General features: G+C 39.6%; 5 protein-coding genes across 9 annotated transcripts in view; 3 read left to right on the plus strand and 2 right to left on the minus strand.

Annotated features, from left to right (window-relative positions):
* Positions 1 to 2313: 2313 nt before the first annotated feature.
* On the minus strand, positions 2314 to 13374 carry gm2a (ganglioside GM2 activator). Its single transcript, XM_022215624.2, has 4 exons — positions 13145 to 13374; positions 11066 to 11218; positions 5690 to 5872; positions 2314 to 4386 (listed from the first exon to the last, which is right to left on the minus strand). The coding sequence occupies exons 1-4, from the start codon at positions 13238 to 13240 to the stop codon at positions 4231 to 4233; spliced, it is 588 nt and encodes a 195-aa protein (XP_022071316.1). The 5' UTR covers positions 13241 to 13374; the 3' UTR covers positions 2314 to 4230.
* A 2915-nt stretch (positions 13375 to 16289) lies between these two features.
* shtn3 (shootin 3) lies at positions 16290 to 61362 on the plus strand. Of its 4 annotated transcripts, none has more exons than XM_051954480.1 (17): positions 16293 to 16612; positions 25277 to 25337; positions 39297 to 39391; positions 40715 to 40889; positions 41419 to 41516; positions 41752 to 41833; positions 43109 to 43203; positions 44277 to 44423; positions 44890 to 45043; positions 48260 to 48434; positions 49237 to 49307; positions 49431 to 49534; positions 50883 to 50897; positions 51188 to 51250; positions 52820 to 52946; positions 55104 to 55377; positions 57320 to 61362. In XM_051954480.1, exons 1-17 carry the CDS (start codon positions 16577 to 16579, stop codon positions 57432 to 57434), a joined length of 1887 nt encoding a protein of 628 aa, XP_051810440.1. In that variant the 5' UTR covers positions 16293 to 16576; the 3' UTR covers positions 57435 to 61362. The 4 variants fall into 4 exon arrangements, with proteins under 4 accessions (XP_051810442.1, XP_051810441.1, XP_051810440.1 ...); XM_051954479.1 differs by having other exon boundaries at positions 16294 to 16612; positions 52817 to 52946; XM_051954482.1 differs by lacking the exon at positions 50883 to 50897 and having other exon boundaries at positions 16290 to 16612.
* A 1571-nt stretch (positions 61363 to 62933) lies between these two features.
* Positions 62934 to 69496, plus strand: thoc3 (THO complex 3). The gene is made up of 6 exons (XM_022215625.2): positions 62934 to 63132; positions 63957 to 64113; positions 64559 to 64763; positions 66598 to 66759; positions 66938 to 67038; positions 69029 to 69496. Exons 1-6 carry the CDS (start codon positions 62953 to 62955, stop codon positions 69190 to 69192), a joined length of 969 nt encoding a protein of 322 aa, XP_022071317.1. The 5' UTR covers positions 62934 to 62952; the 3' UTR covers positions 69193 to 69496.
* Positions 69497 to 73580: 4084 nt separating this feature from the next.
* On the minus strand, positions 73581 to 77116 carry LOC110966301 (tripartite motif-containing protein 16-like). The gene has a single exon (XM_051954483.1). It carries the CDS (start codon positions 76602 to 76604, stop codon positions 74970 to 74972), a length of 1635 nt encoding a protein of 544 aa, XP_051810443.1. The 5' UTR covers positions 76605 to 77116; the 3' UTR covers positions 73581 to 74969.
* A 13555-nt stretch (positions 77117 to 90671) lies between these two features.
* The window catches only part of LOC110966297 (complexin-2), a 61948-nt gene continuing 8440 nt past the window's right edge, over positions 90672 to 144179 (plus strand). Inside the window, exons 1-3 of one of the 2 annotated variants that reach the window (XM_051954491.1) lie at positions 90672 to 90815; positions 128078 to 128242; positions 143607 to 143782. In XM_051954491.1, the coding sequence (XP_051810451.1) occupies positions 128212 to 128242; positions 143607 to 143782 (207 nt within the window). In that variant the 5' untranslated portion in view covers positions 90672 to 90815; positions 128078 to 128211. Of the gene's footprint in view, positions 90816 to 128074; positions 128243 to 143606; positions 143783 to 144179 lie in introns of both variants that reach the window. The other variant, XM_051954492.1, reaches the window with a different exon arrangement.

Genomic DNA, 144179 nt, shown 5'->3' on the forward strand with positions numbered 1-144179 from the left:
CATGATATGATCAATACTGATCAGAGACTATTGGTCCTAATATTCAGCTGTTGATTAGATCAGGATTTGATATCAGAGTTCACCTGGAGAGTATCATGATCACACTGATGGACAGAAGAGTTAAATACTGCAGTAAATATTGAGTAAAAGAGGTAAAATACCGCAGTAACTGATGAGTATTAGTGGTAAAATATTGCAGTAAACCTCATTTCATCTCTAGATCTAGTAGTCCACTGTATGGGCCAAAGGATGTGGACACACCTCTGAATCACTGAGTTCAGCTGTTTGGTTCAGACCCGTTGCCACAGGTGTATAAAATCCAGCAGCCAGTCATGCAGTCTACATGCAGTCACACAGCTGAAACTTTGTGGGAACAGTTTTGTCTTCCAGCATGACTATGTTCACAGAGAGCTGGTCTGCTGAGTTTGCTGTGGAACAACTTGAACGTCCTGCTCAGAGTTCTGACCTGAAGCCGTCGGACAGCTTTGGGATGAACTAGAACAGAGATTGTGATCCAGGCTTCTCCTCCAGCATCAGTGTCTGACCTCACAAGGACTCTTCTGGAAGAAACAGCAGAAAGAATCCACAGAGTGACTCCAACATCTGCTGGAAAGTCCTCCTAGAGTGGAAGCAAACACTTCCTGCTGGAGATGGAAGAATGAGGAGAGATGTGAGTGTTGGGGATCAGCGTCCTCCAGTAAATGGTAAATTGGTAAATGACTATTCCAGCTGGAATTCATCTCTGCTTGATGGTGACTAAATGGGCTTCTTTTGAAATAATCATTCCCCAGCAGGTCAAATTCTAAGTGAACTGACTGTAAATGTAAAATTAAACTGCTTTACTGTCTTTTAATTTGATAAAAACATCATTGCTTTACAGATACTCAAGCATCGATCGAACTCCAGATAAAAGCTGTGATTTGGATTGGGGTCCTTTGTTTCACACAATAAACACATTGACGGTTCATTTTCAGATTACTCTAATTACATACCCTTATTGTTGATTAAATCAGATGTAAGCATCGTCCCCCTTTAACCAGATAATTTCCTGACGATTATTTATGAGCGATACAGATTCTCAGCTGAAGGAGAATGTTTTATCTGTAAACATGTTGAGCTAAAACCACTAAAACCACTGAATGAATCCCCTAGTTTCTTTAGTGTTTGTGTTGGGTCTAAATGTTTCTCCCACAGCTGCTGCTAAAGGCCTACAGAGTTGTTCTGGTCTTTGGGATGTCATCGTTTTATAGGATGGGAAATGCTGCTATCTTGTGGTGAAACTTCACTCCTGAATCATTGCTGTTCCTGTTGCTCTACTTGCGAGCACATTTCTGCTCTAACCGGGGTTCATCGATGAAAAGGATGTTTATTTTTCCATCACCTACTATGAGTTTGGCCTCATTTCTTCTCCGGAATCAAAAGAAAGAGTTTTTATCGGTCATTCCAGAATTGGAGGACATTTGGGCTTCAAATTTTTTGAAAAATAAACCTTCTCTTTGACAGTTTTGTGCTACATATTGATCAGTAAGAGGTAATAAACTATTAAAGGCTTGATTGGCTCAGATTACACATCAATGGTAGCATTTTTATTCCATGTTTTCTGTGTTGTTTGCTAACCCTACTCTAATCACAGTAACAGGGTTGCTAATCCATGCTAATGTGATCTTTTTCTCAGCAGTAGAAGCTAGATATTTAGCTAGCTGTTACTGCTGACCAAGAGGACAAACTTACTGATGGAAAACAGTCCAAAGAATGAGTCTGATCCTGATAATATGAGGAAGAGTGAGACGTTCAATCAAGGCTGACAATGTGATGAAAATATGAAAAATAGAAGAGAATTCATAGCTTTGCTCTAAACATTGTTTAGGAAAACCGTTGGATGATGTTAATTCTCGCATATTGTGATTCTTCTTCTACCAGATAAAAAAGTTGTGCTGACATGTTGTGGAACACACATCCATGCTCCATTCAAACTGATTAAATTAGTGTTAAATAGTTCATTCAGTGGTTGGCAATCAACGCTGAAGGACAACGCTGGCACTGATGTATTCTTCCACTTTTAACTTGATTATATTCTGAATATATTTGAACCTACTGTGCTTCATTTAACTGTATATGCTGTTATTAATATGTGCTATTAAGAACAGACAAAGGAGTTGCTAAATAAAACAAACCTTTTTATCGATCCGAGATGTATTTATGTTCATTTAAATGTTGTTTAATGTACCCTTTCAAATATATAAATTAATTAAGAATGTGAAGTGTTGAAGCAGCTGTTTTCAATATAAAAAAACAACAACTCCAAACTAAAACTAATGGCACAAAGTTTATTAAAAATGGAACACAGTGTGAAGCATGACAGTGATCATCATCATGGTAAAAAAACAAACTATTTTTCAATCGTTACCTGAAGTTTCATCAAGAATTTTCATTGTTGCTCCTAAAGTAACAATCAGGCACTTAGCAACAATAAACAAAACAAAATGATGAAATAAAATTCTAATTATTTTCTCATACGAAGGCTACTAACAGTTCTTATAATAAAATGAAATCAACAAACCTTTTACCCAGTGAAAAAAGACGCATGCAATGATAAAAACATAAAACAGCATTTTTCTTACAGCAGTAGATTTAAAAACAAACAAGAGAATGTATGACGAACATTATTATTACTATTATTATTTAACGCTAAACTGCTTTTTTCATCATGTACAAAGACGAAACTGTTGGAACTGTTAATACCTTTTAAATTTTCAGTTTGCAGGAGCTTTGCATTGAAAACACACAAATAAAAACACATCAGCCTTGAGTTTAGCCTCGTTGTTTATCAGTAAATTTGCAGAATTCTGCGGTGACTTTTTTTTTTTTGCTGTTTATCACTAAATGTATTGAAAACTAACAATGAATGACTTAGAAAAGTAAAAACTGTCCAGCCTTTTGAAGAAACTGCAAGAAAAAAACAACAAAGCAGTCTAAAAAGCCAAAAGCTCCACCTAAAATTTATCAAATTTTACTGTTGCTGCAGCAAAATAAGCCTTAAATTCCAATACAAAGATAAGTTTATTGCAGTTTCAGAGGATATTTATTTCATCATATTGCTGTGAAAGAACAGAAAAATTAAAATGCACCTCTGTCATGTTTACATCTACTTCTTTTTTTAAAAAAGCAAGTTAATTTCCCAATTCTAAGATAAGGCCTCCATAGTTTCAATTTTTGTGATAATAAAACTGGCTCTCGTAAAAGAAGAAACAATAAAAAAAAAACGGATGCAATCGATTTGTCAACGATTTGGAGCTGCGAAGAAAACGTCTCTCAGTCCTCAAGATTCGGAAAAGTACAAAATAAAAACTAAAATGTCTCGGTAATCTTTCAGTGATGCTTCTGTGGGCGAAATTATGTCACTTTAAGAGCAAAAAGAAAACACAGAAATGTTGTTTTAACAGAAATCTCTCTCTAGATGTTTCAGTTTTGTTAATATCAGTTCAGTTTCGTTGAGGATTCGCAGTAAATTTGTAGAAACTAGAGCTAAAGATGAAGCAACGTGCTGTGGTGATGAGATCTGACTCCTCTGTGCTTTAGCTGCTTGTAGATTTATTTCCCCACATGAAATATCCACTCATGAAAACTCAAGTTTGTGTAAGAGATGCAACATATCGTGGGAATAAACTAAACGGAAAACCTGCATAACTTGACACTTTGATTCATGAAGAAAACTTGGAAATTTGGCCTTTTTTTTCACAGAAATGTGAGATTTTGTGAGAAAAAGGAAATTTTTTTCCTCAGATTTTCTGTTAGAACAGAACAAAACAAAGGTGCAACAATTTAGTCTTTTACAAAAGGACATTTCAGCTCCGAAACATCTTTCTCCCTCATTATTTTAACGCTCGCTTTAGCGGTGACGACTTGTTTGGCAAAACAAAGCAGTCACGGTGCATAAGAACTGAAAACTGCAGCTTTGATGGGTTCTAATCAGAAAAATTGCATTTTTTCTAATACTGGAGAAGACAGAAGTGATCCTAATACCCTGTATTGAACACGTTTGCTATCTTTTGTTATTTTCCCCCAAAATCTCTCTCCCAGTGAGGTGAAAAACTGCTTAAAAGTGAGATGAAATACTGAAATAGTAAACTGCTCTGTGCAACGTTTGCATCAATTTCCCCAAACGTAGATCAGCTTTGTGTGCAAACCAACAAAAACCTTTCATCTCTGTTGATTTCTTTAGCTGTTGGCTCAGTCGGAGTGAATGGAGAGCGCCACTTTGAGGCAGCCGATCTCTTTGCCGCCGCTGCCCAGGACTCCCTGAACCCGGTAGTTCCCGTTAGTCAGCCAGTAGGGCAGCTCCACCTGGGGCAGGTAGAAGTCCGACTGAGGCAGCGAGTACGAGCCCTGAGAGGGGACAAAAAGATGTTTTTACCGTAAGCTGGGAGCACATTTCCAGCTAATATGCATCTAATGACCAACCGGCAAAGAAGCAGTTAAGCAGCATTTAAAGTGGATTCCAGCAGGTGGATAATGATGAACAAAGCCAGAACATGTGTCATCATTTTCAGATAGTCTGATGAAATCAAAGCAGGTGTTCCTAATAATGTGTATGAACAGATCGTCTCCAAAATCCTCCACAACCAAAGTCTTTATCGGATCAAACAGCTACAACTTTAATCATTCGGAGTCTGGGCTGATGTTAGAGAAGCCATCTTCACCTGGTATGTCTGGGACGGTACAAACAAAGAAGTTCTAATCCAGTACCTTGTGTTTGGTTGCATTCTGAATGTGCCTAAAAAAAACAAAGCCTGATCTTGAGGTTTTGAATCCACTTTTAGAACCGTTCTCCTTGTTTAAATTCACCAGAGATGGTGTGTGTGTGTGGAGTCTGAACTTGTCATGACTGAGGAGAAAGATTATGAAACACTTAGCATCCGTATTTTTGAGTTACGAGAACTTTTAACAAAATTACATCCAACCAACAAACACAACAGTGCTGTGAAAAAGTATTTGCCCCCATACAAAAATCACTTATTTTTGCATATTTATCACATTTTAATGTTTCAGATCATCAAACTCATTTTAAAGTAAGACAAAGATAATCAAAAAAAAACACAAAATGCAGTTTTTAGATGATGATTATATTCATTGAAGGAAAAATCCTGCCCAGCCCATCTTGCCCTATGTGAAAGTAATTGCCCCCTTAGCTACCAATCTAACAAATGGCCAAATTCATTCATCAGTTGGGTTCAGTTTCTCCATCTACACTCACATGATCACTGCCAGGCTTGTTGAATCTAAACATCACTAAATAGAACCTGTCTTCATTGTGAAGCAGTTAAAGGGTCTCAAAAAGCAGCACATGATGCCACGTTCTGAAGAGATTCAAGAACAGATGAGGAACCAAGTCATTGACATTCATCAGTCTGGAGGGTTACAAAGCCATTTATGAGGCTCTGGGACTCCAGAGAACCACAATGAGAGACATTATCCACAAATGGAGGAACATGGAACAGTGGAGAACCTTCAGGAGTGGACCAACGACCAACATTTCTCCAAGAGAAAACCTCAATCAATCAAACTTTATTTATAGAGCACTTTTCATACAAAGAATGTAACGCCAAGTGCTGTACACTTAGATGCTGTTAGTGAATTACAGCAAAGTACACATTAATGTAGATATAATGATAATGTAATAAAGACTCACAGCTTTGAAGGGGCAGCGGCAGGGCAGGCCGTAGGTGTGCAGCGGTTCAGGACAGTCCTGACCAGGTGGGATCAGCTGGTTGAGAATATCACAGCCGTCCTGATAGTGGCAGCTGCCCAGCTCCTCCACACAGGGGATCTTCACCCAGAAACCGGCCACCTCCTTCTCCATAGTCACATTCACCTGAGGGAGGAAGAAAACTGTGAGATATTCATGGAAAAACCTGCAACACTGGAGCAAGCTTTGGACAAAATAAAGATGGTGAACGTCAGAGAAGATGCTCAAAACCAATTAAAGCTGCAAGCAGCGTTGGACGGGTCCTCGTACATCCACGCATGTTGAGGTGTGGTGTATGCTGGGATGTGACCAAAATGTCAAAGTATTAAGACATACCTGACCAGTTTCAAGGATTATATCACAAAGTTTCTTGTGATGGTATGTGCAAGTATAAGGGCTACAACTTCCTGTTACCAACAACTGGAGCAATGACTGTGACTCACTTTTGGAATGTCGATGTCACACCTGGACTCTTGTCAAGCAAATGAAAATTAGGCCAGATTGGATCATGTGCAGTTGAGATATAAACACTTCAGTTGTCATGGCGAGACACTGAAACATTTGCACCGCCGCAAACACATTTGACGACAACTCACCATCTACCCCATGAATGATCGTCAACGTCTTAAGGCTTACATCACCATATCTGAGATGAATATGGTCAACTATCTACTAACAGCACATTAAAGTCTAAAACACCAGGTGGCGCTATGATGGTAAATGGATATTGGCAGATGGATGTGATCAGTGCAGGACTCTGATCAAATATGTAAAGGTTCAGGCAGACTGGAGCATGTAGAGTCCAGTTTGACAGTACTTCCTGTTTCATGGTGAAGCATGAAAGTTCAGGAGGCCACCACGGCGATGCCCTTTGAGTTTTGCAGCCTGTTGTATATACTGGCCCAATTAGAGGTCTCTATGAAGATGTAACCCCTGAGAATGATCAGAAAATAACCCCAAAATCTCACAGTTAAATCAAAATGGCCGACTTCCTGTTAGATTTAGGGTATGGCTCCAAGAGGCTTTTTTGTTCGCCCTGATGTGCTTCATATGACTGCCAACTTTGGTAGATGTAGGTGAAACGTCCTGTCTGTAGTAGATGTTACAATTGTTGCAGGGGGAGCTATGAAGTCATTTTGTCCAATAAAATAGAAGTTTTTTCACCATTTCTAATTTGAGTGTAAATTTCCATTAATTTTTGAGCATGTTTAGGGCTTCCACAATGCGACTGTTTTGGACGAAAAATAATTACTTGCAACAGGGTCCAACACACTGTCAGTGCTTGAGCTATTTTTAGAGGAGGTGACAGAACAGTTTGGAGGTTTTCAGGCGTTTTCTTTGCTCCGAACATCATCATCCCAAGTCAGCTTACAGCATTTTTGATGGGACCAAAAAAAGTCATGATATGACAAAGTTAATGACATTAATAAAACACTAAATACTCAGGGAGCATGTCCTTAATTAAATATGGAGGAAGTAAGAGTAAAAACTACGGAGCAGCAACACGTTAAAGCACATAAAAGTGAATGGAGACAAAAATAATAAACACATAAGCAGGTCAGTGATTAAGCAATAAAGTGAGTTTTAAAAGAGGAACTTTGGAGCTGAGCTTTAAGGAAATCATGTGAGGAAAGAGATTGTATAACCAGACAACACTGATACTCTTATCAGGTCATAGTGATGAGAAACAGGTAGTTCCAGCAGAAGTTTAACTCACTTTTTTCAATGTGGAACTGTTATGTTCGCTGTGAAATTTTGGTGTTTTCTGTCAGTCAGACTGGGTTTAAAGTAATTCACGTTTTTCTGAGAGCTAATGGAGCCCGTCTTGTTTCCCTGATCTGTGCTGTTTTGAGTGTAAAGTTAGCATGAACCATTTTTATTTAAAATTACTAGCCAAAACCTCAGCACGTTTTGCCAACACTGAAAATGACCCAACATGGAAGCTCAAAATAAGTTCAGATTTCTTCCTGGCTGCAGCATTTTACTGGTTAAATGTGTGCATTCTTATAACAAAATGATTAAATTGGTCAAATGGGTTCGTGATGGAGTTTCAGTTTTTATTGTTGCACATGTGATCAAACCACTGCATGCATGAAACCTGCTGAGCGCTGAGCTTTGTTCTGTCTGCTGACGGCAGCTTTACAGCCAAAAACAGCCCATAAACCTCCTTCTGCTGAGTTCAAAACAAACCAAACCTGCTGTCGCTGCTGAATCCGTTAGTGGCTCAAGAAGCTGTTGCATTGCTTCTAAGAAAAGATACTCAATTTCTCATTTGTAGCTAATTTTAGGTACTTTCTCATCAATGTATTAGTTTAATATCAATGTACAGCATCTTCTACAAGCTCTTCATCTGTTTTGCATGTAAAAGACTGAACCTGCTGCAGGAAAATGTTTCTAGAATTCTGAGCTGTTCTGAAATGCTCCTGGGTTGTTCGTAGGGTTTGAAATTCGGCTACTGCACAGCTCCCTCATCCTTGCTTCTGTAGCTGTTTGTAATTTTGTTCACAGTCTTCTCAAAAACTGTAAGAGCTGCTAGTTTATGAGGAGTTTAGACCCGGCTGTAACAAAATCCAATATTTCTGTCTGAAATGCAGCAGAGTAAAGAACCTATGAACCCAAACTTTACACAACTAAAGAGGCGTTGTGTGAACTTAAAATAAAACGAATAAACAACTCAGTTGAATGAACGACATCTTGAGACAAAGAGACTTTTTCAAGACTCGTGTAGAAAGTGCTTATTTGCAGTTTTTTTAGCTGCTTTTTGACAGTAAACCCTGAGAAAGGAAACCCTAATGTGTCCGACCCGCTCACATGGAGCTCACATGAGGACCAGCGGCAGATCTAGACTCGCCGGTTTCTGCCTCATCAAACAACAAGAACTGCATGAAGACGAAACGTTACACAACACCGCTGAGTAACGCTGCTTTACAGAAGAACAAACTGAACTGCAGCAACTTCAGACATGCAGTGCGACTTCACTGAGCGACCGAAGCGTTAAAGAGGAAATATTTTGCTGTTTGCTGTTCTGCTGTTGGTGACATTTGAGCAGCTTCCTGGATAAAAATTGTAGTTCATTAACGTCGATGGCTGGCTTGGAAAATACGAGCAAACATTTAATAATCTCTTTTTTCTCAACCATCAAGGAATTCAGCATTCTTTTTCTAGAATAAAAAATAATCATACACATAACTAAAATGGGAAATTGGCACAAAAATCACAGGTGTGATTGCAGAAAACTGCTTTAATGCTCATTTAATCCTTAATAATGACTCAGTTTGTTGTGTGTTTTTGTGTTTCTGTCCATCGTTTTTGGCCCGTGTGTTTTGTCTGTCTCGTGTAAGTGTGCTAAAGCGACGTGTAGTTGCATCAAGGTTAGTTTTATAACAGAATAAAAACAAACCAAGCAGCCAAATGTGGCAACGCTGGAAGAAAAGAGCTGACAAGTGTGAGAATTTAATGATTTCACAGGGTGACACCGGCAGATGTGTCCTCACATTCAGAGCAGTGACAGATGTGGTGAAGGTGTTAAATTTATGCTGTTTGTGGAGTCATTTCTGATTTATTCTGCAGCAGGACAACAAGTCCAAACGTGCAGCCAACATCAAACTAATTTCAAGTAGAGCAGAGCCCTGAGGCTGAATTTATGAAGTGGCCCTGTGATCGGCTTCACTTTCAGTTTAAAAAGCATAAAATAGCTGCTTCTCACCGCCTCAGAAGCAGCTATTTTATGTAACAAAACTTTAAAATATTTAAATGAAAAAGTTACATGCATTTTTCCAGCATTGTTAAGTCCTCATACTTTCAATAGTAGAGCAGATAATTGCAACCAAACCAACTTTAGATCCACTCCAGGTGCTTTTTAAATGTTTGTCACATTTTTTTTTACCAACAATCTGACAATTCCTGTGTCAAAACAATTTTCCATTTCAGACATATTATGTAGCTTACAGCTGTGAAATAGAGCAGACCTCTAAAACCTAAACTGAGGTCTGATTTACCAACTCCTACCTGTACGTCTCATCTCTTACTGTTTCCTGTTCACATCAAACCTTCAACTTTCATATCTCCTTAGAAACTCCAGAACACTTTTATTTCTCCACATTATATATTTCAAGCAATCTTTTATTGCATTCTAATCTAATAATGAGCACAACTTCGTGTTACCAGCAGTTGGAGCTCTGACTATGACTCACTATTGGAATGTCGAAGTCTTCAGACTTTGACTCTTGTCCGGGAAAAGAAATTAGGTCATGTGCAGCAGGACTCTGATCAAACATGTAACGTTTGAGGCAGATTGGAGCATGTACAGGCTAGTTAGACAGCACTTCCTGTTTCCTGGTGAAGTGTCAAAGTTTAAGAGGTCGCCATGGAGCCCTTTGACTTTTGTGGAAGGTTTTGAAAAGCTTTTTATCATCAAGGCCTGTTGTATATACTGGGCAAATTGGCGGTCTCCATGAGGATTTAACTCTTCAAAATGAACAAAAACAACAAAATAATGTCATACTTAAAGCAAAATGTCCGACTTCCTGTTGGATTTAGGTTTTTTTTTAATTTTTTGAATTGTTTTAGCAATTGCAGGACACATTCTGATTCATTTTGAACAAACTTTGAGTCATTTGGAATCAGTTTTAAGCTGTTAATATAAATATAAAGAATTTTATTGTGAGTGAATGTTATGCAATTTTGAACAACTGTGTAATTATTTTGGTCATTTTGAACATTTCTTTTTAAAACACTGAGTCATTTTTGTAACTTTTGGACAACTTTTGATTCATTCTGGACAATATTTGAGTGATTTTCTGGTGAAAAAAGGGTAATTCTGACATATTTAGATCCATCTTAGACAAACTCAGAGACATTTCGGCTGATTTTAATTAATTTTAGACAATTTTGTAGTAGCCCAGAATATGAGGACCAATTTCCACCAACTTCCCATTTCAGTTATGCATGTTATTATTATTTTTTGTCATATTTCTGTGCGCCCTGACATGCTATGTACCACATTTGGTAGATGTAGGTGAAACGTCCTGCCCGTAGTAATACTGCAGGGGGCACTATGGAGCCTTTAAATCCCATAAAATATAAAAAAATTTTCCAGCTCCGATGTGTTTCTGAGCACGTTTAGGCCTCAAAAATGCGATTCTTTTTGGCGAAAGATAATTCCTTGTATTCCAGTAGGATCCTACGCCCTAATTAGTCTCTTTGGGGTTAAATCGACACTCAGAAGAACTGTGGAAGAACCTTTACATGCGGTCACTTGACAAAAACAAACTGTCAACGTTGTTGTTTTTAAAGCATCCTCACTGTAAATGTACTCACAGCCAGAGGAGCGGCGAGTTCTACAGATGTGGATCCAGATGCGGAGGCCGTCAGGTCTCCTGGGATGGCGATCGGGTCCGGAGACAAGTTCAAACTCTTCAGGACAGCTGGAGCATCCGGCTGCCCGCAGTTCTTCCAGTCGAAACCCAAAATCTGCAGAGAATAAATCAGTATTTACCTGCACACCTTAAATATTTCACATCTCTGATCCAATGAGCTCGTCCGGATCGAGTGAAACAAGCAATCACAGCGCAGACGTCTTGGCTATTTTTATATCTCTATGCAAGTTTTCTTCCAATCAATCAGACTATGTTCTCCTGCGAGCTGATTTTAAGTGATTCAAACACGTTTATCACCTGTTCTTAAGTTAATGAAGCACTTTGAATGGCTTGTTAATAATTATATATAAAGATTATTAACATTTATTGTAATATCCTAATACTTGAACATTAATGGCTGTTTTTTAAAATGTAAAAGTAAACACTGTAACCTGTTATATTATTGGTTCATTTATGAGATATGAGTGGACCAAAATGGGATCTTGTGCAACAAATATTTGATCTATTTTTTCTGAATTAATTGTCTTCTTACTGTCTTGTCCAGCAGGGGGAATTAATAATAGTTTTTCTATGATAAAATCATAGTAGATACAATCTGTTATTATATGACAGATACAAAATCTGTAAAGATAAGAAACAGAGTCGCTTCTCTGTCCGCCTCATTCCCTTTTTAATCAGCTGATCTGTTTGCTCACATGTGACATTTGGTAAACAGAGATAAAGCTGTTTTTCTTTCTTCACAGGTCACAGCAGGACGTTGGCCCAGATATTTATCAAACTGAAAGGTTGCTGAAGTTTGATGAAGCATTAAAAGCTGCTGTAAGTGTTTCTAATCATGTGATGCAGGAGCAGCAATGGATATTTCAGTTAATCATTAATTTTAGGCCCTTTATTGATGGAAACACAAAATACAAACAAAATGTGCTGCTGTTGGGAGGTTATTAAATAAGTTATTCATAAATTGGTTACAATGAAATATGTGAATTAAGGGAAGATTGAACAGTAAAATCCACTTAAATCAAATTATAATGTAACATTTAGCTATTATTTTATTATTTTGTACAAGAAATTTTGAAGATTTTGGAACATGACAACAAATAATGTGAATGAAACGTCAATAAACTACTAACTCTGTGGCTGACTTTTAGGGTAAACAGGAAGAACTTTTAAACTGCAATCTGGTTTTCTTTAAAATTTTGTTTCTCAAAATGTACTAACTTTTGTGGTATGATTCATTGTATGCCATCAGACACACCACACACAAATTGTGTTTGCTAAGGGTGAATTTTGTGCAATTTTAAATAATTGTGTAAATATTTTGGGCAATATTTCATGTCTTTTTGAACAATGTTGGACACAATTTGAGTCAATTTTTTAATTTCTAGATAAATTCGGATTCATTTTGAACAATCTTTATTCCACATGAAATCAATTTCAAGTTGTTTTAGACAAATATAAATCATTTTTGGCAAATTGTGATTTTCTAGGAGTGAATTTTGTGTAATTCTGAACAACTGTGTACTTATTTGGGGCAATATTTAAATCATTTTTTATATAAAACTTTTTAAGTAAAATTTATTGCAGACACATTCTGATCTGAAAAGCTGGAATGTGTAACTGATAAACTGAGGCATAATACTGTTGAAACTGCACTTAGTTTTCTTTTCTTTTTTTGCACTAAAACAAAGAGAAACATGTGGAGTTGTAGTTATTTACAGGTTATTATGCTGTAATTTTACTAGTCCAGTCTGCTATAGTGAAATAAAGTGGCACTGTTCTATTATTTTGTATGTGTTAACTCTTAGTATTTAAATAACCGAGGTAAATTCACACACCATAAATAAAACTGTATATTTAAACACAAATCGACTGAAAATAATTTCTTATGTAGTTTTAAATGTCCTAAATTATTACTGCTGACTTATAGAATTGGCTCCGTGGTAAATACTGAAGCCTAAAATTGTGCAGGTGATTTAAATTGTCATAATTATGTGATTAAATCCTCCCTGCTGCTTCTCACCTGAGCTTTGTTGACTCTCCGGAACGAGCTGCAGTCCGCCGGAGATAAAACCGCAGCGACGAGCACGACCACCGTCAGCGTTACACACCTGTCCATCCCGGAGGCTCACACACCGACTCACACACCGGAGCAGCGACGAACCGCAGCGCTGAGACGTTAAACCTACCGCTGACTAGGAAACGCCGACTCTGCTGCTTCACTTCCGTGTTTACGATCACAGCGGTCACGTGGTCACCGAGGCATGTGACACGTCATCACTGTTGTCTGCACTAGTCATTTTGATTTACTAAAAGGGGTATTTATTAGGGTGTTAGGGGTATTTATGAGGGTATTAGTGGTATTTATTAGGGTATTAGGGGTATTTATGAAGGTAATAGGGGTATTTATGAGGGTAATAGGGGTATTTATTGGGGTATTAATTAGGACGAGACTGTTTTTTAAAAAAAAAAGTTTGTCTGTTGTGAGGCATCAAGACCTACGTTTTTGACAATTTTGGACAATAGTTGAGTCATTTTCTTCACATATTTTTTGTCAGTTTGAACAACCTTTCAGCCATTAAGTTGTTTTAGGCAAATATAAATCATTTTTAGCAAATTTTCATTTCTTACAAGTGAATTTTCTGTATTTTTTTTTAAACAATTGTGTGATTATTTTGGGCAATATTTAAGTCATTTTAAATAATTTTGTGATTAATTTGGACAACATTTGAGCCATTTTTTAAACAAATTTTAAGTAGTTTTAGACAAATATAAATCATTCTGGCAAATTGTGATTTATTTTGGGGGGAAATTGTGTAATTTTGAGCAATTTTGTAATTATTTTGAGCAATATGAATAATTTTGGACACATTTTTCAATTTTTGGACAAATCCTGATTCATTTTGGACAACATTTGAATAATTTTGTTAGAAACAAAATGTAATTCTGCTATATTTAGATACAAATGGTGAGACATTTTGGACATTCTTGCTTATTTTGGATATTTTCATGTATTTTGTACAAATTTCAAATAATTTCAAGACAATTTATGCAGTTTTTGGGCCATTTTGGATAGGTTGTAGGCAACATTTGAGTCATTTTAGACCATTTTTCTCATTTGACAGATTTCAGTTAGTTTTGGGAAACTTTACAGTCATTCTTTGACAACTAGAGAATCACATTGCCCTTGCATTTCCAGATTTTAAAAAAGAGAGAGTGTCAGTTTATGGCTAACAAGATTTAAAATAAAGTCAAAAGTGAAGGAAACGCCTGCTTTTCTTCTTATCTTTTTAGTCGCTTCTGTGATGTGAACATGTAGATAAGAAAAAAATATATTTTAAATTTCTTCACGTGGTGGTCAGTCTAACTCATTAATTTCTTACGTTTACCTATGTATGTAGTTTTTATTGTTACTTCTGTTACATAGAATTTCATACGTTCAGTCATCATAATTTCTATCTCATCTTAACTTATTTACCCCAGCATTATTTTATTCTGACCTCATCTCAGCCGCTCAGTGCTATTAAGACCTGATAATGGCAATTATTATTTTAAGCTTCACATTTACAGTTTTCATCAAAATCTGTGATTCCTCAGTAATCAAATGTTAAAAAATGTAAATGTGTGACATAAAGCTTTTTATATACTATACTTATTTAAGGTCAAAGAAACCTGTCTTTATATGTCTAATATTAACATCACTCACGTATTCCAAACAAATCGGTGGCAGTTAAACAAATATCTCGCTACTAAAACACTTTCAAAATGTCCTGTAGCTGCACAGGAGCACCAGTAGATGTCGCAGTAGGACAACACATCAAAAACACTACATACTTTAATCTATCATGCACACAAAACATAAACATTAATTTATGGCCGTTTGAAGGGTGTCACAGACCATACACATAATCTTAAAGCCCACCATATTCAGAGCATCTAAAGGTGCACAGAAAATGCAAAAAAAAAAAAAAAAAGTCTTCCTGTTTCTTCTTTGAGTCCATTTACCGCAGGAGAGCTAGTTTAATAAATTAACTTTGCAAATTAAAGGCTTTAACAGCTAATTTAACACATAAAATCCTTTTGAGTCCTTTCTTATGAAGATATTACATTATGTTGTGTTACGGGCTGCACAGTGGTCAGCGGTGAGCATTGTCACCTTGCAGCAGAAGATCCCTGGTTAGTGTCCATCTTTCTGCATGGAGTTTGCATGTTCTCCATGTGCATGCGTGGGTTTCTCCAGGTTCTCTGGTTTCCTCCCAGCACACAAAACATGCTGAGGTTAACTGGTGAGTCTTAATGATCTGTAGGTGTGAATGTGATTGTTTGTCTCTATCTGTAGCTCTGTGATAGACTGATCTGTCCAGATGAACCTTCACCCCAAGTCAGCTGGGATGAACTCCAGCTCCCCGTGACCCCAGTGAAGATTAAGGGCTGTATAGATAACTGATGGATGATGTTACATTATCTTCCATCCATTATCTATACAGAGCTTAATCCTCTTTAGGATCATGTGGGGGTCTGGAGTTCATCCCAGCTGACTCAGGGTGTTACATTTTTTTTATTTTATTTTATTTCTAAGCACATATCTTCTTATTTAAAAAATATTTTTATTTATTTGTCTTTATATTTCTACTTCTATTTTCCCTTTCTTTTATGTATTCATTTTTTGATACATTTTTATTTAATATTTTATTTAAAAGCACATTTTTTGCAGAATTTCTTTTTTATTTTATCCATTCATCTTTACATTTCTACATTTATTAGCCTTTTCTTTTTTTGATTCATTTTTAAATTAATATTTCTTTACATAGCAACATTATTATTTTTTATTTTATTTATTTGTCTTGATATTTCCACTTTAATTTGCTTATTCTTTTATAGATTTATTTTTGTAATTTGGCACTCTTACTACTCCATACATCAAAATTTCTACTTTTATTTGCCTTTTATATGGATTCATTTTGTGATTGATATTTCTTATATTGCAACAGTATTTTTTATTTGATTTATTCGTCTTTGTATTCCCACTTTAATTTGCTTTTTCCTTTACAAATTTATTTTTGTAATTTGGCACTCTCAATGCTCCATACCTCAAGGGTCCTAGAAGGGAGGTCCTGAAAGTGCAGGAGGTCTGCGGACCGGAAGAGGAAGAATAGGAAGAAGAGAAAGAGGAGGAGGGGTCCAGGAAGCCAGATGATGCTGTCAGGAGGAAGAGGAGGAGGAGGAGGAGGATCCTGTCCGCCGGCAGCAGCAGCAGCAGCACCGAGCTGCTCTCCATCCCATGTGCTTGGAATAAAAAAAGAAAATGGGCTCGGATTCGGACATGTGCCGCTAGAAAACCAGCTCCATGTGGCTGATACTTCTCTGAAATCTAATTTACCCGCAGCTGGAACAGACAGAAGTGAGAATATTTCTATTTATCACTCTTTTTTCTTTTCCATCATCATCCGCGCTGATGGAGGGATGCGAGGAGGAGAAGATGCAAACTGAGGTAAAGCGATATTTTTTTCCCCTAAATAAAGCTCTAAACACCTCCTGTTCTTTCTTCTAATGCGTCTTATTCTGCGGGTGAAGGGTGTTAATGTGCAGATAAAACGTATTTTCCGCTTCTCTCGGACATTTTAGCGTCTTTTTCCACGCCGGCCGGCTTCTGTTGGAGGTTATTGTAGCTTCAAAGAGCCGGACCCCTCCCTAAATCCGCCTCTCCTCCTCCAGCTGAGCAGGCAGAAGGAATTAAATGTTTAATTCACAGAACAGACACGTCCTGCTGAAGGTTTTATGAATGATTTAGGCGTTTTTAGAGTGCAGGGAGGACAGAAAGAAGAGCCCAGCCTCAGGTTTGAGCTGATATTTAGCAGGAATAGTTCCCAGTTTGTCCCACATTTCTGCAGGAATCAAACCCCAGACCTGTCCATGTGTAAAGCCCTGCTTCAACCCTCTGACCTCCAAACACAGAAGCACACCTGAGCATGTGCAGAAGGATTTGGGCTATTAGTGCCTGGCTCCAAAGAGGGAGTAGAACCTTCAACCACTGAGCGACACAGTGAGAAATAGAACCATCGTTTTAGTCACTTCTGATTCATTTTAAACACCATTTAAGCCACTTGGAACCAATTTTTTCAGCTGATTTGGGCAAATATTTCTAATTTTGACAAATTATGGCTTATGATGGGCAGATTTTGTGTAATTTTGAACAATTCTGCAGTTATTGGGGTCAAATTTTGGAATGATTTTGGACAACAGTTGAGTCATTTTGGACATTTTCTTTAATTCTGGACTTTTTCATGCCTTTTGGACAAATTTTTTTATCATTTTTAGACAATTTTTGAAGGGCTTTTGAGCCGCTTTGGACCATATTTCTCATTTTGACAGGTTTTTATTAATTTTGGACAACTTTACACACACTTTGAGTCATTTTTGGACAAATTCTGATTCATTTTCAACAACATTTATGTCATTTAAAGCCAATTTTAGGTTGTTGTAGTCAAGTGTAAGTCTTTTTTTTGACAAATTGTAGTTTATTTTGGGTCAATTGTGTGTAATTTTGAACAATCTGACTAATTTTGGAATAATTTTGGACATTCGTGTTTGTTTTGGACATTTTCGTGTATTTTGGACAAATTTTAAATAATTTTTGGACAGGTTTTCGAGCTATTTTGGAGCGGTTGTAGACCACATTTAAGTCATTTTGGACCATTTGTCTCATTTTGACAGATTTCCAAAAAATTTGGACAATTTTATAGTCATTGATGGACTATTTGGAATCATTTTGGACACACTTTGAGTTTTTATATATTAAATGACAAATCTACTCACTAGCATAATGCTAGTGTAATTATTGACGTATAATTGCTAATCAGAATCAGAAACACTTTACTGTTGCAGTTGCTCCCATTCAAATATAATGTACAGAAAATGAACAAAAATATAACATAAGTAGAAAAATATGACCTGAAAATAGAAACATGCCTAGAAACAGTGTAAGCATTGATGTAAAACATGCTTTTCTTAAGAGAATAAAGCGTAACGTACAGAGGAATAAATGGCGTGTTATTCCACAGAGGTAATAAATAGCTTGTGAAATGGAAAACCCAACATTTCTAAGCTCTATCGACCAATCAATGAAATCCACTAATGAATACTGTCTGGCTGGTTAATGGACAAAGCTGCAGGATTCATTAAGGAGGAGCTTTTTGGGCAGAGCCGGTCCTGAACTGCTGCATCATGCTCTTAATGTCTCTGCTCCATCCTCAGCCTAAGCGGCTGCAAAGGTCAGCATCAAACGTCTGCATGCACCTGCAGCTAATAAATGGACGGGGGATTTTATGTTTCACGTCTGTACGTCTAAAGTGCAGTACTCTCTGGGAGTTGAACCGCTCGCTGTGGTGAACCTGCTGCCCTCCTCAGGGAAATGTGAGCTGACAGAGTGTGAGACTGCAGGTAGAGCTCTGAAAAACTGGGCCAAGCGCTGCTTCCTGCTGCCGGAGGAGGGAGAAGGCTGGATGCCGAGCGTCCTCCTTATCTGTGGATATCAGCTCGGTCTGTCGCAGTTCTTCCAAAAATATCATAACCGTTCTTTACTTAAAGCGCTTTAAAATGATCTGATTCGACTGCATCCGTGTGACGACATCATTCAGGTCACGTCTCCAAAGTCTGATGTTAAGGAAGGCGTACAGTGCTGTGAAAATGTATTTGCCCCCTCCTCAAAAAGAAATATAAGAGAATTAGATTATTTTGCGAACTATTTTTATAATCGATAACTCAGTTTCAGTATTTTATTTTGAAAGGAAACAGTGTGAAATCTCCCATTGCTGCATCATAAATGTAAATATTTTCTGGCTTCTTTCCTCCTTTGTGGGTTGTGGACAAAACAAGACGTCAGCTGTCTGATGTTTTTTCACCATTTTATGACATTTATAGACCAAACACCTAATTGGTTAACCAAGAATCTACAATTAAAATAATTACTATTTGCAACTCAGCCGTACGGAATGTCATTAGATCTTTCTTTGTGTTGCATTCATGCATTCAGTGTCATGCAAAAGTATTTGCCCCCCTACAGAAACCTTCTATTTTTGCATATTTCTCACACTTAAATGTTCCAGATCATCAAATTAATATTTAGATTTATTGAATATTACACAGAGATATTAAAAAAAATGCCAAAGTGATTTACATTTGAATAAAACTACTTAAAATCGGTCCCAAATTTTAAGTTAAGGCTGATAAAAATGAATCATAATTTGTCCAGAGATCGCAAAAGTGATTCAAGGTGTGTCCAAAATTAATTAAAATCTGTCAAAATAAGAAAAATGGTCCAAAATGGTGCAAAAACATTTTTAAAATAGTCCCAAAATTTGTCGAAAATACATGAAAATGCCCAGAATAAATGTCCAAAATGACTCAAAATTTGTCCGAATTGGAACGAAATATGCCAGAATTAATTTTTTTCTGCACAAAATGACTCAAATGTTGCACAAAATGAATAAAAATTTGTCCGAAAATTGCAAAAAAATGGCTGAAAGTGTGTCCAAAATTATTCTAAAATTGTCTAGCATTAATTAAAATCTGTCAAAATGAGAACAATGGTTCGAAATGACTCAATTGCTGTCTACAACTTGTCAAAAAAAAATGGCTTAAAAATGGTCTAGAAATGGTTTAAAATCTCTCCAATATACATGAAAATGTCCAAAACTTACTCCAAATTTGACCAAAAATTGCAAAAATTAGTCAAAGTGTGTGGAATTACCATACAAAGACAAACCATTTATATCTGTGGTCTTAGTCTAGATTTTTGAGCCACTCAGAGGTGGCTTTGCTTTGAGTCTTCGTCTTGCTGCAGAACCCATTAGTGTTGAGCTTCAGGTCCTGAACTGATGGTGGATATTTTAACTAATTTCCATGATAAGATGAGTTACATTCCAGCTTTTATTGGCACCGACCTGGTGAGGACATGCAGTAATCCTGATATAGTATCTAGATAAAGACCACAGGTGTAAATGGGGCCACTGATAACACAGAGTTCATCACCTTGAGGTTTCCCTCTGATGGCAGTTAATACTGATAACATCTGTCTGCTGCAGCCTCCCATGAGCAGGCTTTAATTCTGTGTCACTGGTCAGCTGGGTCTGGTGTATTTACTGAACCTGAATACAACCCCTGACTAACACAGTATGGTCACTGTGGGATTGTTCCCTGGCTTTACAAGCAGCCAGGATGAATCACTGAGCAGCTGATGGATACTAAAGGCCACAAACATCACTCCATCTTCCATTTATCTGAGGTTTTAAACTGAGCAGGACTCATTGGTCTGTTATCTAAAGATTCAGATCAAAGACAAATGTCTGGACTCCCCCATTATTCTAAGACTGGTTTGGTCTTTGTATGGTAATCTCACACACTTTGAGTAATTTTTGCAATTTTGGGTCAAATTGTGAGTAATTTTTGGACGTTTTCATGCATATTGGATAGATTTTAAACTATTTTCAAAATGTTTTTTAAGCCATTTTTTAACAAGTTGTAGACAGCATTTGAGTCATTTCGAACCATTTTTCTCATTTTGACAGATTTTAATTAATGCTAGACAATTTTAGAATAATTTTGGACACACTTTCAGCCATTTTTTTGCAATTTTTGGACAAATTTTTATTCATTTTGTGCAACATTTGAGCCATTTTGTGCAGAAAAAAATTAATTCTAGCATATTTTGATCCATTTTTGGACAAATTCTGAGTCAATTTGGACATTTATTCTGGACATTTTCATGTATTTTCGACAGTTTTTGCACCATTTTGGACCATTTTTCTTATTTTGGCAGATTTTAATTAATTTTGCACACACCTTGAGTCACTTTTGAAATGTCTGGACAAATTCCGATTCATTTTTAACAACCTTAACTTAAAATTTGGGACCGATCTTAAGTAGTTTTATTCAAATATAAATCACTTTGGCAAATTGTCATTCATAATGTGTGAATTTTGTGTAATTTTGAACAAATGTGTAATTGTTTGGTGCAATATTTAAGTCATTTGGAGCAAATTTTGGTTTAATTTTGGACATACTTGGAGTCATTTTTGCAAGTTTTGGACAAATTCCAATTAATTTTGGAAAACATTTGAGTCATTTTGCAGAAAAATTTAATTTTTGGTTGAATTGCGAGTCATTTTCTAATTTATTCTGGACATTTTCATGTATTTTAGCCAAATTTTAAATAATTTTGGCTTCTTATATTTACTCCAGTGGCCTGATGGAGGGAGAAAAAGGTAAACATTTTAAACAGAGTACTGTAGAAGGTCAGAAACTGATGAACCTTTAGGGCTTTTTACTGGACTTGCTCAAGAGAACAAACTATTCAGTGTATAATACATGGAAAGAATGATTGTGCATGCAGCAAGCCTGTCCTCTGAAGGTTGTTGGAACCCAAAGGGACAGTTTTCTTTGTGTGCTGTTGTTTTTGCTGTACAGGAGGTCACTGAACGCTTTACAAGTTCCAATTACCATTTTAAATGAAGTGTGTGCAGAGAACGGCGGCACTGCGGATCCTCCATTATTCACCGCGGTCACTCAGAAGACCACTGTACATCTGTCCTGCAAAGGAAAGACGCAGCAACTTCAATTCTGATCTAGAGCGAGATGATGTCATTCCCCTTGTTAGGCTGTTTGGATCCAAGAGGAAAGAATAATGGGGAAGTTGTTAGACCTTTTAGTAGTTTGTTTTAGGCTTTGAAGGTAGAATAATGAAGCCGTCCTGCATAGAAGTCGGCTTCCTAGTCTAGTCAACATAAATTCAAAAACACGAATCCATGGTCAAAACTTTCAAATAAACAGCAGCAGTTTTCATCTTACATCTGTCAGATAATTAGTGTCAGATGTCATTTAAGAATCCTCTTTATTTTGGCTGCAGTGAACCAAATAAAATCTTGGTCAGCTGAAATCATACCGGGATCGATGGGGGAGAAAAATCAACATGTTACCTTATGAGATAACAAAGTCTTCTCAATTTGAATCAAGAAACTAACAGCCTTCTCCTGAGTTTAAGTGCAATGGTTTGCAAGACTCCTATGACTCCTCTGAAGGAGTAACAAGAAAAAGACTAGTGAGGGAGGCCATGACGACTCCGATGACTGCTCTGAAAGTGGCAAAAAGAGAGAAACTGTTTAACAAAGATCATGTTAATCTCAATATCCAGGATTCATCTGACAGGGAGGTGCAGACACGGCAAGTGGGTTGGTTGGGACAAGAAGAAAACCAGATCCAATGAAGCGAAATCCAGAATATTCACATGAATCAAGATGGAAAAAAACCCCACAAACTAGTGGAAATAAACAGGAGACTGAACAGGAAATACAGAACAAACTGGTGGAGAACAAAGGAAGACGTTATGTAAAGTACACACAGAGAAGATGAAGAACAAGATGCAGGCGAAACTAATCGGGACGATCAAAAAGAAGCAAAACAGAGTTAAAAAAACAGAAGTAAAAGCAGCTCTTTTCGATGCATCAGCTCATCAGAAGTGGGATTGTTATCTCAACGTACCAGATTCTACGGTTTGCATAGTGTGCCATTAATTCACATTGTCTTTTTTGGTTGGTTACTAAGGTTGGATGCATCTTGAAGTCTTTTTAGTGCAGTTTTTACATTAGAATCACATTTTTCCTGCAGTTTTCTGTAGCATTTTCTATGGACAAATGAACAAAATGTCCAAATCTTGCTCATGTACATTTGAGTCGATTACGATTGAAGCACAAGATTGAGTTTTAGGTTCACTAATCTGGGTGTGATTTGCTGTCCGCATTGTGATCCAGATGTGTTCTTCCCACTCAGAAGAAGCTTAAATGTTTGTCCTTGAGTACAAACGATGCAGCTGCTGTTGCAGTCACCCAAGCTTTATGTCTTCCACATCCAAACCCGGCTTCTTCTGCAGCCGCTCGTCCTAAATATAGCCCCAGAAGAGACACTTAAATCAGATCCTGTGGATGTGAAAACGAGCGGTTATGGTCTTTTTGCCTCTTTGTAGGGCAGCCGTCAAGTCAGCAGGAGCAGAGTGAGTCAGTCTGTTATCAAAGGTGATGGGCTGTCGGTGTTATTACCGAGGCTGGGCAGCATTTTGAGGCGATGGGGAAGGGCAGCGCTGTCTTCAGCAGGGAGGGGGATCCGGAAAAATCAAAGTTTTTTCTGGAGATCATAGTGAGAAGGAAATCTGCTTTCACTGCACTTTTGTCTAGTCTCATGGGACAGACGAGTTAGCTGCTAAAATCTGTAAGTCTTTGAGAATTCTGCCTGTGTGTAATCTGGACGTTTCAGTGTGCCCTGTTTGGAGAAGTTTCACAGTCTGTGCGAAACTGCAAACAATAAAACAGACAAACGTCCAAAAAGGTAATTAAGTCATAAATGTAATAAACATTTTAGCGGCTTGCTTGTTCTAGTAACATTAAGTAAAAAAAATTGAGAATGTTTTTATTTATCATGCAAATCTGGCAACTTTACAGCATTTAAAGTCATTATTTGTATTAGGGCTGGACCCGAATATCCCGAATATCCGAATATTCGTTTGCTACGGCTCATATCGGCTCATCCCGTTGTGTGATCACATAAACATATACACATATGTCTATGTGATCACCCCCTCCTCCCCACAGAAGAAAATATTCGAAGCTCGTCTCTTCCTTGCGCCTTTGGCCCACTTCGGCTCATCCCGCCGTGTTCGGCTCATCTCGGCTCCTCCGTTCTTGTTTGTTACCACCACCCGAATGGCCGGGTGGCTTCGTTGTATAAACACAAGACAAAATGCTGAAGACCTCCGCTGTTTGGGAATTCTTCAGTTTAACTGAAGACAAAACGAAGGCAAAATTTGGACACAGGAGACCAGACGAACGGATCCGAATATTCGCCCGTCTCTGCCACAAGCTGCCGCCGCCACCGCCGACGTTACGGGGCGGAACAAATATTCGGATATTCGTCTTTAATAGGGCCCGAATATTCAGAGGCCAGAAACCACTATTCGGGCCAGCCCTAATTTGTATTATTGTTTGTGACCAGGGTAAGCAGCGATGCTATGCTATTCATTAGCACAGTGTAACTGCAGGACAGTTTTGGATGAAAAATGTCATTCAGTGGCTAATAAAAATGCCCATTACTCGGTTTGCATAGGGAAACTGAGCCTCGTGATCAAACACAATGGAGCAGCATTGTATGTTGTTTATTTCTACGACTCTAATGCAAAAAATGCCTGGTTACCACTCCTCTCTGGTTACATGTGAATAAAGTACTTACAATGCCAACTACCAGGACTCGGTAACATCAGCTCTACCTCTTGTTCACACAAACTTAGAATGTGTAGATCCAAAGACGGCATACAAATGCATTATTATTATACTAATAACTTTAGTATATTCAGTATTGTGTTGAAGTATATGCATGTATTTGAAAATGACTTTGACGCCAAAGGAATTGTGGCTTAAAGATGAGCCTGATATGAAATGCAGGTAAAATGTGACCTTTAATTTGCAGTAAAATAGCTAAAAAAATAAATAATTTGGTTGATTTTATATGGAAGGACTCTAGAATGTCATAATAGGCTTGTTTGTGTGTGCATGTGTTTCCTAAATGTGTATTAATGTACACAGGTCTCTCCTGAAAAAGAGTTTTATCTCAGTGATCCTCCCTTTTTTTAAAAAAAAATATGTATATAGTTATTTAGTAATACACCCCCTGTCAAAAGTTTTGAGACGGATTCTCATTTATTTGAATGAGAAAGTGTCTCAGAACTTTTGACAGGGGATGTAATTGACATCTGATCTAACTTGCTAGCTGCCTCTTGAACTCTGGAAAAGATAATCGCGCAGTAATAGCTGAGCTCATCGTTTACAGGAAGGAGGAAAAGTTCAGGCTGACCTGTCAGGTACTGAAGGCAGCACGAATTATTAATATGCGCTGTCAATGAATAATTTACTCGGTACCCATCACTCACAAGGTTAAACGGAGGTTTTCTGCGTGTTGCCTTCTGGGGACCGTTTTCTGTTTAAGGTGTTTTGAGGTGAAACTGGCACTTTGTAACGTCTCCAGTGTATGAGCGGTGTGTTGGTGTGAGTGTACTCTGTGTGGAGTCTGTTGTGTAATCTGATCTAAAGGGTTGATCTGATGCGTTCTCCTGCAGTGCAACAGACTGACGGAGGAGAGAGACGAGGCCGAGAGGCAACTCAAACACATCAAGAGAGGTGAGTCTCTGCACAGTCTCTAAACTTTATTTTAACGCACAGGGTTGATGGTAGAAATGGTAGAAAATGCATTTATTTACTGCATCCTTTGCTAGATCTCTCTCCCTGCAGCTTTAATAATTATAGAAGGATTGCCATGAATGCTTGTGCACACGTTCAGGGTGACGATTGTGGTTTTATTTCCACAACTTTATCATTGATTGCAAATACGTTTTGTACAGACATTTATTCTCCTGTAGAGCATAATTATAGTTTTATTATGGAATAGTATTTAGCAGCAGACTCCCTTTAATTGCTATTAAAATGTTATTGTGACATGTAACTGCACGATGTTCAGGAAATGTCACAAGTCGGACAAACAGGCGACAAAACAGAGCTCCTGAGACTAAAATTTCTGGGTGACATCAGTCAAAAGTCAAGTCAAATGCATTCGACGGAATTGGTGACTCCCTCTGTTCAGGATTGCAGTCTAAAGTTCTTTTCCTTCCAGACCAGTATCATCTTCTAGCACCTTCCTTAACGTACAGCCATGGCCATAAGTTTGGACACAAGTACCATGACGCTTGTGAATCTTAGAAAATACCACAAAATTGTCACTTACAATATACTTATGTTCTGTAATAGACATCAAAACAGACATAAGTCATGCTGTGTCCAAACTTATGGCCATGGCTGTATATTGTAAGTGACAATTTTGTGGTATTTTCTAAGATTCACAAGCGTCATGGTACTTGTGTCCAAACTTATGGCCATGGCTGTAGTGCTCGGTCTTCCAGTCCTTCTGATAGTATCAGGTTTCCATAGCAGTATTCCACCAGCTGCTTCGTTGTGTCTCGGCTTGTCTGCGTCGCCTGATGACGGTTGACAGGCGTGGATGTGAGCATGTGAGGTGTGATTTCCAGGAGATGTTTTGTACCATCCGTAACATTCTGGTTCAAGTTCCATCATTTCTTTTAGAGAGTGTCTTTGTTCGTGACCAGGAGTCAGATGCATAAAGCAAGATGGATTCCACTCATGCCTTGAATACTCTCATTTTGCTTGCCCTTTAAATTGGAGATACCCCTGTTTTTGGCAGTTTAATGCTCTCCAAGCTTTACCAGTTTTTGTATCTGTATCATGTGTCGTGTTGGTGTAGCCTCCAAGATGTAGGAAATCATCAACTTTTTCAATTTCTGACCCATCTAGTACATGAAATGTCTCCTCAGATGTCGGGTTAAGGTGCATGAACTTTGTCTTTCCAGCACTGAGGAAGAGTCCAATCTGTTTTGCTTCTTGCTCCACCCAATGCAGAAGGTCTTCTACGTCACTGAGAGTGTTTTCCTGGAGGGCAATGTCATCTGCAAATGCAAGTTCTGAGAGGACGTCTACTTTGACGATACTTTAGGGTCAGACCATCAGAGGGCAAGATTGTATTCCTCAGTGCATAGTCTAAGCAGATGATGGAGACGAAAGGTGTAGAGGGTCTTCTTGAAGTACTCTGGTGTCTATGGAGAAGAGATCTGCGTTGCCCTCAAGAGTCTTGACTACTGCAGATGGTTTGATGTGCATAACTTTTACTGCTTCAACAACAGGTGAAGGGATTCCATCTGCCAGTAGAATTTGGAACATTTTATTTCTGTCAATTGAGTCGAATGCCTTCTTGAAATCAATGAAAGCTGGTATTGTTTCTTTCCCGCGGTTCAATATCTGCTCAACAATTCTTATCAATCAAAAAGAAGCAAAAATTAATGCAAACTGGGAAATTATTACCCTCAGTGCTTGACATCTTATAGACTGATGATATGGAGAATCATTAGTGACGTTTTAGTTTGGTTTGGATCATCTGATGAACCTGTTGGGCTTGTTTGGAGTTTGTAACAAACTGAAATGATCCTTTTGAAGGTAAATTAGTTTAGATATTTCCACACGCTCCTACCCAGATATCATGTCGACTGACACATCATCCCTCCTCCAACCAGACAGCCGACACCGTCCCCTCCTTCCCCCCTCACCATTCACACCTTTCCTCCTGATGTCACCGACACCTTCTCCTCTGTTTGGAGAGTTTAAGGCCGGAGGGGAGGGCGAGGTGTTGCCGTTTCCATGACGACAGTCAGGTTTGTTAGCCAAACGTAGCGAAGGGTTCGTGTTTCGGGGAGTTTAACCTTTGATTCGACATGACGAGGAGCTCAATAATCGATTCTACAAAGGAGGCAGATAACACCATGACTGTCCACCGAGGTAAGACAGCATGCAGGTCTTAATGATCAGTTCTAGAAGTAAAACAGGTTCATAAATGCAGGCTTTAGACGTGCAGATAAATTTGTTGCACTAAAAGTCATTTGAGGCTCCATCTGGCTTTAAGAGAATGAATTCAGGCTACAGACTTGTAAACATTCTGCAGGTTCCTCTGTAGAAAAGTTAGTAGAGGATCATTTCATTTCCCTTTTAGTGACTTTAGTCACTCAAAAAACTTAGCAAAAGTGGAAAAGTGTAGCATGCAAAGAAATAATGCATGAAAAAGCATGTTTGCTTTTCAAAACGATCATCAACTGGGAGTCGTTTTGCACAAGATGATGATTTTCTTTCCTTCATGTCTCTGTGGCTAAATGAGCTGCTGTTGTTTAAATGTAACAGGAGAACCAGACGTTCTCCATCTGGAGCTGCACCTCAGTGTGACATTTCATTAGTCGCTCCTTCAGAATCTAATAACTGATAAAATAAACCATTAAGAGAAACAATAACCTCCATCTTGCCTGGGGAAGCTTACTTTTAGTATGTAAGATAAGATAAAATGAGCCTTTATTAATCCCACAATGGGGTAATTGACGCGTGCATCACTTTGGTGATGTTCCAGATGTAAACATGGAACAGCATAAGACTTTTCATGACCACTCTCATTCCTAATTTTCTTACGCAGAGTCCTAGAAAAGCATGAAAGATGTCTTTATTGCCAAAAACATAACGATTTCATAACACTGAATACTTATCTCCTTGATATAAAGGCTAATACATAAAATCTGCAGGTATTATGATAACAAATGATGGAAAATCTGGATAGCCTACATTGTTCTAAAGCTAAAATAAAGGTACTTAAATTACCATGAGAATGGCGCGATGATCTGAGGGTTACTAAACTAGTTTTCTCCTGAAAACAAATTCAGTGTTATAAATGTAACACCGACTTCAAAGTCCAATCAGCTTCCAAGAACTGCCAAATAAAAGACATTTTATGGCCTAAAATTATTTTTAGGTTCTAAGAAATTCTGCAAGAACCTCGTAAATGTTCTCTTTTGACAAGATGAATGGCCTTTTTTATTTGTAGTATTTCTGTTTTTGATGTTTTAGCTAAAAACAACTTCAAACTATTAGTCAATAATCAAAATTGCTGCCCATTTATTATCTGCCAGTCGACTAATCAGCTAATCCTTTCAGCTCTGGAGTGCTGGTGCTGCCTCAGGGCTGATCATATTACCGACTAGTGTCACCTGTTTTACCTGGTTATACTTATTCATGTGTTTTTGGGAAGTCTGCGTGGATTATCTCAGCAGCTCTGCGTTGGATTGTTGTTAGATGTTTGTGCTCCTCTGAGGATGAACCCTCGTGAATTTGGTGACTTTGTTGGGACGCGTTACAAGAATGACATTTCTGGCTTTCGAGGAAATAATTTAGCGGGATGGATTGTCAGAAAGGTGAACTGTCCTCCTGATTTTTCCCCCAACAGCGGGTCAAACAATTCTAGTACAAGGTTGTAAATGAAAATTAGATAATTTAGAGATAATTTGAGGCTACTGTTTGATATTTCTTCCATGATACGAGTCATTCATTGTTTAAAGTTGGAAATTAGATAATTCTATCTGTCTGTTTCCACCACATCTTACTCTAAATAGTGCTGCTATTTTGCTGAATTTATTTTTTTGTTAAAGATAGTATACTTTTTTAATCTGCTGGGGGTTTAAAGCACAAATGTGACTGCAGGGCTGCAGACTTTTAGTCGTATTTATTCTCCAAATGAGCACAGGAACCTATATTTTCTTATTGTGTGCATTTTATTGTTTATATTATTCTATTCATCTTATCTTTCCATTCTAACTCAAGTAGGGCTGGACCCGAATATCCCGAATATCCGAATATTCGAATATTTGTTCGCTATGGCGGTATCCGAATATTAATTTTGGTATCCGAATATTTGGACCCGGGAGACCAGACGAACGGATCCGAATATTCGGGCCGTCTCCGCCACAAACCGCCGCCGCCGCCGCCTGACGTTGCGGGGTGGAACAAATATTTGGATATGCGTCTTCAATAGGACCCGAATATTCGGAGGCCAGAAACCTCTGTTCGGGCCAGCCCTAAACTCAAGGAATGACACCATAACTCCATTGTATTTTTGTCTGCAGCTGTAAAATGATCATAGTGGTCTTGACTCTTCAATCTTGAATCTTGAGCAGCAGATGGACGTCCAAATAAATGAATGAATTAGGTCGTCTTTGTGGGTGTAGCTGATGGTAAATGACACAGAAAGACAAACAAATTATCACCGTTTCAGCAAAATATGAGTCAGACTGTGTCAGAAAAGCATCAAAAACTTGGAAAACCGGACCCAAAATCCTCAGCGGAGTCAGCACAAATCCTCCTTTTCATTGTCACTTCAGCCTTTCATTCATTCACTCATTTATTCATTCACCGCCTTCCCCCCAGAGAAGTCGCGCTTGTCATGTTATTCACATGAATTATTGAAACCGTCCCGACATGAATTATTCAGCAGCAGACATGGGGGACGGATGGGGATGTGGGAGGGGGCGGCCTTCAGAGGGCCTCTCTACCTGCTCCTCCATATTTGATGGTCGTATTCTAATGGCTTTAATGAGGGAGACTCGGCTTGCCTGCAGGTACTTGATTTCAGGCTCGTTTGAATCTCAAAGGCCAGACCGAGTGAGTTCAGCTCAGATTAAGTGATTATAAAACGGTGAAAACACGACCTGACCCTGAGATAAAGCACTTCCCTGGACAAACACACGGAGAGAGGATTTAATCTGTCACACATCCGAGCTGATCCTCCTATTATTTAGCAACAGAAACATAAACTTACAATGCTTCTCTAAACTCCCACCGCTTAACAAAAAACACATTAGCAAGCTAGAAAATCTAATTTCCTACTTTAGATATAACGTCAGCTGATTATTTTGACGGTTTGATATAATAATGCAACAATAACTTAATATTGCATGTAATTCCAATTTACAATTCTGGATTATTTGGTTTAAAACTAAATTCAAATTGAGGTAGCTTCCATGTAGCAGCTGGTAACGTACTAATTTTGGCCATTTTAAATGAAATAAAACAAATAATGTAACTTATTACATTATTGGTTAGAAAACTTTCTTACATTATTGGCTTTATTACATTTAAAATGGCCAAAAGTCTTGCATTGTCGGCAGGTATTACGGTTTTGGCTGCTATACTTCATTAAATTGGCTTGAAAAACATTTTTCTTCACTTGGAATTCAGAAACAACCCCTGAAAATTTTAATCTATGCTTTTATACCTCTTTATTCAATTTAGTTTTTTTATTCTTACTATTTGCCTATATATTTGCCTATAGTTTGTTTTTATTATTTCCTTTTTACCTGTAAAGGCTCTGCAGCATCAGTTACCATGGAAACCTAGCTCCATACCATCAGTTACCATGGAGATCTTGCCCCGCTGCATCAGTTACCATGGAAACCTAGCTCCACAGCACCAGTTACCATGGAGACCTGGCTCCACAGCATCAGTTACCATGGAGACCTGGCTCCACATCATCAGTTACCATGGAGATCTAACTCCACAGCATCAGTTACCATGGAAACCTAGCTCCACAGCATCAGTTACCATGGAGATCTGGCTCCACAGCATCAGTTACCATGGAGACCTGGCTCCACAGCATCAGTTACCATGGAGATCTAGCTCCACAGCATCAGTTACCATGGAGATCTAACTCCACAGCATCAGTTACCATGGAGATCTAGCAGGTTCATGATGCTGAAACTCTGACTTTCAGCCCAACATACCTGCTGACCCACTAACCTGGCTTCCTAGTTCAGCCATTTGGTGATTACATGTTGACCTGTTTCTGGTGGCCTTGAGTTAATTTTCATAAAAACTGCTCTCAGCAAGAAGATGCAACTTTAAGAAACAGAAACATAAAAGCTGCAGGAACAGGAAGTTGGCCTACTGATGGAGCACTAATGACCGTCTTTCCAATGGAGGTTTTTCAGAAAAAGTTGAAGATCCGTCTCTGGAAAGGAGACGTCTATCAAAAGGTGTCTTTGCCTCTAGCAGAACCTTTACAACAGAACTTTTGCTGTTCTTGAACATTGTCGTTCCTCTGTGTTAAAGCTGCCTCTTGCCTCCAGCTACTGTACAGCTACGTGTTCGTGAGCTGATGATGCCGTACTCTCTGTAGTTCATGCTTTGTATTAAACCGGAGTGTCAAAGCCTCGTCACAGGGCGGGATTTTTGTTTCAAATCAGAGAGGGAAATAAATGAGGTGAGTTGTTTTCATATGTCTGTGTTGAAGAATAACTGGAAAAAGTGCAACTGATGTAACCGAAAGAGCAACAAAAATTAGTAGGTGAAATACAGGAAGCAGAACTTTTCCAGCTTTACTGTACGTCTTCTAATGCTGCATGCAGCTGGAGGCCAACCGTGATGCCACTCAGCTTCACTAACTGATCGCTCGTAGCGCCGTTATCTCGCACAGCCTAGTTATTCAGTCCACTGTACTTAGATAAAAGCCTGTGGCTGCACTTTCCCTGCATTCAAGAGCCACTGGAAATACTGTAATTACAGCTGAGAGCTCACTGAGGACCAACAAGCTGCCAACATGTGACCAGGAGAAGGATCATTTTCTCCAACAGCCACAACACTGACATCAAGTCATTTTGAGTTTAAAGGGAGCGTGAGCATGTCAACATTTTAAATGACTTATTGGCTTTCATCCCAGGCTTTACTCAATGGTTTTATTTTGTAGCTTTCATACTGGCATCAATTTTTTTTGTTTAAAAATGACACTGCAACTAAAGTTTGTTTTAGTTATTGAATAAATACTTCATCTCTTAAATTGGGGGAAAAACTGAAGAAAATATCAACCTGACAAACTCCTAGAGCCCAAACAGCCATTTTCAAATGTCCAAAATCAGAAGACATTCAAATCATTGCATTTGCGTTATTTTTCACATCATTTTTGAGTCCTCTGAATCTGCAGAAGTAACACTAAAAACTGAATTTCCTAAATGTCGTTATTATTGCTGATGCTCCTCATCATAAAGTCGGTGGTTCTGCAGCTGTTCTGGAGTTCACTGGATCTTTTTCCCCCCAAACTAAGAATCCTGAAATGCACAACACATCACATTTACCCCGAGCTCTGAACCTCTGAAGACGGAGCTCGGAGCGGCTCTTGAAGGCATTAGTGCGCCTATTGTTCAGAGCTTAGCTTAGCGTTGCAGCTTAAACGCCGCTGCCATTAACACTCCAGTATTTTTGCAGCAAATTTTGTCACTTATGTGTCGCAGAGTTCATGTATTGGCGAGAAAGGGAGGCGATCAGCTCACTTGGCTTGTTCTAATTCCCCGTCCAGCTTTGTTTAAACACTCTGCAGAGGGATTTCCACGTTGCTCACGGATGATGTGCTGACCGTTGGCTAATCCTCTGAATCGTCTGCTAATAGCACGTTTCGTCAAGAGAGAGGCTTCCACCAGCTGCAGCGCAAAACAAAAACGCTGCTGCTCTGTCTTTCGCCTGTTAGATTATCACCAGTTGGCTTCTCCTGCTGAAGATATAAAGACTTTATTTATCGCATAGGCAGGAAATGTAGTCGGACATGGCAGAATATTACAGCAACAATTTCAATTTATTTTTAAGATAAAAATGCCAAAATATGAGAGTTCTGACTTCTGCTGTCCAACATGTGTGCGTCTCTTATAATAATATTAAATAAAAGACAGTTTTTAGTTGTAATTTGTATGAATAATTTGTTTTTTTTTTACAGAAAATACAAAAATTACTTCATATGTTAACGCTAAAAAAAACCCCAAAAAACAGACCAATACCTCAAAAATCTGTAATTTTGCAAATACCACTTTGTTCTTTTACGTTTCACCATAAAATTCCACTATTTTTATGTCATTAATTTACGGATATTTGCCACTAGCTTCACAGTGAGGTTACAATTTTCTGGAGAAACCCATTTTTGCACATTTTTCAGCACCATTACTGACATTTTCCTTAGAAACTCTGACCATATTTCACATGTGGTCATTGTTCTCACACGTTTTACGGTTGTCCTGAAACTCTGCTGGCTGTGTTACTGGGTTGAAGAATCCACATTTTAGAATCAGTTTTATGGGCCAAACATGTGAACACATACGCTGCTGTGAAGAAGTATTTGCCCCCCTACAGAAGTATTTTATTTCTGCATATTTCTCACACTTTAATGTTCCAGATCATCAAACTAATATTTATGTATATTGAAGGTTAGACAGAGATAACCCACAAAACACAAAATGAAGTTTTTAAATGATGATTTATTGAAAATCTCTTTCATCCCAGTGAAAAAGTAATTGCCCCCTTAAACCTAATAACTGGTTGGTCTCTTGGCAGCAAAAACTGCAGTTAAATGTTTGTTCCAGCTTCTGATCAGTCTTTTACATCACCATGGAAGAATTCTGCTCCACTCTTCTCTGCAGAATAGTTTGAATTTGGTCACATTTGCTGGTTTTCCATCATGAACTGTCCTTTTAAGGTTTTGTCACAGTATCTCAGTTGGATTCATCTTTGACTCGGCCACTCTAGAATCTTCATTTAGTTCTTTTAGAGCCACTCAGAGGTGGACTTCTTGTGGTCTTTGGGTCTTTGTCTTGCTGCAGAACCCATTAGTGTTGAGCTTCAGGTCCTGAACTGATGGTGGATGTTCTCCAGGAGGATTTTCTGATAGAGAGCAGAATTCATGGCTCCATCAGTGATGACAAGTCATGCAGGTCCTCCAACCATCACACTACCACCACCATGTTTCACTGCTGGTATCATGTTCTTCTTGTGGAATGGAGTCTTAGCTTTACACCAGATGGAACAGACTCATGTCTTCTAGAAAGTTCCATTGTTGACTCATCAGTCCACAGGATGTTATCCCAAAAATCTTGGAAATGCTGGATGAACTTTTATGTTCTTCTTGGTCAGTAGTGGTTTGATCCTTTAACTCTCCCATGGATCCATGTCCTTCCAGAGTCTTCCTTATTGTGGAATCATGTAGACGAACCTTAACTGATGCCAGTGAGGTCTGCAGATCTTTAGATGTTCATCTGGATTCTTGTTTCACAAATATGCAAAAATAGAAGAGTTCTGTCGGGGGCAAATACTTCTTTAACAGTATTGTATAAGGAATTTAACAGTTTTTATCTTCCAAAGTCCTCACTTCATATATTTAATGTGCGTGTAAACTGGTTGCTGGAGGCGTACAAGTGCAAGATGCTAATTCAAGTTTATTGGATAAAAATGCGAAAACATACACAAGATTGACCTTCTCAAATGGAGGAACATCAGCAGTGACATGTTAATGCTGGACATGATTAGCTCGTGGACGGTTCTCCAGTGTTCCCCTGCTGACGGCTTCCCTCCTAAAATTCATCCGAATGAAACCAGAGCTATAAATAGCGGAGCATGACCCGCTCTCCACCGTCTCCACCTCCCGACCAGCATCTGACCCACAGAGCTGCAGCCGGAGAGCGGTGCAGCCAAGCGGAGGTCGATCGGCCGTGGTGTATTGGACTGAAGGGACCGAGGGGTTTAAACGAGTCTCTGGCTGCGAGGGAATCACACCACCAAAGGCATTAAACATCGAATGAGGGATTAAAAATAGATCCAGAAGCCTTCCCCGTAGTCTTCCTCACTCAGATCGTCCTCACTTTCCTCACTCCGGCTTCCTCTAACCAAACCCTGAACCTCTCTGACTCACAGATAAACATCACGAAAGCTCAAATGTCGCTAGTTTATGTGTCTGATACAACTAAAGCTTCTCCTTTAGTCATATGAGGCCGGTATTGGCTGTGATAACTGAGAATACGATCTAGATCAGTGTATCCTCTTCTAACATGACAGATAATGTAAATCCTTTTTAATAAACTACGTTTAACTTAATACAAATATCAACATTTTGTCCACCCAAACCGTCAAAATATTGAAGATTTATCTAAACCAGCAAAATTTGATCATTTATCTGGTGGGAATAAATCCTTTAAATTACTTTATAGAATGTAATTTGTGATTTTTACTCTTTAATTTGTTTCCTCGATAATATTTTATGACTTCTGGTGGAAATTCGAGGCAGAAAGACAAAATACAACCAATTTATTTTTGACAAAAGACAAACAAGTAACCAATTTCAAATAGAAATCTCAAATAAAATTTAAAAAACAACTTGATCCAGAGTGTCTGACAGAGGTTAAACTGTCATATTAATGGGTTTACAAATTTACATTTAAAATAATAGATCACAAATCAAATCAGAATATCTGTCGGGGTAAAAAAAAAAGACATTTAGGTATTTTTAGTGAAAAATAAATTACTCAAACATTTACATTTGGTAAAAACAGTGAAGGGAAATTCTGTCTGGCACTATTTTCATACATTTCCTTTGTTTTTTTTACATATTTATGTCCAGTATGTTAATTGTGTATGAGAGAAATCACCTGCAGTTTCATTACACACTGTATAGTGACAATAAAACCAATTCTGATATGATAGTAGTGTTTATTTACCACTTTACTAAAGCGATCCTTCGTTTTTCAAGCATTTTCTTGTCCTTCATCCTTCAAAGGAACCTTTACTGGCTGTGAAACACTTAAAAAGGCAGCCGTGTGTCTTTAAAAAAAAAAACTGTGAATTTTGACTCAGATCCATTCTGACTAAATCACAACAACGAATTGCAGCAGCTGTTGCAGTATGTCTAAAATACGCACAGTCTAGGTTTTGTTGTTTTTTTTCTGTGCGTTTTTGGCTTGAAAATCAAATAATGGGCTTGGATCTCCAACAGATGCATCGCTCAGCTTCAGACGCCATCAGCTCTCTGGGCTTCAGGAGTCAGATCGATACATGGAAGGCTGCCGCTGGAGTGTAATATCCTGGAGAGAGTCTGCTCTCTAAAAGCATCCCTGAACACAACTACTGCTGTTTGTGCTGCGTTCAGGCTGCATCATCAGAAGCATTCGTCATGCCGCCTTTGAGCTTCACCTGCATGTAAAGGTTGAATCAGGATGAAGCGCAATGAGCTCAGAGCACCTGCAGGCCTCAGACAAATACAGGTTTGGGTTGCGGTCGCTGTTGTCATCGGGATGTTATTGTCGGAGCGATATTCTGTGACATCATACAGTTTCTGCTGCAGAACACACAAAGAGCAGAAGGTCAATTGTGAATGAACAAAACTGGTAACTGACTGCAAAACTCTAGCCAAAATCTTCTAAGTTGTGAAATTTGCTAATCTGTCTCCTGCAAAAAACTTAAAAGAAGTTATACAACCATCACCCAGGAGATTGTATCTTAAAATTGGACAACAAAAGACATTTTTGAAGGACAATCTCTAAGCTAGCAACAGAAAAACGCAACTATTTTAGTACTTCCATCTCAAGATGCATTTCTGAATCAACTAGTGATCAAAAAACATCTTCCTTGTTTGTTCTATTGAAATTAATTCATCTGTCCATGTGAACATGCCAATAGCTGAATCATGAATGTAACTGCAGACGTCTATTAACGTTTATTTTTCTCCTCAGTCTGCCGACACCGTGGAAACTACGAACAGAAAAGACATCCAGACATTTCAAATACGCAAAGTTTCACAAAAAGCATCTCTAATTAGGCAGATTCAAGCTAGATTCAGTCATTAGACGGGTCCAATGTGCTAGTTTGGATCAACAATGGGTTAAAACCATCCATACAAAAAAAAATCAACAAGAAATGCCAATAAACACAAACAAATACAACTTAGAGGCCATGCAGAGCAGTTTTATTTTTAGGCCATATCGTTTCCTCTCTAGCAATGTTGGTGCATCCCTCTGTAGCCTTATTTAATTACCCACAATCCCACAGGTGTGGCCCATAACTAAACTGTGGTCATGTGACTTGTTTCATTCTCCATAAAAGAAATATCATTACACTGTGTAAACCAAACATCAATTTAAAAGGTGTACATCGTCAAAGTTGGCTTTCTTAACGTCTTATTTATTGTGCTTTTCATCAGGTTTAACTGCAACTCTCAAAAATTACAGTCTTGTATACGGTTACAGTGAAGATGAAAGTGCAGTTTTGCTTTGATCACGTCTCTTGAACATGGCAGCATTACTGTATCACAACAGAATCACTGAGGATGGAGTGATAGTTGTGCTTCTGTTCTGTGTGAAACCGACACCAGCAGTAAAATGAATACTTGGCAGCGTGTTATTAGCTGCTTACGATTTCTGCAGCCTTCTGCTAACCTGTGTCCGTGTGCGGCCCCTGGACCAAAATGAGTTTGACACTCCTGTTGTGGAACGTATCGTCCAACAACTTGCTCCTCTGTTTGCTGTTTCAGAGCCACGCTGCATTTATGCTATTGTTTTGCATGTTTTGAATTTTTGTTACGTGGCTGTTGGTCACAGCTGGCTCGGACAGGGCTTCTCAGTTACAGCAGGATGTACAGAATTTTATTTATTTATTTATTTATTTATTTATTTGCAGGATCTAGTGCAAACTATTTGTTTATGTCATTTTTTAAATGAGCCACGTCGAAGCTTAGACAAGCTTAGATTTGGTTAATTTTCATTACACCACAAAACATGGGCAATTTGCTTTCTCAGGACGTTTATTTTTAACACTTTTTTTTATACAGAATGCTGTTTCTTTATAATGTGTACTTATTTTATTTTTTAGAATACATATTTGTATTTTTTTTATTGTTATTGGTACCATTTTTGTGCCTGTAAAAAAAATGGACACGAAAAAACGCACAAAGAATTTCAATGCACCTGTACTGTAACGTACCCGTGCAAATGGCAAAAAAGTCTATTCTATTCTACTCTATTCTATTCTATGACATAACTAAGTGTATTTAAGTCAATTTGCAGTACTTACTACCTGGATTAGCTGTTTTTTCTTGAAGCTGTTGGAGCGTCTCTGGTAAAGGTTGGGACAACAACACTCAGTCGTGTGAGTGATCAGTATAATCAGATTTGGGGCTTGTGTATCGACCAGGAAGGACGGTGTTAATGGATCTGAGATGTAAGCGGCAGCCTCCTGCTGGCTGTAATACGATCTTTGTCGCCACAAGGACACTGGAACGATAAGTCAGGATGGAGAGACAGTTCATCCTCGTGGCGACTTCATCCGATACCCTGATTTACTCGGGTTTGTCAGGAAGTAGAAAAGCACACGAGACGCGTGTATTTAAAACTGCTATAAATTCTGGCTACAAACATGCAGCAGAAGAAACAGTGGGAGGCTGAGGACAGAAAGGAAATGAGGAAGATTTTTATTTGACACGATGGCAGAGCTGCTTCATCACACCGAGTTTCTCCTCGCAGTCGAGAATTTTTTTTTCCCCCAAAGTCTCAGATCTGGGTCATTTTAAAATAACCGAGGAGCGGCTGAGCTCTGGTGACACGTTCGACAGCTGCAAGCGTCAGACCTGTCAACCTCAGGCTCGCTTTTATCCTAGCTGTTAGTGTTAGTGGAGGTTTTAAGCACATTAATCATTCGTTTCTGCTGTCTAAATTCAACCAAAATACCTGCAACCAGTCGGGTGCATCAGTTGTAATCGTAAACTGTTTATTTCAGAAGGGAAACAGAACAGATTGATCCCCACTAAGTGTCCAGAAAATGAATGTAAGTCAATGTGATGTTACTGACTCTGTGTGTGTGTGTGTGTGTGTGTGTGTGTGTGTGTGTGTGTGTGTGTGTTTCCTCCCTCAGTCTCTCAGATGGTGATTGAGGAGGTGAGCGTTCTGCAGACTCAGCTGGAGATCGAGAAGTCTTGTCGGGAGAATGCAGAGGCCCTGGCCACAAAGGTCAAACACACACAAACGCGCGCACACACACACACACACACACACACACACACACACACACACACACACACACACGCACATGTTTGTACTTCTATCTTAGTGAGGACATCCATAGGCGTAATGCATTTCCTAGAGCCTTACCCTAACCTTAACCATCACAACTGATTGCCTAAACTTAATCCTTACCCTAACCCTAACCAAACCTCAATTCATACCTGTTCTCTAAAAACAAGTCTTCACCCTCAAACATGGCTGTTTCAAAGTGAGGACCGGCCAAAATGTCCTCACTTTGTAAAACTGTCCTCACTTTGATGGTTAAATGCAGAAAATGGTACTCACCATGTAGCAAGTACAAGAACACACACACACACACACACACACACACGAACACTCCCTAATCAATGCTGTAAGATTAGCATTATCAGGGTTCAGCTGGCATTAGCAGGAGAACAGGGGGAACGGATGAGTCAGGATGACTCTGCATGGGGACGATTTGACTACATTTCTTCTGTCAGTTACAGCAAGATCTGTGTGCATATACTAAACTTAAGTAATCTTTAGGAGTAGCTACAACAGGTAAATAATTTATATTTGATGTAGGGCTGGACCCGAATATCCCGAATATCCGAATATTTGTTCACTACGGCGGTATCCGGATATTAATTTTGGTATCCGAATATTCGGCAGAACGAATATCCGAATATTCGTCTTTAATAGGGCCCGAATATTCGGAGGCCAGAAACCACTATTCGGGCCAGCCCGAGTTTGATGTTAAAATGCTGCCACTGAAATAAAAGGACAACACTGTAATTATTCTCCATTACAAGTAAAACTGTGCTGAAAATGTCACCAAAGTAGAAATATAATCAGGGAAATTTACTTAAAAGATTAAAAGTAAGAGTTTTGCACATTTATACAGTAAAGCTGGAATGATTAGTGAATGAAATGATTACTAATCAACTAATGATTATTTTGCTAACCATTTTAATAAATGATTATTCCGTCAGTCGCATGTTAAATGTAAATATTTTCTCAGACATAAGCTGCTGATTGTTTTATAAAAATCCCACAAATATAGGAAAAGTGTGACGGCAGACGTAGACATCCATCAGGCTTAGGTTTGTGCAGATACCAAACAGGTAAAAAAGGGCTTTATTCGTCTTCCAGTCCCAATGTTTAAGGCTGGATCGGGGCAACGTTATATAAAAAAAAGTAAAACCAAGATCCATTACATTCTGGGGAGTGTAAAACTTTGAGAAGCTTGACGTCTGTGACTTCAGTGTGTTGCTCTTACCATCAACCTCTGTGACTGTTGACCTCCAGCTGAACTGTGAGAACAGAAAGCTGAAGTACCTGAGCATGTCTTCTCGGCCGTGTTTGGACGAGCTGCTTCCCAGCATTACCGACTGCATCGCCCTGGAGGCCGACGCTGCAGACGCTGCAGACGTTGCCGACAGCAGCCCCGACAACTTCAGCCAGTACCAGCAGCAGGTTAAAGGTACAATACCTAGAATTTATAGTCCGCAACAACATCTGAACTTCATGCTGGCATGGATTGAACTGTGGTTGGCCAGGGAGCCCGAATCCCATTTTTCACATTTTGTAATTAGTAGGGCTGGACCCGAATATCCCGAATATCCGAATATTCATTAGCTACGGCGGTATCCGGATATTAATTTTGGTATCCGAATATTCGCCCCGCCATCCGAATGGCCAGGTGGTTGTCGACTCTTGACGTCATGCTTCACTTCGTTTCATAAACAAGACATAGACAAGATGCTGAAGACCTCCGTTGTTTGGGAATTCTTCAGTTTAACTGAAGACAAAACGAAGGCAGTGTGTAAAATTTGCGTCCGGGAGACCAGACGTGTCTTCGTGTTTAATAGGGCCGAATATTCGGAGACCAGAAACCACTATTCGGGCCAGCCCTCGTAATTAGCGCACTTCATAATAAATAGTTACTACATGTGGACACCGTGTAGGCTGCTACAGTTATACATTAAAAAAGACTTCCGTTGTTCCATCAGAACTGAGGGAGACGGTGAACAGCTTGTTGGAGGACAAGAAGAATTTCATGTGTCAGATTCACGAACAGCAGCGACGGATAGAAGAGCTGACTGCACAGGTAACTCCTGTGTTTCTTCATGGTTTTGCTGGAGTCAAAACATCATGAAAACGTCTCACAGCACATGAAACAATAATTCTGTTTTGCGTGTGGTGTCTGATAACTCAGATTTTCTGATGCACCAATCTTAAAATTTGTAGTTGTCAATGACAGACATCCAGTCTTCAACATTTCAGTTACATAAATGGGCGAATAGCATCATTTTTTTTGAAGAATTTTCTTTCCCTGCTCGCAGTCGGAGAAAGATCAGACGGAGATGAAGCAGCTTCGTGAAACAGTCGACCAGCAAAGCAAAACCATCAAGAGATTCAACAGAGGTAAGTCACGGCACACAGAACTGTGAAATCCAGATTCTGGTTGACAACTAAGAAAACCTCATTCAAAACCCCACTGATGCTGTGAGTCCCTTCAGTTTTTTAAGAAGCAGTCTAGCAGTGTTTGTTCTGGCCTCTTTACAAGCACGGTTTCCCACAAGCTCTAGATGCTTTTGAACTGAAGCCCCGCTAATGTCATGGTAGGGAAGGTACTGCCTTGCACGTCCACGTTGGAGAGCATTCACACCATTGGGTAACTCAAAGTGACAGCTGCTAGCCATGCAATGCTGTCGGACATCTGGAGCCCAGAAACTGCTGTTCAGTCCAGCCCTAGTAATATTTGTGTCTGATAAGTACACAGACAAAACTAAGTTAGCATAATGTGGATTGGATGGTGTTGTAGATGTTTGTGCGTCATAAATTGCTTTTTAAATTACAGAAAAGCAAAATAAAATGTTTTTATTCCCTTTAAAGTAAACCCTTCTTGACTTTAAATGTCATAGATGTAACTCTGGACTGTTGTTAAGACACTAAGGGGGGCCTAGTGGACGCTTGTGGTACTGCAACAAAGCAAACTGCAGCCCACAACACATTTTCCTCATAGACAGCCATCATAAAGGAGATGTACATCAAACTGTCGACACCTTCATCTGAACACAGGCTTCCACTCTGATCTGCATGAGCAGTGGTCCGTATAATGTGAAGCAAAACTGAAAGCTGGATAATGTGCCTGGTTTGGACTGTATTTAAAGGTGGAAGAACCCTCTCCAGTAGGTTTCCTGTGCGGTGGTTTTGAGGTGTAGGTTGGTGGCTCTAGTTGTTGCCATTTTTGCAGTGAGCCTGAACTGTTAGTAACCTATGACTAATCCAAAAATGAGCAAAGAGATGAAGCGTGAGTAGAGCTGAGGCCATGGACTGTCCTCAAAGCCGCCATGCCATTAAAGTTACATAACGTTAAGCCTGAATGTGATTATTTAAAATTCCACACAGCGTACTGGGAAATTAGCTTTAGAGGCCGTAGCATGTTTATTTCTGCTGTAAGGTTGGATATTTTAACATCTTTGGGGATTGACTCACTTTTGGAGCCTCTAGTGGACATTTATAGAACTGCATGTGGCATTTCCGCATTAGCTTAATTTATTTCTGCCCCGAACCTTGGACCACATCTTTAAATCTAGCATGCTATTTTTCTCATGCATCCAAGGTTTTTGCCCATGGTAACAAACAAGCTGTCAGATCTGTTTAAATGAAATTCACCTGCTCTTATTCTCTCCGTAGTCTCCATGATGGCGGCTCAGGAGTACGACGGCATGAAGGAGCAGCTTGACTTGGAGCAGAGCCTGAGAGTCCAAGCTGAGACGTACGCCCACGAGGTAAAGAAAAGGTCACAGACACACGCTGCTGTCAAGGTGAAGTCTAGACAACGTGATGCAGCACGCTGCTGCTGCAAAAAAACCTGGATATACACGTGAATAAAGAGAAAACAGCCGCACTTTTGGACACCAGCGGTCAGAAAAACAACCAAATAACGCCATCATTGCTTGTTTACAGCTCTGATATTACCATTCTACTGCCACAGAAGATACACACCAACAATCATGAGATAAGAAAAGCCTTTATTAACCTCACACTAGTGAGATTTGCAATGTTACAGCAGCAAACGTAGCGCAAACTTTGAATGAAAATATACCAAAATTGTTCGAAAAAATGGCATTATTGCACATATCAGTGGTATCGCAGCGATTTTTTGATAAATAGAAAACACTAAATAGAAAATCCACCTGATATTCAGTTTGTTTTTGGTCTCGACCAACTCCTGAGGGAAATAAGTGCTTCTTTAGCTGCTGTGTGCTCCACTTTAATCACTAGCTCACCTCTAACTGTGGCACTGGGCAGGTAATGTGATGTATGCTGTTTACTTACAGCAGCTGTCTTTATTCTTATTATATGTCGTCATTGGAGAAACTGATGAGTGCCTTCTCTACACAGTTGCAGCTTTATAGTTTTGCCGTGTTAAAATATCACAAGCAAACACAATGGCAGATCTTATATATGATTCATAAAAAAGACTGATTCCTGCTGTCTTGTCATGTGGCAGCTGTGGAACATGATCTTACCACTTTGCATAATCTGCATTCAGAGTTTGGGCTCCTTTCTCAAAATAAGTCCTTCACTCTGATCCCATAATTAGTGATGCTGCTTTTAGCTTCAGTGATAAACACTGACCTGCATTGCTGTGTTGGTAATTGATGTGTGTGTTGATAACCTTGTAGCTGATTAACGAATTGTCCTGAATCTGGTGTTTACTGACCTGAAAACTGAAAAGCCTGCAGGATCGAAGCAGACTCTGCATGTCATGGACAGACTGGGGTGGTTTGTCGACAGTAAAAATGTACAAGATGCAAGTTTCCATTCCTCCACCCTCTTCTTCATTTGCCTCCTGCAGATGCTGGTGAAGCAGAAGGAGGCCAACAGGCAGAGCATGCTGCTGCTGCAGAGTGCTGAGCCCAGCGTTCAGCTTCTGAAGGCTCTGGAGGACGTCGCTGCTGTCACCAAAACCCTGGAGGAGGAGCGTCTGCAGCATCAGCAGACGGTAAAGCCCCAAAACTACCTCCTCTTTTTTTGTAGATTTTCTGGTTGTTCCCAAAACTCATGGAATGTACACTACTGTTGAAAAAGTTTGGGGTCATCCAGACAATTTCATGTTTTCCATAAAAACTCTCACTTTTAGTCATATGTTAGCATAACTGCACAAAGGTTTTCTAATCATCAATGAGCCTTTAGCTAACACAATGTAGCATTAGAACACAGGAGTGGTGGTTGCAGGAAATGTTCCTCTGTACCCCTATGTAGATATTCCATTAAAAATCAGCTGTTTCCAGCATAGCAGAAATATAACATGGTGCAGCCGTATCACTCTGCAGCACAGAATGGTCTCACAAGACAACCCTTTGAGTGATGCTAAAACATCTGGACTGCCCCCTGGTGGTCGGTTGCAGTATGAATCATAAACCACAGCGTGTTTATGTGTGTGTGTGTGTGTGTGTGTGTGTGTGTAGGTGCAGAGCCTGGAGGTCCAGCTGGAGCAGAGCTGTGTGAAGAAGCAGCTGGAGACTCTGCAGAGGCAGCTGGAGCTCCTGGAGGTCGAGAAGAAGGAGGTGGAGGGACGACTGGAGCAGACGGAGAAGAAGAACGAGGAGCTGGAGACCAGAGGTAGGCGGAGGTGGAGACGAGCACTTTTTTCCATTAATCTGATAGCGTCTGAATGTGTTAGTTTCATGACTGAATGAGGCTTCATAGTATCCAGTTGTGCTCCGAAATGGGAGTTACGGCTCTTTTTTTTAGGGGGAGAGGCCGAGAACTTTTTAAAGTTGTGTGAAGCGATTTTTTTTTCTGTTTTGACATCTCAGCACCAATATTGGTCCAAAAACGATCACAAAATACCTATCCCATTCAGTTTGCACAACATTTTCACATCTGTTGCAAACTGAAATGTCCATGAAAATCAAACTTTACTGTGAAGTCAGATTATAGATCCACCAATCACAATTGTCATCCAGGTTTTGAGCTTTTGGCCTACAGTGACTGAAGTCTTATTTGTTGTTTCCAGCTGTTTGTAGGAGTTTTGTCTGAGCTTATTAAATAACTGCAGCATCAGACAGCAACAGGATCCATTTGAGCGTCTCCAAAGAGAGCACACCTCCGTTTTATCTACACACTACTGGTTAAAAGTTTTAAAACGCCCCAGTTTTTTCCATTTTTTATATAAGTTTGAGTAGTTCAATGCCAATGAATAGCTTGAAATGGTACAAAGGTAAGTGGTGAACTGCCAGAGGTTAACAAAAAGGTAAGGTTATCCAAAACTGAAAAATAATGGACATAGAGTGAGAGATATCCTGAGCCAAAATGGCTACCACAGCCCCATGCAGTACCCTCTGGTTCCTAGTTGGTCAGGGGTTCATCCAACAGCAAGATGATTACCCAGAACAGAAGTCCAAGCTCTGCCAGAACTACCTTAGGAAAGAAGAATAAGATGGTGAGATTGAAAACATGGAGTGGCAGCACAGTCTCCAGACTTAAACCTCGTGGAGCTGGTTTGGGATGCAGTGGACAGAAGAATGAAAGCAAAGAACCTACAAGAACCACACATTTAAGGGAACTTCTGCAGCAGAGTTGGGCAGAATTTTCTGAAGAATATTTCATTTCTAGTGTGGAAAGAATGCCATGAGTGTGTTCAAGGTGGCTCCTTTGATGAGTCAAAAGTTTAGAATGCATTTTGGTTTCTACATTGATTTTTTTTTACTTCGTTTGTTTATTTGTTTTGTGCTTTCATTTCAGAGTACAATAAGACACTAACATGCATCATTTCCAATAAAAACAGGAAAAATTGGGGTGTATTAACCTCGTAAGACCCGAGCTTTGGTTTGTGTTTTATTTTTTTTCTACTTACTTGGGATAAGGAGTAACCAATAAATATAATAACTCGATAATATCTAATATCTGACAATTATGTTTATTACATTTCCATTATATAAATATATATATATATTTTAAATTAAATTTACATTGTTTTTACTATCATTATTATTATTAGTACTAGTTGTAGTAGAAGCAGTAATATTAGCATTATTATTAGTATTAACAATATGTCCTTTTGGAAAAAAAATCCAAAAACAAAAACATGTCCACATATGTGGACGGCAGGTCTTAAGATGTTAAAACTTATGGCTTGTCATGTATATATTTATGATCCTCATTCAGCACTGTGGTGTAATTTTCTTCACCTCAGACATGAGTCACAGTCTGTCAGCTGCAGCTGAATCATGTGTTGTTGTGGCTTCAGGTTGAGTTCCATCACAACCATCAGTATGTTTTTATTTTATTGTTGGTAAAGTAGTAGTTAGATTATGATCACACGTGGATCATAAATAAACTAGGCTGATAGTTTAGACAGTTTGATAAGCTGTTGTCAGATTAAAATTATTCCCTGTGTTTATTTGTTTGTGTCTGTTGCTCTGGTGTCTAAAGCTGATGTTAATGACAGACTGCTGTGACTTTAAACAGACTGATGAAGGAGCGACGTTACGTATCTCATGTCTGAAAAGGGAATCCTGGTAGTAATGAACTGTAATACTGAGACGTGCAAACATGTAAACCTTCGGCCACACATGGGTGGAGATGCACAATTATTGCACGCACCGATACTTTAACACGCGATGTGACACATGTTGATTGACCCAGTTTGAGCGCTTTGATCCAGCAGGACATCAGTTCTACTTTAAACTTCACTTGTGTCAAGTTGTCACAATTTACTGACAATGTTGTGCAACAGAACCTAATTTTATCATTTTAAATTGTATCCAAAGCTGAAAAAGATGACAGATATGGATAAAATTTGAAGATATTTGTGAAAAATGATGCAAACAGCATGTAGAATGATTACATTTCATGGAAGCAATAAAAAAACCTCAAACAGATTGATAATGTTGCACAGTTTGTTTTCCCTGGAAATTACCCTCCTGGAACAGACGCTGTGCTAACTGCATTAAGGATCTCCATCTTGGAGTAATTGTCAACTGACCTAATCACCTGCATGTTTATCCGTGTGTGAAGCTGTGCATCGCCTTCTGTTCAGCAAACCAAACATCCGGCGCAAGAAGTTTTTTTTCCCCTCATTGTAATGGCTTTAACTGAGCTTTCTTCCAGTCGATGTTGGGGAGATGAAACACAATCACCAGGGTGTTTATCAAAGCTGCAGATTTAGTAGTTTTAATTCCACGGTCGGGGTTGCTATCATCCGTGGACACGTGGAGGTTTTCATCAGGTTCCATTCTTTACTGCAACAGTTTTCATCCTCTGCTAGTGTTGGACCCACAGAGGCAAGTAACCAGCTGGGAGCATCCATCCATCCAACGTCTATACACCACTTTATCCTCTGTAGGATCCCAACTGATTTGGGGTGAAGGCAGAGTTCACCTTCACAGGAAACCAGTCTGTCAACCTGCTTAGGCAATTTAGAATCACCAATTAACCCCAGCAGGTCTTTGGGCTGTGGGAAGAAGCCGGAAGACGAGATTTCATGAATGATGTTTGGAGTACAAAGATCCAGTATGTAAAGTGCTTGATAATAATAGTAATAATGCTACAGTTCTCTTTTCTCCTCTAACCTTAGTAGCTGTTGTATGTTTGTTTCTCCACTGATGTGTTGCTGCGGGAAAAGCTGGCAGACATGTAGAATTTCTCCCTGCCTGCTGCCCTGCATCTGTCTGCTGCTTTTTAAATGACTCACACGAAGTCGTGGCCAAAGCAACCAACTGACTTCAGCCATTAAAACAACTCAACAAAAGCCTCTTTCATTGGCGTAGATGTGCTCACCAGCAGCAGGTGTTTGCAGCATTAACTGTGTCCGTTATTTTCCCTCCTCTCCAGTCTCTGAGCTGCAGGAGAGCCAGAAAAAGATCGCCATGACGACCAGCGAGAGCCCCCCTCCTCCTGCACCTGGGGTCGCACCGCCTCCCGCCCCTCCCCCGCAGCCACCTCCTCCACCTCCCCCTCCGCCTCCCCCTCCCCCGCCGCCTCCCCCCTCGAGATGCAACCCCCTCAGGTGAGGAACCAAACCATCACTGCTGAGGTCACAATGCAGGATGCTGAAGCTTTAATAACAACATGCGATTGTAGCAGTTGGGTTTATATATACAGTGCTGTGAGAAAGTATTTGCCCCCTTCCTGATGTCTTCCATTATTTCAGATTTCTTAAGGTTCCCCACTGTTCCATGTTTCTCCATCTGTGGATAATGTCTCTCACTGTGAGCAATGACTTTGAAACCCTCCAGACTGGTGGATATCAATGACTTTGCTTGTCATCTGTTCTTAAGTTTCTTCAGAACGTGGCATCATGTGCTGCTTTTTGAGACCCTTTAGCTACTTCACAATGAAGACAGGTTCTATTTATGGATGTTTAGATTCAGCAAGCCTGGCAGTAATTGTGTGAGTGTGGATGGAGAAGCTGAACCCAACTGATGAATGAATCTGGTCATTTGGTAGATTGGTAGCTAAGGGGGCAATTACTTTTTCATTATGGGCGAGATGGGCTGGACAGAATTTTTCCTTCAATAAATAAAATGTATAAACTGCATTTTGTGTTTTCTTGAGTTATCTTTGTCAAATATGAAAATTAGTCTGATGATCTGAAACTTTTAAGAGCGACAAATATGCAAAAATATACGGTCTCTGTAGGGGGGCAAATACTTTTTTTGCAGCACTAAACAAAAACACAGTGAAGCTCATCCAGAGAAGACAAATCAACACAGTAGCGGTGCATGAAAGCAGCTGATAGAATTTACTCGAGGTTAAAATGAAGCGACTGATGAGAACGTTTGTGTGACTCCAGCTGTTTTCTGTCTCAGTTCTCTCATAGCGATCATGAGGAAATCCTCCAAAGGCTCCAAAGCCTCTGTGAAAGCGGAACAGCCTCCAGGTGGGTTTACACCTGTTCTAATTCACATTCTGTCAAATGTAGAACAGCAGGTTGTGTTTTATAATAATGGCATCCACTATCCGGCAGCAGAAAGCATTAACCTGTTTTCTAACCATGTCTCAGCTGCTGAGGGCGTGGACGAGGTGAAGGTGAAGGCGGTCAACGAGATGATGGAGCGGATCAAGCACGGCGTCGTGCTGCGGCCCGTCAAGAGTCAGGACACCAAGGTGAGAGCAGACTTTTATTTATTTTTTTCTCATCATTAGAAATATTTTTTTTAACTGGAAAGTCCCAGATAACCAGAATTCATCTTCTGTGGTTTTGACCAAAGAACATTTAATCAGCTTTACATTACAATGACCAACTGGACTCGTTCAGACCTGTAAATCATCTTAGATCGTATTTTCAGAAGGAGCCATGATGAGACAGCATCAATAAGAACCAACATCACTAAATAGAACCTGTCTTCATTGTGAAGCAGCTGAAGGGTCTCAAAAAACAGCGCAAGAAGCCACGTTCTGAAGGGATTCAAGAACAGATGCAGTTTTTAGGTGATTTTTTTGTTTAGTGAAGGAAAAATGTTGTCCAGCCCATCTTGCCCTGTCTGAGAACGTTTTTGCTCCCTTAGCTACCAATTTACCAAATGATCTGGATGATCTGGAACATTTACCGGGCTTTGCAAAAGTTCTGTTACACTCGGTTTCATGATCTTTAGAGACGTTTACATGTCGGAGTGAAAAATTCCATTAAATAAACTAAAAGTTCTACCTTATAGGCAGGTGTCCTTAATACAAATTTTTTTCTCCGGTGAAGTTGTATCAAGATGGAAGTCAAAAGAGTTGAGATATCTGCTCTCCTTTGTGCTGAACATCAGCCGGATGACCGTCCACAGAGTCGTGGAGAGGCTAAAGAATGGTGAAGATCTTTCAGATCTTCACCATTCTTGAGCCTCTCTGCGACTCTGTGGACGGTCATCCGGCTGATGTTCAGTTGCTTGGCTCTGTCAGACTTGTTGTGGCCAGCATGAAGGAGAGCAGATATCTCAACTCTTTTGACTTCCATCTTGATACAACTTCACCGGAGAACAAATTTGTGTTAAGGACACCTGCCTATAAGGTAGAACTTTCAGTTTGTTTAATGGAATTTTTCACTCCGACATGTAAACGTCTCTAAAGATCATGAAACCATGTAACAGAACTTTTGCAAAGCCCGGTAGGTGTGAGAAATATCCAGAAATGGAAGATTTCTGTAGAGGGGGGCAAATACTTTTGCACGGCACTGTATGTGTTTTGATGATCAGAATTGACAAAAGACTCAAAAGATTTGTTTTGTTCACCAACCTAATCAACCTTAAAGGCTTCCTTCATTATTTTTGACCCTCCATGCAACAATAGCAGCAGGTCAAAGGTCCAGGGTGTCTATCGAACGCTCCTGCGACCTTAGAATAATCAGAAAAAACAATCCTGTGCCGTTAAACTGAACCAGAACACAGGAAACAGGCTTCCATATTTCACGCCGTCTGAATGCACTCTGCCTGATTGCTCTCTTCTCTCTCCTCTCCATGTGCTGCCACAGAGAGTAGCAGTAAAAGTGAGTATATTGACGTTTGCATCAATCTTGTGATGTGAAGTCGTCGTGGCTCTCTGGGGGGAAAGATCTTCCCTTGCCTCTGACCCCGCTAACCCAAAACACACTGCAGACCCTCGTTTAAACACTCATTTTAACGAACTAATCACGGTTTGGATGCTGTGTGGTGGTGGGTTACTGTCCTCTACTAATGAAAGATTGTTTCTCTGTAATGGAGAAATGTGAGGTTAATCAAAGTTACAATGAGAAATTTGTAGAAAATCTCAAGTCTTTTTTTTCTTTTTTTCTTGCAGCAGCCCCCAGCCTGTGAGGAGAAACAGCAGGAGAGCGCCATGGACGAGCTGAAAGGCATCCTGGTACAATGGGCTTTTTTAAGCCCCGCCATGTTGGCTGCTTTGACATGAACCAAATGAAAAAATCAAGCTCAGAAAATATGGCTCCTTTCATATTAGATGCTTTAATTTTTTTCATCAGTTTGTTGTCAAGTGTCCAGACGTAAAAAACTTCACTTTTATCTGCTGCATTATTTCCTTCATGGACCTCTTGCTCGCTACAATGCTGCTAATGTTTTTATCTAGGTTTTATATACATCAATCAGACATAACATTCTGACCACTGACAGGTGAAGAGAATAACACTGGTTATCTCTTCATCATGGCTCCTGTTAGTGGGTTGGATATACCAGGCAGCACGTGAACATTTTGTCCTCAAAGTTGATGTTGGAAGCAGGAAAAATGGGCAAGCATGAGGATTTAAGAGAGTTTGACAAAACGACTGGGTCAGAGCATCTCCAGAACCGCGGCTCTTGTGGGAAGTTCCTGGTCTGCAGTGGTCAGGATCTATCAACAGTGGTCCAAGGAAGGAACAGTGGTGAACTGGGGACAGGGTCATGGACGGTCAAGGCTCATTGATGCTCATGAGGAGTGAAGGCTGGTCTGTGTGGTCTGATCCAACAGATGAGCTGCTGTTGCTGAAACTGCTGAAGAACTTAATGCTAATTCTGATAGAAAGGTGTCAGAATACACAGTGGATCAGTTTGTTGAAGTTGCATAGCTGCAGACCAGTCAGGCTGTCCATGCTGACCCCTGTGTATCAGAGCTGGACCAGGGAGCAATGGAAGAAGGTGGACTGGTCTGATGAATCATGCTTTCTTTAACATCATTTGGATGGTCTGGTGTGTCGCTTACCTCTGGAATAAATGGCACCAGGATGCACTTTGGGAAGAAGGCAAGCAGGTGGAGGCAGTGTGATGGTTTTTACAAAGTTCTGCTGGGAACCCTTGGGTCCTGCCATCCATGTGGATGTTACTTTGACACATACCACCTACCTAAGCATTGCTGCAGACCGTGTACATCCTTTCATGGAAACAGTATTCTCTGATGGCTGTGGCCTCTTTCAGCAGGTTAATGCACCGTGTCACGAAGCAAAAATGGTTCAGGAATAATTTGAGGAGCACAACAACCAGTTTGAGGTGTTGACTTGACCTCCAAATTCCCCAGATCTCAATCCAATCCAGCGTCTATGGTATGTGCTGGGCAAACAAGTCTGATCCATGGAGGCCCCACCTCACAACTTCCATGATTTAAAAGATGTTCTGCTAACATCTTGGTGTCAGATACCACAGCACACCTTCAGGGGTCTGGTGGAGAGCATGCCTTGATGGGTCAGGACTGTTTTGGCAGCAAAAGGGGACAACACCGTATTAGACAGGTGGTCATAATGTTATGCCTGATGTGTGTGGGTTTTTATTAGTCTTTATGTAGGTTTTCATGAGTTTTCATCAAGGTGTTTATTAGTGGAAATTGTCGAATAGTATTTATATTTAGGTCAGTGTGCTTCCTGAGTGTAAGGGAGTTGATTTAAACATAGTCAGATTTTGCGGTTAATAAACTCTCTGCAGTGATGGTCATGTTCTCCCCCAGGAGACGGTGAAGAGGAGCCCCAGCCGAGGCTCCCAGGAGTCGGGGCCGTCGCCGCCGGGTAAGAAGGACAGCGAGCTGGAGGTGATCCTGAGACGCCGACGCAACAAGGCTGGAGAGGCCGGCTCTGGAGGTAAACACCGCTACCTCCATTATCAGTCATCTGACAGGGTCTTACAGTCAATGGATTGTCTTTAAAATGACATAATTTTTTTTAAACATTGCAAACTGTCGCTTACAAAAACTTCCTGTTTTAAACTTCTGATCTGCGTGTCCTTCTCCTGCACATCTGTGCTCTGAAACAGATGCCTTTGCTTTACGTGATTTGAATTCCAAAGTTTTATACAGACTCCTGCACACCGTCTAACTTGCAAAAATGAAGAAGCAGCGTAGGAAATAAATGTATTTTTTCCAAGTTAGACAGTGTACAAAATCAAAAACAATCCTCACAGTGCAGTGAGTTCTGTCATGCTGTTAATGATCGTGTTGCACAGTCGGTCGATTTCCTGAACATGCAGAATGAACTCTATCAGATTTCAAAGGTCAGACTCCTGCTGAGGCTTTACTCAATGATTTCACGCTTAGAGGCAGAAAATGAGCTGCTGTGTCTGTTTGTGTCCAGTAGAGGGCGCCCTGCAGACACAGAACACAGAAACACTGCAGAACAAGAGCAGGCAGATGTGGATTTATCTGCTTTTCCATGATTTATTGACCTTGTCTTGTCCGAGCGAGTCACATCTGGCTGACTTTAAGTGTGGAGAATAAAATAGAGTCAAATTTATGTCAGCAGATGAAATTGGACCAAAGACAAATATAATAATAATAATAATAATAATACACATATGCAATGAAATAATTACATTTTAAGCCCCAGAATCTTCATGCTTTATACGTCTACACTCTATCTATTACTATGTTTTTACTAGTTTACTAGTTTTTATGAAGATTTTTGCTAAGTTTTATGTAGGTTTTAATTACTTCATTTTTTTTAGATTTTAGTAGTTTTTGTATAGTTATTTTATGCTAGTTTTATATAGGTTTTTACTAGTTTTTGTACAGGTTTTATATGGATTTTAATTAGGTTTTGTATACAGTAGGTTTTGTTGGTTTTTATATAGTTTTTAAACTAGTTTTTATCTATTTTTAGTTTTTTATACTTTTTATGTAGTTTTTTTTGCTAGTTTTATATAGTTTTTTTCTAATTTTTATATAGGTTTTTATTTAGTTTTTATGTAGATTTTTTACTAGTTTTTAGATAGGTTTATTATTAGTTTTTATGTAGTTGTTTTACTTGTTTTTATTTTATTTTTTCTTGTTTTTATGTAAGTTTTATTTAGTTTTTATGTAGATTTTTTACGAGTTTTTATGTAGATTTTTATTAGTTTTTATATAGTTGTTTTGCTAGTTTTTATATAGTTTTTTCTTGTTTTTATGTAGGTTTTATTTAGTTTTTATGTAGATTTTTACTAGTTTTTATGTAGATTTTTATTAGTTTTTATATAGTTGTTTTGCTAGTTTTTATATAGTTTTTTTCTTGTTTTTATGTAGGTTTTATTTAGTTTTTATGTAGATTTTTTACTAGTTTTTATGTAGATTTTTTACTAGTTTTTAGATAGGTTTATTATTAGTTTTTATATAGTTGTTTTACAAGTTTTTATATAGTTTTTTTTTGTTTTATGTAGGTTTTATTTGGTTTATATGTAGATTTTTTACTAGTTTTTATGTAGATTTTTTTATTGGTTTTTAGATTTAGGTTTATTATTAGTTTTTATATAGTTTTTTTGTTTTTATGTAGGTTTTATTTATTTTTATGTAGATTTTTTACTGGTTTTTATGTAGATTTTTTTTACTAGTTTTTAGATAGGTTTATTATTAGTTTTTATATAGTTGTTTTTCTAGTTTTATATAGTTTTTTTTCTTGTTTTTATGTAGGTTTTATTTAGTTTTATGTAGATTTTTACTTGTTTTTATGTAGATTTTTTTACTAGTTTTTAGATAGGTTCATTATTAGTTTTTATATAGGTTTTTGCCTATATTTATTGAACTGGTGCAGTCACTAGATCAGAATAATGTCTAATAGAACCACAACTTGTCTATGAACTTTAATATTTAAAGTACACTTGTCTAACAAAAGTTAATTCAATCAAAATGACACAAGATTTTAATGAAGGATTCTCACTTTAATTAGATTTTTTCAGCTGTGCATCAACACCAGGATAATCTTTTTGTGAAGTCGAAAAACTGACGTCAGTGACTGCAGACGGAACTAATTCTGAGTCCTGATCTGCAGATGAGGGCCAGATGAGCCACGTCTCGTCCTCCGACAGCCTGAACGGACGGCGCACCAGCAGCGACTCGGGCAAAGATCCGGAGGTGCTCGGAGGACTGAGCGTCCCCTCCGATGGGCCGGGGCCCAAAGTCAGCCCGGAGAGACGGGGCTCGGGGCCGGGGCCCGTCGTGGCTCGGAGGAGGAGCTCCGACTCCTGCAGGGAGAGGAGATCCTGTAGCTCTCTGCCAGAGAAGGAAACGGCAGAGTCTCCTGTCAGCAACGGCTGCATCAACAGGTGGAGCATCACTATGAATAAATACGAGTCATAATCTGTCAATTATGAACTGAAATGTCATAAAATAGCAGCGTCTTCAAATGCTGCAGCCCAAAACCCAGAGACATCCACCTCTGCACCGTTTTGGTGTGTGGAGGTTCTGACATTTCATTTCCACCACAAGCCAACCAGCATGGCACTGGTTATAAAAACATCAGGGTTACTGACTGTGGATTGGAGGAATCTCTATATTTCTACAGATACGTCCATCCATTATCTATACACCACTTAATCCTCATTTGAGTCGCGGGGGGCTGGAGTCTATCCCAGCTGACTTAGGCCATGTCCATACGTATCCGGATATTTTTAAAACCGAATATCCGCCCCCCTCCGTTTAGGAAAAAATCTGCGGCCACACGTTTCCATTTTCTACAGAAATCTCCGTCTACACGTATCCGGATACATGTACGTTTATATCAAGCTTATCCGATCAGAGGCGGCGGCGGCGTCTCTCGCGTCGAACATGCCGAGGACGTGGAATGGTTGTCAGGTGCAAAATAGCAGAAGTCACGGCAGTCCTCCTTCTCGGATGCTCTTTGAGGTGAAGCAGTAAATGAGCTTGTAAGATCAAACAAGCAAAAAGCGCCTGTAGTATTGGTGAAACCAGTACGCTTTTGAGCGCGTCCATTCTGCTCCGATTGTCTACAAAGGTCGCATGTCTGACGTCACAGCAGTTTTGTCGCAGGCAGTGTCGTCTGCGCTCCTAAAACTCCGGTTATGTCTGTCCACACGTAGACGCATACCCGGGGTTTTTCCTAAATCTCCACTTTGGCCGGAGTTTTCAAAACCTCCGTTTTCAGAACCAAAAACCTCCGGTTACGTGAGGATGACAGGCCGAATCGGAGAAAAATATCTGCGTTTTCAGACTTATCCGGATACGTGTGGACAGGGCCTTACTGTAAAGACAGGAAACACCTTGGACAAGTCACCAGTCTGTCGCATGGCTACCCATAGAGACAAACAATCACACTCGTATTCACACCTACGGACAATTTAGAATCACCAATTAACCTCAGCATGCTTTTGGACTGTGGGAGGAAGCCGGAGTATCTAGAGAAAACCCAACATGCACACAGAGAACATGCAAACTCCATGCAGGAGGATCCCAGGCCAGAACCGGGGATCTTCAAGCTTTGAGGTGATACAGTGCTGTGCAAAATTATTCATACTCATTAAACTTTGTGTTGGTCTATCCCAATAAAATATATTTAAGTTTGTGCATGTAACGTGACAAAATGTGGAAATGTTTAAGAGGTATGAATACTTTTGGAAGGCACTATCCGACTTCTTCCGATGGACTTCCTCTGTCATTAAAATGTAAAAACTTTATAAAGCTGTCGTACTTTTTCATGCATCTGAACAGAAACAAATCAATTATTTAGCACAGCCATGAAATTTGGAGAGGACACGGACAGAATTGTTTTCCAGCAGGTCCACGTGATCAAATGACTTCAGCAGAGGCCGCATTTTAACTTCCTGGCCCTTGAAACTATGATAAGTACCAAATTTTTAAATAATAACCGTCATATGTTTTCAAATTTCAACATGAATCTGTGGCTTTACACGCTTACTGACCACGGTCCACGGCACAGTTTTGGCTTGTCAAAATAAAAAAGAATAAAGTCGGCTCACCATTCTCACCACACATCTATTCCTGAAATGTTGGTAGAAGACTGAATTTTAGAAGGAAATATGAACATCTCCCTACACTGCATACAGCCAATGTCACTCCTGTTTAAATTGTTGTACTTTTTTATGAGTGAAAATACTAAAATTCCCATTTCTGGAACCATATGAGCATCTAACTTGCTGTCTGAATGGTGCAGACTGTACATTAACTGACTAAACACAGTGTTTGTCTCACTTGTTTTGGATCTCTGACCTGCTCCTCTTTGCTCCACAGCGTCGGGGATGAGGATCAAATCGAATCGAACGGCGTCGCCCACGCAGAGCCCAGCAGGGATGTCCTCGCCGAGCCGGTCAACGGCAGCACCGGCAGCACCGACGCCGAGTGCTAGGATGGACTCCGAGGATCCCGGGTTTTGTTTCTGCAGCCTGATCAGTGCATTAATTGAGCGATCAGATCGGGCGCTTTAGGGACACCTTTGCCTTTTTAGCTCACTGGATCAGAGCCAGAATGAAAATGTTGACTCTGTATTTATGTTTCTCAGATTTACTCTCAACTGTTTGAACCAGTCGGGCCTGCGGTCGCGGCTCACGATATCGTAGTTAAAGGCCAGATTTCCTGAAACACGGGTTTAAATGTTCCTACATGGAGTTCAGACGTGTTCAGCCGTTGTAGAAAGCTTCCACCGTGTCTGTCGCTTGTGTGAATTTATAGCATTTTTCAGCTAAAATCTTCAGGCGTGAATTAGCAGGTAGAATTAAAATTACCGGAAAAAAATCAACTCAGTGGTTAAATAGCTGTCTGCATGTTTAATATTCATAATACCTCCTGTTACTGGTCTTTCAGATTCTGGTAATAGGTGAGGTTTTCCATGAGAAGAATACACGTCAAACTGCCACATGTGGGGGCGTTCTTACCAATGTAGATCTGATCTAAAGAAACAGAGCCAGAAAAGGTCAAAAAGGAGTCAGACAACATCAAAACTGTGGAAAAGTGATTTAAAACACCGTCGTTCTGCACATATTCATCTATGTCTGGGACATTAAGCAAAATATTTGCAACAAAATGCGATGCAACCTGACAGGACTGGTTGCTCAGGTTTGAAACGCTGGAAGTCAGAGGGCCAGTTTACACGACGACGCTTTACAGTGACGCCGTGCCGCTATCTACAATCATACAGAAATCTTCAACAAATCAGTGTATCCAGACTATAAGCCGCATCACTGCCCAAATCTAATCACTTGGTCCTTGTGCCATTTTTGACCGTCCCTGAAAATTTCATCCAAATCTGTTAGTCCGTTTTTAAACAGGCGTGAACTAACCGTGATGTCACCCGTTGGTTTCAACGCCGAGAAAATGAAGCCCGGATTTTGCTACTTCCTGGTCGCCATTTTGGATTTTTTGGAGCCAGTGACGTAAAAAGCGTCATCAAACAGACTGGACCGGAGAGCAACTAGAGCAAGGAGTCTATGGGTGGGCCAGACTGAAGCCAGACTGCTGAAAGCCTCGCCCTAAAGGATCTGTCAATCATTCCAGACAAGACTGTCTATCAAGTATAGCCACGCCCCCTGGCTCTGCCAACTTTAACGATTTATTTAAAATTCAGTATTGATTTATTTTAAGATCGGCCACCTGATCTCTCATTTTGACCATGAAAACTAACGGGGGAAAAATCCTGAGCCGTAGAACATCAGTCTATTAAATTTCATTTTTTCCAAAAATGAATTGGGGTCTCTGGAGCAAAAGCTTTTTGGAGCCAACCCTAGTGGACGGCGTGATATTGCAAGTTTTTGACACTTCCGGGTGGGCTTCATTTTTGGAGCCAGATGCTACGTCCATCTTTATATACAGTCTATGTTTTTAAGTAACGTTGCTAACAGACAAACAGACAAACGTATGCCGATCGTAGAGTCTCCTGAATTTATTGAATCTCCTCCAGCAAAATGTGCATTTGTTGCAGCAATACTGCAATCAGCGAAGATGCACTTAGTATATACGCCAGATAATTCTGCGGCTGTACTTCTTCTGGTCTGTGGAGGAATGGTTGGTTTTTCATGTGGGGTGTGCCTCTACAAAGTTACATCGCCGACTGCCGGCCTGACATGCACACTACAGCGTTTTCAGTCCTTCCAGTGTTCCAATGAAAATGCAGATTTTTTTCCACTCTGTTGTTGTGTAAACCTAACAAGGCAAATGAAAAGCTTTTGTATGGGGCCTGCATCTGCATATTTAAGATGGAAATACTTTGAGTTGTTAATAAGATAAAGAAATGTCAGCTAAAACTAGTGATTTTTTTGCAGCCTCTCCATTGAAAACAAACAGAAAAATCCCATAACAAAAAAGCAGCAACCACAGCGACTGTACACTAAATTTCTACAACGGCTGATTTTTCAACAACTGCAGCATTTATCGTTTTTCTTCAAAGGTTTCTGAACACGAACCTGTGGATCCGGGAGGACCAAACAGACTGACAATGAGGGAAGATGCACTTTTTTTTTGCACCCAACCTCGGTTTCCTTCAGACACTTTGACTTGTACAATGATCGCGAAGCTTTATAGGTTGCCGTTTTCTTTTTCTACTTGATGCACAAAGGATCTGCTCACTTTGTGCCATCAGAAGGAATGCACTGTACTGTTTTAGAATCCAGCTCTCCGACTTCTTCTCCTCCTCTTCTTCTTTCGTAGTGAGGGTTGCACAATTACTCTACGTAAAATAATACAAACACTACCATTAGAAAGTTTGGGGTCACCTGAAAATGTTCTTATTTTAGAAAGAGAGGCAGTTTTATTCAATTAAGATGACATTAAAGTAATCAGAAAGGCATTGTTCATGTTTATTCTAGCTGGAATCGGCTGATTTTTAATGGAACATTTCCAGCAACCATCACTCCTGTGTTCTAATGCTACATTGTGTTAGCTAATGGGGTTGAAAGGCTCATTGATGGTTAGAAAACCCTTCAGCAGTTATGTTAGCACAGGAATAAAAGTGTGAGTTTTCATGGAAAACATGAAATTGTCTGGGTGACCCCAAAATTTTAAATGGTAGTGAATAAAGTTGACATTCAAGGAAACAGCCTTTTACTTCAAAGGTAACGTGCTGCTGTATAGTTTGTCATGGTTTCATGTTGTAGCATGCTCGGTTTCCACCGTGGATTATTTGGATTAATGATGAGGGTGGAAACAGACTTTAGCACCACCTGGAAAAACCCTGCTGTTGATTAGAGCTGAGAAAAACCATTAAAGAAAAGCAGACTCAGCTGATTTATGCCCTAATTGTGCAGCCCTGACTATAGTATCCTGGTATTTAGCGTCTGAGCCTCCTCTGTGGAGTGCAGTCCAGTAGAGGGAGGCAGGAGTGATGGTTTAAATGCAATGTTTAAATGTTTCTTCCTTTAGCTTCTGCTGCCGAGGCTGCGGTCCAGGTTCCGGCGTGTCGACTATCAGCGGAGGCGGAATCAAAATGTGACTGATGCTGCGGGGTTTGAGGAACACGACAAGAGGTTTCAACGGTAGCACATCTAACAGAAGCACTCTCAGGGCTCAAAGTTTCACCAAAACCCATTTCAGGGGCCTCAATGACAAAAGGAGCCATTTTTCTTGTGAAATGAGCGAAAGATTAGAAGTGCTTTGGAGGAATGAAGTGCTTGTGTACTTTTTCTACCTCTCCACAAACCTGCCTCTGAACCTAAAGTCCATTTTGTGGTGTGAAAAATCATGAGATCCCATCACGTCTTCCTCCTCTGAATCAGCACTGAGTGCAGAGAGCCTGTATGCACAAATTCCCAGACGCCCTCGTTTCTCACCGTGCATTCCTTGGCTTTTTTCTTTTCTTTGTCTTTTATTTTGTAGGGCCTGCTGTCTATATATAGCTTTCCTGACATGTGATGCAACATTGAAAACAATTTTGAAGAGTATGCAATTACATAAGGCACATTTGTATTACGCTTTCACACCTTTTCATCGTTTCTTAAAACACAGAATCACGTTTAAAAGTGCATTTTGTTCCGATCATTACGTGTATTTTATTCCAACGCAGAGGACCGGATAAGGGTACGGCTGTGCAGTGAACACTAAAAGCTGCCACGGGCCTGAATATTATGCATATCGAGGCCTTGCACAGGCCTGCGGATGGCAGTAGAGTCGACCTGCAGCAGTTTTGGGTCTGAATAGTTGTTAACCAAGTGGCTACTTAATAAAGGGAATTACTGTATCTGACAGAGTTTGTGTGTGTTTGGGATATAAATGGAGTGTTGCAAGTTTTTTAAAAACATGGATTTTCATTTTAGCCTCACTTGAAATAAACTGCAATTCAAACTAAACCTGGTGTTCTGGTGTCTGTCTTTATTTGTGAAAGAAAGCAGTATTTAGCCTCAGATGAAAGTAAAATACACTGCCTGTCCAAAAAAACAAGAACTTGGATTTAACTAAGCAATGAGGTAAGAGTCTTCCATTGGATAATTACTGCAGTGATGAATATGTTTCAGCTGCATCAACTTATTTAACCCTAGCTGATGCAGTGAGGAGCTTCTCATTTCTATAACAACCATGTTGAAAGACATATCCTGTAGTCATGGAAAGGATGTTAATCTGTCTCAGAAGGGTCAAATTATTGGCCTGCATCAAGAGAAGATAACAACTAAGGAGATTTCTGAAACTAGAAAAGACTTGGTGAAAATTAATGCAAATCTGGACAGAAATAAACGCTGTGACTTTACAGAAACTTATGTGCACGATGCCAGAGCAAATGTGTGTTGTTCCTAGAGCTAAAGGTGGTCCAGTGAAACATTATGGTGTGCAACTTATTTTATGAAAGGACAGTGTATTTTAAAGCCTGTGTTGATTTTTGGCCACTTGAGGGCGGTGCAGGTAATGAAAACTACACTTTGACTGAAACTCCCTCCTCTCAACACAATTTTTTCTGCTCTAGAAAAGAAATCTGCTTTCTCCAACAGATATATAAAGTCACTAACTGTGTCTGCTGCTTGGTGCTGGGCTTCACTGGGTTTTGCGTTTTTGCTACAATGAAAGAAGACACGTTCATCAAATCATCAAATCAAATTTTATTCAATGAGCACCTTTTAAAACAAATCAGTGGCATTAAATGTGCTTTACATCTTGATTGAAAAATACATACAGCATAAAATATTAAACCAGAAAAAGGACTTCGAGATTAATTCACACAGCATCATAAAATGATATTAGTTAAAATAATAAAAGATTATAAAAGATGAAAATATTAAGAAAGAAATAATAATGATGCACTCGATTCTGTGTCTTAAACCTTCTACCATACACAAGCGTAGTGCAGGGTATACATTAATAAATGTATGTCTGCAAAAAATGCAAATAAAAATACAGGTAATAAGGTAATAAAACAGTAAAACCTTTAATTAATATAAAACAAATGTGCAAAAACATGTGAATGCATGCAAAACCATAATTAAACATTTCAGGTTCGGATATTGCACTTGATGATACATCGAGAAGTGAGGGGCAAAATAAAAAGTCTTTCATCAGTTTCATAAAGTTTAAGCCCTCCTGCGTAAATGCAAGAAGAAGGATGTAAATTAATGAAAAAAGGGGCCTAGACAAAGACATGTACATCTAAAAATGAGCACACAGTCGTTCCTGGTCACATAGTAAAATTTGACATTAAATGGCACTAGGAGTGATAGATTGTGTATTAAAGAAAGTATTTGAAGTACATAAAACAAAGAAAAACTATAATTAGGGGAATAAAAAAGAAAATAATGCTATAAAAATACCAAGAATGAGTGAATATAATTGGTTTCTTAACTAAAAATAATGAAACTACCTTCATCCAACGATTCTTGCCCAAATATTCACCAAAACAAGCCGGCAAGCGCTCATACGTCACCCGTCGCGGAGATATTACGTAGAGATTCAAGATGGCTTCACAGTACTACCAAGAGATGCAGGAGAGCTTCAGGAACAACAACAAAAGTCGTGAATTCCCGGCTCACACAGCCAAAGTACACTCGGTGGCGTGGAGCTGTGACGGCCGGAGACTCGCCTCCGGTTCGTTTGACAAGACAGCCTCCGTTTTTGTCCTCGAAAAGGACCGTTTGGTGAGTGGCGGCGCGGTGCGGCGCTCCAGCTGCCAGCGTTAGCATTAGCATTGCTCCAAGGAATGAATGGAAGGATGTCATGTTCTTCTAGTGGCTGGTTTTTAGTTGTAGCGCATTTCGAGGACTCCAGTTTTTAGTTAAGTATCTTTTTTGGGGTCATACAATAAGGAGACCACTTTAAACGTGCAACACCTACCGCAGTAATTCTGCCACTTTGCACATACACTGTAAATGCTGCTATTTATGGGTGTTTATAAACTTATTATTGTTCTCTGTTCCACTTTTACCTCATTTTTAGTACTTAGTTGTTGTTGTTTTCTTATGATTACTGTACAATGAGCGATATGATTCACGAGTGAAATTCCTTGTTTGTGTACAAACTTGGCCAACAAAGGTGGATTCTGATGCTGATTTAAAGGGGGGGTGAAAGATATGATCATACAATTTATGAATCCAACAGTGGGGAAATTGGCATCATTACAGCAGCAAATATAGTGCAGACATCTTAGAAGTGTAGTATGAAAGTAAACCAAAATGTGCATAAGTACTAGTTCTAAAAATAATATAAATGTAAATAATTGTCTTTCAGAAGCCACTGCTTTTAGTAGTTGATTGCACATTTGTAGTGCTAAAATCTTTTATTTCAAATAGCATCTTTGTAACTCCATTGTTGAATCGCAGGATAACCTTGTATTCTTAAGCTCTGAAAGTATAGTTGTCCTCTTCCTCTTTCAAATAAAGTATTGATATACTTTGATTGTTTTCTTACTGTACTACTTGTTGATATACTCGGGGTTAACATGACATTTGGCCTCTGCCCACAGGTGAAAGAGAACAACTACAGAGGTCATGGCGACAGCGTCGATCAGCTCTGCTGGCATCCGACCAACCCGGATCTGTTTGTCACAGCATCTGGAGACAAGACCATTCGCATATGGGATGTCCGCACCACCAAATGCATCGCCACGGTCAACACAAAAGGTAGAATTTAAATTTGCATGGGTGTTTGGAGTGTGGGCTTTCAAATATATACCAGTGACAATTCCAATTATTTTTATCTTACATTTGTGAAAGTTTTAGAGCTACAAACTTGTAGCCAGAAGTTTATTTGTGATGCTAATTTTCAACCTCCTGCAGCTGACAGAACCACTGAGACTTCCTGCTGCTCTGCTTCACTCTGCTCATATGAGAAGTTGCTTATTTATATACTGCAGAACTCATAAGTCATTTAAGTTATGGAGCCCCCTAACCATGATTCTCAGCATAAAGAGTTCAAGTGAAAACATGGGAAACTTTCATGCCGTAGAAACATTTTATTACTGAAGGAAAGAGGAAAAGTTTTCTGTGTTGAAACCCAAAGTCCCAGTTAAACCACTGTTGTCGTGAGTCAGACTGTTAAAAAGCCTGAAATTATGATTGTTTTTAGGTGAGAACATCAACATCTGCTGGAGCCCCGACGGACAGACCATTGCTGTGGGCAACAAAGACGACGTGGTGACTTTCATCGACGCCAAGACGCATCGCTCCAAGGCGGAGGAGCAGTTCAAGTTCGAGGTGAACGAGATCTCCTGGAACAACGACAACGACATGTTCTTCCTCACCAACGGCAACGGCTGCATCAATATTCTGAGGTAGGAACAAACGGAGCGAAGCGTTAAAGCTCAGGGTCAGAGCTAGAGTTTTAGTGGAAACAGCTTTCATGAAAAGCTGTGTGAATGCTACTGTCATGGCTCCGGAGCCACTTTTTTCTGGTTTCTCTTTGTTTTTTTGTTCCAGCTTAGAATCTCCTCCAATCTTGTTGTGCACTGTGTAATGACAATAAAGCACATTTTATTCTGTTTTCTAGAAAATGCAAGAGTTGCTTAAAATAACATTTTTGTAATTTGTTTTTAAAATGGAAAATCCTCAAAATCAAATGGTGCGTACTGTCAGTAGGAAAATGCTTTTATCTGTTTATTCTCATGCATTAAATACGTTTAATAAAAAAGTGTCGTACAGTATATTTATAATGGATTTAAACGCCCACTAAAGCCTGTAGTGCAGTTTCAGCTTTAGATGTGTACAGAGTAATGCCACATTTCTCTCTTTCTGTCAGTTCAGAGGACACAACCATCATTTTTAGAGAATAATAATAATGATAATAATAATATAAATATTAATAATAAGCAAGCAGGGCTTTCATTAGTGACCCGTCACAGGTGACCCCACCCAGTTAAACTGAGCGTCATTCAAGAGTCTGATCCACTGGGCTAGCAAAAGGATACACTGTATATATTGAATTTTTATTTATTTCCCTTTAGGGACAAATAAAGTGCTTCTATTCTATTCTAATAATGACAGTTCTTTAAATTATTTTTATGTAAAATATTAAAAAGTATAAGCATACACATGATCAGCAACAGTGTTTGGGCTTGTAGCATGGCAACGCGTACAGATTCTGGCCACCATAGGGTGAAGAATGAAGTACCTTGAAATATTTAATGGTATATACCATTTTAGAGGGTGTTGTCTGGGGTATTATCCAGTGAAGCTTCAGAGCTTATATGGCATGTTTCTAAATCAGGTCCAATGTGCAAAACACAAAAACGTGACGTATTGGGACTGAGACATAAGAGGCATTTGCTGAAACTAAAGTTACTACTTGTAGTGCTGAAGACAATACCTTTTTGTGAGTACCAATCAATAACTCATGACATGATTCCAAGCTGGTTCTGGAACATCTGGAAAGCTACAGAGCGTGACGTACTATGTCTGTGTATCATTAAAGGACCTGGTATCAGATATATTAGAAGAAATAGTTGACTGTTTAGTGACTAAATCTAACTAGCTACCACTACTAGTAAAATACCATAAACAGCTGGCCTGTATCATTGGTAAGCCATCCCTTGGCTTCATTTTTCACCCTATGGTGACCACAATCTGTACGTGTTCCCATGCTACAAGCCTTTGATTACTTTTTTGAAGGTTTTATTGGCCACACACTTACAACCTGCAGTTTGTTTGCGGGGCCCCAGATGCCAGTTTTCAACCTAAATTCTGCCTCCTGCAGCTGACAGAACCAGTGAGGCTCCCTGCTGCTCTGTTCCAGCCTGTTCATGTGACAAATTACCAATTTATATCCTGCAAAAGTCGTTTAATTGATGCATTCCCAGACCTACAATTTTCTGCATGATGAGTTAAAGCCAATGAACAGGAAACTTTTTATTCCATTTTCTATCGTGCGTAACACCGTGGTTCCCGTCCAGTTAAATAGAGCCTTTCTTTCAAGGTTCTTGAGAAATCTGACCCTGTCTCACTTTCTCTTAACCTGTCTGAATTAAGAAAGCTAAAAACCGCCTTCATGATACCCGTTAACTCTGACTGAGGTTTAGTTTTTGTCGAGCTGACTTCAACAAAGAAAGTCTGGATACGTTAAACTGGCTTCGTAGTGCTGAACTCTGAAATAAACAGGATGTTTGTTTGCAGCTATCCGGAGCTGAAGCCCATCCAGTCCATCAACGCTCACCCGTCCAACTGCATCTGCATCAAGTTCGACCCCACGGGGAAGTACTTTGCCACGGGGAGTGCCGACGCCCTGGTCAGCCTGTGGGACGTGGAGGAGCTGGTGTGTGTCCGCTGCTTCTCCAGGTCCGTCTGCAAGGATTTCTGTTTGACGTTTACATAGAAATGCATTCTTTTTCATATAAACAACACCTGAAACGTATGTGTCTTCTGAAAAAACCTGACGGTAACCATGCCTTAAGTTGTTTAGCTGCAGGGTGTTTTCTTGACTGAATCTCGGGTTTTTATGGTGTTGGTGCTGCAGACTGGACTGGCCGGTGAGGACGCTGAGCTTCAGTCACGACGGGAAGATGTTGGCCTCCGCCTCTGAGGATCACTTCATAGACATCGCTGAGGTGGAAACAGGTCAGTACACGCAGATGTCTTTATGCACTGAAACGTTGATTTAGTATGGAGTCACAGGAGTGCCAAATAAATAAATAAATAAATGTGGAAATATAAAGAGAAATAAATAAGTAAGTAAATTTAAATAATTAAATAAATAAATAAAAGGAAAAAACAGAAAAGGTAAAAGCAAAGACAAAATTTTCCTTTTTATTTATTTATTTATTTCTCTTTATATTTCCACATTTATTTATTTAATTATTTATTTCTCTGTATATTTCCACATTTATTTATTTATATTTTGATTTGGCACTCCTATTACTCCATAATTTAGTGCCAGAAATGTCTCTAAGTTGGCGGTTTTTGTTATTCAGTCACTCACTGACACATTCATAAAATTGCCGGCCTTTTGTTTACAATTTAAGTTCTCAGTCATTAAATGGATTTTACTCGATTTGTTGAATGCCACTGCAAATCAGTGATGTTTCTTTTATGGTAAAGCTGCTGGTGGTTTACGCAAATGTCTGAATGGCAAATTTAATCCTCTGTAAATCTGAAAAACTGTCAAGTTACCAGGGCAAGTTACTGCTCATGAATGTCTGTCGCTGCTTCTCTCACAGCAATAAGACGACAGTGAGTCTACTAATGCTGCTTTCAAGGTCATTTCGTCTTAAACTTTAAAAAGGGAGCATCTGCTGAGGGTTTTTGTGCTGTTGCTGCTTCGGTTGGTGACGGTTCTCTTCATGCGTATCGAGCAGAAAATATGACTATGGCTGTTTCTGTGCACAAAAATCTCTTAGTTTTCCAGTAAATTCAGGCTGAAATGAAATTTAAAAATCCTCACAGACACTTTGAAGCTATGGCAAGCGACTTTAACCTTTAATATCTATCCTTTTAACACGTCCTCAGTCTATGTTCAAATGGATTCAGTCACGTTACCTGGGATTCTCTTTCCCTCTGTAACTTCATAGAAAAACAGTAAAAGTTATGCGTGACGAAAAACCAAATAGGACTTTTTAGCATGTCACATCTGGTCCATATGCACAGTAGCTGTTGGCAGCATGTTGTAAACAAACAAACATGGAGAACAACAACAACAACAGAGAGACGAGGAAGGTTTTTAATTTGTTGGACGTACAAAAAAATTTTCTCCTCAAGGAAAACCGGAAGGAACTTGTCATGAAAGGAGAAACAAAGAACAGACAGGTGACTTTATGTATTTGTATATCGTCTTAAAGAAATACATTTTCACCGTGTTGTTGTTAGGAATAAAATATTGTATGATAAATAAACAAATCCTTCTGTAAAACCCTAGACAGGATTAAAACCATCTCACCTGCATTGTCTGTCCTTCGCTGAGCAGGAAATTGCTCGATACGTTTTGCGTTTGAACTATCGTCGTCGTCGTCGCCGCAACAGTTTCGTAAAATTAATGACACCAAGTTGGGCTGTTTGAGCTGTCAGGTTCACTGTACGTTTCAGCATCTGGCATAGATTTGCAGCGATAAATCAGTCAGTTGGCTGTTAAATTAGTTGCCAACTCATTTAAAAGCCGAATAACTGTTCTGAGTACGTTTCTAAGGAGAAAAAGTGTGAATTCTCTAATTCTAGCTTCTTGGATGTGAATGTTTTCATGGTGCTTTTTACTCCTCTGTCACTGTAAACCGAATATCTTTGAGTTGTGGACGCCTGATCATTTCTGACTTTTTATAGAGCAAACAAGTCTTCAGTTATTGGAGGTAAAACGATTCAAAAACAGCAGTTGCAGCCCTTCTTAGAGGAGGTTTATAGATGAACCGTCAACGCAGTTAGATCAGATCTGAATTGAACATTGAGGCCTGTATTGTGAAGACGGTTCACATCAGAGAAGAAACGGATCATCAACACCTGAAAATTTCAGAGGAGTTGATTTTTGTAAACAGACAGACTTCTTCCAGGTTGAGATCTGGATCAAGCCGCCTTCTAACAGTGCTGCATGTGCACATTTTTCCCATTTCCTCACGCGCTGCAGGAGAGAAGCTGTGGGAGGTTCAGTGCGATTCTCCGACCTTTACAGTCGCCTGGCACCCAAAGAGGCCGCTGCTGGCTTACGCCTGCGACGACAAGGAAGGGAAGTACGACAACAACCGAGAGGCGGGCACTGTCAAACTGTTCGGCCTTCCCAACGACTCCTGAGCTGGATCAGCAAATGTTCTTTTTTTTTTTCCCTGGTAAACCAAGAGAAATCCTTTGCAAGACAGAAAAGCAAAGGAAGCATCTCAAGGAAAGAACAGAAACCCTGAAATTGGCTGGTCTGTATTTTGGCTGCAGCTCCTAAAGCCACCAGCAGATGGAGCAGCTGTTCTAGCTTTCCCTTTTAAACGACTGACTTCATTCCCTGTTTTATGTAGAAAGGTGAAGACACAATTCCCAGTGCTGTAAGATATTGTTTTTATGTGAAATACTGTGTTTTTTGATAATAAAGTTGAATTATTTGTAATTTTTTTACATCTCGTGATGGTTGTTCGACTATGATGAAATTCTTTGACGTTTCGGCAGGTTAAAGGTGTAAGATATGAATTTATTTTATTTAGTTCTGGAGTCTGTGAAGGGAAAATGACTCTTTTCTCCGTACTAAGGTGTTCCCTTGCAGCTGACGTCATCCCAGATTATCTTTTGACAGACAGACACTATGAGGAAGATGTGTTGACTTATTTACACCGTTTTATTTTGAAAAACCGGAAGTGTTTTATTGTAAAGGCAGCTACCCGGAGCTGCTCTACGTTGTGTCGCAGTACGGACTGTTACAAATGAAACGGCAAGTTCAGGTCGCTCTGTTCAATAAAACGGAACAGTAATGCTCAACAAAGACAACCGAGCCTCCGTCATGATTCAAGAAGCTTTCACTACGTAACAAGACTTGCTAGTAGTCTCTGCTCTGATCAAGTTTGGTTATAAATTGGTTGTGTTCATTTTGTCATCTTTTCATAAGATAAGCGTTTTCTTTTTATCCGACGACTTAGTAAGGATTATTAGAGATATTTTTGTCGTTACATATTTTAACTGCGTGTGCAGTCTTCCCGTGTCTTTTATAACAAATCAGGTGACCGGCCTTACAGATCTGTCATAATTATATATCCACATCATGGGCTTTTATAAGCGCAGAATGAACTCCAGAACCATCCATAGTTCCGAATGTTAGCGGAATATCAACTGAAAACTGTGACTTTCAAAAAGAGATAAATGTTTGTACATTTTTCCTTCATGTCAAAGTCATGAGTATCACAAATATCACCCTTCACCTGCTCTGTGAGGGTCTGTGTTGTATCTAATATTGCCTGAGACTGAAACAGACATCAGCTGACAGCAGAAATGACTGCTTCATCTTCGTCTGTCCTGACATACGTACGCAGCGTGAGTCCAGATCCGAAGCTTTCGGCCGGTGCCAGCGGCAGCTGGTCGCTCCCCGTCCCCAGAGCTGCAGACCAGCAGGCTGCAGGATGTTTTCGCCTCGCAGCCGATGTCACCAAACACCCCACCGGCCGCGCTTTCATTTATTTCACTTTGATTCAACCCCACACGAGACTTGTCCTGTCCAAGAAAGCAAATCCCTCCCGTGGAGTGAAGGCCCTCTGCTGACTCATCTGTTAGTCAGGCATGAAATTAACCAGAAGTAATTTGTTCCAATAAACAAAAGACGTTTTTAGTATTTAAAGCCAACAGTTGGCTGTCAGTTAAAATGTTTTTAGTGCTTTTAGTTCTCCCCTAAAGAGAACAGAGAGGACTTCAGATGAGCAGCAAAAACCGTCCTGCCCCCTGTAGAGAAATAACTGGTGGTTGTTTGTTCAAATGGCGGGGTTGTTCATGATTAACCCGACATGGTCCCATTATGGACTCAGACGGAGACAAAGTCAGTTGGTACTGTACTAAGGTGCCCAAAGTGTGTCCAGAAAATATTCTTCACACCATTATATCAGCAGCAGCCTGAACCGTTGATACAATACAATGCTTACTTCAGTAAATATAGAAATAATGTATAGCTGTCCTGAAGTTATAGGATTATAGAATAGTTATAGAAGCAGGAGCTTCATCGGAGGGTTTTAATGTGTTTTATTTGTCTTTTGAAAGCCAGTGGACGGCTTTAAATAGGAGGAAAACATAAAGTGCATTAATTCAAGGATCATCCTTTCACAAAGCCAATATGCAAATGAACCCAATCGAGCGCCTGGCATTGAATTTTGCGTCTTTGAACGGCCCTTGACGGTGCCATCGCGTCCTGATCCCAGCTGTTATTTACTGCCACAGAGACACTGTGAGGAGGTCGGTCAGGATCTGTGGAGGTGATTGCCAGCGAGCATCACGGGACGATAAATGAAATACAGCTCCCTCCTTCTCCCGTGAGGTGGAAGGTCTTCCTCATTTCACTTTTAATGCTCGGCTCTACAACGGAGCAGCTTCACCCTTCCGTTTGCTCAGAGACTATAAATCACCACTCAGAGTGGAGGGGAAACGGTGGTAAAAGTCTGAATAATAAATGTAGTCCTCTAAAGTTTAAAAACACCTTTAAGTAAAGAGTTATGAGAACAAATCATGGCTGATGAATGTCTGTTGCTGCTTCTCTCACTGCACTGAGTTAGCCTACAGTAGTTATACCAACTCTACTAATGGTGCTTTGTAAGTAATTTAATGTCATTTTCATTCAAACTTTAAAAAGGGCACATCTGGTCAGGATTTATCTGCCATTACTGCTTCGGTTAAGGATGGTTCTCTTCGTACAGATCAAGCAGAAAATATGGCTATGGTTGTTTTTGTGCTCAAAAATCAGGCTGAAATGAAATGTAACAATCCTCACAGACCAAGTTTCCAATGATTTCTACAACTGTTAACTTCTCCGATGCAATGATTGTTGGACATGGATCTTAGTCCTCGCATTTCATAGATATATCCATCATCTGGTAAATCGAGAGCTTCGCTTTACGCCTCAGCTGCCTCTTCACCACGACGGTTCGGTACAACGCCCACATTACTGCTGCCGCTGCACCAATCCACCTGTCCATCTCTCGCTCCATTTTCCCATCACTCGTGAACAAGATCCCGAGATACTTAAACTCCTTCGCTTGGGGAAGCAACCCCCCCCCCCCAACCCAACCCAACCTATATTATATAGGTCTGTTGAAAATCTGTCTAAATCTGCTTGGTCAAAAATCTACATACAGCCACTCGAGTTATCAGTTTTGTTGATGTAGAAAGCCGTGCTAATCAAATTTTCTTCACGGCATGACCTGTTACATTCTTGTGGGGGATTACGGTTGACTACAGCTGGTGACTCCTCTCACCCAGGTTAAATAGGAAACCGGTTTTTCGCTGCTGTAACGATTTAATTTCCCTCCAGGGATTAATGTAGTCATGTAAGATAAAGAACATGCTCTTTATGTGGCGGTTTCAAACCGAAAGGGAATTTATTTTCTGGACCAACTTTCCTGCACTACCTCCATTCCGTAGCCAAAGACCGTGCTGTATTGGGATGAAGTATTTAGATCACAGCTGTGGTGGCTCAGTCTGCATTTTGGCAACCAAATCGATAACCGTGGAGCTTTTTAACCCAGCTGATGCTGTCACTGACTGGCAGATTGAGATTTTTGGTTGTGATTTTGACAGCAGCTGTATCTGAGCTGTGGCGTTAAAAAATGAAAATGCTTCTGTGCGCTCACAAGGACACCTCCAGCCCTTAAATGTTCATTTCTCCTTCACATTTTAAATGCATGGAAGGTGAGACAGTGTCAGAGATTAGCTGTGAGTCTGAATCTGGCTTCACTCTAATCAATATTCTCATTCATTGAACGGCAGCTTTTCCCAAAGTGATGCTCCCTGTTTCATCAGATGTGCCGCTGCATGCCGATCGGTCGATTCAGATGCTAATGCTCTCAGACAAGGGCTGTGTGTGCGCATGTGTATCAGTGATGTGAAATTTGTGTATTTATTTGTGTGTGTTGCGGCAGGGCAGCTGCTTGCATGGAGATAATCAGTCCCACCCGTCCATTTGCTCCAGTCAAAACGAATTAGTATCCCGATCCGTTAAAGGGCACTTCCGCCACTGTGGATAATTGCTGCGCTCCATTGACTGGAGGCCACCTGATTGATTTCTGGAGTTTTCCTGAGATGAGAATCTTTGACGCCCAGTGACTCCCTCTCTCTCTTTCTCTCACCTGATACTGGAATAAATGTGCTTGTTTCGGCCTGACATGTTTAAAACCGGTCAAGGTTGCATTGACTGCACACGGAGGCGCTTAGCTAACCAGATTACAGGCAGCCTCCTGCAGTGAGCTGGCTTGTGTCGTGTAAAGGAGAAACCTGGTTACGATAATCAGAGCGGGGGATTAGAGAACCCTGATTTCCCAGGTGGATTTCTCTGAACAAGTAACTGCATTTATAATTGGCTTTTTCAAAGCGAGTTTTTAACTGTGCATGACAAAAGACTGCACACAGCAGTGTTGAAGAGAGTACTCAGATCCTTCACTTAATTATTAATTTAAAGGCCATGCTATTGAAATGCTCCACATGAGAAAGAACCTTCAGCTAGAAACATTGCTTGAGCCAAAGTATAATGAGGATAATTACAGTAAATCATCACAGTGGATATGATTACATCTTTATACGTACTGTTCAAACACAACTTAAAATAGAACAGATACAGATACTGTACTGTAGAGTTGACCAAAAACAGAGATAAAAGAGTGGAAAGAGAGGGAAAATAACACTCTGGCTTGTTTGTACACTACCATTCACAAGTTTGGGGTCACTTAAAATGTCCTTAGCAGTTTGTTACAATGAAGATAACATTAAATTAATCAAAAAATACGGTCTAGACATTGTTAATGTGGTAAATGACTACTCTAGCTGGAAACGTCTGATTTTTAATGGAATATCTCCATAGAGGTACAGAGGAACATTTCCAGCAACCATCACTCCTGTGTTCTAATGCTACATTGCGTTAGCTAATGGTCTTGAAAGGCTAACTGATGATTAGAAAACCCTTGTGCAGTTATGTTAGCGCAAGAGTAAATTTGTGAGCTTTCATGGAAAACATGAAATTGTCTGGGTGACCCCGAACTTTGGAACGGTAGTATAAGTCAGCTTTACCTCATTTAGAGCAACTATAGTGCATTTCTTTCAACAAATTACTGTCGTCATGGGTGGAGCTGAGCAAAGGATGCGGCTTTGATGCTCCCTCAAACTAGTGCCGGGTACAACATTTGCATGCAGGAAGACAAGTGCTCGTAATCCAAACCATCTGCAAAAGTATGTACACCCCCTGTCAAAAGTTTCTGAGACAGGTTCTGATTTATTTGAATGAGGAAGTGTCTCAAATCTTTTGACAGGGAGTGTATGTAGAGATGAATCCATGACGTCACCCGCGGGTTTGCTTTGGAGCGGTGTGCTGGCTACCGCGGTCATCATTGTGTACTGTTTGACTCCTAACTCCTCCCTTTTTCAGAAATGAGCCTCCATAATAAACCTCCATAAAATGTCACTTACTGTGTCCCGGTGCTTTAAAATGAGACTCAACATGTTGCGGCTTCCTCCATGATCCAACACCACAGCCCCATGGTGAAGTTTCACCTTCATGAAAATCAACATCACAACATGTGAAACCACCTCAACGATACAGCATCTGTTGTCTGATGTGTGTCACGACTCAACAAAACGTCTTCACTCCCAAACTGGATCAAATCACAGTTTCTACTCGTTGGTCCCGTGGAATAAATCCTCTTTACTGACTGAGAGCTCCAACTACATCTGGGCTGGAAACATCAAGACAGATGAAAGTCATATTTAGTGAAGAAAGTTGGAAGAAAGTCAAAGATGAGCAGAAGAAGTCATGAGAAGATAAACAAGTGCTGATTGACAGCTGATCTCTGTGCAGTGGAGAAATAAAACAAGACTAAATGAGAATCAAAGACACAATCAGATGTCTACTTCAGTTCACACAGCTCGGCACTTGTTCTAAAACCATAAATCCAAAGTCCGGCATGTATCCGCTGAGTGAACGTGGTCTGGACTCTGTGGAGGAGAGTCATGGTTTCAGAGACGCTGTAGAAGGACAGAATACCTGCTCTGTGATCCAGGTACACTCCAACTCTGGAGGACCGAGGACCTGAGACGGGAGTTTGGATGTTGTTGTACCTAAATTCGTAACAGTTTGGTGAACAATGGAAAGCCCAAGATTTGTCATTAAGTCCGAACCCACATTCATCCCATCTTCCTGCTCTGCTGATATTCTTGTATGCGACGACTACATCAACTGCTCCTTCTCCTCTCCACTCCACCTCCCAGTAACAACGTCCAGTCAGACTCTCTCTGCTCAGGACCTGATGATATCTCGTGAATCTGTCAGGATGATCAGAATAAGACTGTTGTTGATCCACCAATGTTACTTTTCTGTTCCCTTCAGATAGTAACAGGTTTCTGTGTGCTGTGTTTGGGTCCAGAGTGATTCGACATGAATGTTTCAAGAATCCAGCTCTGCTCTTCGGCTCTGCTTGTGAATCTGACAGAGAAGCATCCAGCTGAGTCAGTGAGATGTTTGTCCATGTGTCCCTCACAATGTCCTGTATTTTATCTCTGAGCTCTTTCACAGCTGCTGTCACGTCCCCAAAGTATCTCAGAGGACGGATGTGGATGCTGGATGAGTGTGTGGACTCACTGAGTGCTGACACTGAGGGGTAGTTGTGGAGAAACTGGTTGTGATCTGGTGTATCTGAGAGCTGCTTCAGCTCAGCGTCTTTCCTCTTCAACTCTCTGATCTCCTGCTCCAGCTTCTCCTGAAGCTCTTTCACTCCACTCACTTCGGTCTCCTGCTGGGATCTGATCTGCTGCTCCACATTTCTGCTTGTTTTCACGATGAGGTGGATCATGTGGGTGAACATCTCCTCACTGTCCTTCACTGCTTTACCAGCAGAGCCATTGATGGCCTCCAGCTGCTGTTGGAGCAGCTTCACATCTTTCTCTCTGTCCTGGATTCTCTGCTGGATGTTTTGTCGACTCACCTCCAGCTCCTTCTGCTTCTTCATCCTTTCTGCTGCAGCTGAGACTGTGTTGTGGCCTTTATGTTCAGTGCGGCAGAACATCTTCTTCACCTCATCCTGGCCAGAGCAGATGTTCTCCTGGAGCTTCTTGGAGGGCTCCACCAGCTTGTGTTTCTGGAATGGAGGTGAATCATAGTGAGGCTGAAGGTGTTTCTCACAGAACGAGACCAGGCAGACTAAACAGGACTTGGAGGCTTTCAGTTTCCTCCCAGTGCAGACATCACAGGCCACATCTTCATCTCCAGCATAGCAGTGATCAGCAGCTTGGAGTCCAGTCTTCTTCAGCTCCTCCACTAAAACTGCTAACATGGTGTTCTTCATCAGCACAGGCCTCGGTGTGAACGTCTGCCTACACTGAGGGCAGCTGTAGATTCTCTTCTCATCCTCTCCATCCCAGTGGGTTTTAATACACTTCGTGCAGTAGCTGTGTCCACAGGAAAGAGTCACCGGATCCTTCAGTAGATCCAGACAGACGGAACAAGAGAAGGTTTCCCGGTCCAGCTGAACTCCTTTCTCAGCCATTTCTCCTGTCAGCAGCAGCAGCTGTGTGAGTTCCACTTCCTCATTCCTGAAACTAGTCAGAGCTCTGATCTACAAACCACGTGTTCTTGCAGTGAACGGGGCCAGTCAACTTTTCCACGTCACCACGTGTTGGTTCCACCCATCTTCAGAGTGCAGATCTGAAGGGGAGGAACCAGGAAATGTGTGGACAGAGTAGAGCTGCTGCGGTTTAGAGCAGGAAGAAGAGGAGGATTCATTCCTGGAAGAGCAGAGAGACGCTGAGTGTTTACCCTTTTCACAGCAGAGCTCATTTCTCATTGAACCCTCAGAGGCAGTTTGAAAAAGTTACACAGATTTCCTGAATGATAAAAATTCGCTCATCAAAAATACTGAAATGAAAATATTATGTATTAACAGTATTTTAACTTTGATTGAGTCACTTTTTAACCAACAATGATCCTGATCAAAGCCAACAAATTTAACCTGTTAAATGCCAGTTCGGTTACCCAATGTCAGCTGTTTCTTATGAAAACACATATAACATTAACCATCTTTAATACAGTTGATGGCGAGTAATAAATTAGTATTTCTGATTATCACAATCTGGAACATATAAAAAATTATTAACATTAATTCTGAGGTATTTTAAACAAACTCAGTCATTACCTTTAGAACAAAAAATTTGATATATTTATATCATTTTTCAATTTTCACTTAGTTCAACTTTATTTATTTATTGGTCCTTATCATGTATAACCAATATTTATTTTCAAGATTTTAACTATTTAAATGCCAGTTTGTTTAGATGATCTCACTGGGATATGTCACTGAGCAACAAATTGAATTTGATGTATCATTATTATCATTATTATTATTATTATTACTCTGCCAAGGAACGCAGTGGAGTTATGACGATCGACGTTCATTTGTCCTTCTGTCTGTCTGTCTGTCTGTCTGTCTGTCTGTCTGTCTGTGTGCAGCATTACTCAAAAACAGACAAACGGATTTGGATGAAATTTTCAGGGAAGGTCAGAAATGACACAAGGACCAAGTGATTAGATTTTGGCAGTGATGCGGTTTATAGTCTGGATCCACGGATCTGTCAAGGATTTCTGTATCATTGCAAGATTGTGGAAATGATCAAGGAATGAGCAGCCTTGGTGGAGTACTGCTTTTCTTATTTAATCCAGATAGAGATAGTGTGAGCCCAGTTCTGTGTTGATGATTAACACACTCTTACCCAACCAGTTGAGGCAGATGGAGTTTTTTTTCCCTTTCCTCTTCTGTCCCCTTCCCACTCATCGCTTATAAGAATTCAAAGGCAACTTTGGATTGTTGGGTTTTCTCTTCTCTCTTTACGATTCATAAGGTCTGTACCTTACTATCCTGTGCTGTGAGATGACATATGTTGTGAATTTGCACTATATACATAGTATTGAAATGAATTAATTCCAGCCACCACAATAAATACACTTCAGAAGATAAAAGCGTGCTGACATGACCAGTGTTTGCATTCGTGTGCCAGTCTGTCATTCACTGTCCCTCAGGATGTGGCACACTGATCTATACTCGGCATAAGTTTAAATATGTGAAGTTCTGATCAGATATATCGATTATATTTATCTATTGATACCCGTTAATGTCTCTGTACACTACCGTTCAAAAGTTTGGGTTCAAGTTTTCCATGAAAACTCAAACATTTATCCATGTGCTAACATAATTGCACAAGGGTTTTCTAATCATCAATGAGCCTTTCAACACCATTAGCTAACACAATGTAGCATTAGAACACAGGAGTGATGGTTGCTGGAAATGTTCCTCTGTACCACTATGGAGATATTCCATTAAAAATCAGTCGTTTCCAGCTAGAATAGTCATTTACCACATTAACTATGTCTAGACTGGATTTATGATTTATTTAACATTGTCTTCATTGAAAAAAATGCTCTTCATTCAATCATAAGGACATTTCTAAGTAATCCCAAACTTTTGAACAGTAGTGTATGTGTCAGCAGCATCTGCAGTCTGATGTTGATATTTCAGCATTGCGTTAATGCCTTCTTACTGCCCTGACAGTGGCTAAAACCAGCATTTCAAACACTGTCTGCAGAGTTTTTATTCCCTGTTCCATGTGACTTTCACCACTCATCAGACTGAATTCTCATGTGAGCCACATCGGACCATTAAAACAAATGAAACAATATCGGTTGGTGCATTTCATTGTCTTCTTAATCTAATCTAACTGCTGCCTCCATAATTGATTGCCTCATTGAAGACCGACGATACATGAAGGTGAAACCTGATCTGAGCAGACTAGTAGGGCAGTACTGCTCCAAGACTTAATTTTCGTCTCCAGATTAAAGAGATCGACTTTCTCAAGTGAGATCGGTACTGAATTAGGCTGAAAATGGTATTTGAGGTTTTAATTTTGGCCAGTTTTCACTTAGAAATGTCTTCCATTCAGTTCTCATTTCATTAATCCAGCCTGGTACGTTCATGGATGAAGCAATGAATCAGTTGAAGAAGTTTATTCTGGACCTACTGTATGTTTCGTGCAGATATTGTTGTTTTAGTCAATAGATACATGTTTTGAACCTCAATGACAGCTCTGTTTCTGGATGTCGTTAACTATCACAGAAGTCATGGTACAACTAACATATGTAACATTAAGGAACAGTTTGGAGGCAGAAATGCATTTTTTCTTTCTTATCTTGTACACCCCCTGTCAAAAGTATTGAGACGCTTTTTCATTTATTTGAATGAGAAAGTGTCTCAATACTTTTGACAGAGGGTGTATATTTATTTCTATTGCAGAGCTGTGCAATTGTCAAGCACTTACACTGAAGTGATTTTAGTGACTTCAGTGTGTTTGAATATTGTGTTATTGTAGCCCTGCTCAGTCACTGGCTGGTTCAAAACCCGTCAATTCTGTGTTGTGTTCATGTATAAAGAAGTCAGAAGGTTGAAATGTCTTCTCTGCGCCCTTTATTGTGTCATCTGGTAAAAATAAAGAAAACACTCCAATCAGCGGGGTCAGGGGTCTCGTGCGCACTACACTGTAAAAGAGCAGCATGTTCATTTAGGCTAATGCTTGCTAGAAGCTAGCTAGCTTGTGTAGCATCTCAAACTACCCTTAAACATATTTAAACAAATAAAAACATAATATGTATGTCATCACACTCCAGTGAACATCCAAGTAGTCCATAGTGCAGATCTACCGATGCCACGGGTACACTATAGCTCCATAGAGGGCGCTATAGAGGCAAAAACAATAAATTAAGTGAAAACTAAATTACAGCAAGCGGAATTTAGAAACTTAAAGAAGCAATATTTAAATGCATTTGGAAAGAACTGCTTCTTTACAAACATTTTAAAATGGTATTCACACTACCTCTTAAATCCTCCTTAAATCCTTTTCATGTTGTTTCAGCTTCCAGTAATAACTGCCCTACATAGTGTGAATGTGATGCAACTAGCGCTGAAATAAACGGAGGCAGAGACGAGACATGGAAAGAAATGGTGAAATTTCCTCCCGGCAGCCTGGAAAGCTGCATGCATGCTCAGCAAGCCATCCTTGGATAAATAAAGGCTCCAGCTGCAGGTTCAGAGTTTATCACAGACGACAATGGGAGGCGTTCGGGTTTCTAATTTGGCGGATTCGACCTCGGGGGAATGAGCAGCAAGGACGCAGATTACCGCTTTTACTGGAAGTGCAGGAGTCAGGACTTTTCTTTCTGGAGAGTCGGCGAACTGCTGACAGCGGTGACGCTCGGCTGGCTCAACCAAAAGCTCCGGATAAAGACAAGAAGAACGAGGACACACATGAGCCAAAAAAGCAGAAAAAGCAGCATGCGTCGTACAGACAATAAATCTATTGTTGCTGTTCATTTACTCTGCGACATCTGGGCTTATTTCAGCTCCAGAGAAACCCAGACAACAACGTTAAACTGAAACTGTAGATGTACTAGAGCAGAAGGGTCAAACTCATTTTTCAGCTCAATTTGATCTCCAGTGACCAATAAAATCACAGCATAACATATAAAAAACTTACGAAAAACTCCAAAATTTTCCTGTGTTTTAGTGCAAAAAACTATGTTCTGAAAATGTTCACATTTAAGGAATTATCGTTTTACAAGTCATTATGAACAACCTGAAATTTGTTGAGAAAAACAACTTCAATTTCAACAATGTTTTGCCTCAGTTTATCATTTACACATTACAAGTGTCTTACGAGTGTCTACAAAGGAACACAACATTTAGTTCCAGGGAACTGGAACTTAATAATACAGTATTTTAGTTTATGATCAAAATGACCAAAGCCAGACAATAAAAAAACAAAAATGTTTCAAAAATGAGACAAACGACATGAAGCAAAACAAAAAAAGTGACCAAGTTAGACATAAAAGTTACAAAGCGACAACAAATGGACAAAAACGAAACAAAAAATGACAGTAAAAAAAACAAAGAAAACGTGAGTCAACCAAAAAAAGATAACCAAAAATGAGACACAAAATGACAAAAGAACAATGACTAATCGAGTATTTTATTTTACAATCAAAACAACTTGTCATGGTTCAGTGGTACCATAAGCAATCACATCAGAGTTGAATTGGAGTTATTTTGTAATATCAAGTGAAACGTTTCTTCTTCAATGCATGATCATGGCTATTGTACAATTATCATTATAAATCAGTGTTTACAACACTACTTCCTCTGTTAATGACAGATATTCACAAAATATGCCTATATTATACCATATATCAGCATCTTCTGGGATTTCCAGGAAAAGCATGGACACCGATATCACAAAGAAGCAGTGAACTGGGAAATTTCCACAAATAACTGGGCATGAACTACATTAAAATAGTGATTTATTGCGACCGACTTTCCAAATACAGAGTTTCAACGTAACTAACTTTTAGCTAATAAGGTTATGATGAATTAAAACAAATAAAATTAGGGTTGGGACTTTAAGTTTTAGTGGTCAGGCTTCCCTGAAATTCACGTAAAATGTTTTCAAGACGGGCTGCACAGTGGAATAGTGGTTAGCAGTGGGCCTGGGATCTTTCTGCATGGAGTTTGCATGTTCTCCCTGAGCATGCGTGGGTGTTCTCCGGGTACTCCGGCTTCCTCCCACAGTCCAAAAATATGCTGAGGTTAACTGATCACTCTAAATTGTCCGTAGGTGTGAATGTGAGTGTGATTGTGTGTCTGTATATGTAGCCCTGTGACAGACTGGTGACCTGTCCAGGGTGTCCCCTGCCTTCGCCCGAGTCAGCTGGGATAGACTCCAGCCCCCCCCATGACCCTAGTGAGGATAAAGCGGTGCATAGAGAATGGATGGATGCATGTTTTCAAGACGTTGAAAGTGCTTGAGTTTACAAAAACGTCTTAAAATGTTGAATATAATTGCTATAACTGGGCTTTGAGTTTGAGCAGTAATCTGTGGATGTAGTAGACAGATGAAAAATGCAGATAAATATAGATAAAAATAAACATTTTTGTTGTTTACGTTCATGTTTACATCTATTCATTGATTGAGTTGTTAACCAAAATTTATTTGAATTGATAAACTGTGCTTATTGTGTCAAATATTGCTACTTGATTTAAAAAATGCAATTAATTGCAAACCCTCTAATTAATTAGATAGTCTGACATACACATGATTGCTTACTGTACCACTTTTGATAATATTATCTGATTGCTAATTGCTCATCTTGGTTGATGTAGAGTTCTTGATGAAGTGTTTGATGTTTAATCAAAGCGCTCTTGAACATTCCAGGAATGCCCACTTTCAGCGGATGCCTCCTCGTAATGTTTCTCCTCTTAAACAACCAGATGAACAAGATGCTTCCTGCCACCGCTGCCCTTCCACTTTCTCCTGTTTTACTCCCGCGATGAGAGAGAGATGTGGCAATTAATCTTACGTTTTCGTCTCTGAACTATTCCCAACAATCGAGGCGACAAACAACGGTGATGGATCGTTTAGCGAAGCGGGAGCGATGGCTTGTTCTCCGATGATAAACTGGACTCCCCTCTGTGACTAATGGACTAATCAGGGCTGAAACGCAGCACAGCACAGGAAGAGGAGGAGGAAACCGACCGAAAACAGCGAAAACAAACACAGATGCTTCTCAAGTCGAGAAAAGTTCAGGATTTCAGTGCGGATTGTCTTTGTCTTTTGAGGTTGTTTTCTCTTCCTCACCCAGAATAGCAGCGACTCCTCTAAGTTTAGCTGAATGCAGTTTGTGAAAACTGAGAATCTGCTGTGAAGCTCACAGACTGAGATTCAATCCATCAGTGTGTTTCAGTGTTAGTTTTATTACTGTATGACTGATTTTACAGCAGCGGGAGAACAAAAGAGGGGATTAAAATGAAGGAGAAGAGAGACAAAGGAGTGAGAAGAGCTGCGAGTAGAAAAGGAATAGAAGGAAAGAATAAATGAGCGATGAAAAAAAAGGTGCTATAAGAATGAGGTCACTATAAAAGACGGATACAAGAGAAGAAGGAATGAACTTGGAAGACTCAGGGGAGAGTGTATTAGATTCTATACATGAATGATGACACATCGGCACTTCCTGCACAAAAGTGATGCTAAGATATGGCAGAAATAGTAGCTGCCAAGTTGTACTGGTGACGCTGTTTGCAACCTAATTCTATGCAGCAGATTTCTGACTCACCGGATGTAAAATGTAGGTTGTGGGTATAAACCTGCCATCAGCCAATTATCTCATCAGCATTCCCCTTCCCCTTCCATTTTCTAGGCGTTACGGTTTTCTTCACCACAGGAAACAACAACAACTACCGGGCAGCAAACTGGCGCACTGAAAATGAAAATGAAACTTTGGATCATGTGGTCAAGAAACTGTAGTAGTTTTATTTTCCAGAGGATTATTCACTTTAATCGCGCTGCTCGACTCCCTGCGTGCAAATGTTCGACCGCAGCTATTCCACCCGTCACGACTTTGAGTAAACATCAACACCACCTCCTTCGTTTAGCCCCGGCCAACAACTGTGATTGGTTTAAATTAGTGCTGTCAAATGATTAAAAAGTCAGATTAATCACATGGTTTCTGTGGATTAATTTTGATTAATCACGATTAAAAATCAATCATTTTTAATCTATATTAGTCGCGTTTCAATTGCCGACGCGTTAGCCAAAGTGCCAGCAGAATCCCCAGCTAACGCATGCTTCACGTTAATGTGGTACTTAAAGCTGGAAGTGCTTCAGTGAAAAGAAACTCCTTTCTACAGAGTGTACATATTACTCTATGTCGGTCAACTATTCCGTCTTGAGTTTCTCTGTATTAAAATTTTCGAATATTTGGATCTCAAAATTAATATTCAGATACCACCACAACGACCCAATATTTGGATATTTGGGTCCAGCCCGATGGAAACGGAACAAACAGTCCATTTCCCAGGCGGGTGGGGTGGGGGGCAGTTATACATTGGGCCTTCCTTCACTATCAGGCCCGCGTACACCCCCTGTCAAAAGTTTTGAGACGGGTTCTAATTTATTTGAATGAGAAAGTGTCTCAAAACTTTTGACAGGGGGTGTATACTGCATCCAGGTCTGGAACTGGACTCCCCATGATCCCCTGTGCTGTTTTCAACCAGTGGAAAAGTTAGTCAGAAACTCTGCTTTGTTCCATCTTTCTTCAGCTGCAGATTAGCCTAGTGCTAATTAGAATAGCAGGTACAAGAGGAACAGTGTTGCAGTGGCTAGCACTGTCGTCTCACAGCTCGAAGGTTCTCTGTGGTCATATGGAGTTTTCATGTTCTCCCTGTGCTTGCATGGAGTTTGCCGAGTATTCTGGCTTCCTCCCACAGTCCAAAGACACGCTGAGGTTAAATGATGATTCTGAATTGTCTGTAGGTGTGAATGTGAGTGTGTGTGGTCTCCATGTGGTCCTGTGAATGACCGGTTACCTGTCCAGGAGAACCCAAAGTCAGCATAGATAGACTCCAGCCCCCTGAGACTCTAAAGTGAAGTTTCTTGTTGCACATGAGCTTTGATAAGGACAGACTGGCAGTACCATGCTGATGAAGAAGAGCAGGTAGTTGCTGTTTAAATAGCAGAGGATTTTACTGGACTTGGTGTGTTGCAGAAGCGTTTCTCCTGACATCAGGGAGCAGCAGGTTGAATCTAAACGTGTTAACTGTGTGATGGGTGTGGATTGAACACTGTTTGCTTTAACGCTGATGATTTTGCAGTGTGAAAACATGATAACGTCTCTTCTGGGCCGGACAGATGGAGCAGGAACAAAGCTGGGAACACGTACGGTGTTTTCTTTATATGAATTATTCACTGTGATCGAACTTAATGCGTTTTAAGGCGACAGCTGGTCAGCGAATCTGCTGCTGCTGGTCTCTAAGAGTAACTTTGTTTACAGCGAACAGTGGCTGCAATGAAATCATTTTTTTTTTCTCCTCGATGTCCTCAGTCCAGCTCCTGTAAATGTGCTCATACCAACAATAAATAAAATGGGAATAAGTTGACTTTTTAATGCAATAAACTGAGGTATATTTACTGCAGTCATGCAAAATTTTACCTACAGATCCTTGAGGTGGGTCGAAGTTTTGTTTATTTTTTCAGTTCAGGAGGCATTTTCAGAGCTGGGAAAAACATTTGAGTTCTGTTCTAAAAAGTTATCCTGAGATTAAACTGGCACAGTTTTGCGTAAAGTAACAGAAACTAGCATTGGTGGCCCGGATCTGTTTTCTGATAAGAGGTTTTGGGTAAACTTTCAAGGATCGCATCAGCATGTGGTGTAGTTGTTTGGTCAAAATAAATTATAGCAAATGAAAAGTCTACCTTTCATCTCCATTAGACTCATCTTTTATTTATGATTCCAGCACAGGCACGTATAGAAGTTACAAAGTCAGTGACTGTAACAAGGAGGAACACTGTTGCTGCTTTACGTAATACTTCAGATGATCACTTGATATTGATTGGGTTGCAGTTTGTAACGGAGCTAAAAATGTGTTTTTCAGCCCTGAAAATTTCATGTATCTATCTAAAAATGACAGAAATACTGGAAGAACATGCAAAATTTTGGCTTATTCATTTGTGCTTTGAAAATACTCATAGTAAGAATGTCAGCTTTTGCATGACTTGAACATACTAAGGTTTTTTTTAGTATGTTCATACTAAAGCTGATTCTGGTGGGAACTTTGTCAGATTTGGTTGATTTTATTTATCTGTGTTTGTTTTTAGTTATGTCTCTAAAGTTATGTATATTCTCTGTGTGTTGTCTATGGAGTCACAGGAGTGCCACATCAAAATATAAATAAATAAATAAATGTGGAAATATAAATATAAATAAATAAATAAAAAGGAAAATTTTGTCTTTGCTTTTACCTTTTCAGTTTTTTTCCTTTTATTTATTTATTTCCCTTTATATTTCCACATTTATTTATTCACTTATTTATTTATTTATTTCTCTTTATATTTCCACATTTATTTATTTATTCGCTTATTTATTTATTCATTTCCACATTTATTTATTTACTTATTTCTCTTTATATTTCCACATTTATTTATTTATTTAAATTTTGATGTGGCACTCCTGTGACTCCGTAGTTGTCATGTTAACATTAAAATAATTAAAAGAGTTCAAATCTGACTCCTGGTCTACAAAGCACTGAATGGTCTTGGACCCAAGTACATCCTGTTCTTATTAGCTCCATATGAAGCATCCAGAGCCCTCAGGTCATCAGGGACAGGTTTACTGTGTGTTCTCAGAACCAAGACTAGTGAAGCTGAATGCAGATTCAGCTATGATGCTCCTCACCTGTGGAACAAACCTCCTGAACACCTGAGGTCTGCTCAAACTGTCGGCTCTTTTAAATCAGACCTGAAAACCAGACTGTTTAATGCAACTTTACATATGTCTACATATAAATTCTTTTTCTGAATGTGTTCCTTTGCTATTGTAAAGCCCTTAGTGTTGCTTTGTGTATGAATTGTGCTACAATAAATTTGCCTTGACTTGAAAACTTAAAACTGAACTTGTCGGACTGCCAGGCCAGAACCCTACCTCCTCTGTAGCAGCTGTGGCGTGATCGCCTCCCTGCACCCGACAGAATTAAACACTGATTCATCGAATAATAACGAGCTAACCTCACGCTGCATTCTACTGGAGGTTAAATTTCCTGAAAATGTGCTTCAGCGGCTCGTTCCTCCATTAAACTTTATTACGCGTTGTTTTATTTCACAGCCCGAACTTCATTAAAGACAAACATTAAATACTTTTACTGTGTCCGGTGAATAACTAGTAAACTTTGGTGGCTTGGTTTGGATCACAGACACAGAAGGATCTGGTTGTGCATCCGTTAAATGATAAATATAATCATGATAAATGATAATTACCTGCTGTTTGATTTGTGCAGGCAAGTGTGAGCCTGCTCTGGTTTATAGCAGCCTTAACACTATTACGGAGCAGCAATGCATTATGGGAGATGACAAACTATAATAAATATGCCCTCCACTTTTACATGTACATGTTGTTCTGTAAACAGATTAGTTCAGTGTTTCCGTGTTTTCTCAACAAGTGTCTTTAATTTCTGTCATTACTGAAAGACTAAAGCTTGATTTATACTCCGATATTGGCTCTGTATTGTTTTGAGCATTTGTTCTTGTATAAAATAGGCTAAAATGATGCTTGAACTTTATTAAATATTGAATACCGTAGGGGGGGACGTGTTAAGCGAGCATCAAATTCTTACTTTTCTTGCATTTTTCAGAATTTTTATGCACCAATTTTGTCCATCTTCTCACCAGATCGTGATAGAAATGTTTTGTGGCAATGTGATAAGTTAAAATATAGAAGAATGAATATATATTTACATTTTAAACAGTAAATTTAGTAATTGTTTGAGCTCATAACTCATATTAACTAGTTTTTTTTTTAAAGTGAAGCTTAAAGGCGAGCACTTGTCTTGTGTCTAACAGCAATACAGTGTTTTTCAAAATAAAAGAATGTTTATTATATATTATATTATTACATTTTGCTTCATGCACTTCTGGACTTCACTTATGTGTCTAGATTTATGTATATTTTTGGTGTATTCATTCATATGTGTTTATCATAGTTGTGTTGCAGTTGTTTTACTGAAATACAAACAAACCAGCTTTATTATTTTTTTTACTATAATATGATGATAATTAATCCAATAATTAACGACATAGTGGTGGACTGACCAACAGACAGAAACAGAGTGATTACTGGATCTAAATCACACACATGCCGACTTCAGGCACCGCAGCGGTAATGAGTGTAATAAAATATTCACTTTTTAATATGCACACACAGTGAAAGAGTGAGGAAATAACGGTGGAGTGAGCGATGAAGCAGACATGATCTCACACAGCGGCAGCCTTGAGCCTTTTAATCCGGCCAATAATCAGACCTGCCTGCATATTTCAGCAGCTGGTGGTGCTGTGTAGGTAACCAACCCCACAGGAGGCAGAACTAAGATTTGTAGCCTCAGAGGATAGAAATAGTGAATCTTACTGCTGCTGGGTGAAAACCTCACAGGGACGGAGGTTTAGTTACTTTTTAATCCAAGTATGGATCTAATGACTCACACACAAATAGAAGGTTGCAGTAAAGGAAAAGTCCGCTTTAAAACACTTTGTTAAATGCTACTGATTAGATTCTGAGTAAAACTTGCTTGAATTATTGGATCGGACGGAAACAGAGGGCTGCACTGTGAAGGGAGATTAGTGGGTCAGCAGGTATGTTGAGGTTAATGTCAGAGTTTTCAGTATCAGGAAGGTGGCTCTGTTTCAAAAACCTGCTAGATCACCATGGTAACTGATGCTGTGAAGCTAGATCACCGTGGTAACCGATGCTGTGGAGCTAGATCACTTTGGTAACTGATGCTGTGGAGCTGGATCTCCATGGTAACTGATGCTGTGGAGCTGGATCTCCATGGTAACTGATGCTGTGGAGCTAGATCACCGTGGTAACTGATGCTGTGGAGCTAGATCTCCATGGTAACTGATGCTGTGGAGCTAGATCTCCATGGTAACTGATGCTGTGGAGCTGGATCTCCATGGTAACTGATGTTGTGGAGCTAGAGTTTCAGATTTAAATCAGCTGTAAGAAGCGTCTCCCTCTAACCAAAAGATTTCCTGATGATTTTTTATGAGCGATACAGATTCTCAGCTCTGGGAAAATGTTTTATCTGTAAACATGTTGAGCTGTATGTTACTAAAACCACTGAATGAAACCGTGTAGTTACAGTATCACACACTGTGTGCATCGTGTTGCCATGGAAACCCGACATGTATTTAGCTGGTGATGCAGAAATCGTATAAAATTTCTTTTTGTGTTTGATCCTGATTTGCTTTGACATAAATCAGTTTAAATGTTTACGGCTGCTTCAGTTTTAGGTTATAAATAAATGCAGTACATGATGCGTATTCCATCTTAAAGCATATTCAGATATTTAATTTTTAGAATCAGAAAAAGAAAAACTATTTTTGCCAAGTGAGCTCAAACACAGAGGGAATTTGTCCAGAAGCTTACAGAACTCATGAAAAGTTAGACGACAAGAGAGCAGCAAGGTTAGGAAGTAATAAATATAAAATCTAAATCAAAAATCCTAATAAATACAACAATCTAAAAAATCTAGATAAGGAGGAAGAAGTACTATATAAAGAATTAAAAATAGCTTCAGCCATGTTACAGGTGATCCGTGAACAGGATGAAACATTGCAGAGGAATAAATAAAAGTGGACTTTACTCTCTAAGTGGAGATAGGATTCACTACAAAAAACAGAATAAATTAAAAAAATTACAATGCTGCACATAAATTAAAGTACTGTACATGAATAAAAAAAACCCTCTCTCATCTGAGTCTGTTTCCATCTGTAAATGCTGTATTTTCACCCCACGTTAAACCTTTTGCTGCTTTCAGAGTGACTTTTGTGCGTTTGTCGTCGTTCGGCCGTGTTGCTGTCGTGCTTGCAGCAGGCAGCACCTGTCCCGTGTGTTTGCACAGCGGCTGTTTGCTCAGAGACAAATGAGGCCAGTAATGACACTTTAACAATAAGTGCATTAGTTGTTCCAGCAGGCTTCACATCAGCAGCCTCCAGCTACAGCCGGCTGCTCTGAAAGCCGATGACACCTGAATGCAGCACAGAAGCGCCATCTGCTCCTCACAGTCTCTCATAAGAGAAATTCGGAACTTTTTAATGATGCTTTTATTAAACTTTAAAGTCTCTGCTGCTGTACATGACAACAACTATAACTCCCATGAGGCTCTGACAGGTTCATAACCAACTACTGGTTAACAGGAAGTAGCTTCAAAGTGACCAGATTAACCAAATCTGACTGATTTTACTCCTATTTGCTGCTATTTTCATCATTTTCTTACAGTGAAAGTTACTGTATTCTGTTGTTTTAATGCATTTTTTCCTGGCCCCCTTACTGCCAGATTTTCACTGTAGTTTTACACATTTTTTAATTCAGTTTTTTAAAATGTTTTACAGCATAAATTGCCATCGAAGTGCTGCTCAAATGTGCCATGGCTTTGTCGGTGTTGTGGCCCAAAAAAAATTTATTATAAATTTTTTTTAGAGAGTGAAGGAGACTTTAAATGGCAGAAAAAATGACCAAACATTTACTATTATATATACATATATTTAAAAAATCAAATAATGGCAAATACCTGTAGAAAAAGTATATATATTTTTAAAAATTAAATACAGCATAAATAATGTAATTTCATGGTCAAATATTGTAAAAGATGAATAAACATTTATTATCTATTTTTGATGTTGATATTATTTTAATTGTTAAGGTTAACATGTAAATTAATATTTTCCTTTTCTCTGATTTTTCTAGCTATTGTATGTAAATTGCCAAAAAAAACAGTAAAATAAATAAAATAAAGTTAAAACTGATCCTTTTTTCTCACAATATGTGCAATATGTCCCCATCACCCTGCAGACTGTAAAATAAATAGCACGGTCTAATTGAAATAAGCGTTTGGACTGATCGATGAATCGGTGATTGGAGGCTGTGGGGGTTTCTTGCCCTGCGCTGTGTCTTGCAGGATGTGAGCGGAGCTGGGAGGCAGCAGAGCGCGAGGAGGGGGAGCTGGAGAGGAAGAGAGAGAGAGGGGAGAGAGAGGGAGGTATAGTCCAGGCAGCACTCGGAGGTTTGGCTGCAGACTGCTGGATCCCTGTCGCCGCCTCGGTCTCTCCAGACGCATCAGGTCAGTAAAACCAAACGCACCTTTGCAGCCGCAGTCAGACCGAAGCGGCTCGGCTGGTGTTTGTTTGTCTCTTTATTCGCATGTTTGTTTGCTTGCTCGTGTGAGGACTGTTGAATCTGTGCTGCAGCTCGTGGTGAACATAGAGATGGAGATGGAGCGCACAGGTTTTATTTTTTCCCTTTTAAGGCGTGAACTGCTGCGGATGAATCCAGGATCCTGCAGGTAGCAGCAGCAGCAGCAGCAGCAGCTTCACCTGCAGGATCTCGGGTCTAAATGGGTGCTAAACATAAAGACGCGTGCTGCGGATGGCGCTCCCCCTTCCTCCCCTTACCATCCTCCTCTTCCTCCTCCTCCTCCCTCCGTGCGTCCAGGTGAATCTGCTCCCTGTTGCTCCGCCATGTCTCGCCTCTGTAGGTGTGAATGAGGAGGAGGAGGAAGCTGAGGGAGCTCTACAGTGATGGGGAGGCTGGAGGAGGAGGGCCTGGCTGGGTCTGGTCCTCCGCAGTGCCGTCACCACCTCCACCATCACCAGCAGCAGCAGCCTCAGCCTCCCTGCTGGTGATGGATGCTGGAGAGTGTGAATTATTTATAGCAGCCAGCGCATTGATTAGCTTTATGTAATGCACCCGGGAGCTGAGAGGGGCTGTCATAGTGGAAGGCGTTGTTTGTGCATCAAGGAAATACTGTCTGAAATCGGTGTGCGTGTGTGTGTGCACGTTTGCATGCGTGGAAATGGGTGAGATTTAGAAAGCCAGAGTAAACTGAGCAGCAGCAACATGTAAAATAGCTTCACTGCACATTTAGAGGAAAATCCCCCCCAAAATAATGCATAATTTAGACAAATGCAATGTAGAAAATAATAGAAAAAATATTAACAAATCTCAATTCCTTCTTTCACAAAGTGTGCCTGTAAAACTAAACAGTAATCTGGTTAAAAAATGTCATTATATTACAGATATTTACATTTTCCCCCACTAGTTACAGTATTCAGCAGCTTTTTAACATATATTCTGCCATCTTTTTCATCATATTTATAAAAAAATTAAGTAAAATTACATTTATAGCTACTCTGTGCATCTACATGTAATTTTTTTTACATCAAATCACATCCAGTGTAATATGAGTTTTCACTGTAAATGTACCTTTCTCTACTTCCTAATGTTGTCTTACATTAAACGTGTAAATTTGTAGTTGATTTTTGTAGTTTTATTAATATTTATATGTTTTATATACAGAAAAACATGCAAAACAAAAGAGAGAGAAAAAAATTCACTAAAATTACATAATTTTTTTCAAGTGTTTTACTCAAAATCAGAGAAAAATTTGACATTTTATGTTTTAAACCCCATGAAAACTTAATTTCTCTGCATAAAAGTCACACGCTTTAAAGTGTTTTCCGTTGAAATTAAATAAATTTCTGCCATAAAATGTCTCAGATGGATCTCTAAAAACATAAATATTCAACTTATTTGTAAAGCTTGGGGCACACCGTCATTTAATCAGCTAATTTAACAGAGATTAAAAAAAAGAAATTACATAATTAAATGATCCAACCCAAGTAAATTCTAGCAGAATCGCTTGACTTGAGTTTTATTTTGGAAGTCTGAATCTGTGTGTTTAAAACAGTGGTGGCGCCTTTTTGCTCTTGACTTGTTCAGAGCTTTTCTTCTGGATTAAAAACTTCACAGGAGGCAGCATTTTTTTTTCTTCCTTTGAGAAGTAACACACAGAAATAATACACTGTTTATGTGGGATCCTGACAGCCCTTTAATAGATGCTATGGGAAGATTGCGATCTCGGTTTAATGCAAAAATAAATCTTAAAATAGAGGCTAGAAGCTGCAAAAATAATCAGTTTAGTTTCATTTGCAGCTATCAGAACAGTTGCTTTTTGATTTTCTGTTGATTGTTCAGCTATGAAATGTAACCGAACAGCCAGAGGAGTCATATTACTGAAGATAAACGCATGAAAGTACGTCTGAAAGCTCTGATATTTTGCTTTGAAGTGCGTGTTTCTTCTTTGTCTAGCTGCTCTGGCCTGTCCAGACATCTCCAGCAGCTTCACCAAAGTTTAATGTTGAGCTCCAGAAAACAGCCGTCCTGTCGGTGCAAATTAGACATCTATACAACGTCTGCAAATCAATCGCTGATCCGTCGACAAGGTGGTGGATCGTCTGCAGCAGCAGCGACTCGATTTAACAACAGCCCTCTGAAACAGTTACAACTGCTTTAAAATCAGGTCATGAGTGTGGAGGTGTGAGAGATGTGCGCTACGCCATGAATGCCTGAGCAGAATATGCATCAGAATCTCCATCTGTGCTGCGAGCGCTGAGATTTATATACAATCACACAACGTTTACGCGCCATTACGTGAAATATTCAAACATTTCCACCATGAGTCGATGCAGAAAAGGCACAAATCGGCACATAAAATACGTAAAATTCCCTCAGAATGCAGGAAATTTTCAGTTTGATGTTCAAAATCTCCTGGAGAAGGACCACCGCACCCCCATTTAATGTGTCCCCCGTCATCTGTAAACGAAATCTACACCCATGTTTGTAGTTAAACCTGCAGTGGCACACAAAAGTCACAATTTTCAGTGCAGGAAAACAAGACTCATATGACATTAAACTCATTCTTTATTCTTTAAGAAACAGAAAAAACTACCACTTGTCAACAGGACAGACTGAGATGCAAAATATACAAAATAAATAAACAAATTCTCTCAAATAAAAGACGTAAAATAAAACAAAAATCCACTAAGATGTGCTGTGCTGTGTTTGTATTTATGGGAGCAGGTTTCAGCTTCACATTCAGACTGTAAAACACCAACATTCTCTCACCTTTGTCATTTTTTGTGAACATAACTACCTCATAATATTTAATTGCCACTCCTAATTAATATATACATTACTGCTGGTGCTACAGTTGTGTTTTTACAACATTTTGTAGAGTTTTATAGCGTATATTGTTGGTGCGCTTTAAATGAGCGGCTCTTTAAATTTAGTTTTACTTTGCATAATGGCAATAAAGGCTTTTTGTTCTAAAATAATACAAACACAATGTCCAGTAAAGAGCAGATAAACTGCGACATTGCTGTCAGGTCGCTGTCAGCAGCCCCAGATGTCGACCCGTCGGCTGTTAGAGCAGCATCTCTGGTGTTTGTTATCGGTTGTTGTCACTTCAGCCCAGTCTGAAACGCAAAAAGCTGCTTATGTGAGCTGGAGGAACTATATTTTTATGTATCTCCCCATTAGTCATTTGGAATTGAAGAAGCCTTGTGGATGGAGGTGAAATGTCTTCAAGAACCTACAAGAATAGTCCAGTAGTTTTCTACTGAAGCTCCTACGACTGCCACAACCTGGATGATTGAGAATCTACACAGACATTTACGGTTTCCCACTGGGTGCAGCCTCAGCCCGGTACTCGTGGATGTGGCTGTGCTGTGGTTCTTCTGGTTCTTCCTGCATTTATAATAAATGTAACACCAACTATACACACACAGTAGTTGTGTGTGCAGTCGACACAGTTGCATTTAAGTGGATCTGCTGCGGTGCGTCGATAGCATATCAATTATAGCTCATTGCGGTTTGATATCCCGTACGGCTCACCAGCACTTTACCAGGAGCAGTAATCACACCAGCAGCTCCAGGCAGAGCAGCTCCATCATAGACTGTATACAGAAACTGTAGCGCTGACTGCAACTGCCCGATAACTGGAGCAAAAATGGCTGATGTCATTAAGTGATAATTACGTATACGGAAAAACAATGGTTGCAATGATCTGAAACATGAGAGAAAAAGCTAAAAAAAAAAACATAACTCAGGCCCTGTTTACACGAGGACGTTTACAGGTAAAAACGTCAAAATATTTCAACAAAACACCCTATCGTTTATATGAGGATGGCGTTTTGGGGGCTTAAAAACGCAAAAATTTGAAACTGGCCTCCAGAGTGGAAAAGTTGAAAACTTTCCACCGTTACGTTTCCGTCTAAACTTTGCCGGAAAAAAAAACTTTGCCACGTCACGTACGCGATTACGTCACATACGTATGCCGGTGCTTTGGTTTGCCGGCCGGTACAAGGAAGTAAACAAAAGTAAACAAAGATGTCTCATTATTTCCATCCTTCGTACCTACGAAGGATGGAAATAATTTCCATCCTGTTGTAATAATATAATAAATAATAATTGCCATCCTTTCGCACGTAAAAGGGAGATAGTACACATGCGCGTAGACATGGCGGAGTTTTATCACAGCGCCACCCAGCTGCCTGGCATACATATCCAATCGAATTCCACACACTATAGAGTCACCGTATATACGCAGATTTCCTTCAAAACCGCTCGTCTAAACGTGAAATAAAAAGTGAAAACAAGACGCCACTTTTGCGTTTTCTGTTAAGATGGTCCTTGTATAAACGTAGCCTTAGATGTCGTCAACCAAAGAAAATCGACTGAAGCCTTCAACCAATCGACTGGTCCTAGAGAAGTACAATAAATGAACTACACACATGCTACCTGTTAGCCTCCAAATCAAGCTAAAGCGAGTAATTGCAGCATTATTAGCTGAAGACTGCTGCACAAGAACTATTGAAGATTACAACACAGGCTAGAGAGCTACTGTTCATAGACATTAGTTGTTGAGCTGTGAAGGTTGTGTAACCGATGAGAATTTGGTTGGATGAGAGCATTTTGACCAACCAGCCTGGACGCTACAGCTTCTAGTGAATGCAGCATTGTTAAATTGTTTACTCTGAGGTGCTGGTGTCTCTTAGCTGAGGTAATTTGAAGATTATGATCTCGGTTTCATGCAGAAAAAAGGCTGCAGTGCCTTGAAACAAAGGCGTGTTTATGAAAGACAAACAACAGACGGTGGAACCAGTTTTAATTTTCTGTTTGCAGCTCTGCTATTGTTGTAACTGAATGTCGGTCGGCTGCTTTAACGTGATTGTTGGATTCCAGCTGCGCTATGAAAAGATCTATAACTGCGTGGCTTTTTTCAGTAAACCCAGAAGAACCAAGAGCATCTCAGAGTTTCCTGACTGGTTCCTTTTAATCCTCAACATCTCTGTTGAGTGCATGCGACTGCTCACACTCCCAACAATCATTCTTAGTCAGCAGTCACAACAACGGCAGCAGCAACATCGTGGAAATGAGGTGAGCTTCCAGTCAAGTGCCCTTTATCGTCCCTGCAGGCCGTTAGAAAAGCAAAACCAGTGATCTGAACACTGAAGTACATACACGAGCTTTCTGTGCTTTAAGAGTTTAGAATGTGAAGGACTACAGGGTAAAACTGTCCCATTTTTTCACTTGTTTGTTATGTTGTTGCCAGAATATTACAAATAAAACTTGGTGCTACGTTTTAATTACAGCAAGTACAGAGCAGGTTTTATACATTTTCTTATGAACTTCTGCTTTTAACTTCATACGCAGTAATCCGGCCATCCCTTTCCTTCCACGATCACCTTCTACTGTGTGTTAATACAGATCTGAATTATAGAAATAGAGTTACAACCAGGCGTAAACTAACCGTGACGTCACCCGTAGGACTTTACATTGCCGTGAAAAATGAGTCAAACGTGAGAAGGGCCAAAAAATGCCTCTTTGTGGTTAAATAATTTTTGAAGAACTTGCCTCTTAATACAATTTACGAGACTAATTACACTGGAAAAAAAATGCCCCTCTCAAAACAAGAAAAAAAAACTTATTTCAAGGAACTTTTACTTTGAAATAAGTGAAAAACAATCTGCCAATAGAACAAGTGAAAAATGGCTTGGTGAGATTTCTTGAACTAAGATTTAATATTTAGAATATAAAAATGTGCAAAACTTTCAGGAAGGAAATTCCTGAAAAGTTTTTTTTAAATCCTTAAATTTAGCTAAAAATAAAAAAACTTTTAAAAAATCCAAAAATTATAAATATTTTCAAAAAATGAATACAAATCTTCAAAAAAAATCTTCAAAATATCTAAAGTGATTCCAGATTCATCAGTAAAACTTGTAATATTTTCTTTAAGAACATTTGGGGAAAAAAATCAACCAAAATCCAGCGAATTTCGCTGGATTTTGGTTGATTTTTTCCCCCAAATGTTCTTAAAGAAACATTTTTTTTAACATTTCTTTTTTTCCATTGAAAAATGTCAAATTTCTCAAATTTTTTTTAAAAAATGTGGAAGTTTTCACTGTGAAAATATTATTTTTTTCCCACATTTTCAAACTTTCAAACCGGTTAAAACGAGATAATTTCAAGATTGTTTGACTTAACAAGATATTTAAGCTGTGTTGTCTTAAAATGAATGAGACATTTTGACTAAAAATAAGACAAACAGACTTGGTGAGATTTTGACTTTTTGCAGTGTATTCTTTAAGCGTCATGTCTTAATGCTTCATTATGTTTTAAATCAATTACACAGTAAATATTGATCTGAAGCCTGGTCGCCAGAGGCTCTTGTCTAAATTTTAGAATGCACTAAAAAGAGCAAAGGTGTGTTTTATAACTTTCGCAATGAGCTTTTCATCTATAAAAGTCTGTCACTTTATGAATTCTATCCTCAAAAGCTAATTCTCATTGAGCATTGACAGAAGTTAGAACGGTGAAATAAGCAGCAAACGATTGAAAAAAAGCATATTTCTCCGATATTTCTGCAATAATGTGCATATTTTAAATGTTTCAAAGCCATGTTATGCCTTATATGTCTGATAAAAGTACATATTTTTGTCAAATTTTGTATTTAAGGCCACTTTTTGTAGGAAACACTGGCCTGATGCTCTGAATTTGAGCGTTTGCATGCAGGTCATATCCGGCTGTGTTTGTGTTTCATCAGCCTGCAGGAGCCTCTGTGTACGTCAGAGGGAATTCATAGAAGATGCATTATTTATAACCGACTGCACGCTGAAATACCTTCACTTAGAGTTCTTTATTTAGAGAGAATGTCACAGTTTCTGTGCTGTGAGAACTCTCGCTACTCTCGCTCTCTAGCGGGTGACGAAAAGTTTAAACCCTGAAAGCAGAAAAGGATGGCGTCTGCATCTGCAGGCAGGTTTACCGGGCTTTTTTCTTTCCTCTCTGCTTTGCAGTCTGCGCGTGACGGTATGAAAAATGTAAAAATCTCATCTATAATCCACAAATTGTGACACGAGGGCAGCAGGGACGAGGGGAGTCGCTCAGGAAACGCTCGTTGTAGAATGAGCCTCTGAGTGTTTCAGTCGATTTATTGATAAAAGTCGCTCCAGCTAACAAAACGCCAAATATGCTGACAATCTCTCTGTTCAGTCTGGGAAATTAATTCAGTAAACTTATTATTGGTGACTGAAAATGTACTGATAAACTGCAGAAAGTTTCACCTTTTTACACATTTTAGAGCGATATTTACCGTTCAAAGTTTGGGGTCACTCAGACATCTTCATGTTTTCCATGAAAAGCACCATTTTTATCCATGTGCTAACATAACTGCACAAGGGTTTCCTAATCATCAATGAGCCGTTCAACACCATTAGCTAACACAATGTAGCATTAGAACACAGGAGTGATGGTTGCTGGAAATGTTCCTCTGTACCCCTATGGAGAAAAAAATCCACCTTTTCCAGCTAGAATAGTCATTTACCACATTAACAATGTCTAACCCATATTTTTAAAAACTAATTTAATGTTATCTTTATTGTAACAAACAGTTTAGGACATTTCTAAGTGACCCCAAACTTTTGAACGATGGTGTATCAATTATCATACATTAGAAAAAGCTTCTATAATGCATCACGAGTTGTCAGTAAGTACTTTTCCATTTTTTATTCCCGTCACAGCCTCTAAACGAGCATTAAAGCTAATTTACGGACTCTTTTTGCTTATGCTGACTGTTAAACATAAGCGTCTTAAACCTGTGACTATTTATAATATGTCAACATAGCAGTAGTGGCATTGCTGTTTGTGGAAAAATGACATTCACATTTCCTTAATCCCTTCTCAAGTTGGTCGCTCACAAAGCTTCAGACTTCCTTGCTGCTGTTTTGGCTTGATGGCATTTATGAAATAACCGCAGTGTGACCTGGACACACAGAAGTCACCTCATCCAAAACCCATCACAGAGCAGCAGCGGTGTGGTCAGAGGGGCTGATAGCGGCCGGATGGAGGGTTTAATTCTGCTCCAAATGTTATGTAGATAAAGCGGCGTTCTGAGGAGGCCAGCCGACGCCTTATCTTCCCGCTGCAGCCCAGAGTGGGTCTGGAGCAGCAGGAGAGGGGCGGACACCGACTTGATGTGACCTCAGGGACGCCAGCATGTGACCTGTAAACATAATGAGCGCATCCATGCAGGGTTAGAAGTTCAACACGCAGACCTTGATCTTTATTTACTACTTGCGTCACTTTAAGTCCTTTCATGCAGCGACTGGAAGCAGGTCGCCTTTTCAGGAGACACTCTGAGGCTTCACAGCTGCACTGATGGGAAACAATGACTTTAACTTCCATTCACTTCGTTCCTCTTGCTGAACAGGCAGCTCACAAACCTTCACCATCCTTTCATTGATGCGCTGTTTGGCAGCTCTGCTGGCCGTCTTTGGAATTTGAAAATGCTCGATCCGTAGTTATGCATAATGGAGGAAATATATCCAATTTTGACATTTGAGGAGCTGAGACCTATAATGTAACATTTACGCTTATGAAGGAGTCACAAGCAAACAAAAAGATTGGAAACAACTGCCATTAGATTAGATATGTTATTCCCGTTTTTTACAGCACAAAACAGTGATAGAAGGATATTTCAAAGACATTCCATTAAAAAAGACGTTCTTAGGACAGAGTAAAACATTGTGACAAAATCAAAACTTAATAAATACGTACAAGTGCAATGGTTTCAGGTAAACCAACTGAAGAACGCAGAGTTAAAAGAAAACATCTTCACCTGTGAGCATTTTTTCATTGATTTACTTTTAATTCAGTCATTCTTCCAACTTAAATCCAACTCCAGATTAAACTCAGAAACAAGCAAACAAACAAATGAGACTAAATGTTTTCATTCTAAATGCCAAAATCTCTATGTGGTCCTTAGAAGAGCAAACACAAACACATGCTGGAGTACAAACACTAATCAGACATGAGTGCAGCAGAGAGTTTAGCCTTAAAACTCTCACTTACTGCTGCAGAGTGAGTCAACGGCTCATATCCAGCCCACGGGCCACAGAGTTACGCTGCTGTGGGTGAAGCTCCACGGCTGTGACAGAAGGTAATTAGAGGCGTAAATGGACGAGGAGGAGCTGCCCAGCAAAGACACTACGGAGCAAAAGTATTTGGCAGTTAAATATGTTCCCCGCCTGGTTTATTTTTGTCTCATCGGTCCAGAGACTTCACCAGTTCTTTTTCTGGGTCTCTCTGTTTCTGCTGACTCCTTTGAGCTTCTGAAGACGAGGAAACGAGCACCAAGTTCGGTTCATCCGCAAGACTCCTCGTCACTTGTGATCTCAAGAAGAATAACAGAATAATAAGCAATAAATAACCACAACTCCAAGCTTGTTTGTGTTTAAGTTTATGCTCAGTGACCTCCAGTTGGAGCTCGTGTGTTTACAACAGGCCAGGATGGAGGACAGTGTTCATAAATAGCCTACCTAGTGTCATCAATTATTCCTTTATTATCCCCCGCCACCACGAAGTGGAAAGGGGGATGTTGGTTTGGCCTCCGTCCGTCCGTCCGTCCGTCCGTCCGTCCGAGATGAAAGGGACAGCTTTTCTCGGAAACTATTACAGCTAGGATTATGAAATTTAGTGTGTAGCTTCACACCATGGACACCTTGATCAAGTTCGAAAATGAGACCTGTGCGATAATATTTAACAGAGTTATGGCCCTTTATCGCTATTTTGGATATAGACTCATAGACATCACATGTGGCGGGGGATATTGATGACCATGTCGTCTTGTTTATCGCTGATCATCGATTTAGAAAACTAGCTAAAATTTCCATCCCTACTCTCCTGCTACAAATTGGGCTCTTCTTTTAGAACTCCTGTGAGACAGCAAAGGAATGGATTAGATTCGCACTAATATAGAATAGTTGTAAAATGACTTGATTAGTCGTAGAATCATTTTTAACATCAAGGTATTGCAGTAGCTTTCACTGCAAAAAACTCAAAGTCTTACCAAGTGTTTTTGTCTTGTTTTTAGTCCGAATGTCTCATCCCACTCGATTTAAGATAAATTCACTTAACAAGAGACATTTCAGCAGATGGAGGGACTCGTGTCTTCCTGCGGGTCAGATAGACCGGTTTTAAAGTTTGAAAATGTGGAAAAAATGTATGTTTTCACGGTGAAACTTCTGCTGTCCACATTTTCAACATTTTTGGGAAATCTTGTTGATAGACAAATGGATAGACATGTTAAAAATGTTTTTAAAGAAAATATTAGCAGTTTAACTGATATATATGTAATCACTTTAGATATTTTTTAGGATTTTTTGGAAGACTTTTACTCCTTTTTAAAAATATTTACAAGACTTTTCTTGCTAAATTTGGGGTATTTTTTTTTAAATAAAATTTTTAAGGGAAATTTTTATGGAATTATTGGAATTTTCTTCCTGAAGGTTTTGCAAATTTTCAGAAATTTGGGTAATTTCTTTGCTGATTTTTTTCAGACAAGGAAACAATACTTTTTGGTGCCAACGGGAGGGTTAAACAATGCATCTTAAATATCTTGTTAAGTCTTGAAATGATCTTGCTTTCAGCTGTATTTTACAAGGAAACTCAAAATAAGTTTAATACATCTCAAATCAGGAGGTTAAATGAAAGTAAAAATCTATTTTTTAGGGGAAAAACTACTATTTTACTTTTTGTTTTGACTATTTTAAGGCACCTAAGCCTGACAATCCTGGTAAAAATAGAGCTTAAAATAAGTTTTCCCAGCTAATTTTAAGATCTCAAGATTCTAAATATCATATCTTATTTCAAGAACTCTTACCAAGCCAGTTTTCACTTGTTCTGTTGGCAGATTTTTTTCCCCACTTATTTCAAGGTAAAAGTTCCTTGAAATAAATTTTTATTCTCTTGTTTTTAAAGGGGCATTTTTCCAGTGTTCAAGTATCTGTACACTATCATGCACTGTGTTCGTCATATCTGACCGGTGACTGCCACACATCCTCCTGTCTCCTTCCCTGTTTATCCATCCACCTACCTGCACGGGTTTACTCTGCAGCTGATGAAGCGTTTCGCCGATCAGCTCTGAACTGATGACTCATCCTAAAACCCGGCTGAGTCACAGGCGCCGCTGTGGCTCATTATAGGTCTGGCACCTGTGATATCTTTCACTTTTCTTTCCCATTAGGTGACTCATGGTAAAATATTTTGACATTTATTGGCTTTTAACGACCAGTTGGACATTTTAATGGACTTTTTGGTAGCCGAAAGGTCAGTGTAACAGGATGTGCTCATTGTTTTCTTCGTCTAATTTAGGAACAAGTTTAATTGCCGTTATTCTTGTGGGTTTTGGCTGCAAAGATACTCCCAGAGTCGCAGGTTTTACGCATTCAGATGCAGCATTAGTGAACTAAACAGCAGCACCGGTGCTCCCAGTATTGGTGTCCGGTGTTGTGGTTCTGCCTCAGGGTTTTTCCCTCCGCTTGCACTTCGATCTTTCTGCTTCTCAGCGGAACTCCGGCCATTCGTTACCGTCCTCCTCCCTTCAGCTATCGTCCTGTTGCTCATGCAAAGTGCTTCTGTTGCCCCGGCAACGACCCTCTGGCACCTGTTGCCGTGGATCACCGTGTTAGCGTTTGCCAGTTGGCGACGTTCCGGCTGACTTGGGAGAGAAGGCAGCTTGTGCAGCAGCAGGGAGGGAGAGGCAGAGAGCTTTTCTATCACGGTGTGTGTTTTACCGTTCTGCTGTTAAACGTTTGGGAAACCTTGACGCTGTTTTTTGATGTCGGGCTGCGGGAAGAACCATCAAGAGCATATCGTGTCCGGGTTCAAGGCTGAATTTAGTCTGAATTTAGACAAATGTTCAACTCAGGGTGTATCAAAAACACAACACTGAGCCACACTGTTCATCAAACCCGACTTTTATTCCCTGACGTTAGTGTTTCAAGGAGGTGTTACTCTCAGAACTCTCACTGTCATTCTATTAGTAACAGTGTGATGATAGCAGCAAGCTAAAGAGATGAATCTGCAGAAGGAGACAGCTCAACAGATGAGGTCTGAGTTGATAAGTCTGCCAGAAACTTGAGTGTCATGATCGATGACCAACTAACCTTCAAGGCTCATGTGGCCTTTGCTGCTCAGTCATGTAGATACTTCCTGTACAACATCAGGAAGATCAGACCCTTCCTGTATGAACGTGAAGCCCTACTCCTGGTCCAGGCTCTTGCAGTGTCACCATTGACTGGGTGGGATAGACTCCAGCCCCCCATGACCCTAGTGAGGATTAATCAGTGTATAGATAATGGATTGATGTATTGAACTGTGTGGAATATTGATGTAGTTTAGAATAAGAAGAGCTTTTTGAGCCTCAAAAAGATTCAAGCTTTCGTCGATAATTAGTGTTTCGATCAAGTTTCAGTAGTACGTATAGACGATCTACGTACAATGGGTGCTCTATCCTCTAAATTCAAACGGCCACATTTTCATATTAAGAAAGAAAGATAAGTGCTTCTGATGTTATTTTTAGCACAGACTCTGAAGCTGGAATAATTACTGCAGTGAGTAGACCCTTCTTGCAGAGGATGGAAACATGATCCTTTCTGTGTATCTTCTCAGAGCCTCTTCAGGGTTTAGCGTTCCCAGGTCTCCTCCGACAAAGCTCCGTCTCTGCACTTCGACCTCGGCTACACTGAGCCCCTCATGTCACCCCTCAGAAAACGCACAGATTTGCTGTTCAATCAGCCATGTAATGAACCCCACTACCCAGAATCCCCAGCTAATTAACCGCACAGCAGGTTCCAGAGCTCAGATAAATAACTCGCGGCCCGTCACTTCGCTGAATTCCGACTAAGTACCTTCAATAAATTCAGACGTGGCAAGTCCTGCAGCAACGGTGCGCTGGGTTTTTCTATTTACACTTTTAATTCTGCTCACTTTTACGCCCACTTTGGATGTTACGCTGGAGCCGTTCGGCCTCTTAAGTTGTGTTTAACGCCCGGCTGTCGCTGCGTTTATCACGGAGACACTCAGAAATGGGGTCAAATCTTGGCCCTGGACAACGTTGGCAGCGTGACAGTTCACTGTAAACACAAACAGGTCATTAATTACAATTATATAGCAGCTATATGTGGACAGGACCACGGAGCAGACACAGATGTTGTCACACTTGAACTTGTTTTATGGCTCTTATCCAGGTTGTTTTCTCCTGACTGGATCCTTGCTTGTGTTGTATCTACTCTCAGATGTACGTCGCTTTGGATAAAAGCTAAATGAAACTGTAGAACTGTAGAAAACCTCCAGATACAGATGATGAAGCTGCACCAGAGGATTTTAGAGCACAGATTCACATGACTTAGTGACATTGCAAAGATGCAATATATCAATATTCTCAACTTCTCTTGCTATGGATGATAGGGTCATCTCTTTGGTCTTCATCTGCTGCCGGAGAGCTTCAGTCCCTTTAGAACAGCTCACCATCTTGCAGAGTCAATGAAAACAGCAAAGTTAGGCTGCCGGTTAAATAGGGTTTGTCGGGTAATTAAGGAAATTAGGACCAGGGGCCAGATTAACACCAATAACTGGGACGTATCTGAAAGCGTTCTCTAATTTCGATCATTCACAGTCATCCAAAGTTGTCATAACTCAAAAAGATGAATACACAGTTGCATTATTAGCATATCTATTAATTTTTTCAAGCCAAAAATGTTATTTTTTAGAGCAACTAATTAGCGGGTAATTCCAATACAGGAGTAATCAAGTCAAGACATTGTTAATTATATGGCACATTTGAAGCCACGTAGTGTTTTCCTGCACAGAAATAAGATTTTACAAGTTAACCCAACAAATATAAAGACTGATATTGTATGTTCTTTCATTTGTGATTGATGTTTTCTGACATGCATGTAGAGAATGTGTGTTTATACCGTCCTTTGGGGCTTGTGGCACCACTGTACATCTATATTTCAGACAGACAGAAGTTTACTACAAGGTTCAAGTAACATAAAGGTGCAGCCTGGATACGGAAATGCAATTTTAATTTTTTATTTTTTTGCAATTTTAATGTACTTGAAGTTTGTATTATGTAAGAAAAAAAGTTCATCACGCATCCCTTTTTAAGATTTTTATTTGCAGTTGGATGATTTTTGGTTTCAGGGTCCATCATCTTTGACTTTTCCATCATTAAGATCTGGAATTGGAGCGTCACGTGTGTTCTTCAGGCGTTTTTTGCTGTTTGCCCTTTTTCTGGATCTTCTTAAGGGGATACTGTGAGGCTGGTCCGGGAGGTTTGAACCTGCCGGGGTTTCTCTGTGTGGAGTTTGCATGTTCTCCCCGTGGCGTTGAGGGTTTCCTGCAGGGGTTCTGACCTCCCTCCACAGACGTGCATGTTGGGTTAATTGGCGATTCTAAATTGGCCGCGAGCGTGAGTGGCTGTCCATCTCTTTGTGCTAACCCTGTGATGGCTCGGTGGGATCGTCTCCAGCCCCCAGCATTCCCCTGCAAACGGAATAGAGTTAATTTCCTCAAACTGGATCCATGTCAGGACTGGTTGTCTGGCATTTATTTTCCTCATAATAAACTGGGACCACTTGCACGCTCTGCCATCCACTGCGGTTTGTTTCTCCATGCCTCTGCTGCAGCTCTTATTAGTACTTTGCTTGGAGTGAAAGTGAACTGTGCGTGTTTTACAGTTGGCCGTTTCATGGCACTTCTTCATGCATAAAAATGTTTCAACATGCATGTAGACGCCACATACACTCTGTACTGAGGGTGTAGCATCAACGATTGGAAGGTTTTCCTTTGCTGCTGCTGCTGCTGTTCAGTCTTTCCTCAGCATCTCTACCTGCATCAGAGGTCCATGTATTTCTGTCTCTGTGGCTGCAGCCTGAGTAGGCATTCAGAGTTTTAACAACTGTGCAGTAAAATGTTTGGCGACTCTGATTGTAGTGGTGTGTTGTTGAAGGCGAAACAATCGAGAAGGAGCAGCTGTGTTCACGTCGATAAGTACCTTCCAGCATCATATTAAATTGTGTTTACTGGTGAGGTGCAGCTAAGAAGTTGTTTGGGTTTAAATGGAGCTTTCAGGAAGCTGCTACCTGGAGCTCCACAGTTGTCTTCCTTTAAGTAACATCATTGTACGCGTAATAATAATAAAAATCAATCAAAAGCCCGACGGAAAAAGTCTGTCTTGAGTTTGGCAACAACAGTTAATTTAGAGATAATCTTTGAAAAAAATCACTGAAAAACAAGAGAAAATGTACATATTGTCCAAAATAAATTTAAAAAACTGTCTTTTTGCTGTTGTGCTGTATTTAAATCAGCTAAAAATATCATTATGCCACAGATTTATGCTGTTATTTTCTTTTTTAAATCGTTTTTCCTTCTTTTTGTGGACATATTGATGGGAAACAAGGATGAAAATATCCAGGTTTATCCTTTACACAACAACAGTGTGCACTTCTATCATGTTTCTCATAACAAACTGTGCATAAATAGCCAAACAATGATTTTCAAATAGTGGTTTGTCAGAAAAAAAAGTCAAAATACCAAATGAGAAATACTCCAGATTCATGCTATTTTCTATCCTCTATGAATCTTCTTAGTTACATTTCCTTTAAGTTATCTTTAATTATATTTTAACTCATGTCCAAGCACATCAAGACATTTGGGTGCTGAAAAATCAGCATTTTTACTGTTTTGTGACATCTGTTAGTCAAAGCCCTGCTGACTATAAGTAAGATAAATGTAACCAGGCTGTGTTATTTTGTTTTTCTGTTGTGTGTGAGTGTGTTCGTTCCAGCGTAGCACTCTGTCCTCCTGCAACATTCATCAGTGTACTCGAGCAGTTGGCAGGCGTAGCAAACCTGCCGCCCACACAGCATCGCCGCCCACCTCTCAGTGTGCTGCCGGCCACTTACCGCAGCCCTCCACCCCTGGTGGAGTGAAGGGAGGCAGGAGGAGTGCTTATTGACAAGAAAAATAGCTGAAGGAACAAACTGTTTGTATTCAGCAATAATCTGCCACGTTTTCAAGCCGCATTCTGGACATCGAAAAATGAGACGGAGGGCCGTAAGAGGAGAGAGCATTTGGCTGCAGTAATGATTGGAAGGGTTGGTTCACCCAAACTACGGAGCTGTGAAGACGTAGTTTGAACTTAAAGGTTTCAGATCATCAAACTAAGACAAAGATAACTCAAGAAAACACAAAATGTAGTTTGTATATTTTAGGTACTGAAGAAAAATGCTGTGGAAAAGTAATTGCCCCCTTAGCTACCAATCTACCAAATGACCAGATTCATTCATCAGTTGGCTTCAGTTTCTCCATCCACACTCGCACATGATTACTGCCAAGGCTTGTTGAATCTAAACATCGCTAAATATAGCCGGTCTTCATTGTGAAGCAGCTAAAGGGTCTCAAAAAGCAGCACATGATGCCACGTTATGAAGAGATTCAAGAACAGATGAGGAACGAAGTCACTGACATTCATCAGTCTGGAGGGTTATAAAGCCATTGCTGAGGCTCTGGGACTCCAGAGAACCACAGTGAGAGACATTATCCACACATGGAGAAACATGGAGCAGTGGAGAACCTTCAGGAGTGGACCAACGACCAACATTTCTCCAAGAGCATCGACATCTAATCCAGGAGTCACAAAAGAATCCAGATGAACATCTAAAGATCTGCAGACCTCACTGGCCTCAGTTAAGGTCCGTCTACATGATTCCACAATAAGGAAGACTCTGAGAGGAAATGGATCCATGGGAGAGTTAAAGGATCAAACCACTACTGACCAAGAAGAACATAAAGGTTCATCTGGAAATTACAAAGAAATATCTGGATGAGCCTCAAGACTTTTGGGATAACATGCTGTGGACTGATGAGTCAAAGGTGGAACTTTCTGGAAGACATGAGTCTGTTCCATCTGGTGTGGACTAAATGTGGTGTGAACTAAATGAAGATTCTGGAGTGGCTGAGTCGAAGACTGGATTGAATCCAACTGAGATGCTGTGACAAGATCTTAAAAAGACAGTTCATGATCTAAAACCATCAAATGTGATTGAATAAAAACTATTCTGCAGAGAAGAGTGGAGCAGAATTCCTCCATGGTGATGTAAAAGACTGATCACAAACATTTAACTGCAGTTGTTTCTGCCAAGAGACCAACCAGTTATTAGGTTTAAGGGGGCAGTTACTTTTTCACAGGAGTGAATATAAATCTTCAGTTAAAAACAGCATTTTGTGGGTTATCGCTATCTAATATTCAGTACATATAAGTTTGATGATCTGGAACATTTCAGTGTGAGAAACATTCATGTATGGGGGGGAAGACTGTCGTGGCACTGTATGTGCAGTACGAACAGAAACATGTCAGATGGTGCTATCATCAGTTTGAACTGTGTTTAAGAAGTTTAAGAAAATAAGGTTGCATTTTAAGGACAGCGAACGTGGAGACCAAAGTGTTTGACAGCAGAATGTGTTGTGAAAAATCTCAACATTAATGATGGAAATGGAGCTAATGTGACATGCACAGACTCCAGCGCCTTCGACTACTTTCCCATACATGTGCAGTGTATGTGGCTGCAGACCTCCCTGCCTCCTCCCTTCAGGCGATGCAGGGGAGGAAGAAGCCTATCTATCACCAACGAGGCGTTCACCCATTTGTCTTACGGTCGGGTGACTGAAGCAAGAGAAAAAGGGAAGGCATGGGGAGTGGATATAAAGACAGAAATGAGGGCAGAGGATGGGAGTGGAGAAGAGGGGGAGAGGGGGAAGGACAGACAGGAGAAGGGAGATGATTGGGAAGAAAAAAATGAGGGTGAGAACATGGAGTGCAGAGGAGAAGGAAGAGAGACTGAATGTGTTAATAGGAAAAGAAAAGAAATAAGGAGATGGTACAGAAGTAGAGGGACACTAAGGAGATAATAAAGAAGGAGAGAATGATGACAGAGAAGCTCTTAAAGCCTCAATCCTGTGATTCAGATCAACTCTGCTTTAGGCCGAGACAAACGAAATTAAAGTTCAAAGCGGGTTTAAATTCAACTCGAACCGTTTCCCCTCCAAACTTTTCCTTAGTCTGATTAGAAGGATCTGTAACTGCTGACATTCAAATGTTCACTCAGACTTCATGACATTATTGCAAAGGCAGATGGTTAAAAAAAAAGATAGAAATGTCATTATTCAGATGCTAAAAATGTGCAAAACTGCTTGGAGTTTGCACATCAACTTCAAATAAATTCTGAGAAACAAACAGCAGCAAACATCTTACTCAGATGGATCAGGGACTAACAACAATTTTTGATCAGTGCTTTGATCTGTAAAATGTCAGAAAATAGAGAAAAATGTTGCTCACTGTTTCCCAAAGCCCAACAGGAGTCCTTGAATGTCTGGTTTTGTCTACAACCGATGACCGTTTACTGGCTCGAACATCTGGCATCCAGTGGTGTCACCTGACACTGTTGGAGATTTTTTTGTGTGTAAAAAAAAAAAAGAAAAGTAGAATCATATTAAAACATATTGAGACATTTCGGGGAAATTTTGTGTTGGAGTTTGAGTTGTTCTAAATTGTGACACAGACATTTACCAGTTTTACTGCAGATGTATGGGTGTTAAATATCGGTTAAATGGTTTCTTGATAACTCGTAACTGATACTGAAAAAAAATTCAGTAAACCCCTGCACTCTAAAAAGTAATTAAAGAGACATATTCCCACTGCTTAATTAGCACATTGTTGCAAGACTAAAAAAAACAGACTTAGATACACTATTTAAGTTACAAACATTATGTTAATGGGTTGAGCTGACATAATAATGTTGTTAACGGCACTAACTTGATGCTTTACTATAAACTCAATTGCCTGCATTAATATACAAGAAAAGCACTCAAAGAGCACTCAGTAGTCCAAGGCTGCTCAGTCCTATCATTTCTGACGGCTGAGATCTTGAAAAAATTTGTAACCACAGCAATATAGAATGTGTCCATTTAATATAGATGTAACCACAAACAAAATGACCTTGCACTGAGCACAGGTGTGTGTTATGCATGTGTACGTTATGTATGGATACTGAATCACGTGACCTAAGTATGTAGCGTGGCGGGAATTGATGGGACTCAGAAACACCTTCACAATTTAATCAATTGTTCCTTGAATCATTTCCAACACATAAGTCCACAGCGGTGGATTTGTAGTAGGATCAAAATCATGTGATCGTCAGCAGGCAGCTGATGTAGTGTTCCCTGGTTGTCATGGTTACAGTGACGCCTCGCTGCTATCTTGCAATGATACAGAAATCTTTAACAAATCCGTGGATCCAGGCTATAAGCGGCATCACTGCCAAAATCTAATCACTTGTTCCTTGTGTCATTTCTGACCTTTCTTGAAAGTTTCATCCAAATCCAATGCTGAGATGATTTCTGGTTCTGGTTCAAAGACCTTTCACTGTAGAGGAAAAACTAAACACTTCATAGATGCTAATTGAATATCATTTCATTCGCGGTTGTCATAACTCAAAAAAAGACTCTTGCAAACTGTTGTAACAATCACATTTAATTGCAAAATGCAGATGAAAGTGTAGAAATTTGGACAAAATAATAGATAAACTGGCATGGATGAATGGAAATAAAGTGAAACTCAGATGATTGTGATGTGGCCGTAAGAGGTGCAGGGACAGATGACCGATAAATGAGAAAGGTGCTGTTATTGGTGAATGAATAAGTAGATGATAGATGGAGGATGAAAAATGGATAAGTGAATGACATTCTGGATCAATGCGAATCATAAAACACCCGCAGATGATTAAATGTCAGCAAACGAGCGTCCCGTCTCCGTCTGTCAGGGGTGAAACGTGTCGGCGGCGGTGGCGGAGGATCTTTTGTTTTTTTGCAGCTTTTGTCTTCGGGCTGAATGAGTTCACTCTGGAAATGTCACCGGCTGTTTGGTTCCACTTCATCGCCAGCTGCCTTTTCTCTTGTTCGCTCGACGCCAGTTTGTTTGTTTACTTGTTTGTTTGTTTTTTAGCTCCTACATGCTTCATGTAAATTACACGTACACCCGTCGCTGTGAGGACGTTCATTCATCTGCTCAGAAACACTTGAGTGTGACGGGTTGGCGGCCTCGTCTGCTTGGTTTTCATCATCTTCAGGTCGAGTTTCCTTGGGTGCCGGTTTTCTGCCACAATTTAGGATTATTCATTGCGAGATCCTCCGCAATAAATCCAGTATCGTTGGTCAGTGAGTCCACTTTGGTGCATGTTGGTGCGTGATGGTGCATGACGGTCTTTCCTGCAAACAGTAGTCTTTGTTTTTGGTGGAAGTTTTCCGTAGAATCGTTCTCTTCTTGGGTTCTTCCATGAAACATTGAGGAGGAAGCATTCTTGTTTAGATGCCATCCAGTTAAACTGTTTCGTAAATGTTCATACACTTAGTTTTCGTCAGGAGTTTCTGACATTTTTGACTCTTTAGAATCACTGTTGAGAACTTTTTTCTTCCCTGTAAACAACCCTAAGAGAAGGATGAAGAAAGCTTGTTCTCTCCCATGTTGTTACCCTTCTGCTTTTCCCTCTACTCTGTACCTGCTATTCATCGGGAAATAGGAGTTTTTCTCCATCATCCACTGTGAAACGCTGCTTTGTCTCCAAGCGTTTGTCCTTGTTTCTCCTCTGAGAAGCAGTTTCTGTCCTTCAGTGAACTTCGGATGGATGCAGCTCTTCAGAAACGCTCAGAACAAGAGTTTGGATGAAGGTGATTAAGCTGCGTCTCTGGAAACGTGTGATTTATATTTCTGCTAAATGCTAAACAAATAAATCCTGATAAACGACCGGAGCAGTCGCCTCCACGCTACAGAAATGTCAAACACATAAATCATGTCTCTGTCAGGTTGTAGCTGGAGCTTGTCAACAGTGCTTCTCTCTGCAAACTTTACTGAAACACTGGATCATTTCTCGTGATAAAACATGGTTAAGGTGAAGGAAATATGAGGGAGGATTAGAGCTGAAGCAAAGCAGCTGCTGACAGACGGTTGCATTTATAAACTCTTAACTGAGGCTGTTATTCTCACCCAAAACATCAGCTTTTACACATATTTTTAGATGCATGAATCCTAAATGCAGGACTGACATTTGCATGTAGTTAACCACCTCATTTAAGAAGTTTTACAGCAATTTAGAAACTTTAAAAGCACACCGAATAGCCACTAGTCACATGACAATTTCACTAAATGACCAGTGACTTTAAATGTCATTTTCATAGCTAAATCTTAATGCTGATTCAGATAAAACTCCTAAAATTCCTTCAATTTTGCAACCAAAATTGTCAAACAATCTTTAGCTTGTGCTTACCCAGTCGGTGAAATTATTTAAGTAAAAATGTTGAAATAAATGCCATTTCTGCAGTTCGTGGCTGGAAATGTACACTTAAGGAAACAGAATCAGGTGAACATGTGTGCTACCTTAACAGACGTAAACACAGGAGATGATCTGGTGAAATATGAGACCAGTGAGAGAACAATTGTTTCGTGTAAATGAAGCCCTCGTGAAGTTGTTCTGCTTGCACTGACTCTGTACGGCTTATTTAACAGCTGACAGGCCGGACGGCGGCCGAGCGTCAGGACTCGATGCTGTTATCGATTTTGCTGTTTGTCATCTGGACAGATTCCTGAGTGAACGTTTGGTACTGTAGCGGCTGATCGCTCCGTTAATTACAGAATATTCAAGTCCAGCAAACCTTCCTCTGTGTGTCTGAAATTTAAAAGAAGATGTTGTTCCCCTCCAGAATCACCTCATGCATCAGTTTTAGCAAAATACACATTTATTATTGTAGCACTAAAAGCACATTGACAAGTGGCAGTGGTGAGTTTGAATGCAGAGAAAGCTAGAACAGACATGATTAATAGTAACAGTGTTGTGAAAATATGAAAAAATACCATCAATGTTTAAATGCATCCTGAGTGTAAACTAGAAAAAGAGCAGTGGCAGGTGGGCAAGAGAGAGCTTCAGATGACAAAAGCTTGCTCAAAATGACTCAAATGTTTTGCAAAACAACAAATACTTGACCAAAATGACACGGAACTAGTTTAAAAATGTTTGGAATGAGACCAATATGACAACAGCTTGCTCAAAAGGACTCAACTGTTTTCCAAAACAACAAAACTTGACCAAAATTCCATGGGACCAGTCTTAAACTATTTTTTTATGACAACAAATGTCCAAAACTTCTTATCCAAAAGACTCAAACCCCAGTTAAATTTCTAACTCAAGAAAAATTTGAATAATATGTGAAGAAAAGTTGAAGAAAGACAGTGTGAGAGACCCAGTGGGGGTAACAACCATGTAGGCTGGTGAGACAAAGCAGAGGAAGAAAGGCAGACGGAGACACGAACACAACAGAGAGCGTGAAGAAAATACAGTCAGTGTAGTTCCACTGAACCAGAGGAGGAAACGTTTACCAATCAGGAGCTGTAGTGACCCTGGTATCACAGAGTAAGACCTTACAATAAAACTAAATGGTCAGTTTGTTCGTACTGAGGATTTTTAATCAGTTTTGTCATGACTCTCCTTCTGAAAAAATATGTTTTAGTTTGTTTTCGTCGTGAAAAACAGAATGAAATGAATTATTTTTCACTTTGAGTTACCTTCCATGACTAAAATGTTCATTTTAAGTTATTCTGAAGACAGATCAGAAAGGATGGCCAACATTAAATATTCAATCTCAGATCCTGAGCAGGAATAGTACGTGAAGGAACAGCGTCATATTTAATCAGTCTAATCTAACCTGCAGGAAGCCGGCGCTATTTTAAAAAACCCTATTAAGTGTTATTAAACTACCCTAGTTAAAATTAGCCGTCTCGATGCAACAAGCTCCTTCCACATTCGTGGCGGGTCGATGACTTTTAGAGAAGAAAAATTGAATCCAGTCCTGTCGCCCTCCTCCTGCCTTCCAGCCCGTGCTGAGGGAATAATTTGTCACTGTGCAGTCACATGAATAAATGATGCAGTCGAGCGCTGAAGTCGCTGGCTGGCAGATCTGAGAGCGAGGCCCGGCGTTAGCAGCTCATCATTTATTCATTCACCAGCGTCTGCAACATTTATTTTCAGTCTTTGGTGACTTTTGCATCATGAATATATGATTTGGTACGGCGGCCGCCAGTGTTTTATTCAGGATAAACAAAGTGAAAGATGTTTGTCCACCTTGTTTACTGCAGGTACGCATGTGTGAGGCTTTATTTACTGACCAGTGTGCAGGAAAGAAGCAAAGAAGATGTCAGAGATTGGACTTTCTGGGGGATTTCTAGGATCCATGGAGCAAAAGAGAGGAAAAAAAAAATCTAATTTTGCCTTTGAATTTACTGATTTATAAAGCAAGTTAAGGAAAAACCTAAATGTGACCAGACTCACATGCAGTTTGTTTGTCGCACAGTTCTTAATCCAGTAACATCCAGCCAAGGTTTGACTGACTTTCACTCAAAATGGATTACAATCACAGCCAACATTCTACAATACAAATCGCCCACACAGACCAGACTCTGAGGGACACACCAGAAGATATGAGGGTGCTTCAGAAACTCTCTGCCTCACCCAGAAACAAGAGACGTAACTCCTCCTCTGGGGCATAACTGTACACTGTCAAGTCTTACATCACCGTCCACAAAAAGCCAAATGTTTGTTTCTTTGCAAGGAGAGGAAAGCTTCGAGCTGGTGTGCTGCTCCTAGAGGACAATACACGGGGCAACCCTTGGAAAGCCGAGAAGTTTTTAAAGTTAAAGTCCTTCTACATGATTCCACAATAAGGAAGACTCTGGGAGGAAATGGATCCATGGCAGAGTTGGAAGGATCAAAAAGAACATAAAGGTTTGTCTCGTATTTACAAAAAAAAAAAATAGCTGGGTGAGCTCCAAGACTTTTAGGATAACCAGTCAAAGGTGGAGTTTTCTAGAAGACATGGGTCCATTACATCTGGTGTAAAGCTAATACTGCATTCTACAAGAAGAACAGCAGTGAAACATGGTGGTGGTAGTGTGATGGTTGGAGGACTTGTCATCACTGATGGAGCCATCAATTCTGCTCTCTATCAGAAAATCCTCCTGGAGAACATCCACCATCAGTTCAGGACCTGAAGCTCAACACTAATGGGTTCTGCAGCAAGACAAAGACCCAAAGATGCAAGTAAGTCCACCTCTGAGTGGCTCTAAAAGAACTAAATGAATGGATGAGTCAAAGTCTGGACTTGAATCCAACTGAGATGCTGTGAAAAGACCTTAAAGGACAGTTCATGACAGAAAACCATCTAATGTGATCGAATCACTAAGACAAAATATATATATTTTTGGATTTCCACGTGTTTCCACAAGAGTAAATAACATCCTAACAAATTCACAGTGACACTGACATTCTAAAACCTGCTTTAAAGCTTCTCAGCTCCATCAGTACCAAATTTGATGCCAGTGAGATTTTACTGTCACCATCAGGAGACCCTGTGTGAGCTTCTTAGGATGCTTTAATAAAGCAAATAGCCTTTTACCAGTTATTCCGACAGCAAGTCAACATTCCCGAAAACGTATAATAGCATTAGGATAGTGAGGGTATTTGCAGGTTTATACATCTCTGTGTACGCTGACAGATGAAGGCGGAGTCTCACAGTGAAGTTGTGCTAACCTGCTTTGAAAAAAGAAGCTCTTCTCAGGGATCCATCTCTGTGCATTCGTCCAGCTGTCAGTATTGATTTTCCCTCTCTGGTCTGGCCGAGTGTCCCCAGGCTCAGCTCATCGAGCACAAGGTGAAAGGCCAGCTGGCAAATGGCTTTCGGTTTTTTAACGTCCGCCTCTGGAACTGGTTAAAGGGGACAGGAGCGGCTCACCTGTCATTTATCTTCTGTAACCGGCTGTCTGGAGGTGGACTTTGACTGGAGCTTCAGTTTGGTCTTCGTGGAGAACGAGAACCAAAAACTGGACTGAAATGGAAGTAGAGCGCCGTAGTAACATTAGCCATGCAGATATCGAAGGTTAGATTAGATTCAGCTTCATTGTCATTACACATGTACAGGTACAGGCAATGAAATGCAGTTTGGCGTCTAACCAGAATCAGCAGCAAGTGCAAGATTTACAGAACATACAGAGATATCCAGGTGAATGAGACCTGAATATTATAACCATGAAATATGAATGGTTTGTTGTAGATGCTGAATGCACATATTTACAGATTGTAGTATACGGTTGGCGGGGCAATGAACGTACTACGATAGACGTACTATAGGAATATATATGAATGGATCTGGACATAAAATACAGATTATTGGGATGTTATAGTAATGAAGATAAAACAGGACGTTACAGGATGTGTCTTGTCTTTTCTAAACCGCAGTGTCCTCTGATCGCCAAGCTTCTATTTTTACATGAGGCACTGGAAACCTTTCTTCTCTCCTCCATACTCCCAGCTGCTGTAGCCTCCTCTGTCTCCGTCGCTGTAGTTGTTCCTCTCTCCAGCTGTGGGAAACCAGTAACTGCCGGTTGATGCATCGCTACTGGTGCACCACTGCAGGAACGTTCCCACAAACAGCAGAGTTAAAACTCCAGCGTAGTACAGATTGGTTTACGTGGAGGTGAATCCTGCACCTTTTATGGAAGCAGCACAACCATGACTAGAATTTCAGAGAACTCAAAAATGTCTTTGGTTCGGCATGATGCCTTTAGTCTTAAAAAAGGAAACACTGAAATCAGATTTCTTGACTCTTCACCGTGCCAAAACTGAAAAAAAAACTGCAATAAACATGCACAACGTTTTCCAAAATGACCACAAGACTTTCCAATACTGGAAATACATATATGTTACAGATATTTTAGTATTTCAGCCAAAAAGTCTTTACATTTCTGTCTGGTTACTGTTGCTCACTAGTGGCTTCCTGGTTGTGTCAAAGAGTGCAGAATTTTAGAATTTGTTCCCAGAATCTGGTCGAATCATTCATTTTTAATTCATTTTTTTAACAAGACATACAGACTAAGATGAATCATGATTTTTCATCATCACAGCACTGCAAAAACTCAAAATCTTACCAAGTCTGTTTGTCTTGTTTTTAGTCAAAAATGTCTCATCCCGCTTGATTTAAGATAAATTCACTAAAGAAAACAAACAAGTGACATTTCAGCAAGGTGGAGGGACTTGTTTTAAGACAACGCATCTTAAATATCTTGTTAAAATATCAAACAATCTTGAAATTATCTTGTTTTGACCCTTCTGTCATCCTGCGGGTCAAATTGACCCATTTTAAAGTTTAAAAATGTGGGGAAAAAATATATATTTTACAGCGAAAACTTCCACATTTTCAAAATGTTGGGCAAAAGTTTTGAAAATTTTTTGATGGAAAAAAAGAAATGTTAAAAAAAAAGGTTTCTTTAAGAACATTCATAAAAAAATCCGCTGGATTTTGGTTGATTTTTTTATGAATGTTCTTAAAGAAAATATTATAACTTTTATTAATATATATGGAATCACTTTAGATATTTTCAGGATTTTTTTTGAAAGATTTTTATTAATTGTTCGAAAATATTTACACTTTTTAATTTTTAAAAAAAAAGTTTACTTCTTGCTAAATTTGAGGATTTATTTTTTTAAATAAAACTTCTGAGGCAAAATTTTAAGGAATTTTCTTCCTGAAGATTTTGTAATTTTTTTCTGTAAATTTGGGGATTTTTTTGCTGAATTTTTTTTTTTTTTCAGACAGGGAAGCAAAATTTTTTGGTGCCGTAAATGAGGACAACAGGAGGTTTAAAGACAACTAAACTTGACAATCCTGGTAAAATATAGCTTAAAATAAGTTTTCCAGCTAATTTTAAAATCTCAATATTCTAAACATCAGATCTTATTTCAAGAAATCTTACCAAGCCATTTTTCACTTGTTCTATTGGCAGATTTTTTTTCCCCACTTATTTCAAGGTAGAAGTTCTTTGAAATCAGTTTTTTTCTTGTTTTGAGAGGAGCATTTTTTCCAGTGAGGACAGTTCGTCACACCAATGAGTAATTCAAAAACCACCAGAAATGTAAAAATCCATCGGGTTCCAGTAAATGATGTCACTTTGCAATTGAAGGAAAACCTAACATGCCGGTTTTGGGGCTCAGAGGGTTTATGACAAACAGCTGGCAGCCTCACAAGCTTTTCTTCACTCCTGTAATCCACTGAAGCGAACATAAATTCTGGCTTCAAAATAAAATATGCAACATAAAAGGAAGATGCTGTCGCGTGTCCAGACTCTGATCCGTCTCCCGGCTGCCGCAGAGCCCCATCGCTGTGGAATAACAGTTAAAAACACAACAAATTTACAACACTGCTTGCACGCAGAAGAATATTACAACACTGGAAATCACCAAATCCACCCAAATTATCCACATGGTTGAGCGACTTGATGCATTTTATTCAACTAGAAAAGATAAAATATTCGCTAAGAGGAAATAAGAGTAAATTTCATTTAATATGGGACCCAATTCTAACATACGTAGGTGGACTAGATGTCTTACCTGACAGCATTTAGTTGGCTCCTTTTGTTAGGGGTACCTGTCTTACACTAATCCCAGTCCATCTCAACATTCTATCTGTGTACCTGTTTCTTCTCCTAAATGTTGCTACCACTTCCAAAATATTTAGTGTCCTATTTTTTTTCTTCTATTTACTTATTACTTTGCTCTTCTTCTTGTTACACTCACTTCAATTGTATTATCTTGTACTAGCTGGTGCCTAAATTGACTATAGTACGGCCTTTTTCAAAATCTATTGATTTATTTATTTTTGTTGTTACTTTTCTTTTTCCCCTTGCATTTCACCCTCACATGATAAAATTGCTATTGTATGTATATGTTTTGTTTTACAACCTTATTCTTTATTATTTATGTATACTTGGCACACTTAACAGCTACATCCCACACGTATTTGTATATATAAAAATAAGGTATAGTGTATCCTCACCTGAAAATGCTTTGTTATTGTTATCTCTGCCATGCCAACCCTTATACATGGAATCATGTGTCCTATGTTTTTTTTGTTTGTTTGTTTTGTTTTGGTTTTGTTTTTTGTTTTTTTTTGGGGGGGGGGAGGGGATGTTCCTTGTTTCACTATAAAAAAAAGTGGAAATATGTATTGTAAGCATCTTGTCATTATGTGCGTGTACATTTCCAAATTTTAAAAAAAATGAGAAAAAAAAACAAACAAATTTTTTAAACTTTTGGGCAGACAGAGCAATAAACTTTGTTGAAGTTGAGCAGCAACAATTAATCGATGCATTGTCGATTATCAAATAACTGTCTTGATCATCAGTGAACTGATCTGAGTAATTAATTAAGATTGAAACATAAAAAATAAGATTAAAATCAGCTTTGTAGACATTAGTGTTGTCTTTCCTCCCCTGTGACAGCAACTTGATCATTTTCACATTTTCTGACATTTTCTAGCTAATTATTCATTTAACTCATTATCATTTTTAATATTTATTTTAATTGACTGCTCTGATTTATGTCTTATTATTAAAGCTAAAAATGAAAACCACCAAAACCAGATTAATGAGTTCCTGCAACACAAAGACAGCATGCAGTTTTCCCAACATTAAACGTCAGCAGCGTCCCTGCATGTTAAATCCGTGCCCGGTGTTTGTAACTCCTTTAACGGACCTGTCATCTCCGCTGAAATCACACACATTTAAAGCTGTTCCTCCCCTCAAACACACTCCCTTCGCCTGTCATAAACATGTTCCGTTGACAGGCTCGTGCTCGCCTCCCGTCCCCGTCTCCGGCCGTGAAACTCGGAAACAACTTCCAATTAACTGGATAGGATCAGCGAGCCGTCCTGCCCGGCCCTGATAACATTATCCCACGTCACACACCGCTGCCAGTGCCTGGATTATGAAATTAAAAAGGAGAAGGAGAAGAAAGGCTTTGTGGAGGATGGAAGGGAAGTGGTCGGGTGCTGTGGGGGTGGAGGATGGGCTGGTGTTGCCCTCGGGCGCTGTTGTCAGTGATTGTGCGGTATATTTGGCCCTGTGTGAAAGGCAGGGTTATGTAAGGTCTTAAAGCCCCTCCGCTATCACCAGAACGGAGAAGTTCAGTCTGCTGGAGAGCTGCTTCAGTTTCCAGTCCAACGCTAACCGCCCACTGATAAGCTCTTACATAAGGAGCCGCCGTTCAGGTCTCTGGTGTCTGACGAGGACGGAAATGGAGGCAGGTGGAGGGACGCTCGTGCGTTTCACACGATAACGTGAAATGTTCTCGTCCTCCTCACATGGAGGGTTTTCTAAGATTGGGTTTTGGACATCAGCAGCACAGGCCAGAGGGAAATGTCACTGCTCAAAGTTTGCTCTTCTTTAGCTCGGGAGACGACATTGGGATGCTTATTTTAAGCTTGTTTTAGCTTCTCTTAAAGGCATTATGGAGGATGTTTTTTTTTTGTTTAATTTGTCTGATTCACATAAAATGAATATACTGACCTTTAGTGGACTTGTATGTATGGTTTCTAAAAAAATAATAACTGTGGACATGGCAGGACCTGAAAAACATCAGCCAATCAATGCGCTCGGACCGAAGCGTTTGGTTTGCTCCCTTTCCTGTCAATCAAAAATCTTCCGGCTCAGGCCTAGTTACGTAGATTACGTACGCCTTGGACTTGCGTGTTTTGTGTATGTGTTGCTTTGGTATAGCTTCGTAGTTAGCTGGCCACTTGTTTTGCTCATCTTTTTTTTTACATAATGGCAGATAAAGATCCAGGGGGACCCAGCCGTAAAAGACAACTTCACGAGTCCTACGCAAGTTTCTGGAGGGGGGCATTTCTTCGTAAATGTTAAGACGGGGGAGGTTAGAGGGGGGTGAGGGAGAGGTTGTATGTCCGCATGCTACGTTCAAAGTCGTAGGAAATTAAATCTCCTCTAATGCCTTTAAAGGGGATCAACTTTTTTTGCTTTATTTTGAGATTGTACAGCATTTCTAGCGTTTACGTTCCGGATATTTCATGTGCATATTCACAATACGCTGCAAAAACTCAAAACCTTACCAAGTCTGTTTGTCTTACTTTTAGTCAAAATGTCTCATCCCACTTGATGTAAGATAAATTCATTTAACAGGTGAGATTCCAGCAGATGGAGGGACTTGTTTGAAGACAACGCACCTTAAATATGTTGTTAAGTCAAACAATCTTGAAATTATCTGGTTTTAACCCTCTTGTCGTCCTGCAGGTCAAATTGACCCGTTTAAAGTTTAAAAATGTGAAAATATAGATATTTTTTACAGAGAAAATGTCCACATTTTCAAAATTGTTCGGGAAATGTTAAAAAATGTTTAAGAACATTCGCATAAAAATCAACCAAAATCCAGCGAAATTATTAGAAGATATTAGAAGTTTTACTGATATATATGGAATCACTTTAGATATTTTTAGGATTTTTTGGAAGATTTTTACTCATTTTTTAAAAAATATTTCCAATTGTTAGATATTTATTTCTTGTCAAATTTGGGGATTTAAAAAAACCTTTAAGGGAAACTTTTAAGGATTTTTCTTTCTGAAGATTTTGCAATTTTTTATAAATTTGGGGAATTTATAAAATTCCCCAAATTTCAGAAAATTTTTTGCTAAATTTGTGGATTTTTTTCAGGCAATGCAACAATCCTTTTTGGTGTCGTAAATGAGGAAAACAGGAGGGTTAAGACACCTAAGCTTGACACTCCTATTAAAAAGAGCTTAAAATAAGTTTTCCAGCTAATTTGAAGCTCTCAATATTCTAAACGTCACATCTTATTTCAAGAAATCTTACCAAGACATTTTTCACTTGCTCTATTGGCAGATTATTTCACTTATTTCAAGGTAAAAGTTCTTAAAAATAATTTTTTTTCTTGTTTTGAGAGGGGCGTTTTTCCAGTGTATGCTTAAAAATAAGAGGATAGAAATGCATCAGGTTCATATTCTCTAGATTTGCCAGTTTGTGAATGAACATGTACACTAAGAAGAAGCTTAACACACTGGAAAAAATGCTCCTCTCAAAACAAGAAAAAAAAACTGATTTCAAAGAACTTCTACCTTGAAATAAGTGAAAAAATCTGCCAAAAAAACAAGTGAAAAATGGCTTGGTAAGATTTCTGGAAGTAAGATGTGATGTTTAGAATATTGAGATCTTAAAATTAGCTGGGAAAACTTATTTTAAGCCCTATTATACCAGGATTGTCAAGTTTAGTTGTCTTTGAACCTCCTGTTGTCCTCATTTACGGCACCAAAAAAATTTGCTTCCCTGTCTGAAAAAAATCCAAAAATTCAGCAAAAAAATCCCCATATTTATAAAAAAAAATTTACAAAATCTTCAGGAAGAAAATTCCTTAAAAATTTGCCTCAAAAGTTTTATTTAAGAAAATAAATCCTCAAATTTGGCAAGAAGTAAAAATTAAAAAAATAATAAAAAGTGTAAATATTTTCAAATAATTAATAAAAAATCTTTAAAAAAATCCTAAAAATATCTAAAGTGATTCCATATATATTAATAAAAGTTATAATATTTTCTTTAAGAACATTCATAAAAAATCAACCAAATTGATTTTTTATGAATGTTCTTAAAGAAACGTTTTTTTTAACATTTCTTTTGTCCATCAAAAAATGTTCAAAAATTTTCCCCAAAATTTTGAAAATGTGGAAGTTTTCGCTGTAATATATATATATATTTTTTCCACATTTTTAAACTTTAAAATGGGTTAATTTGACCCACAGGATGACAGAAGGGTCAAAACAAGATAATTTCAAGATTGTTTGATTGTTTAACAAGATATTTAAGATGGATTGTCTTAAAACAAGTCCCTCCACCTTGCTGAAATGTCACTTGTTTGTTTTCTTTAGTGAATTTATCTTAAATCAAGTGGGATGAGACATTTTTGACTAAAAATGAGACAAACAGACTTGGTAAGATTTTGAGTTTTTGCAGTGCAGAGTTTTCCCACCTTCGACTAATGGCTCCATTTTTTCCTCAATTGAACTACATGTGAGCTGCATATGCACATGTATATATATACATCAATATGCATTTTTACTACGCTAAGGAACATGCCTGTGTCTGTCTGTTAGCAACATTACTCAAAAGCAGACAGATTTGTATGAAATGTTCATGGAAGGTCAGAAATGTCAGCCACTGCTGGACTGCTTAGGTGTGTGCATGCAGTCAAAAAAATGGGAAAATGAAACAAAAGCCATGAAAGACAAAACATAAAACCTTCTATTTTTTTGTCACAGAGCATCCATCCACCCAAACAGACCACCGTGCACACTCACACTCACTGACTACCTCGGCTGTGCCATCTGTTTTATCGCAGTCAACCAGAGACTCAGCTGGACAAATTCACGCTGCAGAATCCCAGGAACGCCGAGGGAAACCGTGCTTTTGATCATGCTGCTGACCGACAAACCTCCTTCAGTCTTGGAGGCTGCAGCTGTTTGGGTAGAAGCCGTAGACCCCCCGCAGATGAAGCATCCCCACACGTCATTAAGCTTTTATACAGAAAATGTTTGCTTGTTTGTCCTTATCTGTTTGCCTTCTTAGAGCTGACAGAAGCAGCAATCAGTGTGTGCCCTGATTGGGTTATGAAAAGGTGAGCGGGGGTCGTCGGATGTGTTGTGTTTGTGTGTTCAGCAACACAAAGAGAACGGAGGAAGGAAACCCAGCTAAAGAGAGAACTGTTCAAACCAAACTGGAGGCCGGCAGCAAGTTTATGCGCAAAATTCAGTTTGGAGATGCTGTGATTGCAGATAATTGAACATTTACTGTCATGGATTATGTCAGTGAAGGTCGGGAAGCGAACGGCCTCATCAGAAAACATCCCAGTGTGTTTGTGAGTCCTTTTCTTCCAGATGTCCTTGTCAGACAGCAGCATCTTTCCTTTATTCCATTAGGGAGTCCTTGAGTCTGTTTTTGTAACGATAAGAGAAATGTTCTGCTGCCAGGACACACACACACACACACACACACACACACACACACACACACACACACACACACACACACACACACACACACACACACACACACACACACACACACACAGAGCAGCCATATTGCAGCAGGTTCTGGCTGGATGGAACGTTCTAGTTTTGGATGTCGTAACTAAAGAAATGCCAAAAAAATCAATATTTCTAACGTCTTATTCTCTCAAACATGTTGAAATTGATTCATGAGTCGCTGTCATTTTTATTCTCTCACTTTTCTGCTCTTCCACTATCATCCAGAAGGTATTTCGGTTTGTTTTTCTTCCTCCAGCCCCATGAATATCAAGGCTAAACAAACGTAGCTGAAGCGTGAGTGAGGGTGATGGCTGAGCTTTTAGAAAAAGCCGAAACGTTTATAAAGACGTATATGAAGTTAAAAAACAAGAATGCTGTTGTGGTGTTTGCCTGGGCGTTACAGTGACAGCAACGTGTCCTTGCGTTAACGTTTTAATAAAACTAGAACTAACTGGAATATCTTTGTTTTCTGCTGGTCTTCATTAAAAACAGGCTATTAAAAATCATCAGTGATGATTAATGTTGGCTGAAATTTATCATTTTATCCTGATAAATTTGCAGCTATATGACCCAGCCTTATGTTGACCTGCAGTTGTCTTTTTTAGTCCAGAAGCCAAAGATTAATCATTCATTTACTGTCACAGAGGACGAAGACAATTTAGACTTTTCATTTTTTTCAAAAAACAAACCACTTATCTAACCGAATTTCTTGCATTTTGCTTTTACGGATGCACCAACTTTTCTCCTCAGCTAAGTTTTAAACTTTATTTTTTTGTTTTATTTGAAGATTTTTCAGCATTTCTAGCACTGTCGCTCAGTTTATTTTATGTGTATATTCAGAATCGAATTAAAAACACGTCAGGCTCATATTTTCAAGATTTGTCAAGTTGTGAGTGATGCTTTCCTCAACCCGATGAAGATGTAAGATAAATAAAAAGCTGGGAACACTTTGAAAATGTGATTGTCAGCCAATAAGAATATGTTGAGCTCATACAAAATGTTTTAAACACTCAGCTCAGATAAGAACTAACAGATTGGTTACGGTATGTAAAGTTTTTGTTGTTTTGAAAGCAGCTAAAAGCCACCAGACTTCCATCCACCACCTTTTAATTAGACACACAAAGAGCAAACATCTTCCTTTGCATGAGACGCTACACAGCAGACACACACATGCAATCATTAATTCCTCTCTTTCATTTGCACACGTCATGGACACATCTATGTTTGTTAGCGTGCACGCAAGGTTAAGTGTCTAGCAGTTCTCCGGTTGTGTATCGGTTACATCTGCAGTCCTTCTAATCAAACCCTACGTGTGCATGCGCTGTGTGTTTGTGTGCGTTTATGGAAACGAGGCTGTTCACCCCCTGAAGCACTCGGTCACAGTTACAAATGGATTGCCGTCCCGCTCGGCCTCGTCTCCCCCCCCCCAGAATAAGCTGTGCAGCTCAATCTGCCGTCCCATCCCATTTCATACCATTCAGCTCCAGCAAATATTGGCGTAGTGAAATGACACCACGGCGGGATCTGCCTCAAAATGGAAATGCCGTTCTGGTCGGCCAGGTGCAGAAAACGTGGAGGATTTCATCTGGGCTGACACTGGTGCAGTTAATCAAATAGACACGGGGGCAACGGTGAGCGTCTAGGCTGCAGTTCCTCTCATGGCCACTGGGGAAACCGGCTGGAAATCCAAAGGCGGTAGACTTTTCCTACCATGTTTAGGAAGTCCATCTGCTCTTTATCCTCTTAATCTTTAACAGAGCTGGTAAAATAATGACACGCTGCCTTTCAAGCATGGTAAATGTCTTTTTGTTTTCGTACAAATCTGATCTGGCTTCAAACCTTTGGCCTGTAGTGTAAATATTTCCACTTATAATAACTCAATCCAGCCCCATTTTATACAAAACAAACAAAAAAAGCATTTTTAAGGCTTGTTAAAATAGAGTTTTTAGCTGTATTGTGTTGACTGAATAACGGTAACCTAAATGTACCAGAGTCAGCCTTTGTGAATGTTGTACAGCTGGCGCAATTTCGGGATGTTGAAAATATGGTGCAGTGGTTACCAACGTCGCCTAACAGCTGGAAGTTCCTGGAGTCTTTCTGTGTGGAGTTTGCATGTTTTCACCAGGTTCTCCGTCTTCCTCCCACAGTCCAAATACATGCTGAGGTCAACTGGTGATTTGAAATTGTCTGTGGGTGTGACTGTGAGTGTGTTTGGTTGTCTGTCTCTTACCTGTCCAGGTGCCTTCAATCTCAGTCAGCTGAGATAGGCTGGTGAAAACACAAAGCCTTAACTGAAGTTCTCTCAGCTTGAGTTCTACATCTGGATGTCTGTCCTTGAGCTGGCAGGATTAGTTTGAGGTGTTGCTGCTGTTGCTCCAATGCGGTTAAAAGTGCGGTCATGTTTTCAGAACTTCAGTATCTCCTTTCTACAAGAGTCTCTGTGTCTTACAACATCTACTATTCCCATTGATCCGTTCTCCAGAAGTGCAGCAACACTGATCATATGTGTCCACAAGGAAAAGCACTGTCTGAACATCACCCACCTGGACCACTAGTTCAGTAGAGGCGTCGGACCAACATGGCGGCTCGGTCACAAACTTTCTCTTTTATTACCAAAACAGCTCAGCAAAAAATATTTCTAAAAGCATTTGAGGCAAGAAATAAGCTGCTGAATCTGTCCTTGTTTTACTTCAACGACGGCTACTTTAGACATTTTATGAAAGTTTCATGAGTCGTACTTCATTTGTCTGCAGTTTCTCTGTGTACTGCTGGTGTCATAATTTAGTTGAATGTTCTTCTTCTGTACAAATAGTATCAAGAAAAGCATTCAGAGAGCACAGTACTCTACCAAGGCTGCTCAGTCATCGTATCATTTCTGATGGCAGAAATCATGGCACTATAGAATGTGGCCATTTGAAATAGATTTACCCACAAACAAAATGACCTTGCACGGAGCACAGGCATGGTGGTATACATGTGTACGTTATGTACAGATACCGAATCGCGAAAACTAAATATGTAGCAGGAGGCGGTAATTGATGGGACTCAGAAACACCCCCACAATTTAATCAATTGTTCCTTGTGTCATTTCCAACGGATATGTCCCAATAAGTCTGCAGCTGTTGATGTGTGGCAGGCAGCTGACGTAGTGCTCACTTGTTGTCATGGTTACAGTGATGCTATCGCGCTTTGATACAGAAATCCTTAACAAATCCGTGGATCCAGACTATGAGCTGCATCACTGCCAAAATCTAATCACTTGCTCCTTGAGTCATTTCTGATGTTCCCTGAAAGTTTCATTCAAATCCGTGAGTCCGTTTTTGAGCAACATAACTCCGCCGTTTTCTTTGGCAGAGTAAAAATACTAGTTACGGACATAACAAGGCACGTTGCAGTTGCAAAATAGAATAAATACGGTGCCATTAAACCCACAGTTGAGGGCCTAAAGAATGATAAAATGTGGCCGACTGAATCCACTCCTCCCTGCAATCAAGACCATGCAAAGGAAGTTGAGGGAGGATCCCCTGAATGACTGTGAGCAGTAACTACTTTTCCAATCCATGCAGCAGAATAATAATCAAACCTATTGTATCACCGGATGGGATGCAGGAAGCAGCTCTTGTAACTAAGACACTGAGATAGTTTATGAAATATTAATGAGGATAATATGGATTTTTTTTTTATTGTTGCTGTTGAGAGGATTTCCCTTTCAAACAGTGGGTGTGGGTGTTTAGAATATGGGTGGATATAAGCTGATTTTCTCCTACATGTTGGACGGATCGGAACAGAAAACAAACACATCGCTTCATTTGCTATGAAATATTTATGAGCAGTTAGCGGCAGAAGATGACTGATCGATTGATATCGAGTTGCGGGCGGATAAGTGACTCGGAGCAAAAGACCTCGGCATTGATCTCGCTAGAATGGGATTCCTGTCAGGGGTGAGGAGTGTTAAGAAGATCGCATTATCTGTTGCTTTACATCAGCTTGATTTGCTGCCTTGCCCTGGACATATTGGAGATCTATCGGCGTATTTAGTGTCTCTATTGATGATGATTGCAGCTTTTCTGCCCTTTTGACTCAAAAGTGCGCCAAATCGGTGAAATGAAACTCCAGCTGTAGGGATTTTTGGTTGAATCGCTTCTTATTTCTGTCCAGCAGAGAGTCGCTGAAGACGCTTCGGCATCACGACAGAGGAGGGGGAACGTGAGAAGGATCCAGACCCCAGGCTCGGTGGCTACATGCTCAGTCGTCTTTGGCTTGAAGGGGAACAACTGTACTAATCAGCAGGAACCATGGATTTTGTAATGAAGCAAGCTTTAGGTGGTAAGTGTTCATCTGCAGCCCTTAAAGCTCCTCATGTTGCTCGGGATCGTTCTGTAAAGTGAAGCAAATCTGAAGGGAGTTCTCACCAACCCCGTCAGAATCAGCTGTTTTTTTGTGTGTGTGTTTTTTTTTTTAATTTTTTAACTGTGAATTTTCCCTGTGAGGGATCCAGGTGTCTTAATCCAAAGCCCAAATCTGTTTTTTATCCTCCATCATTGTTCCTATAACCAACTTTGAGTATCAGTATATCATCGTTTTAATAATAAAACTGGACCAGTTTAATTTGTTTATGACACAGAGCAATCAAAAACACATTCAAGGTGCCAGTGCTTGTTGCTGTTTCCTGATATTTCACCAGAGAAACCTTTACAACCATCTTGACTACAACATAAAATAGTTTTGACACATAAGGAACTGTGTCAAATAAATGAGCCCGGTGTCAAAATGCTGGTAAAAATGATTTGCTGTACCTTGGTTTGATCGGCTACCTTTGCTACAAGTTGATACGACCTTTGAAAGTTTACCCAAAGTGCACTTTTTAAAGTTTTTACCAAGATTACAGAAGCCAACATTTAACTAATATATGATTGATTTCAATATTTTATGACTGAAATACAAAGAATATAAACGGGAAATGGTTATTCTAGGTTTTCCATTGCATGTCTGACTGCAGGACTCAGATAACTGATGTGAAGTTTTATCCAACCTCAGCAGACGTCTGTGCTCTGTCTGCTTTAGGGTAGAAACCAACATATTGGACTCAAAAGCTAATATCAGTTTTGACCATTACAGGACACCGTAGCTGTCAGGATAATGAGATCACTTCTGATTTTCTTGCCCCTTGCTTCTCTTTTACACCTCGGCTGTCACCCACATTGGTCGAAGGTTGGACGTATTCACCAAGAGCCGCATAAAAAGAGCAGCGAAACTGAGGGGCCCCCAGGGGCCCGGAGTTGGTGCCTCCTTAAATCAGCCTTCTAATCTAGTTCCATCAGCTCAGTGACCACCAGCCAGAACGAAATGAGATTTATTCCTCTACAGCTCGGCCTCCCCCCAGCGCTCGTTTATTTCTGCTGCTCCTCCCTGTTTCATTCCTTCCTCTCAGTTTTCATCCAATCGATTGTTCTCTGCTTGATTTCTGTCGCTCTCTGGACACATCTAAATCCCTATTCTTTTGAATCTCATTTACTTCATTTCTCACCTCCTCATTCTCTTTCGCCTTTCTCTTCCTCGGGCGGCTTCATAAATTGCTTCTGGTGCCCGGAAATCTGAAGTACTTTTAATTTCTTACAGTCACATAATTGAGAGAAGATGGAAGTTCACACTGCAGACACTAAACAGTTTGAAGAGGTTCAACATGAGATAAAAAGATTTTCTAAAATAACTTTACAGTTACCGAGAATGAATGTTTATTCTTTCTTTGAATTGGATGTGGAAACTTAAATGCACATTTACTGGCTTTCAGATCTTCCAACCTGTTGCCACAGTCGGTGTCAGCTGACAATTATAGAAACAGAGACAGTCTTCTTCCTGAAGGGGGCGGGGCCAGCAGCAGCTTCATGTAAAGCTTTCTTCATTTTTGAAAGAAAAGCATTTTTTTTCAATGACGATACGGCCTATGAGACGATTTTGTAAGGTGTTAAATTTACAGTGAAGACATAAACTGCAGCTGCTTAAAACTGTAATTTTGAAGTATTTCCTAGATCTTGAGAAGTTGTTCTGATCATAAAGTAAAATACTAGTTTTCAGTTCCAGATGCTGTTGCTAAATGTTTTGTGCCTTTGTTGATCCACTGTGATCTGGAAGTTGTAATGTGTAAATGATAAAACGAGGCATATCGTTGTTGAAAGTGAACTTTTATTTTTTTTTAAAGAACTTTCAGGTTGTTTATGATGTTTTGTAAAAAGATAATTCCTTAAATGTGAACATTTTCAGAAGTTACTTTTTTTTGCACTAATAGAAAGAGAAAAATTAAGTTATTTATGTTCTTATGCAATGATTTTACTGGCCGTTTGAGGTCAAATTGGGCTGCATGTGGCCCCTGAACTAAAACCAGTGTGACGCCCCGACTATCCTGTTAGTTGATAAGTCTCCACTGCAAAACCAGTGGTTCAATCTGTAGAAGTAAAATGAGGTGAAAAACGAACGAGCCTGAACACGGTTAGGCTGGCCTTTATTTCATCCATCTCTGTCTTTACCCATCAGTCCAAGCCTCGTTCCCTCTGGCTCTATCTGCTCTCCATCGCTTTGTCTTTTCTAATTCACCAATCCCATTCGGCCTCCCTCATCTTTCTCAGTCTATCTCTCTGTCCGGTAATCTTTCCTTCGTTCACACTCCTGGTGAAACACCCCTCGACCAAATCAGTTATTCCATCTTTTCTGTTATGTTTTTTGCATGTCCCAAAGAAACTCAAAACTTGTCCGAAATGACTCAAAATTCCTTCTAAATGACAAAATTATGCCAGAAATCACTCAAAACTTGTCCTAAATGATTTAAAATGTGTCTTGAATGACTCAAAACCTGTCCAAAATGACTCAAACTTGGTCTAAATGACAACAAAATGTCCAAAATCTGTCAAAATTTGTGTAAATGACAAAAAAAAAATACTGAAAACAACTCACAAACAACCTACAACAACTCAAATTCATCTGAACGGATACACTGATGTTTGAAATTGCATAAAATGTGTCCAAAATGATTCAAAATGTGTCTGGAATGACTCAAATCTTGTCCGAAATGACAACAAATATGTCCACAAATACTCCAAACTTGTCTAAATGACAAAAAAGACTTAAAACATGACTAAATGTTACATCTAAATGACAAAATAATGCCATAAAACACTCTAAATGTGTCCTAAATTATTCAAAATGTGCCTTTAGTTACTAAAATCCTGTCCAAAATGACTCAAAACTTGTCTAAAATGCCTCAAAATTCCTTCTAAATGACAAAATAATGTCAGAAATCACTCAAAACATGTCTTGAATGAGTTAAAATCTATCCAAAATAACTCAAACTGTGCTTGAATGACAACAAAAATGTCCAAAATGACTCAAAATTTGTCTAAAATGCCTCAAAATTCCTTCTAAATGACGAAATAATGTCAGAAATCACTCAAAATGTGTCCTAAATTATTTAAAATGTGTCTTGAATGACTCAAACTTGGTCTAAATGACAACAAAATGTCCAAAATCAGTCAAAATATTTGTAAAACAGGGGGGAAAAAAATACTGAAAATAACTCACAAACAATCTATAATAACTCAGACTCTTCCGAAAGGACACACTGATGTTTGAAATTACATAAAATATGTCCGAAATGATTCAAAATGTGTCTGGAATGACTCAAATCTTGTCCGAAATGACAACAAATATGTCCACAATTACTCCAAACTTGTCTAAATGACAAAATAATGCCAGCAAACGTGTCCTAAATTATTCAAAATGTGCCTTTAGTTACTAAAATCCTGTCCAAAATGACTCAAAACTTGTCTAAAATGCCTCAAAATTCCTTCTAAATGACAAAATAATGTCAGAAATCACTCAAAACGTGTCTTGAATGTCTCAAAATGTGTCCAAAATTACTCAAAATTTGTCTAAATGATAAAAAAATGACTTAAGACAGCTCAAAATTTGTCCAAAATGACAACAAAAATGTCCAATCACTCAAATCTCCTTCTAAACGACAAGTGAAACATCCCTCTGTCTCATCAGCGGTTCTGCCTTTTCTATTATTTTTTCCCATTCGTGTTTTTCTGTTGTCGTTGCTTCATGCAGCAGAGCACACTTCCACCTCTTTCTGTGCACGTTAGAGGCTACATATAGTATTGTTACCCCCCCCCCTCTACCTCTTCTTCTCTCGAATCCATCCTGAGTTGAAGTCTTGTAATTTACCTCCCGTAGAGGTGCTGTCTAGCGCACTGACCTTTTCTCCTGGAACAGACTGGCATTTATTTCATTGAGACGCAGCTGGCCGTCCATGAATATATACAAGCAGCCACACAAACACAAAAACAACACAGCAATCTATCGCCGCGAAGGGAAAGAAAAGCACACACAGATGAGGTTTCAGTCGTGATTTTAGTCCTGAGGGGGGAAAGAGAGCATTTTGAGATGAAGTGTGCTGCAGCCGATGGGAGTGTTGTTAAGGTGGGCGTGTCAGGACATCCATCTAACAGCGGCCCTGCAGTATTTCTCATGCATAGAAATGACTTTGACGGGGCGACCGAATCCATTTTCCACCACCGTGAAAGATTTCTGCTTTAGTTCTTTTAATTAATGGGAGAATGGGGACTTTGTTGAAGGGGGGAAAATAAAAAATCTTGGTTTAAAAATCTCTTTCCGTGCTTTAGATGCTGTGAATTTAGAGATAAAAATAATTCAGCTCAACACACAGACACTCGGGAAGAGCCTCTCTAATATCATTAGATGTAGGGTGCTTCCTGAACAACAGTATAGATTTGCGCTGCGGGCATCGGTTGGTATTTGCTGCTTGTTGTTGTGTTGGATTAATCAGTGGTCGATCGGACTGCACTCAGCTCATTCTCAGCCAAACTTGCAGCTTTGTGCAGCACTTCAGTGTGTCTTAAATGACTCAAATCCTGCCCAAAATGACAACAAAAATGTACAAAATGACTCAGAATTTGTCTCAATGACAAAAAAAATGTCTCAAAACAACTCAAAGCCTGTCCATGTTGACATATTTATTTTGTTTACTGGTTCTTATTCCATCTCATTTACCTCCCATATCGTATATATCTGGCCTCCTCTTTATTATTGTTTTGTTATATAGGTACATTTGATTTTATTACTCAATGTTGATATTTTATTTCTTATTGCTTGTTGTCGTGCACCGTCCAGTGGAAGCTATTTATATTTTTGTCATGTCATGTATGATGACAATAAAACCATTCTATTCAAATTCCTCCTAAAGGACAAAATAATGTCTGGAATCACACAAAATGTGTCCTAAATGATTCAAAATGTCTTAAGTGACTGAAATCCTGTCCAAAATGACAATGTAAGTGTCTACAATTACTCAAAATTCCTTCTAAATGACAAAATACTGTAAGAAAACACATAAAATGTGACCTAAATGATTTAAAATGTGTCTTAAGTGACTGAAAACCTGTCCAAAATGACATTGAAGTGTCCACAATTATTCAAAATTCCTTCTAAATGACAAAATAATGTCAGAAAACACTCAAAATGTGTCCTGAATTATTCAAAATGTGTCATGAGTGACTCAAAACTCGTCCAAAATGACAACAAAAATGTACAGAATTACTCAAAATTAGTCTGAAGTCTGGATGTTCATGTGTGTGACCTCCATCAGCTGTTGGGGCAGCAGGACAGGGCGTCCTCATGCTGGACGCTCTGATCTCCTGCTGTCCTGCTGAGGAGCCCTCCAGCGCCGTAGCTTCCTGTTATTGCAGCCTGCTCGTCTTCACCGGAAATGAAACGGCGGGCCCGAGGACCGGCTCACACCGATCTGACGCAGATAATCTCGGCAATCTTTTGTTTGGGGGCTCCTTTATGAGAAAAGGTGAGATCTTCACACACCCGATATCCAGGCGAAGGCAGGGAGAAGCAGGAAGCACGTACTGGGAACAGGATCGATGCAGAGACGGCTGTGGAGGGACCTGATGATTGCATCTGATCACGGCACATTTCAAATATCCTCACGGCCGATTTGTTTCCACCTTAAAGCAGGAGAGCGGTGCTTTCACATGTAATAAAAATGTTCATTACACTCAGCTAAACAGGTTCACACAATGCTGATTAAACCTGATGGCACAAGGCAGATTTATCTGTATTTCACACAGAAATGGAGTTTTAAATCTGGCTTTTGCAGTGGTTTACCGGCAGTGGTGCTTTTTTAGGAGGAGACCTCAGTAAATGTGACTACAGAGGAGGTTTATAGTGGTCTGAGTGAAACAGAAACTTCAGAGGAAGCATCAGACTCTAAAATATGAAGCAATCATTGGAGAGAAGCACATTAAATGCACTTTCTTTTTCCAACAACAGTTTTGTCAAACGAAATACAAGCAGATGTGCACAGGTGTATTTAAAATGAAGCGAAGATGTCATTTAAACCGGCACCAAATGGACGAATTAAAGGTAAACTGTTGGCTTGATAGATTTTCAACAATCCTACAGCGCAGTGCAGACGATGTGAATTAGTATTAGAGGAGTCATTTCGGGTATTTATGTGTTATTTATACTAAAAAATAAAAGTAAAATAGTCGCTCTAGATCGATTGTTGTCATTTTGGACAAATTTTGAGTCGATTTTGTAAATATTTCTTCTTATTATGGACAGTATTTGAGTCATTTAGGACAAATTATGAAGACTTTAGGACACATTTTGAGTCATTACTGTCCTTTTTGGAGAATGTGAGTTATTGTAGACACTTTTAGCGTTGTTGTCAGTCATTTTTTTTGGTATTTAGACATATTTTGGACATATTTGTTGTCAGTTTTGAGTCTTTCAAGACACATTTTGCATAATCTAGGTCACATTTTGACTGTTTGCTCCCATTATTTTGTCCTGTAGAAGAAATTTTGAGTTATTTTAGAACATTTTTGAGTTGTTTGGAGTCATTTTTGTTCTTTAGACACATTTTGAGTCATTATGGACATTTTTGTTGTCATTTTGGACAGGCTTTTCGCCACTCATGACACATTTAGAATCATTTAGGACTTCTTTTCTGTCATTTAGAAGGATTTATGAGTAATTGTGGATATTTTTGTTGTCATTCTGGACAGGATTTGAGTCATTTAAGACACATTTTGAGTGATTTCTGACATTATTTTGTACTTTGGTAGGAATTTTGTGTCACTTTAGACAATTTTTTGAGCTGTTTTGAGTTATTTCTTGTCATTTAGACCAAATTTTGAGTACTTACGGACACTATGCCAGTTTTTCACCCAATCTGGACGCTCGTGTGACTTATGAGGGCGTAATTTGGAGACGGAGGTGATCCATTATTTAAATGAGCTCCATATTTCACGCGCCTCCGCCCCTGACAAATGATCCCACGGCCTCGCCATCCATCTGACCAGCTGGAGGAGAAGGAAGCCGGCGGCGCTCGTCTCGTCTCTCTGGTTTTCTCTGTCTTCTGTGTTCTCATTCTTCAGCTCTGACTTCGTCCCTCCTACTCAAATAAAATGATTAAATATACACCAAAGACGATTTCCAACTGGAAGATTTAGACACGAGTGCGTGGTCTGGATTCATTGGAATAATAATGAATAAAAACAGGCGTATATAATCAGATGCATCGTAAATGGTGTCAATTCAGACCCTAAAAGATGAAAATAACCGAAAACCACGGGACAGTTTGTAAATATGCAAGGCTTACATTTTAGTATTAGCGGGTTTTGAATTTTTTAGCTGCTACAAATGTCCTTTTTTGTTGTTTTTTTTAAGCTACTCGGCGTGTAATCATGGCCCTCGGTGCTATTATCTTTCCACACACAGCCAAGACTCTTCATTCCCTAATCAGCTTCAGCCAAATCTACTGAATCAGTCTATTCTTATCCGCGGGGCTCTCTGTTTGGGCATCTGGTAAACCATTTGTAGCCGTCGTATCCTCTTCAGATTGAGAGGTTTTGTGCACTGAAGCACAAAGACGTGGCCCAGGGAAAGACTGAATGAAACAACGAATGCACAACGCAAAGACCGGGGCCGTTAAAGCACTTAGGATTGCTTACCTTTGTCTGCAGAGGAAGCTGGCCTCTAATGGACTGAAGGAAGGGTTGGAGTGTTGAATGAAAAAACAGAAGAGAGGGCAGGAATTGATTGAAGTAATTAAAAGAAGAGGAAAAGCCCCTCATGGCAGAGCCTGCAGATAATCAAATTCTCGCCGAAATATCACTTTAATGGAGGGAAAGGAGAGAAACCGAGGGGGAGGGAAGAGCAGAGGACGAAGAGAAGGACAGAGGAGGGGGATGGATGGATGGAGATGGGTCGGAGCAAAAGACTCAAACTCTCTGGTGAGTTTTAATAACGTTCCCGTTACATTTACATCCACAGCGTATCGTCCTTCACCAGTTTATCAGCATCACTTCATGGTCATGAAGAAATCTTTTTATGGCGCTTTATACACTCTGCTGCTGTTTTTGTTTTTAGGACTTCACTGTAGGCTTTGGCTTGTTGGTGGGTCAGCCACTTTTGGTCTGTGATTTAATGAATTACAAGGATTACCATGAAATTTTGTCCAAATAAGGAAGGTTCCTAATAATCCTCTGACTTCTAGGGTCACTGTCATATTAAAATTATCATATTTGTTTTTACAAAAAGTATCTAAAAGCCATTTTTCATCACTTTTAACGATGTTTTATCACAATCTGCAATCTGTCTTCACTTATTGAAACATATTGCAACTACTAGTTTCTAGCTGTTCACAGACACTCGCTTTGGATGAAACTTTTGTGCGATCTGTTTTTGAATTCAGTAAATCCCAGATGTGTTCAGTAGGATTCCAGTCAGGACTTTGACTTGGACAGTCCATCAGTTCCAGAACTCCAGATTCCTTTTTCTTGGTCCTTTGTCTCTGAACAGCTTTGAGGTCTACTTGGGGATCGTTGTTTTCTTGGTAAATGAACCCATGACCAATCAGGTTCAGTCCAGGAGTGATTCCGAGCCTGTCCTCAAACAAAAAACGACCACATAGGTCGTCTGTACACGCCTGTATTACGACCCAGTGTTACGTTTTGACATTAATTGACCTCTAGCGGTTGAGTAAATATCGACACTCCGGTGTCTCAGCTGAAACGTCACCATGAACGAACTTTTACCTAACCCTAACCCTAACCATAACCATAACCCTAAACCCGTGTTGCGAAAGTGAGGAAAAAGCCGTTTCACGAATTAAATCCCGTAATGTGTTCCTTTTCCCCGTAGGGGCGCTAACGTAAATACGCTCTCATGGGTCGTATTCCGGTGCACGTTACATACGACCTGTGTGATCGTATGAGTTGGAGGACTTGTTGGGGATTCCATGATGCACCAAGATGTTGTGGTAGACCTCCTTGTTCATGATAACATCCATTTGAACTGGTTTGCTCATAAATGGAACCCCAAACCATAATGGACTCTCCACCATGTTTCACTGTGGGTCACTGCATCTAGCATTAAAATGTTCTCTAGCTTTTCTGCAGATGTAAACACGACCATGTTGAGTTCAAGCTTTGACTCGTCCGTCCAGAGTACCTTCTTCAGCTCATCTACAGTCCAGTGTTTGTGCTCCATGGCAAATTTGAGGCATTTTTGGATGTTTGCAGGCCTCAATAATGACTTCTTAGCAGCTCTGCTTCACCGTAAGGCTTCAGTCGTCTGCTTCTGGTCATTCTGGAGACTTTCTAAGATTGTGATCTGGGAGCTTTAATCTCTGCTTGAAGATCAGCAGTGGTCTTCCTGCTGTCTCTAGTACTTCAAATCTTGAGGTGCCTGACATCTGCTTTGGTTAGCTTTCATTGTTGGCCTCTTCCTAGGCACATTTTGTAAATACCAGACTAAGAGTGGATATATATGTACACTACCGTTCAAAAGTTTAGAGTCACCCAGACAATTTCACCTTTTCCATGAAAACTCACACTTTTATTCATGTGCTAACATATCTGCAGAAGGGTTTTCTAATCATCAATGAGCCTTTCAACACCATTAGCTAACACAATGTAGCATTAGCACACAGGAGTGAATAACACAATGCATATTCTGTATTTGTGATTTAGGAGTAAATAGTACATTTTTCTGATGTCTAATGGGAGTGTGTAAATTCAGCAGCTGCACACCCTCCAGCATGCTCAACCTTTTGCCAGATGACATTTATTTAAAGTTGTTTAAATGAATGAATAACTTTACGTTTCTATAAAATCTACAAGCTACTGGAAATGTTTTTATACCAAGCAAAACTCCAAAGACACTTCACTTCTGAGATGTGAATGCACACCTCCTTGCCCTCAGTAGATTCCAGCACATATGGCGCCTATTCCAGTGTTTGAACACAATGAAGGACCCACAGCGGACAGTCTGACCTTAACGCGACTCCCCAGCGAGTCCCAGGCAGCGTTTCCCTTCCTGCCCCTCCCACCAGCTGAGAGCTAATTTGTCATCCCCGGGTCTGCTGCCACCACACAGCGCTGCGGGGCAATTAGGGCCACTGCATGGGTCTGCTGCAGAGGACCGGTCACCTCTGGGTTCACAAACCCAAGAGGGAGCCGCCGACTCTTTAAAGTCACATTCAGCCTCAGTAATTTACTCAGAGTTGTTTTCTTTTGGCTCGTGTGTGCTTAAGGAGGCAGCGATTCAGGTTTTATTGGCGCATGAAAATAAATAACCGACATATGTCTGTGAGAGTTGATGGGGTTGATGAATCAATATTTCATGTCCTACCTAGCTTCCGAGCTCTACTCTCAGTGTTGCACAAAACCTCAGTGGTGATGTTGTTGAGGAGCGAGCATTTTACACCTTAAAAATCTGCTGTCTTTGTTTTATTATGTCACAGTTACACTTAGACTACCACTGACACACACAAGACTCAGGTTAAGTCAGAAAAATTTACTTATTTCACAGACAAACTGCTTCACAAAGACAGTGTAAAACTACAGGAAAACACAAAGCGATAAAGTGGAGATAACCTGGTCCTGATTCTGCTCAGAGTTTCATATTTAAATCAGCTGTAAGAAGCATCTCCCTTCAACCAAATCCTTTCCTGACGATTTTTTATGAGCGATGCAGATTCTCAGCTGAAAGAAAATATTTTATCTTAAACATGTTGAGCTGCACGCTGCTAAAAATACTGAATAAAACCGCGTAGTTACAGTATCACACACTGTATGCATCGTGTTGCCATGGAAACTCAGTTGGTGATGCAGAAGTGGCATAAATATGTTTTTATGTTTGGTCCGTTTACATTCTGGTGCTGCTGCTGATAGAACACAGATAAGAAAACTGATTAATTACTGGTATTTATTACAGAGCATGTTCAGTCAGTAACGTTGATTTCACTTTGATTTGGTCACAAATGAAAGTGATTTCCTGCATTATGTGTCAGTGTCAGACCTAAATACATTACAAAACAACATCGTGTTTAAATATATGAAGTTCAAAGTTTAACGCCCCTTATGTGCTCTAATGTTTGATCTAGTTAGTGGTCTTGCAGCAGCATTCTGGGTTGCTTGCAGATGATTAAAAGCAGAAAGTGAGGAGAAACGTGCATTAGAGTAGTCAATGTGCGATGCATGTACGATCATCTCCAGCTCGACAGTTTCAGTTTAATAATCCAAAGTAGTTTAAATCAATCCACTGGACTTTAGGAAAGTTCCTTGAAGATGTGAGGTGTGTCCAGGGCTATTATTCCAACGACCGATACCAAAACTCAACGATGGTCGTTGTGAGTATCGGTGGGGGTCGTTGAAATGCACAGATGTCACTGAGCCCTCGTGTGCTATTGGTGGTCATTAGCATGAGTAGACTCAGACTCACAACGACCATCGTTGAGTAGTCAGATGAGTTTTGGTCGTTGGAATAATAGCGCTGGACACACCTCACAGAGGTTTAAAAGCTGAGGCAACGCCAACCACCACCAGAACTGAAGAAGCCTCTTGGATGAGAGGTGAAACGTCTTCAAGGAACTTTCTTAAAGTCCAGTGGATTGATTTAAACTACTTTGGATAACCATGACCTGGATGAATGAGAACCTACACAGACAGTTAAATAATATTTCTCAAATGGAACAAAACAGATTTGATCAGGTGCTTCACAAGGATTTTTTAAAAAAAAAAAAAAGGATGTTGAGTGATGCATGGACGTCATGAAGTCTGATCACAGCTTAATGCATTCTCGAATGTTGTGTTAAAACAGTACAGACGCATGTATTTGCTTTTTTTCACAACGATATTAGAATTAACATTCCCTGGTTTGAAAGAGATGGTCTGCTCGGATCATTCTTTGACGTGGAATCAAATATCTGCCTCAGAGTCCAGCTGGTCTGCATCGTCTCTGTCACTGTTGGTGAAATATATTCACCCTGCGCTTTGGCTCCGGCTGAAGAAAGGAACTGGCTCTGCAAAGGAGGTCACCAGCCAAGCCTGAGAGGCACGTCAATACTCAGATGAAGTTTTCTCTCCGCCGGAAAATCCATAATTCATACGCTCTCAGGTGGTCCTGTATTTACTATCGATCAGCCTGAGGTAACAACAGCAGCATCGATGTGCCGGAGGGAGTTTCTTTCACGTCTGGAGAGCAGCTCCTGCCTCGGATGAAGAAGTGAGCCTGTTTTAGGAGCAGGAGGAGGAGGACGAGTTGTGGAGGTTTTCTAACTTACAGCCCTCGTGAGAGACGTTGGAAACATCATGTAGAAGACGGAACTGAAGCTTTTTATTTTCTGCTGAAACAGAACATGAGGTTGTAGTTCTGGCAACAGCTTTACTTTTATCTTCCCATGATTTATAACAGGAGAGTAGATGTAGATTTGTGTGGCACCTCGACTATTTTCATCATCCTAAGCTTGGAGTTATTTTTTGCTAACATAACGTTCTTGATTCTGATTGGCTGCTACGTTGGTTCAGTAACACTGTCTCTAAATCAACCAGTGAAGCTAAACAGGGTGACCACATCAACAGGAGTATCTAGTGCATTTGTTTGTGAAAATTTCTATATTGATTCAGGGGTGAAGGCTGGATATCTAATTTCTTCTATTTACTTTTTGTCAAATGCACACATTGTGCTTGGCTTTGATTCTTGCTACTATCATGGTAGTTTTGTGGTGCAAAACTGAGTTAAAGGGTTCTGTCTCCCATCGCCAAGTAATATCCAGGGTTCATTCTTCTTAGTGGAGAACGTTTCCAGTACATAAAACTTATATAAAAACTAATATGGACTTTTTAGTCTTAGTTATGGCTTCAGATTTGATGACAAAACTCATTACGATATAAATTATTGCCAGTCTTTCTTTTTATTTTATTTTTTTTTAATCAAGTCAACCATGGTATAAATGGGCTAAAGGAATTATACATTATTAGCGATTAACTTATGTTAATAGTCACCATATCTGTTAGAGTATTTAATATTGTTGTTGTTGTTATTATTATTATGCAATTATTGTGCAGTTTGCTTTTTTTGTATTGTTTATTTTTTACTTTCTGCATATTTTTGCTGATTTCTCTGTATTTACAATGGTGGGAACTGTTTTCTTTCTGCTGTAGCAACCGAATGTCCCCTCGGAAATTAATTAAGTATTTCTATTCTCTTCTGATAAAGCAAAAAAAATGTACACATATTCTAATTCCCACTTTGCATATTTGGAAAAAAAATCTCGCTTTTTTCCTCGTCTGTGACTGAATATCTTTGGTTGTGGGCAAAATATGACATTTGTGAGCGTCATCTTGGAGCATTTTGGAACATTTTTTTTCCATTATTTTCAATTTCAAATGACTAATCGAATAATTCAGTAAATAAACGACACATTAGTCTAAATCTAATCATGAAATATCAGAAAAAATGGACATCCTCCGCTTGCTTGTTTTGTCCAAACCCCCCAAAGTTTTCAGTTTATAGAGAGAATTGTCATGTTTCTAAGCTACAGTCAGAGATTAGTTGCTTGACAAATTACTTTAATTGATTGAGGTTCTGTCATTCAGCTTGCTCATTAAAGGTCTTAATTATTTTAATGTTAGTCTGCATAAGCTCACATGCTGAAAACTTTGAAAACTTCTGAGCGACTTCAAAGCACCACCTGAACGTGGAGGCGCAGGTAGGGCCGACAGATGGCCGACACCGGATGGAAGAACGTGTCTTCCTCCGTCTCCGTGGTTCTTTGAAGCTTTTCCAGCTGGCTGTTCTTCTTCCTGCTGCTTTCCAAACACCTTGAGGACCTTCCGTGAACTCGGCGGCCACGTAATCCTCAGAACTGCAAACGCTCCGGCAGACGTGGGAGTCGGGGAGCGTGACATCTCTCCAACCAGCGTCTGTGATACAACAGCAACAAATGAGCTGCAAAACTTTACTGTATTCACTTAGAACTGGAGCGTCAAACATGTGGTCCGTGGGCTGGGTTGGACCCTCTGGAGGGCCAGTTGTGCCCCGCAGACAACTTAGTAAAGTTTGAAAATTACAGAGAAGACATTTACTGCAAACTCTTAATTACAAAAAACTACAAATTTAAGATAATTTCTGGATCTTGACAAGTTGACTTGATAAAATACTAGATTGCTCATTGTTCTTTTGTGTCTCATTTTTGTAATATTTTGTTATATTATTATTTTTGTTGTTTGTCTCATGCTTTTGTCATTTTGTGTTTCCGTTTTGTCTCTTTTGTGTTTTTTGTCTTATTTTTGTCATTTTGTATGTTGCTTTTTTGTTGTTTTATGTTGTTTTTGTCGTTTTGTGGATTTTTTGCTTTGCTTGTGTTGTTTGTCTACTTTTTTGTCATTTTTTCTCGCTTTTGTAATTTTTTATGTCATTTTTTGTCTGATGTTTGTCATTTGTCCATTTTTTTTGTCACTTTGTAACTTTTTGTCAGATTTTTTGTCTCTTTTTGTTCTGTTTTGTCTTGTCGCTTTTTTGTCATTTTTTTCTCGCTTCTGTCATTTTGTATCTCATTTTTGTAATATTTTGTTATATTGTTTTTTTGTTGTTTGTCTCATGCTTTTGTCATTTTGTTTCTCGTTTTTGTCATTTTGTGTTTCTGTTTTGTCTCTCGTTTTTTTGTCTTATTTTTGTCATTTTGTATTTTGCTTTATTTGTTGTTTTTGTGTTATTTTTGTCATTTTGTTTCTCGCTTCTGTCATTTTTTATTTCATTTATGTCATTTTATGTTTATTTTTGTTATTTGTCCATTTTTTTGTCACTTTGTAACTTTTTGTCGAATTTTTTTGTCTCTTTTTGTTGTTTTTGTTATGTTTTAGGCATCTTTTGTCATTTTTTTCTCACTTCTGTCATTTTGTGTTTTGCTTCATTTGTTGTTTTGTGCATTGTTTTTGTCATTTTGTGTTTTTTTTTTGTCTCGCTTGTGTTTTTTGTCCATTTTTTGTCACTTTGTAACTTTGTTGTCTAATTTTTGTCTCTTTTTAATTTTCTTTGGTGCCGTTTGTCTCATATTTTCTAATTTTTTCTTATTTTTTTTTCATTTTGTATCTTGTTTTTGTAACATTTTGTCTTGCTTTTGGTGGTTTTTTTTTTTTTGTCTGACTGTCGTTTTGATCATAAAGTAAAATACGGTATTGTTCAGTTCTAGATACCTGCTAGATATACAACTTGGAGTGAAATATTTTTCTGCAGCTTAAATTCTAGGTAGGAAGGCGTAGTCAAGCCATTATGGTCAGAATTTAAAAAAAGTGTCTGTGTGTTTTCTGTCCAGGGGCCACCAAAGACATGGGGAAGATGCTGGGTGGGGAGGAGGAGAAGGACCCGGATGCAGCCAAGAAGGAGGAGGAGCGGCAGGAGGCGCTGAGGCAGCAGGAGGAGGAGAGGAAGGCCAAGCATGCCCGCATGGAGGCCGAGAGGGAAAAAGTACGGCAGACCATCAGGGACAAGGTGAGGAAACGCCACAGATTTACTGCCCTGAGCCACCAGTCCTTCAAATCTGTTGATTTGTCGCTGAGCATGATGGATTTATACGGATGAAAAAGACAAGGATGTTGAAGTCTCTTTATTCAGGAGGGGCACAGGACCTCACACAGCACCAGGTTATGGGAGAGGAGCTCCTCAAAAAAGACAAATGACTTCACCTTGTATCACGTTGTTTAGCTATGTATAAGTTCTCTCGGTTCTGACATGGAAAGATAGCTCTAAAGTCTATCTTTTGTGGCATAGGGATGTAACTTTCTCATACCTTTTCTGCACTTTCACACAGATCTTCAACCTCTTATAGAACAAGTAATATAGAATCCTTAATATTCTTCTAGCAATTTGTTTACCCTCTGATGTTACA

The sequence above is a fragment of the Acanthochromis polyacanthus genome, chromosome 10, assembly GCF_021347895.1.
Source record: "Acanthochromis polyacanthus isolate Apoly-LR-REF ecotype Palm Island chromosome 10, KAUST_Apoly_ChrSc, whole genome shotgun sequence".
Classification (NCBI taxonomy): Eukaryota; Metazoa; Chordata; class Actinopteri; family Pomacentridae; genus Acanthochromis; species Acanthochromis polyacanthus.

Excerpts from the sequence above, each read along its gene's own strand:
- thoc3 (XM_022215625.2), top strand. The coding sequence starts at position 62,953 with ATGGCTTCACAGTACTACCAAGAGATGCAGGAGAGCTTCAGGAACAAC. Across the intron at positions 64,114-64,558 it reads CGCCACGGTCAACACAAAAG|GTGAGAACATCAACATCTGC; the intron begins GTAGAATTTAAA and ends GATTGTTTTTAG. Across the intron at positions 67,039-69,028 it reads CATCGCTGAGGTGGAAACAG|GAGAGAAGCTGTGGGAGGTT; the intron begins GTCAGTACACGC and ends CACGCGCTGCAG.
- shtn3 (XM_051954479.1), top strand. The coding sequence starts at position 16,577 with ATGGAGGGATGCGAGGAGGAGAAGATGCAAACTGAG. Across the intron at positions 41,517-41,751 it reads TAGAAGAGCTGACTGCACAG|TCGGAGAAAGATCAGACGGA; the intron begins GTAACTCCTGTG and ends CCCTGCTCGCAG. Across the intron at positions 45,044-48,259 it reads CGAGGAGCTGGAGACCAGAG|TCTCTGAGCTGCAGGAGAGC; the intron begins GTAGGCGGAGGT and ends CCTCCTCTCCAG.
- gm2a (XM_022215624.2), bottom strand. The coding sequence starts at position 13,240 with ATGGACAGGTGTGTAACGCTGACGGTGGTCGTGCTCGTCGCTGCGGTT. Across the intron at positions 11,219-13,144 it reads GGAGAGTCAACAAAGCTCAG|ATTTTGGGTTTCGACTGGAA; the intron begins GTGAGAAGCAGC and ends TATTCTCTGCAG. Across the intron at positions 5,873-11,065 it reads AACTCGCCGCTCCTCTGGCT|GTGAATGTGACTATGGAGAA; the intron begins GTGAGTACATTT and ends TTCCTCCCTCAG.
- LOC110966301 (XM_051954483.1), bottom strand. The coding sequence starts at position 76,604 with ATGGCTGAGAAAGGAGTTCAGCTGGACCGGGAAACCTTCTCTTGTTCC.